Source organism: Peromyscus californicus, unplaced genomic scaffold, assembly GCF_007827085.1.
Source record: "Peromyscus californicus insignis strain IS unplaced genomic scaffold, ASM782708v3 Scaffold_5__1_contigs__length_169319896, whole genome shotgun sequence".
NCBI classification, from domain to species: Eukaryota; Metazoa; Chordata; class Mammalia; order Rodentia; family Cricetidae; genus Peromyscus; species Peromyscus californicus.
In genome coordinates, this window is record NW_026294573.1 from 147,606,884 (window position 1) to 147,751,062 (window position 144,179).

The following is a 144,179-nucleotide window of genomic DNA, read 5'->3' on the forward strand; positions in this document are numbered from 1 at the left end:
CACAAATGCAAGACTGGTTCTCACACACGGGAGGCTGCAGACCAGGATTGCTGTCAGCCTGGGACTAAGGCAGCACATTCAGTTACTCTTTACCTGTTCGGCCTGCTGTGCTGAGGGCAGGGCCCCCACCTCACTGTGAGAATCAAACTCTGCCAGGGCCTCAGGGACTGCAGCTCCATCCTCAGCCTCCAAGCCACAGGAGAACGGATTTGAGAGCTTCATAAAAAATAAATGAGAAAGCCCAAGCAGCTGGGGAGCAGTGGGTGCCGTTACCGTTCTGTCCCCAGAGACCCAGGGAGCCCAAATTGAGCCTGTTTTCTTAGACCATGAAAGAAAACTCAGGTGGCTTTTTAAAAGCCACCTCAAGAAACGTATTTTGAGGAGGCATTTCCAGCAGGAGAGAGGGGTGAAGACACAGTTTCCTGAGGCTGGCTGTGGCTACAGCATGTTGGGGCTTTTCTCCTCTCCTTACAGAGAACCAGGAATCACTCACCTCAGGTGAGGCTTGCTCTGAACTTAGAGAAAACCTTCTCTGAGCAGGAAATGTTGGGGTGTTCTCACCATTCCATTGCTTCTGAGTTGAAGACTAGCCATGCCAGGTGAGGGCAGGGCAGACTAGCCAGACGGCACAGAAGCAGAAGCCCTGGCTCTTGTCACGGGTGGTGTAGGAGGGGCCTGGGAAGCCACTGATATCATTCACAGAGGGCTAGTTTGGATGGGAGGGTCAGTTCCAGGGATGTGGGGTCATGCTTTTCAGGATATAGTCAGGCCTGGAGCATGGAGTTTTGAGAATAAGGTTCAGAACTTGGAGCACCAGCTAGGTACTGCCCGGGCTTTTGATGGACACAAACCTGACTTCACCTGTCTTGGAGCAGCTGCTGGACCCCAGATTGCATACTATCAGGATGATGGGCGTCTCCACTGGAGTTGGTGTGAGGGCAGATGAAATGAGATTGGATTATTGGTCTGGGGCTGCCGCAGACAGGTTTCGGAGCCTCTCAGCCTATCAGAATCATCCTTGCCTTTAGCATGTCTCTATGGACCTACCAAAGGCCCCTTCCAGGTACCGTGGCCTGCTCATCCCACCCCGTCAGGCTCTTGCAGGAGAGGGATGTCTTTTTCTTGGTTGCTTCTGCACACCTCTCCGGACCCTCTGTTCCGCCCCCACCCCATTTCTTAAGCCCCTGATTTTTTGCTTTCTTCAGCAAGGAAAGCATCAGCAAGCAAGGTGTTTACTAAAGATCTGAACCTCTTTGGGGATGGTTCAAGCCATTCACAGCACAGAGCAGATGACAATCTAAAACTGAGCACTAGACACTGTCCCCAGCCACCTTTTCAATCTGTTTTCATCACAAATCACCCCCAGATTCCATGGTCACAGCTCTGGGTATTAGCCATTTGCAGTCTGCTGGGTAGATTCTGGTTTCAGTTGAGGGTTCCTCCAGGTCTTCAGTGAACCATGGGCCATGTGCTGCTCTTGCTGGGACTCATCTGTGAGACTCTGAGACAATACAATAAAAACTGTATATCCACTGACCTCAGAACAGACGGCTCACTGCCTGCAGTGGTGAGCAGGACTGTCTCTATGGTATGGTTAAAATCTAAAACCTAAAAACTAAAGGAAGATGCTGAGTTAAAAGGAAATCTCCCCAGCATGAAAAGCAGCATGTCTGCATCTCAGTCCACTTTCTCAGTAGATCCCCAATGATGTCCTGTAATCTCAAAGTAGTTCTGTGATTAGAGCACAGGGCAGTGGAGTGGTGAGGCTTTTTGCCTTGACAGTCAGACTTCCTGGCCATCGCAGGCTGCTGGCGGAGTTCCTTGGTGTGAGTTTGTTCCAGCTCCCTGGGTCTGAGGCTCCTTATCTAGAAGACTGTGAGAACGACAGCATGTTCCTCAGAGCCTGCCATTCTCAGACCCGGATGAGTTAAGGTATCATAATTCTTGTTCCTGGTGCAAGATTCTCTTCCCAACGAGTCCTCACATGACTATTGCTTTGTTGCTGGTGATGTGGTTTTAGAATTGAAGTGCCACTCTTCTGCTTTCTGATCATTACTTTTACATCTGAAGGCCTGGGAGCCTTCCCTGTGGCTCTGATTTAGTACCTGCACAGCTGCCCTGGCAGAGGTTTATCTCCTGCACTGTTTTCAGCTCAGCTGGGGTGTTCAGAGTGTTGGCAACTGGTCACTGCCTGGCTGAGGAAGGCAGGCAGGCGTCTCTCCCACCCAACTCTCCCCGAGGGATGCTGTGCAGAATCGGTCATCTCTCACCCACCCTAGTTGATTTCTATTCCGTGGGCTGATGGTTGCCCGTCAGAGCTGTACCTGGGTTCTCTGCCACGCACTCAGCCTCTCCTCCAGGCCCCCGCCCACTGAGGATCAGCTGCAGAATGAAGGATTCGTTCACCTCTTGATGTGCTAGGCTACTGGCAGGTGACAGACCTGTAGTGAGACAACCTTCCCAGCCCAGATCCAGCGGCAGTCTTCAAGCCAACAGCAAGAGTGCCTCCACGACAATCAACCCCTTGATGTTTCCACCTCTGAGAACCAGCCAGGAACGGGAGCACATGTGAGCCAGGCCCGAGGCCACAGGCTTCTAAGGGGGCACCGCCACTGCTTCCTGCCACTGCCTGGAATCAGCTGGAGGCCATAGAGCAGCTGTGCTAGTGACTGGCTGAGTCTCAGCAGCTCTTTGGAAACCTCTTCGATGTTGATGGCAGCACCCATTACCTAAGCTCAGATGGGCAGAAATGAGAGCCTTGAAACTGGCTGTGTGGTGGCTTTTCCGGGGTTACAGTCAGAAGCCCCAACAGAAGACAACCGTCAAGGGTGTTGGGACACATGGGCATGCCTTCCTACCAGAAGCGTCCTCAAGACTCTTTATAAGGGTTGCTCTAGCTTGCACAGCCTTGATGTACAACCAGCCGAGCACTCCTTCTCACAGTGAGCTCAACCAGAGATGAACCTATGGGTCTGCAGACTATCATATCCCTACTTTACTTTCGAAGACAAAAGACGGCACACGCCATTTCTTACCAGTCTAGTTCTATAATCAATCTAGTATAATATGGTCACAACAGTAGTTACTCATGCATAGTGAAGACCCTTGAATATGTTATTTCTCTCTCTCTCTCTCTCTCTCTCTCTCTCTCTCTCTGTGTGTGTGTGTGTGTGTGTGTGTGTGTGTGTGTGTGTGTGTGTGTGTGTGTGCATATGGAGGGTGGGGGCCAGAGGTCAACCTTGGGTGTTGTTCCTTAGGAGCTGTCCACCATTTATTTTTTAGACAGGGTCTCTCCCTGGCCTGTAGCTCACCAAATAGGTTAGGCTGGCTGGCGGTGAGCCCAGGGATATGTTCATCTTGCCTCTCAATGCTGGACTTACACACTTGTGCCACCATGCTTGGCTTTTTATGTGGGTTCTGGAGATTGTAGTCAGGTCCTCATGCCTGCAAAGCAAACACTTTACCAGGTGAACTGCCTCCTTAGCCCTGAATGAAGGATTTCTTAACCATAAAAACTCTAGATGCCAAGTCCTCCCTGATTCGGTGAGCACTGCTGTGGCATTTCTGTGGCTCCAGCCTGTCCTGCCGTACTTCTTCCCAGTAACAGTGCGGTGTCAGGGAAAGTCTGTCTTCCACTCATTCAAAAGCACAGTCTGTCCAGCCCAGCTGTAAGTCTGAGTCTCCCCAATCCAGGAGATGGTATGTGCGTGTGATGACCCTGTTTAGATCCAGTGTCAGGAAAGTCAACACGGCCAAGGAATGTGGCATTCTGGGTGTTCAGGTGTTCCGCTTCCGTGGCTGTCACGTAACCACTGCTGCTGAGCAGTTTGTCAGGTTAATTTGGTGAGATGCATTTAACATTCTGTCTCTTTGGATATAATTGCGTTGTGATGACGAGTCACAAGCCTCTTAAGATAGCATGCTGCCTTTGGGTCAGTGGCCATCAAATTCTCTCTATTCTGTCACTGCTTTCCCATCAATAGGGGGCTAAGTGCATTATCTCTTATTGCATTACTTGCCACAGGGGAAGAGGGGCTACACTTGTCTAGAGTATTGTTCATGATCTGTTTAAAAGTGATACAAGGAACGGAGCTGGCAAGCTCACGCCCTCCTCCCTCCTCCCTCCCAGCACCTGTCCAGCTCCTGGAATGCTCTCACCTGCCCTTGCTCTGACACATGGACTGCTCTGAGCTGTGAGCTGTCTTCTGACTCACTGGCCTTTCTAGATGGCGAGGGTGCCTTTTCCTTCAAGGATGACAATGGTTATCAGAAACTCCTCTGTGTGTGACCTTTATGCAGCGACACCAACCAGTGGTGTCTGTGGATCATTGTCTCATGGCAGCAAAGGAAATTTCCAGGCAAGATCATCATCTACCTGGGGTGCATGCACCTGAACAAGTTACTAACTTCTTTTATCTAATGTCTTGTATTAACATCTTTCTTATTTAGAAAACCATGCTTCTTCCCTGTCATGGCAGAGGAGAGGGCCACGTGGTCTACAGTCCTAACTCACAGGCTATGGTTAGTGTAAAGGTTTGTAACTCTGTTGGCTCACATTTTCTATGCAGAGATTCAGACAAAGCTTTCTATAGCCCCGAGACATCCCCGTGGTTCTGGCAAATACCCATGCCGAGGACAGTCACCTTGAGTTTCCATTCTCCTCTGACTGCTCAGCCCCCAGCTTCTGTCCCTGCTGCACACTGATGGGGTGGGACACAGCTCAGCTGAGGGACCACACAGTCACAGGATGACTGGAAGATCTGCCTCATGTTCCAGTGTCCTAATTCATCAAGCTTTCTGAATGTCACAGATGTGTACATGACACATGCAGAGTGAACAATCACTCCACACTCTGCCTCAGAGAAGTTAGTGGTGTTCTGAAAAGAAAAAAAAAATCACCCATAGCCCTCTGTGAATCCAGGAGAGAGGGAAGTGGGAGGGGCAGGCTTGCATTTTTATGTTTCAATGTTCTTATTTTTAAATCTAAAATCCAAGGTAGAATGTTCTAGTGTATCCTCATCCACCCTGACTTTGGGCATCATCAGTTTTGGCCTGACCTTTCACCTCTGCTTACCCTCCACCACTGCACCCACCCGAGGCAGATCCAAGACTAAAATCCATTTCATCCACAACTCTTCTATGTCTATTTGGAAATCAGTGTTTGAAAGCCCACCCACCACCATCAGTTTCTGGAGACACAGGAAGCTGATGGCTGTGGCTTGGGTGTGGCTTTCTCTCCAAGGGTTGGTGAGCATGATCCTGTCTTGTGGAGTCAAACTGGGAAGAGCACCAAGGGATGGGACCTATTGGAAAGGGGTTGTGTAGTGGGGTCACGACTGCCTTCGGAATTTTGGTTTTTGGAGTGACTCCTAACAGAAGCAGGATGTTCCATGTTCCAAGGCAGGACTACCTTAAGAGCTTGGTCCCTTGTTTTAAAACATTTTTTATGTTCTCTCTCTCTCTCTCTCTCTCTCTCTCTCTCTCTCTCTCTCTCTCTCTCTCTCTCTCTCTCTTTCGTGTGTGTGTGTGTGTGTGTGTGTGTGTGTGTGTGTGTGTGTGTACACACACACATGTCTCTCTGGGCCATGCATGGCACATGTATGGAGGCCAGAGGCCAGCCTATGAGAATCAGCTTTCTCCTTCCACTATGTGGGTTCTGGGTCTTGAACCTGGGCCATCAGTTTCGGCAGCAGGCTTCCTCATCTCCTGAGCTGTCTCTCGGGCTCATTTTCTTTTCTTTTACTCTGCTAAGAGGCGACACATCTCGGGGTTCTTGCTAGGACGAGGTCATCCTCCAGTCACCAGAATTCTGTACCAAATAGACCTCCTTGCTTTATAAAGCAACTGGGGAAGGTATTTAGCTATACAACACAAAAATGGACCAGCACAACCCATTGTGCCAGTAATGGTTACACAACAGTATTTCATAATTTCTTCATGTGTTAGCTAGAAGAGTCCCATGAAGAATAACTTGATTAAGCACTGTTTGGTGGCTGAGTAAGTGCATCCATGGTTGAGAGCTGGCCTAGCAGTGCGAGGCCCTCCGATCTACCTACAGGATGTCACAAGCTAAAACAAAACTTGTCTAGTTACCTGAGACAGTGTATTAGCTAGCATGCTTGAATTCTTGATTCTGCTCTGTATTTATGCTATTAGAATAAGAAATTGGTTGCCTACCATTCTCCAATGGCGTTAAAGGGGCATATATTATTGAATACAATTGTGATTTCATGGATGGTTAACATATTCAATGTGTTAAATTCATTGACATTACTCATACCCCCACCCCCCATTTTCTTGAGGTAAGGCCTTTCTACATCGCCCAGGCTAGCCTGGAACTCTAGATTTTCATGCTTTGATGCCCGAGTGCTGGACATTGCGGGCCATCAGTCCTGGCTTGGAATCGTTATCTTCCCTGCTTCTCTAGCTTCCCCATGTGCTTCGCCAGGGAGTGTGCCTTCTTCTTCTGGCAGGCTTCTGAGTGCTCGATCTGCTCCGGTTTGAAAGCTTGATGCGGTGTTAACAAATGCCACAGCACATCTTGTATGCTTCCCATCCCGGACCAGTAGCCATCAACTACTTTAAATATCTGTAAATATTTTTTTGCATAGAAGATTTATTTCTTTAAATGTCTTTTAAAATGAGATTCAAAAATTATCAGCTGGTGGAAGGACAGCTCATTGCTGAAGAGTTGCTCATCCTTCCTTCCTTCCTTCCTTCCTTCCTTCCTTCCTTCCTTCCTTCCTTCCTTCCTTCCTTCCTTTTTCTTTGTTTGTGTGTGTGTGGTATGGGAGAGAGTATGCATGCATGTGTGTTTGCATGTGTGCATGTGGAGGCCAGGCTCAATGTTGGATGTCTTCCTTTTTCTCCTTTGGGACATGGTCTCTCAATGAACTCCTTGCCCACCAGCTGGCTAGCAAGTCTACTAGCAAGCTCTGGACGTGCTCCTTGTCTCCACCCCACTGGGGCTAGGGCTGTAGACATTTGCAACCATGCCTGGCTGTTATGTGAGGGCTAGGGACCCACGCTCAGGTCCTCATGCTGGCGTGGCCGGCACCTCACCTGCTGAACCATCTCCCCAGCCCGTGCTGAGCATGTCCAGTCTTTTTCAGGGGGAGGAATTAATGACAATACTAAAGATTAAACATAACCCGAGTTCACACTAATATTTTGAATTTAGTTTTGCAGGCCTTTTATTTCTCATTGATTTTATAATCATCTTCCTTTTTTAACCTACAATCTTGTTTCTGAACAAGAGTAACAGTTATTTCCCCATTTTTATATTCCATGTTTCAGATGGTAGATCAGTTCCTCAGTGACAGTATGATTTCTGAAAACAGCTTAAGAGTTTGTAAAGTTGTATTTTGTTCTTAAGATCTTCCTCATGGAGGATACAGTCAGATAACCATTTCACATTTCAATTAGATTAATTCTTGAGCAATTAGACTTCCAGCTCCCACAGTAAAGCTCATTTGTCCAGCTTTAACGTCAGTTCTTAGGAACTGCTCCTTTCCATGTTAACATTTTATAATTATATAAGTCACTAGTACTGGTATAATGACAAATCTATACAGTACATTATTACATTCAGAGACAGTCCAGCTTCTAGCCCTTTCCACTTGGTCCCTCTCTTGCTGTGGTAATCCAGAAAAGCATTTATCTTTCTGTTTCTTAAGGTAGATGCCAAGGCACACATGACTATATGCAAGCACACATGTACTGTTTATGCTTTGTTTCTCAACCCTGTAGGTGACAGCATATTATATATACATATCTAGGTGGGTATTGAGGATCAAATCCTGGGCCTCACACTTGCTAAGCACAGGCTACTGCTGAGCTGCATAATTTTTCTGCTGTTTTTCTCGTAAGATCCTAGAAATTGGTCTATAATTGTAAATAGAGGTCATCCTCACTACATAGCTCAGGTTGGCCTCACACATGTTAGTCCTCCGGCCTCAGCTTTCCTTGCGCTGGAATTACAGGCTTGCTTGGCTTTAGTGTGGCATTTCAATCCATGTACATAATGTGTAATGATCATGACATGGATCATATCTACCATCAGACCATGTTTATAGTGTACAATGACACACCCACTACCTCAAATTCTCATTTCTTTGTGCTGAGAGCTTTACGAATCCTCTTTACTAGTTATTAAAGCATTCTATACTGTCATACCTTACTGTGCTGTAGAATGCTAGAGTCTAGTCCTTTACGAATCTTCTTTACTGGTTATTAAAGCATTCTATACCGTCATACCTTACTGTGCTGTAGAATGCTAGAGTCTAGTCCTTTACGAATCCTCTTTACCAGTTATTTGAAGCATTCTATACCGTCATACCTTACTGTGCTGTAGAATGCTAGAGTCTAGTCCTTCTGCTCAAGAACACCTGCTAACCATCCTCTTTATTCTCCATCCCCTACCACTTCCATGTTCTGGTGGCCACTACTTTACCTGCTGCATCTATATGGTTAGTATTTTGTTTGTTTTTTGCTTTTCAAGACAGGGTTTCTCCGTGTAGCTTTGGATGCACTGGAACTTGCTCTGTCAACCAGACTGGCTTTGAACTTAGAGATCCACCTATCTCTGCCTTTTGAGTGCTGGGATTAAAGGCATGTACCACCACACCCAGGTTATGGTTACTCTGTTTATCTTTTACATATAAGTGAGAACATGCAGCATTAATCTTTCTGTGCTGGGTTATTTCACTTAGCATAGTTCCATCTATAAACAACAGGGTTTCAATCTTTTTAATAGCTGAATGATATTCAACTGTACACATAAGTCACATTTTCTTTATTCATTTGTCTATTAATGGACAGCTAGGTGGGATCCATATCTTGGCTATTGTGAAGAGTATTGCAATAAATGTGGGATATAGGTATGTTTTCAGCATACCAAGATTTCCTTTTCTTTGAATAGATGCTCAGTAGTGGCTGGCGGGTCACATGGTCTGCTGTTCTCACTATAGTGGCTCTGCTCAATACCCCCTCCATCAGAGCTTTCTTTCTCCACATCCTCATAGCACTGGATCCCCCGTCCCCCCTCCAAAAGTTACTTCCGGACAGAGCTGCTGTGCTTTGCTTTGTTTTGTTCTAAGAGGTCAATCTGGATGCTTTGGTGGGGGGAGGGGATGGCTACAACAGGGCACAAGCTGAGCCTTGCTGACCTCAGGTGATTGGTTGTACATAGGGTGCATGACATGGGTGCTGGGAGCCAAACTTGGGTCCTTTGTAAGCAGCAAGTGCTCTCAACCACTGAGTCACCTCTATCTATTTTTCTTTTTAATTCTGTTTGGAATGTTTTCTTCTGATTCTGTTTGGAATGTCCCACAGTCTGAGGTCCCATCACTGCTGCCTCAGGAGCCACGCCCTCCTCTGGGTCTAGAAACGCAGTGTTTGGAGAAGAGCACATTTTAGGAAACCCACAGACTTAGCTGTAATCAGTTAGTCTTGTCCTGGGGATGAGGTGCTCCTGACATCACAAACAGCTGTAAGTAGTGTTGCCTGGCCATGCCTGGGATAGCTCAGCTACAGTGAAACCAACCACTTCTTCCTTATGGTGGGACATGACCTTCCTCCCTTCCAGCTGAGAGTGCTCCCTATAACCTGTTGCTCCATGTCAATGGAGGTCTGGAGGAAAGACAAAGGGTATCCACTGGAGAGAGGATGGAGGAGACCTCCCCACACACACCTCAGGCCACAATGGCTGGGCCACCTCTGAGTGGGAGAGCCACCTGGGTAACTGCAAACTCTTAGAACAGAACAAAATAAGAGAGACAGTTGGGGAGAATGGCATTGGGGTAGACACACTGATATTCTTTATAATTTTTGTTTTATTACTTTTGTTCAGGTGTTTTGCCTACATATATGTCTGTGCACCATGTGAATTCCTGGTACTCACAGAGGCCAGGTGTTGGAACTGGACTTGTAGATGGTTGTGAGGTGTCATGTGGGAGCTGATAATTAGATCTGGGTTATTTGGGAGAGCAGCCAGTGCTCTTAACTGCTGAGCCATCTCTCCACCTCCCACATTGATTCCTATGATCTTTAAGTTGGTCAATCTTTTTAGTAGGCTTGGGGAGCTCCCATAGCATAACCTTTCTTCATAGGAAGGCAGAAGAGGGTGAGGGTCGTTTTCAATGCCTGTTCCTGAGACTCGGCAGAGGGTAGCAGTTAAACACTTTGATACTTTAAAAAGTTTAAAACAATTATTTTTAGGTGTATGTTTAAGCATCTGCCATGTGTTGTGGGTGCCTATGAAGGCCAGAAGAGGTGATAGATGCCCCTGGAACTGATGTTAACAGGCAGTTGTGAGCTGCTTGGACATGGGTGCTGGGAGCCAAACTTGGGTCCTTTGTAAGCAGCAAGTGCTCTCAACCACTGAGTCACCTCTATCTATTTTTCTTTTTAAATTGGACCTGCAGGCTAGAAAGATGGCTCAGCAGTTAACAGCACTGGCTACTCTTCCAGAGGATCTGAGTTCAATTCCCAGCACCCACATCGCAGCTCATAGCCATCTGTGATTCTAGTCTCAGAGGATCAGATGTCCTCTTCTGGTCTCTGTAGGCACCAGGCATGCACGCGATGCACAGACATCCATGTAGGCAAAACACCTATACACATAAAAGAAAAATAAATCTCAAAAAAATAAATCAAGCTGGGTCTAAACCTTAGAAACTACCTTTGTGTTTTCTTTGTTTCTCAAGTCTTTAATTGTGAAGCTTGAACAAGAATATATATATATATATATATATATATATATATATATATATATATATATATATAGAACAATTGCAAAAGTGCCTGGTAGAGGGTAGACATTTAGCTGTTAATTCTTAATGTCCTCATATATCAGAATCAAGGAGACTTAAAAAGAAAATTCTGACAGATTTCACCAATATCCAGAACAGCCAGAACCCCCATGATTGCATGCAGCCAAGGTTTAGAAACTCTAAAAGAAAGTCATTATGTCTATGAAGCAAACTACTCACAGGTATAGGAAAGTCAGGTGGCATTCAGTCCATGTCCTGTTAACTGCTGTTGGTTTTCTTTGGTCTACTGTGGTTATTTAGAAAAGGTGTAGCCACCTCTGTCTTGTAGGTCTGGTTGGATTAATCCTGGTTCTACGAAATTGTGTTTCTCATGATTGGAGGAACAGAATTGGAAAGATTCCATTATTAAAGGCCTTTCTCTGAAGTATGCCTGAAGCATGAATCTAATTAATCTTTATAATAAAAACCCAGAGTCAGATATTGGGGTAAAAGCTGAATGATCAGAGAAGCAAAGGAGCAGCCACAGACACCTCTTACCTCTCTGACTCCTCAGGCCAAAAAGGGCTGAGCTCCTGTCTCCACCCCACCTTATCACTTCCTTTCTCTGCCCAGCCATATCATTTTCTGTCTCCTGTCTGTACAGACTTCCAGACCTCTATGGTTAACTAGTGGCTCTGATCATCAGGCAAGCTTTATTTGTTAGAACACAAACAAAACATCTCAACATTTCCCCTTTTTGTCTAAAATAAAAAGAGAAGGTTATAACTAACATAGAAAAACTATATACAATAAGTACAATAACTATATACAAGTATATATATATATATATATATATATATATATATATATATATATAGGCAATAATTACATTAACAATGTCTAGTCTATTAACATTCGACAAATTCAGAGAAAATACTCTATTACCTATCCTATCTTGGTGAGTCCAAAGTGTTGTACCTAATTCATTTTCTATCCTAACTTTATTACCAACCCAAAACTATCTTTTAATGTCTCTCAACCCTATACACTTTACACCTCTTTAGTGAGTTTCTTTTCTGAATTTGTTAACAAGGAAAACTATAACTATAACTATTTAGTCTTCAACTCCATCAGATACCTGAGAAGGAAATAATATTACCTGAGTAAGCAGAAAGTACAAGCAAGAGACTTCCAAAAAATGTGAAAACTGACAGAAACAGCTGGCTGCCTGGACAGTCACCCAAGGTTCCTCTGCAACATTGGGGCATCCATCTTCAGCCTACAGACCTAGCATATCTGACAGACTTTTCTGTGAAGCCGGGTATTCTGAAGGGCTGTCCTACCTTGTCTTGGCAAAGTTTGGCAGTCACCTTCTTTTGTATCTTGCTTGTCCAATTTGAACACCATACTGTCAGCAGTCAAGGCAAGGGCACTTTCTTGCCCAGTGGCTAACTTTTGCCACAAGGAAAGTAAATTCCATATGGAGTTTCTTCGATGCTTGTCATCTTCTTTGAAGTAGATTGGTGCTGCCAGGAACAAACATATCTCATTGTCATAAAAAAAACTATGTTATTAAAACATCTTAAATGCCATATTCTGCAGATCTCTGAAGTGTTTAAAGACCACTTGTCTACCTAAAATATATCTCTTTGGCCTTGAAAACATACCTAATACCACTACAAGTTTGATTGTAATAGATGACTAACTACTAACCTGCATTTCTTTATTATCCTAAATAGTTTGTAATAATAACTTTCAAGAACTAGGAATTTGCATTATATTGTTAAATGAGCTGTATAGGTACAATACTTTGAACAAGAGTAGAAATGTATGTATGTATAGTATATCCTAAGAAAAATAACCTCAAATTAGTATCAATATATAAAAATCCAAGGCAATGTAAAATATTTAAAACTAGTAGTTGCCTTTTTGGTTTAAAAGTAGATTCAATAATCTGCCCTTTTATCCTGTCTTATCTATATCTCCCTTTTTTATTTTTAAACAAGAACCCTGAATCTAATCTCCATTGTTCAGTTTTTTTCCTTACCAATAACAACTGGTAACCAACCACCTTAAACAATGGTAAACATCCATAACCCACTCAATGACCAAAAACTGCCCACCTCACTTCTTGGGAATGTGGGCATCATGTTCTTAAAATTACTTCCTGCTCTCTGGGGGTGATGGCATCTTTAGGGTACCCTGAAAAAATTGGGATAATTATCAAGTCCTGGGAGAGCTAGCTGCATCATTTGTTGTCCAGTCTCTGTGTAATGGGAAAATGCAGGACTTGTCTCAAGTCCTGGCTAAAGTAGTCTGTGAGACTGGTCTGTCTCAGCTATCCACCTTGAAACTGTCCTGAGCAGTTTGTAGTCCAAAGCTGATCTTTGGATGTGTTTGTCAAATTAGTGGTGTTATCATAGTCTTGGTGTAATCGTCATTGTGGAGTCCCATCCTCCTTTTGGAGACTTTAAAGGTTACTGTTAGGCATGGTCATGGTTCATTGCAGAAAACTTAAACATTATAAATGTCATATACAGCAGATCTCAAATAATTTAAAGGATCAATATTTGTTATGTACATCCAGAGTATAAAACCTTAATTCGTAGTTACCTGATAGAGACTCAAACCCAAAATCATGTACAGGAAGCTAGATAAAACCTTTTTTTTCTAGAATTAGTTAGTACTCTATATGACCATTAATATCATGACAAAAAGATTAATATATGTATATAAATCTTACAAATTTTGACATAAAATTCTTACCTTAAGAAAAGTGTTGAAGAGTCAAACTAAAACCAAAGGATTATGAGATTAGTGGCAATAAAATATTCCCTAAATTTTGGTTTGGTTTTTCTTCTGTCCCATATTAGTTGGCTCTTCTGATATTAGACAGAGATTTTGGATTTCACTCTAACAAGCATGCTTGGGTTTAGAGAAGGAGAGAGCCACACTCTAACTCCAAAGTCAGCTTTAATTTTCAATTGAACTGGAACTACAAAAAAACCATTTGCATTATATGTCTATAGAGAACAGCAGAAACAAACATTTGGGAAGATTTATGAAATTTTTACCTGTTGGAGATGTGACATACTAATAGGCCAATACACTCTTTTTCTTGGGACACTTTCTGGATGATTTCTCCTTTTTCTTCACATGTCTCATTTGTTCAGCAGTCTGCAGATTTCTTAGCTGAATGCCTTCATTCTCCTGAAAAGACAAAAACGAAATTCTTCTTCAACCCTAATTTTGGGGAAGTTCCCTTTGGGAAAGTTATATCTGATCAAGTGAAAAGCATTTGTTAGTTTTATAGGTTATTTAGATTGAACAGCCCTGCTGTTTGATGAACTATCACCTCTTCTAATCAAGAGGTCTCTCTTGCTCAAATCTAATCTTTATCAAGTTTGATGATATACATAGCTTTTCTTCTCCTGTGGAAAGAAAAGCAAAACCTCTTCCCCAAAATAACACATATCCTGGTTTCCATTCTAAGGTCAAAATGTCTTTAAAGTATACAGGCTGATTTAATTCAGTAGTTTTTTTCTATTATTTAATGTCTCTCCAAAGCTGTTGTTCCTTTCTCATTACCATTTAGAAAATTTAAAGTTAATAAAGCATTATGCAATCTATTTCTAGGGGGTCTTTATTACTCCTTTCTGTTTATTAAGCATATGTTTTAGAGTTCAATTTGATATTTCTATGACTTCTTGGCCTGTAGGATTGTGTGGTATACCTGTAATATGATTTATATTGTAATATGCAAAATTGTTTCATTTTACTAGAAACATATGCTGGAGCACTGTCAGTCTTAATTTGTACAGGTATAACCATGATGGCCATAACTTCTAACAAATGTATGATTGCTGTGGGATGGTCTGTATGTCAAATGTGTTGCTGATTGGTCAATGAATAAATCACTGATTGGCAGTGGCCAGGCAGGAAGTATAGGCGGGACTAACAGAGAGGAAAATTGAGAGAACAGGAAGCTGGAGGGGGAGACACTGCCAGCCGCCATCAGGATAAGGAAGATGTAAAGTACCGGTAAGCCACAAGCCACGTGGCAAGGTATAGATTAATAGAAATGGATTAATTTAAGCTGTAAGAACAGTTAGCAAGAAGCCTGCCACGGCCATACAGTTTGAAACCAATATAAGTGTCTGTGTTTACTTGATCGGGTTTGAGCGGCTTGGGACTGGCGGGTGAGAGAGATTTGTCCTGACTGTGGGCCAGGCAGGAAAACTGTATCAACAAATGGCGTCCAACGTGGTGGCAAGAGTTTCCACCTAAAACCTGAGAAAAAAGATTCTAAAATGGAGCTAAAAACAGCTTCCTAATTGTCTCTCTCAAATGAGCGGCAGCTGCCGGTTTGAGCTACTGGCGGGTTCCTGGCGTGCGCGCTCGACCTGCAGTATGGCGGGAATGAGGCCTCTGCAAGTGGCACATTAAGCTACATTGTGGATTTAGCCTTTGCTAGTACAAAACAAAAAAAAAAGAGGTTTCTGGGCTACACGCTGCTTGGATAAAAGCATAGACCCACGATAGCTCCCAGAGCTGGTGGTAAGCATACTGCCGCCATGTTGGGAAACTGAGGTGGGCGGAGCCAGCAGCCACAGATGCTGCAGCTTAAAGCAACAGATTCACAATAAGACAGATTCAGATGTAATAGTTTAAAATGTGTGTAAAATATACGTAGGCTTGAAAGAGACAAAAAAAGGTGATATATACAGTATAAAAACAAATACATGGTTTTAAAAAATAAAGTCTTTAAAGAGACAGTAAAATTAATATAAAAAATAAGCCATGTAGAGATGACTATTACACAGAGAGTCTGGATTGTGTTGTCTTTGGGATTCTTAACAACAGAGAGATGTTTGATTGTAAAGGAAGCTGAGTTAAACCAGTACGTATATTTTAAAGATACTTTGACTTCAAAATTTGGATGTAAGGATATGTTGCTTTGGAAAAGAGTCTCTTTTGTTTCCACAGAAAGCAAGAGGCTATGGATTTGTTCCAGAGTAAGATACATCAGGTTTGACCAGCCAAGACCCCCTGAAAGGTCTCCGATGACACCATGGCCCAGATGATCCAACATCCAGAACCGTTTCAAGACAACTGGCTCAGATGATACAGCCTCACGGACTACTCCATGATCCTAAAATTTTCTTTGTTTCCCCAGAAGATACAGCGCCCCCCTCCAGCAGGAAGTAGTAAGAGAAGCTACGCCCAAATTCCCAAATATACCAAGCTGACTTTGGAGATGTGTAAAGGTTAAAACCTTCCTTTTTAAGAAAAGAAAAGGGGAAGTGCTGTGGGATGGTCTGTATGTCAAATGTGTTGCTGATTGGTCAATGAATAAATCACTGATTGGCAGTGGCCAGGCAGGAAGTATAGGCGGGACTAACAGAGAGGAAAATTGAGAGAACAGGAAGCTGGAGGGGGAGACACTGCCAGCCGCCATCAGGACAAGGAAGATGTAAAGTACCGGTAAGCCACAAGCCACGTGGCAAGGTATAGATTAATAGAAATGGATTAATTTAAGCTGTAAGAACAGTTAGCAAGAAGCCTGCCACGGCCATACAGTTTGAAACCAATATAAGTGTCTGTGTTTACTTGATCGGGTTTGAGCGGCTTGGGACTGGCAGGTGAGAGAGATTTGTCCTGACTGTGGGCCAGGCAGGAAAACTCTAGCAACATATGATTAAAGAAACAACCTTTTCAGAACTCAAAGCAGTTGCCCATTGAAATCCTGAATATGTATCTATGGTATGATGTACCTATTTTAATTTTCCAAATTCTGCAAAATGAAGCATGTCCATCTGCCATAAATTCATTGCTGTGTTAGCCACATATGGCTTTAATTTTCCTCTCTGTCATTCTGGCCCTATACATTTGACCCATTCTGTGCTCCGTTTTACCTGAGATAATGTTCCAGTCCCTAAAACTGAACATTTACCTCTTGAAGAGGTCAATTTGGATGCCTTATTGTTATATCCACACCTGTGTCTACAAGACCTTCAATGACAATGTCATTTATTTGTATTTTTAACTTTGGTTTTTGATCATTTATGGAAGTTTGCCAAAATATTTGCTTTATGGTTTCTTCTGAAACTTTTGTTTTATCTTCTATAGCTGTTCTATCATCTAGAGCAGTGTGGTTTCTTACAATAGGCATTAGGTCCTTTAATTGCTCTGGGAAGGAGTTTCCTCTATGGTGACAGGAAATAACTGAATGGAATTTGACATGGGGGCCTTTGAGAGGCCCCCCACAGGGTATTTCCCAATGGTAAAGGGTTACCTTGTGTGTTCCATGTTGATCTATATTCATTGATCCAATGTCAGCCTTTGCCACATCTGCATACTCCAGAAGGGAGTGGCATTTTGTTTGGATTAGTCCTAGAAAAAAACATTGTTTCTAGGAACACCCTGTCTACAATTCCTTTTTAGGTGACCTTGTTTGCCACAATTAAAACACCTAACATTTTGATTTTTCTTTAAGCATCTGGAAATCAACTCTCCTACTCAAGCGTCATCATGATTATGAGATTCAATATTGACTGTATCTTGGATTCATTCCTCTATGGGTACTAATCTTGCCTTTAACAGCCTAATTACCATTTTCATTGTGAATTAACATTTTCCAAAAGCCAGAGATTCAATTATTATTTGTGGTAGCTTCTAAATTTGGTATTACTCTACTTACTGTTCAAGTCAATCTTTGTAAAAAAAAAAAAAAAAATCAGTGAAGGTTTCTTTTGGGCCCTGTATAACTTTAGTAAAGGACTCTGTTCTCTTTCTGACTTTTTCAATTCTGTTCCAAGCATTCAAAGCTGCTGCATGGCATAGAGCCAGAGTGTGACCATCATATAGAGACTATATTTGTAGATAAGCATGATTGCCTTCTCCAAGAAGTTGGTTTTGGGAGATTTCCAGACCTCTAGCCTTACTTCACTGCACAACCATCCTAGCCTCATCTTTCCACCAGGTCCTCCACTGTAATTGAAGACTAGGCTCCAAGAGTGCTGTAACCAAGTCTCTCTAGTCTTGTGGGATAATTCTGTTACAAGTTGACCATGAGTTTAACATTTGCTTCATACCATATGAGACTATTGCTTCCTTAAATCTCCTCAAATCTAACATTTCCACAGGAGTCCCTTTAGCTCTTACACAGCCTTGGGGATATCTGTCATTTGGTGGTTATTCCTTTAAGGTGACTGGATAAATTAACTTTAGTTATTTGAAAACCTTGGGCTGTTCATCTCTCACCTTATAATGCAATGCTGAGATTGGTTCTATTTTAAATTCCCCTGTCTGGGTCTGATTATCTCTATGGTCTGTTTTAATAAGTTTCTTTAAAACTTGTATCTTGGCACTCATATTAAGCAACTTTTTTAGGGATAAAACAAGAACGATCAAACTGATAATGTTCATAACTGACATATAAATCCCATCTAAGCTAATTATCCTCTCATTTTATTGTTCCATTTTAAAATTGTCCATTGTGTAGTTATACAGAGACCTAACTCCCTCCATTGTAATAGTGTTTCTCATTTTTTAACGTGGGAAAAAACTCTCTGTCTTTTTTTTTTTTAACTGATTCTCTCTTTTAAGAAATCCCAGTTGTCTCACCAAATAGGCTGAGGATGATGGTAAAGATGTGAGGCTGACTGCTACTGCATAGAACAGTAGAATACTGAGCAGGTTTTCAAGGCAGCTACTTAGTTTGGCAGCAGCCTGAGGAAGGTGTCCAGGGAAAACCCACAACCCACTGGGAGAAGGAACCTGCTGTCTGAAAAATGTACACAGGGATTGTGGGAAGAAGCACATGCAGCAGAGGCTGCCTGAAGGGAGAGCTGGCCAGTGATGGGGGGCTAACTCCGGGAGTGTTTGGAACCCAAGTGTCTGTGGAATTTGCTCCTGAGAGGCTTGGGGAAAAGAAAGGAACTTAGTCAGCAGGGCAGTGACTCCGGCAGGAGCCTCCGAGTGCAGCTCCGGCCTATGCCAGTGGCTACAGGCAAGAGGCTTTTTCATGAATTTGTGCTCCAAAAGTTGGACCCCACATGAAGCGTGACTCTAATTAATCTTTATAACAAAAACCAGGAGTCAGATATCAGGGTAAAAGCTGAAAGATCAGTGAAGCAAAGGAGCAGCCACCCTCACCTCTTACCTCTCCAGCTCTTCAGCCCGAAAAGTGCCAGATCTCCTGTCTCAGCCTCGCCTTATCACTTCCTCTCTCATATCACTTCCTGCCTCCTGTCTGTACAGACTTTCAGACCTCTATGGTTAACAATGGCTAGCTCCACCCTCTGATCTTCAGGCAAGCTTTATTTGTCAGAACACAAATGAAATATCACAACATATACCTGCCCAATTAAGTTTAAACCGGAGGGGGGGGGGGTGTTTACTGGGGCTCAGCATGTACCCAGGTAGTGCTGTAGGAAGCTGGGCCAGCAATGTGCTTCCTCCTTCCTTTAATGGAGGGCTGGTGGGCCTCCTTTACCCGGAACCCCGAGTAGGGGAAAGTTGTGATGTTTCGGTTCCTGTCAGGCAGCATCTGGAAATTTGGCTGTAAGGTAGAGTGACTCTTTAGAAGTTCTCCTGGGTTGGTGGGGGGGGACTGGGCTTACTGAACTAGAAGGCAAAAGGGAGGACAGCTTGTTTTCTTGGTCTCCTGAGTTATTAGGTTTAGTGACACAGAAGAGAAATAGCCCTGTGAGGGGAAGAGTAATGAGCCAGCTACAGCATGTGGTCTGGCTAAGCATGAGCCAGGAGGGCTGCCAGGACTATCATGAAGGGGTAGCCTGCAAGAAGGGACGTGTTTTAGAGGAATTAGTAAGGCTAGGACTGGAGAGATGTTTTGGTGGTTATGAGTGTTTGGAAGGAGTCTGGTGGAAGATCCACCTCAGCTCCCTTCCCCATCTCTTTCCCTAAACCCACCCTTCAAAGCCTGCCAAACACAGCTGCTCCCCCAGAGAGGCTCAGGACGACTCCCACAGGGGATATGTAAGCGGCATCCCAGAAAACAGACTCGTGGTTCTTCCAGTCGCGTCCTCCACGGGGAATCACCAGGGAGCACTTTACCCATTAAACCTGGGCTTTTCCTAATTCGGTATAATTCGGTTTGTTGCTATGGCAGAGAAGCCTTCAGGAGGCCTAAAATTTATCAATGAGCACTTGCTGCTCTTGCAAAGGACTGGAGTTTGGCGCCCAGCACATACATGGGAGAGTTCACAATTGCCTTTAACTCCAGTGCTAGGGGATCTAATGTCCTTTTCCTGTCTTTGTAGGCACCCACACACATATGTGTATGCACACACAGACAGACAGACAGACAGACACACACACACATAATGCAATAGGACAAATCTTTAAAAATGTTAACTGTGGATTGTGGAGTTTGTTGTGATTATGGGATGCAGGTACAGCTGTGGGTAAATAGATGGTCAGACCTCTGACCAGAGAAGAGACCTGAGCTGGAGAGAGAAATTTGACACACCCAATCTCCCAGAGTGAGGTACAAGGTAAGATAATCTGGGCTTGGACCCAAGGAGTCCAACATACACAGTGGCAAGGGATTGCCTCCAAAGATAGAAGAAAACCAGGACAGTTCTGGTGAGGACACCCTGGGACAAGGGTGACTCATGGAGAGCTAGTGATGGTGTTAAATGCTATCAGAGGTCACAATGGCACAGACCGAGAGTGCCATTCTGATTTTCACAAGACAGTGGTTGGCCATCTTGGCAAGTGCTGTTTCTGTGTGGTGACAGATGGATGTTTTCTGTGTGGAGGATGCCAGATGCACAGATATGACCACTTAACTAGATGTAAGCAAAAGCTTGTTTGGTGAAATCCAATGAGAGGTCTCAGAAAACCAAGATCACTATCAGCTCCTGGAATTTAAAGAACATGCAAGGTCAAATCAAGAGTCTATCTGACTGTGAGAAAAAATGTCTGTGGCGGACTGGGCATGCTGTGTCTGCCAGATCCGGCCTGATAGTTGTCAGAGATATCTCTGCAGAAGTGGGTCCTGCATGGTGGGAAAATATCTTAACAAGCACAGGCCTTGCTGAAGAGTGTTTACTGACAGAGCACGAAGCTAGTGCTGCTCGTGGGAGGGCTCCTGCATCAGAAATCTAGAGTGTTGGTTCAATGCCAGGTCCCTGGGGTTCTAGACCTACTGAGCCAGCACCTCAGGATGTAAGCTAGGCTTGGAAAAACTCTTCAGGTTTGGAAGGCCCAGCAGGCATCTGTCCGGTACACAGCCGGGAATATGAATGCTTACTACCAGGGACCCTTCCCTAGTTTCCTCATGTGGGTAACAGGAGCCCGATTAAGGATCAGCGTGGACTAGCAACTACAGCTAATTCAAATATCCATGGAATGAACAACTGCTGACTGGGTTTCTATCTGCCAGGAGGACATGGGGTTTTGGGTTTTGTTATTAGCTTCAAACTTTTTTTTTTTTATTTTAAAGATTTGTTTTATTCATTTTTGATTGTTTATCTGTGTATGGGTTTGTGCAGATGAGGCCCGAAAAGGTCGGCAGATCTCTCGGAGCTGGAGTTACAGGTGATTGTGAATCGCCTGATGTGGGTGCTGGGAACTGATCTCTAATCCTCTGGAAGAGCAGTATGCATACTCATTTACTGGACCATCTCTCCAGCCCTCAAAGTTCTCAACTGAATGTTTTTAGCACCAGTATAAGGTGGCAGTCAGCTGCAAGTATTTCAACAACAGTGTGGTGGTTTGAGTAAGAATGGCCCCGTAGGCTCATAGATTTGAATGCTTAGTCACCAGGGAGTGGCACTATTTAAAAGGATGAAAAGTAATAGGAGGCGTGGCCTTGCTAGATGAAGCGTGTCACTGAGGGTGGGCTTTGAGGTTTCAAAAGCCCATGCCAAGCCCAGAGTGTCTCTCTCTCTCTGCCTGCAGATCAGGATATAGTTCTCAACTACTTCTCCAGTTCCATGTCTGACATGCACGCCACCAAGCTCTCTGCCATGAAGATAATGGACTAAACCTCTGAAACTGTAAATCAGTCCCAATTAAATGCTTTTATAAAAGTTGCCTTGATTATAGTGTCCCTTCACAGTAATAGAACAGTGACTAAGACAAGCAGTACATATGGTTCAATGCTGTTAGCTCATAATTCATTCTATTATCTGAGTTTAAAATCCTTTAATGGTACCCTATAGTTAATCTGGTTTAGAAAATTCCAACAAGCAAAACAAGAAAAACAACAACAAGAAAAAGAGCCTCGGAACACACTCAGAACCAGGTATAAGAACTGTGGGAGGGTGGAAACCATGCTGTTTGAATTAGTCACGGAACAGCTCCTGTCCTGGGAGGTGAAAGGAGTCAGGGAATATTCGCTTTCAGCTGAAAGTACTGACTAGCAGGAAATTAGTTTTGCTTCATCCAACGGAAAACATGTGGAACAAAAATAATGTAACTATTACTTGGAAGGCATGCAGAGTTGTTTGGTTGTCTGGGTTCCTGCCAGCTGGTTGAGTCTGTAGGTGAGTAAGCTTGACTGTTCAGAACTATTGAATTATGTAACCAAAGGGCCTTCAGGTCTAAGAAGTGATTCCGAAGAGATGGTGGATGGCACCATTGTCTTTTGTCATCGTCTTTAAGTTAACAGATTCAGGACAGAGAGTAAGTAATTAAAACATTTCCATAGACGTCTATTAGGGAAGGGGAGTGTGGATAGGCTGATGCACAGTATGTTACTCATAATTTAGAGAAATAGTTCAAGTGCTTGAAAGTAGAAAATGTCAGCACTAATTGATTCCAGTTTCCTGAGTTTTAAAAGCTAAATCTAACAGAAATGTACCACACTTTAAATTTTAAGAGCGATTCTCAGTTTTCATATTTTTCTGCAAGTCTACCTATACATTTTTTTTGCTAATTAACCTGATTGATATATGTGACATTATTTATGAAATTTCTATGGCTAATGTTAGAGGAGTGGCTAAAATATCATTACAGACTGTAGCATGAATCCTAATTGGTCTTATTAATAAAAACCCGGAGTCAGATATCAGGGTGAAAGCTCAAAGATCAGAGAAGCAGAGCAACCAGCCACTTGTTCTTACCTCTACAAAATCCTCAGTCAAAAGGGCTTTGAGTTCCTGTCTCTTCCCAACTTATATTCCTCTCTCTGCCCAGCCACATTACTTCCTGTCTCCACCTCCCTAGTGCTGGGATTAAAGGTGTGAGATTCTAAGTGCTGGGATCAAAGGTGTGTGCCACCACTGCCTGGCTCTATTTTCTCTTTTAGACTGGATCAATCTTGTGTAGCCCAGGGGGGCCTTGAATACACAGAGATCCATTTGCCTCTGCCTCCCGAGTGCTGGTCTTAAAGGTGTGTGCCACCACCTCCTGGCCTCTATGGCTAACTAGTGGCTTAGCTCCTTCACTCTGATCTTCAGGCAAGCTTTATTTGTTAGATTATACACAAAATATCACCACAACAGACAAAAGTGCTAAAATATTTCACCTTCATGAAGCTATCTACAAATAAAAGCATTTTTTTGTTGTTGTTTTATTTTTTCCAGACAGGGTTTCTCTGTGTAGCTCCTGTGTAGACCAGGCTAGCCTTGAACTTAGAGATCTGCCTTCCTCTGCCTCCTGAGTGCTGGGATTAAAGACATGAGCCACCACTGCCTGGCTAAAAGCAATTTCATACCCTCTGGATTACTTGTCTTTAAAAATAAAATATTTTGCTGAGCGGTGGTGGCACACCCATTTAATCCCAGCACTTGGGAGGCAGAGCCAGGCAGATCTCTGTGATTCCCAGGCATGAGTCCCTGGCCCCCTGAGTCTCCCAACCTTGGGCTCTTGGCCTGATTGACAGCACCAGGTACATGTTACCTCCTGTGGGGCAGGTCTGAAATACAATCAGTGAGTGGTTGGTTATTCCACCACATTTGTGCCACTCTTGCCCCGCTGGTTGTTATTGTAGCTCTCAACATTTACAGTGAGACCCTTGGTGACTTTTCTCCCCCAGAAGCCTGTGTGGCATCTTCTAGTACTATTAAAGCTAGCCAGAGAGGGGAGCTTCCTGGTCAGGACCAGCTTGATTTTCCCCATGTCTTGTGATCAAGGTGTGTGGAGGTGTCAGTAAGAGAGTCTTAGCATAAAGTTCTGGTGAGCAGCTAGTAATAGGCTATATTGTTTGGGGGTCTCTAGGATACTCCTGACCAACAGCTTATCTTATACTTGTTGGGCTTTTTGTTTTGGCGACCTGTGGCTTATGGGAGGAACGTTATCCCCTGTATCTGGTACCTACAATTGAACTCTTTTATATGAATATTAATTTTTCATGTATGTCTGCATGTTTTATTTGTGTAGATATGTATGCATGTGTGTACCTCAGGAGTTTGTTTATTTGAGACAGGGTCTCCCAACTGGGACTGAGGGCCAACTGATTAGGTAAGGCTGGTTGGCCAGCAAACTCCAAAGATGTTCCTGTGTCTTTAGTTCTGGGATTCCAAGTACATTCTGCATGCCTGGCTTGTCACGTGGGGCTGGGGGAGAGGGGGGAGAGGTCAAACTCTAGTCCTCAGCCTTGAACAATGGGCACTTCACTGAGCTATTTCCCCACCCCTAGTCAATTGTTTATGTCATAAAAATCCTACATTCTTTGCTGTCAAGGAGGGAAACACCGGTTTTCATGGCCTGTATTTTCCTTGCTCCTGCTGTTACCAAGAAGGCTTTGCTCCGTGGTCCCTGCATGGATGGATTTCTGAAACATAGTGTTATCTAACCTGACTCATGTATTGGTTAACATGAAACATCAATCTTAGGAGTTAGTCTGGGGGAATAACTGGTCTGATGAATACTGACATTGCTCTCAGAACCACATGAACCCATTATTTCAGAGAACAGAGGAGACTAGAGTCCAGAAATTCAATCCCATGTTACTCATCGGGCTGTTTTGGACTTTTCAGAGTTGACTCATCAACCAATTCTGAGTTGGGAGCCGAGGATAGAAGTAGCACAAGCTAGGTCACACAAGCAGGATCATGGTCGTCTCCTGAGAAGAATGGCCATGGGAGGGCTTACTGTGTTATTCACGTGGAGTTGGAAGAGTCCAGCCATGAATGCTGCTGGGGCTTTAAATCAGACAGACTAGGTAGGATAGAGGCCTAACTGTGTTTCACAGGCCATGCGACTCCACCAGATACAAAATCTCTTCCTGCTGTTTTCTCTGTCTAAGCTGGTATCTATTAATAGACTTGAGAAGGCACCTTTAACTGATATGTCCACACACCATGGGCACAGCAGCATGGTATTATTACTGAAAACAACAATGATCTAGGAAGTTATCCATCTGTGCCTTTTCTTAAAAAACTTTGCAGACTAAATTACTTTTTACGCACATTATTAAAAGACTGTCATTAGGCAAGAAGCCGGCTCCTTCCAGAGCAGTCCTGTGAGAAGAGGTCTAATTAATTGATTCCAGGAAGTGAAACATCAGGCGGCTGATGCTACTTGATTTTGTGGTCATTTTGTCCAGCAGACAGGAGAGCAGAGATGATGCAAACTTGAGAAGTTCTTGGCCATGTTAATCTTGCTTCTCTAAATTCAGTGAGACTGAGGAGGAAGGGCTGTTCCTGGACCCTCTGCTCCACCACAGATGCTGACATCCATGTGCAATGGAGCTGTTTCACTTTTGGGATACCCAGTAAGTAGGGTCTTTCCATCGGTGGTTTGGAGGACTCAGGAAAGCTGCTCCGGAGATCTTGGAGGGAGGGGGTTTCCATCAAGAGCAGGCCTGATCTTTCAGGGTCCTGAACCCAGCAATGGAGGGAAAAGACAATGGCAGCTTCAGAAGGTCCCCAGAAACAGGGCAAAGTTTGACATATGGGACCTCTGACTGTCATGGCTTCACATTTTCAGGATGGCTTCCCAGTGCCACTGAAGTATGGGAATTAGCCATCAGTCAGAATGCAGCCTTGACTTAAGACCTATATAGCATTAGCTTTAAAAAAAATGCTATTCTATAGCATTTTGCCTGGAATACTTGGTAAGACTGGAATTATCTCAGGGAAGCCCACTCCCTGAATTGTGTGTGGGGTTGGCTTGTGTTTGGGGGAAGTTTTAGTTGTCTCACATAGTCTTTGAATGGAACCCTTGGCTTCAGAAGTCTACAGCCCTGTGTCTTTTAGCATGCCATCTGGGTCATCTCCAGTCTCTCTTGCCAGTGGCTGTCAGTGGACTGCATTGTCACCAGACTTGGTGCCTTGTCTTTTCTATTTGCATGGAAGCTATACAAGTACTTGTTGACAGGGTCTCCTTTGCAGACACTGCACTCAGTGTTGGCGGAAAATGTAAACAACTTTCTGGGATGTCTCAAGGAGCACACTCCAGAGATGGCTGGATACACAGCCGACTTCATCATTCCAACTTCTTAACTTCTAATTTGCTCATATATTAAACAACAATAACAACCCAGCAGCCAGTTTGAAAGCATGCTCAGTATGAAAGGAACTCTTTGGCATATAAAGTAACTTCTTTCCTGGATTGAATGTACCTTTTATGGTACCCAGTAGGCTCTCAGGGATCAATAAAAATGTTAGTGGTTAATGTTTGACTCTTTCACTGGAGGTGAAGGGAGAGGCTAGAGGAAGAGAGCAGGTAGAGGAAGTGTCTCCGGGGCTCCCTAGCCGCAGCAGATGTCTCCACAGCTGAATGGAAGACGACAACTTCTAAGCAGCGTTTTCTTACTTGCAGAAAGGTAAGGGTGGATCATCCTCACCATTGGTTCAGTAACAGTGTTTCAGTTTTAGGTGGTGGGGTTGCAGGTGTGTGGGGGACTTAAGAAGAGCTGGATAAATGTATTCTTCAAGATGCAATGTGCAGTATTGCTGGAAAAGGCACTTTTTCCTGGTGTCCTTAGCTTTTGGGGAGGACATAGATTCTTTCTCTAACAGTTCCGTCTCATGAGTCTGTATTTCAGACATTCACTGGATGAAGTGGCTTTGGTTGAACTGAGCTTTGAGTGGAATTAAAGGAAATATTGGATTCTCTGAAGTGTAAATGAATATTAACAGTCGTTTTTTGTAATTAGCATCTACAACTGGGCTGACAACACTCTAGAACTCCGTTGTAGAAACTGGAGTTAGAATCTTATTCTCATAAACTGGACATCTCTCAGATGTCTTTAAAGATTGTTCTGTCTACTTTTCAGAGAAGACGAATCCAGTGTCTGATTCTTAGGACTGACTGGGACATGGTGGGAAGGGGTGGCACAGAGGAGAAAGGAGACTTTTAAAGAAAGTACTAGAATAAGAATTAAAGAGAGAGAACTAGTCCTGCCTCTCAGTCCGGAAAGGGAGGCTACTCTGTGTGTGTGTGTGCGTGTGTGTGCGTGTGTGTGTGTGTGTGTGTGTGTGTGTGCGCGTGCGCGTGCGTGTGTGTGTGTGTGTGTGCGTGTGTGCGTGTGTGCGTGCGTGTGTGTGTGTGTGTGTGTGTGTGTGTGTGTGTGTAACCTTCTGGTTCCCCTCATGGCTGATGAGCTGTTTGCTTATGAGGGATTCTTAAGATGTCATATGTCACTTGGAACCTTCGTAGTTGTGGTCATTGCCTGTGTTTTGTGATTACTGGTGACTTTGTAGGGATGAAGCAGAGGCTCCCTGTAGTAGGGTGTGCCAAGCTAAGCAGACTGTTCAGAAAATGCCTTGTCTGACACTTTTCTCTCTTTATTTTTCTATAAGAATGCAAGTTCAAGCAAGGTTTGTTTAAGAGAAGAGAGTATAAATTCAGATGACGAGGAGAAGAGGCACCATTGAGGTTTTCTAAAGAAATGAAAGGAATCCTTTCCCTGAGAGTCTGCAGTTGACTGTGGGGCATATACTTCACGAGTCTCTGGAGTTAGTCAGTTGGGTTGGGCCAGTTTCATCAGTGACTGGCTAGAGTACATGAGGCAGAGCACTTACGCCCTCTGAACCCTAATCTTTTCCATTTAGATAACAGATAACCTGCCTAAGTGGGGGACCATGAGGAACATGTGCACAGGTAAAGTGTTTACTGCAAGGGTAGACCCTCTGTGAATGTTGACTTCTTTTCCAGAAGAAAGCGGGTGACTGAGCCAGGTAGGGCTGAGGTGTTGCTGTTTGCTCTGTAGGGAAAATAAGACAAGCCCAATGATGCACAGGAAAGAGTCTTTCGAGATGGGCACTGCTATGTAGTGCAGTTTGTGGTTCTCCTGCATGCTGGGATGATAGGCGTGTAACACCACACACAACCTTCTAGAAAGATCAACCTATATCACACACACACACACACACACACACACACACACACACACACACACACACACACACACACACACAGAGCTATGCTAAGAACCCATGTTCTACTGTCAAAGGAAGGATCTAGAAAGAAAACATGCTCCACTTCCATGTCTAGAGAGGTGAGTCTGGGAAGAGATGCTGAGCATTGTGTTGTTCCTTTCTCACAAGGTCTACAAATAAACATGCATATGGGAGTAGAAACATTTGTTTATTTGTTGACATAAAATTGTGTTCATTCAGAAATCTCTGGTGTTTAGTTTAGAATGGGTTTAGCCTTTCTGTGGCCTGGCCACCTCAGCTTGACCTGGCTCAGTTACCCGGACTTCCTCCTGGAAAAGAAGTCAACATTCACTGAGTGTCTGTCCTTGCAGCAAACAAGGAAAGAAGTAGACAATTTTCTTGGGGGCAGATCCATCTGCCATTTGTAAGTTGTGAGAACAAACAGGAATATTTACTTCACTTTGACGTGTGTTAACTTAATGCAGTCAGAGAGTCACCCAGTGGCTCAATTATTAATTGTATTACAACAGATACTTTTGTGTAAGCCAGATGTAACAGATTCATCTCTGCTTGGTAGTGGCATAGGTGTGAAAGAAAACCTTAATTTTTCTTAAAAGTATTCTGTAGTGATGACAATTTGAATTTTATCCAAGATATCCAGATTCAATAATTTCTTACCATATTTCAAATATTATGACTTGTAGGTATGTTTTTTTTCTCTCTCTGATGCTAGGGATTAACTCCAGGGCCACATGCGGGTAGGCAAGTGCCGCATGCAGCTCTTGAGTCGGGGAATCAGAATGCCTGATCTCTGTTCTGGAAGATGTTTAAAGATGAGCATCTTTCTCTCATGCATGATGCTTAGCTTATGGTTCCTTTCCTGATCTCTGCATTCAGTCAATAAAACCTTTCCTCAACTTCCCTGAGTTTAGTTTCTTGCCTTGTATGATAGTGGGACCCATATCACAGGGTTGTTGTATTTAAATGAATAGATTTTCCAAAGTGCTTAGCTTTAGCAAATGTTTGGTAAACGCAAGCTTTGAAAGACCCTCGAATCATTATAAAGCTTTTAGGGTTAGATACCCTTCATTAGGCAGAATGAAGTTAAATTCACTTTTGCTTCCTCTCTTCTGCATAGCCATCAGTTAAGATTAACTACCGAAGGAAGACTGTTAGCCTCCTTGCACGTGAGCGTGACTACCTGTTTGCTTGCCTATATATGTAGGTTGTACTTGTCTCAAGGTCATCTTGCAAATTAACTAGTACAATAGCAAACGGTGACTTTTTTTTTTTTTTTTTACATCTTCCAATGTCTCCGTCCTGTGGTATAGAATGGAATTTAGATTAACTCCTATTGAGTTTTGGAGGCCAGCATGTGTGATCTTAGGCTTTATTCACACGAAGAATGCTGCTTACCACAAAAGAAACCTTCATTTAAAAAAAAAATCAAGCCATCTTTTATTAGATATAGCAATCCCTATCTCCATCTTTAGGTCAGAGAAGACCCTCACCATAGTGGTCTACTATGTATGGAGTCTTTCTGCACCTCCTCCCAGGGAACCTGGGCTGTAACCTGCTCACATCAGGGAATGCTGGGCTAAGTCCTGTCTCCTGGAGTAAGATAGGTAAAGAGCATATTGCTATGTCCACATCAAAGTCCCCATCCCTCTGATGACTTGGGACACCTTTCCTGGGGCCTAGAGTATTAGATACTTTCTCCAATAGTTACATTTCTGTTGCTGTGATAAAATATCAAGACAGCTTAGAAGGAAGTGTTTATTTGTGTTTATGGTTTCAGAGAGAGGGAGTCCATAATGGGAGGGGTAGGTGGGACTTGGCAACAGGCAGTAGGTAGGCATGGCAGCAGGAGCAAGGATCAGAAAGATCACATCTTCAACTGCAATATGAAGCAAAGAGTCAGCTGGAAAGTAGGAAACGGCTGTGAACCTCAAGGCTCCCCCTGAGTGACTCACTTCCTCTATCAAGGCTGTGCCGTCTCCCCAAATAGTGACCAACTTGGGTTCACATAACTCCGGGTTTCTCACTCAAGCCTCCACAGCTAGTGTGTCCTGGGAGACTTGGAGTGGAGAGCCTTTCTTCACAGCTGGCCCAATCCTTGTCTAGTTTGTGGGCATTCTAGGTGGAAAGAAAGCCAACCAGGAGACCATGAAAATGTTCCTCAAAATATTCCTGAGAGCTTTAATATTTATCTAGCAAAGGTAATTACATTAGTAATTCTATTATAATTAATCATGCAAATTTAAATCACTTTAACTTCTCCAGGGGAACTATCTGTCCTCTTGTGAATTCATGTATTACATCATGAATCTACTGATAAAGTAATTGCCTCCAATTTTGGTTATGAGAGTCCAGATTCTCATATTCAGAGAACAGCTTATCCACACTGTGAGGTTTAGTGAGACCAAAAAGCTTGGTTTTTTTTTATGGGGTCTGGGGTAGATGTGGGGGTGTCTGCGCCCCTTCCCTTCCTCTTTCCTTCTTTTCTTTTCCTTCAGCTCTAAGCAGACCACACTGCCGCTTCCCACCTCAGGAGTCATTAGTCAGTCACCTCATTTTATGCCTGGGTGCTTGTTTCTAGCTTATTAAGAATTGCTTTAATTGGGTCCCTAATTTGTCAAGAGTGCAAATTGGTCAGCTCCTACTTAAGCGATGTAATTGGTGCCAGTGATTTGTGAGCCAGAGCAGAAAGATGGGCTTGGGCGACCTCAGCGTGGCTTGGTGAACAATGGTGTGAGCCAACTTTTAATCTGATCTTTATTCATATCTGGCCTTGCCTTAAATTTATGCTGCTCTTAGCAATATACAACGCAGCTGTAAAACAAATGACACACAGGCTGTGTGGCACTGCTCAGTTGTGGAGGTGTTACGAGTCCAGTCACATCCTTTCCTGCCCACACCGCCCTGTGATCAACTAAGTCCGTGTCCTTCTCCCACACCTTCTTTGCTTTTTGCATGGCTCATTCCTCAGTGTTGGATGAGTTATTTCAGAGCTCATTGGCTTCACTCTCTTCCCTCAAAAACCCAATGAAAGGGATCAGAGATGATTGACCTTATTTAGGATTTGCCTCTCACTTAGCTTTTCACCAAGTGTGTGTGTGTGGATCAGTGTTCGCATGTTGAGATTCTGTAGGTCTGGAAATCGGAGACCTAGAAGGTCCCTGTAATTACTCAGAGGAAGTAGAGAAATGGGGAGAGTGTCTTCAACTGGTGGAAAGCCTTCGAGAAGCGTTAGAGACCAGCAAGAGAATTGCTCAGATTTGTGCTTCCAATGTCACCTTGGGGATGCCCTGAAATGTGTAATAACATATTAGCACTGAGAAGTCTCCTTGGAGGCCACCTCTGTCCTAGGATGGCAGCACCTTGTTCAGTAAAAGTCAAGAATGAGTGACTGAAACAGAATTCACCATCTTGTGGTTCTGGAGCTCATGTCTAAGACCTAGGTATCTGCAGGGTTCCTTCTGAGGTCCATGGAGGAAATTCTGTTCCAGGCCGCTCTCCTGTAGATGGCTGCCTTCATGTCCAAGAGGTCTTCTTTCTTGTCTATGAATCTGTGTTCAAATTTCCCATTTTTATAGGGACCGCAGCCATCTTGGGTTAAGACCCATCCTGATGTCCTCATTTTAACTCCGTTTTCTATGAAGAATCTGAAATGAGGTGACATGTTGAGGAAGTTGGGAGTTAGCAATCTGACACATGAACTTGGGAGGAAGACACATTATTCCACCAATCCCACTGGGGCTTGGTTAAAGATTGGGAGGCTCCAGGGTGAGGCTCAGAGGGGATGTGAGGAAAGAACAATATACAAATACATTCTATATGAGAGCAAAATCTCTCAGACGGATGCAGCTTTGGCCTTGGCATGGTGTGAGGTGTGTGTGTTAGGGCAGGTGAGTCACGCCAGCGCAGGAAGAGGAGGAACAGCCATAAAGTACAAGCAAATCTTTTCAAACGTGTGGAAGGGTATATAATGGGTGGAAGTGATGCTTTCAGGGTAGATGGCCTGGAAATGATCAAGGCAGTGAGACCTTGGCCAAGTCTCTTAGTCTCTCAGACTTTTGCCATTTGACATTTTCATCTTAAATGCATGTGGTATCTGCTTCATAGTGCTCCTCAGAAAAAAATCATAAGATAATTCATAGGAAAGTCTCAGCGCCATGTGGCTTGTTTCCAGTAAATGCCGACCACCTTTGTGTTGTGATCCTGTATAGTCTGCAGGGATGTTTGTGGCTTCCGGGCTATGGTGGACTCTGTGAAGGCACCTCCCCTAGAGAGGTCCACATTCAAGGTCAAGGTCCTGATAAGCCACTTGCTGGGTGAGGTGACTGAGGTCTTCTCATTAAGAGCCCAGAGCCTTTGATCTTTGTCACTGCAGGTACGCTTGGCCTTCAGATAGTCACCATAGCAACTGTCTGACTTGGTCTTTGCACCTGAGGGAGACCCTGACAACAGCAAAATTTCCAAGCAGATGGTTGGGTCAACCCTTCAGAGGAGACGCCACTGAGCTATCAAAAAGTCAACTAAGCTCTGTCCAGGTGATATCTCCCTCCTAGTTGTCCTATGATGTGGGTGTCAGTGGCTTTAGACAGCTTCAGTGGTTTCCTGTCAGGGTCTGATATTCACCTAGTGAGTCATGCTCCCGCGAAGAGGAAGTAAAATCAAGACCCGTCTGAGAGAGCAAAGTTCTTGGACATAATTCTAAAATTGGTGCAGTTTGCTCTGAATCATTTGGGGAAAGGCTTCAACTTGCTGTTCCATTTGCCTATTTGGAGGCTGCTTGGCAACTGTTGCTTGAGGAGTGGGCCTATCAGAAAGTGGGCTGTGAGAGGAGATGTCTGGGCCAGTGGTGTTTAAAGTTCCGGCTGAGAAGTGCAGATCGCAGGACGTCACACCCTGTCCCAGTATTAACCCTTGGCTCTCGGCATTCTCAAAGGTGGATACTGCCTTTTGCTTTAAGATGAGTGACCAGGGCCATAAGTCAGGGCAGAAGCCTGGCCCCAAACCAATCAGTCTCTAGAGTTCACGTTTCTTACAACTTCATGGTGTGGAGGATTGTCTCAGATATGTCGTGACACCCTTACAAAGACATGGCAAGTGGTCATTTCTATTTCCCACAGGAAACCATCCTGTGAGTGGTAATACTATACACAAATGAGGAATAGGTGGCTTTTCATCACTACCTGTTTGAACACCCTGGCAATGATGAGGCATTCATTTTATTAATGTTTTTATTTAATTATTATTTATCAATAAAATAATAAAAATTAATATTTATTAATGATTTTTCTCTCATCCAACTTGTATTTCTTTGCAAAATTCAAGAGTCCCCCCAAAAAATCAGTTAAGTGAAAGAGGATATATTCTAATTGTTTCTCAACCATTTATTGGAGCTAAAATTCTTATTGCATTTAAAAGAGAAATAACCCCTTTCATCAATAAAAAAAATGAATTGCTGTACTATGCATTTAGATTAGGCTTTAAATCTCAAATTAGTGAATAGTTATTTTTATGAGAGTAATATTTATTCTGAAAGCTTGGAGATGAGAACAAATTAGTAGGCTTTCCATGTTAGACAGTGATGAATGAATGCTATAGAATTTAACAAACATCTGTTGAGATCTTAATATATGGGAGTTATGGTATGAAGCACTCTGGGAGGTTAAAAAAGATCTCTGCTCCACTGGATTTTTTTTTTTTTAGTAGAGGCAGTAACACCAATAACTAAAGGATAGATAAATCAATCAATCAATAAATGATAAATAATGAGACTAGAAAGTTTGAAAGGAAGAGGCCTCTCTGCCAGGAGTCAAGGATGATTTCCTGAAGGAAGGAGGAGCAGGGCCCAGCTCCTTGTTTTGGGAGCCCAGTTCCTAGTATCCTAAGGAACGTTTAAGAAGTCTGACTCAATATCTCCAAGTAAATGAGTGAGCTAGACCATCACCCTGCTGATGGGGAGAAGCAGAAGCAGTGTGAGAAAAGTGTGAGAAAGGAGCTCACAAGCAGGCTTTGTTAAGCAAATTCCTGCTGTTCATTGTCTATGCGGGCGGGCGGGCTTGTGGCAGGTGGGAGAGCAGGAGTGCAGGGTGCAGATCTAGTGATCTGGGCGAAGTGCACAGTGGCCAGGGCGTGGGGAGGGAGTGGTAGATAAGCCTGGGAGAGCTGGCGGAGCTTCTGAGGGTCCCGGATAGGGAGGGATTTGAGGACTGACGCCCAATGTCTCGGCACTGTTGTTTTCCTTGTATCAAGAACCCAGAGGTTGATAACTGGTCCTGTGGATTTTGTTCATGTTAAAAAGGTAGTTAAGCTTAAGAATACACATCCCTCAGTAGCCATGAGGATCCCTTTGGTATCTAGGACATCTACACCTACCAGATCCAGGTCCTTAGGTAAAGGGAGTGATGTTATGTGTAACCACCCACCTCCTCCCATACACTCCAAACCAGCGTATGTTACCTAAATGCATAATTGGTTTTAATTGAAAAATAATTAACTTTTAAGGCTACTCCAGTTGTTTTCCTGTCAGTCTTGTTGACTGTGTTACTTTGCTCTGGTGCCCACACCCCTTAAAATCTCTCCCTTCCCTTTCACAATTGCCTTTCTAATTTCATGACTTCTAATTTCAAACACAAATACATGAGCACACATACATAGACTGTTTGTTTGTTTTGAGACAGTTTCTCTGTGTAGCTTTGGAGCCTGTCCTCTCTGAAGACCAGGCTGGCCTCGAACTCACAGAGATCTGTCTGCCTCTGCCTCCCGAGTGCTGGGTTTAAAGGAACGTACCACCACAGCCCAGAGTATTGCACTTAAGACTAGGTTTTTGCATGTAAGAGAAAACATGCAGCATTTGTCTTCCAAGTCTGCCGTACTTGGCTTGACATAATGATTTCTAGTCACCCACTCATGGCAATCTTATTTTTCAGTACCACACTTTCCTTCTGGGGTATCTCACCAGGCTGAATGCCTCATTCATTGTAAATGCCATAGGAATCATTATCATCTTGTCTGGTTTTGGGAATGATGGGAATGATAAACAACTTTTTTATATGTTTAATGCTGACATGTGCCCCCGTCCATCTCCAATATTTTTTTTTATCTGTGGCTACTTGAATCTGCAGATTAGGAATTTGTGGATGTATGGGCGGCTTATATTTCTATTCATACTATTCTAGAATATGGAAGACTCATAATTTGTTTCAATGTTTTCCCACATCAAATAAGCAGTCCTCGATAGTTAAAAAACACGACTTGTTCATATTTAATTATAATGAATTTAATCTAAAATATTTGGCATGTCTACCAAATTTATTCTGTTACAAAAACTAAATTTTAAACAGTCAAGGAATTAATGAATCTAAGAGTCCAGAAGAACTTAAATTCTAGCTTTTTCTTAAAATAGCCATGGAAACTTTGGAGTGGGTTATTTAATTTAGATGGCATGTGAGAACTGTGCACTGTATGAATGTCCCCACCTATGTGGCCGTGAGTGTCTTTGTTACTGTCACATCACATAGACGTAGAAGACAGGCCGGAAAGAAATTTTGGAGTTTGGAGTTCACCTTCCTTGTGAGATGTCCGCCCATGTCATTTCTTACCTAAGGGGCTTTAGGCAAATTACTCAACTTTGAGTCCAATTTCCTCATGCATCACATTCCAGCAACAAGTCCTTATTATTCCTTATTTCATGCCTATTATTATGTAATCACTAGGTATTTTCCACATGAGGAAACTGGGGCACAGAGCAGTGAAACTGTTTGCTTATGGTTGAAATAGGGCTGGGCTGCATCCTGGGCAGTCTGGCTCCATGCCAGCTTTAAGGACTTGCCACCAGAAGGTCTGAAGGTGATGACACATGTTTTTGTCTCCCAGGGCTTTTGTGAGGCTAAAGTGGGGTAGCATGTTCCTCTTCTTAAGGGTATTTACAAGTTTGGTAATGATTAAAGTTTTAATCACTTTTCTATGCTATTGATATTAGTAATACATATTCAATGTCGAAAACCTGTAACAAACGAAAAGATTAACTAACCTGGCATCATTCATAATCCCTAGGTATACTAATAAACTGGCTTGGAATTTTAGTGAAGTGGATACATGCTTTGGTTCCTTGTTTGTTCTTTTAAATTTTATTTATATTGACTTTGGCAGTCTGGTATTATAATAGGCAGCCGTGCTCCCTAGCAGGCCAAGGGGGAATTTTATTTATATACTGGAATCAGTTAGTCACGACACATGTCAGGATGAAAGTTAAAATTTCTGTGAAATGTGAAGCTTTAAGGCGGGCTGGGGAAATGGTATGAGTTCTTTTGGGGCAATCAAAAGCACAGGCTGTAATAATATCCAGAAGACCAAGGAGGCAGCTGGCGAGGCCTCCGAGGGTCGTAGACGGTCCTGGCTTCCTTGCACTTGAGGAATCTCATGTATTTGCAGCTTTGAACTATGAAAATTCTCCGACCTAGCTCTCCTGGCATCTGCCACAGAGCATCTCCTCATCTATGGGAACAAATAAAAATCATAAAAAAGCAAACAAAATGTGGAGCAAAACTGAGTGAAGGAGGTATGTTATGCCCATGATTTCGGGTTCTCAGGGGAAGTGAGGCAATTACAGAATTGAAGTTACAGAGCCCATTTGGAAACATTGACTGGTGCACTGCTAGAGAAGGGATAGAAGCTTCTGGAAGATTGGCCATTCCACACAGTGGAGAGCTGGCCTCTAAGGACCCTATTTTGCTAGGTTTGTGATAGGATGTCACCCAAAGATTCTGACTGTTGGAAAGGCGTGACTTAACAGTCTGGTAACTAATACCCTTTACCTCTGGTCCCCTCACAGGAATCCAAGTGAAGATAGCAAGATGACCTCCACCCTGCTTCACTGCCTGTGTCTCCTCACACTTTATTTGGTAAGTGCAAAGGGAGTTTGTAGGATGTTTTCTGATCCTTCTCCTCCATACCATGGAAAGAATGGTTATCACCCTCTTTTTTAAAGGTAGCCTATCAAAATTAAGTCATTGTATAGAATGGATGCGCTATGTTCTCATGTGATGTACCCAATGAAGTGACTACCAGCCCCGTGTTACCCATCAGTTGAAGGAGACACGTTTTTAGAAGACAATAAACCATGTAACGGGCAAGGCTTAGCTCGATGTTTGTAGCTTTATTTGTTTATTTTTGTGCTACTGGGCCCAAACCCAGGCCCTTGTGCACAGACAACGGTTACAGCACTGAGTTTACACTCTCCCCCCCTTCGCCTGTGGACTCTGGCTGAAGGGAGGAATTGCAGCAATGAGCCTATTATTCTTTATCACTTAATCTTAACTTTAAAATAATCATGAAAACCAGTCACAAAAGCACACCAGGAAACAATTTTTCCCTGTTTTTACCTTTCTATACTCTGTATTTTTATTTTTATTATTTTTTTGGTTTTTCGAGACAGGGTTTCTCTGTGTAGCTTTGCGCCTTTCCTGGAACTCACTTGGTAGCCCAGGCTGGCCTCGAACTCACAGAGATCCGCCTGGCTCTGCCTCCCGAGTGCTGGGATTAAAGGCGTGCGCCACCACCGCCCGGCTTGTATTTTTATTTTTGTAACAGCTTGGAGGTTCCTAGTTACATTTGTCTTCAGCCACTGTCTTCTGTTGTAGTATTGGCTGACAGGCTTTGAGCGTGGAACGGAGAGGAAACTGGGCCCCAGCTGGTGAGCCTGGGTAGACAGCAGGGTACCCGCCCTACTTTGCTCACACGGCTTCTGGGGTGCAGAAGACTAACCAAGTTTCACTGTCTTATGAAGCAAGATTTTACGAGTATTGTTGCTTTTTTTCTATAAAAGGAAATGTTTAGATCTCTGCACCTAAAATCCTGCTTCCTTTTTTTCTGGTACCTCAAAGCAGTACACCAAAAAGCCCCAAAGGCCTCCTCGGGCCAGTATAGTTTAAATTTTTTTAATGTTTTTATTCACATACATTACATATAATGCATATGTACATTTTAGCACATGTACATAATGTCTTTTGATCACTCCCCCATGCCTAATTTTTTTTAACGTTGTGAAATAGAAGCAAACCAAGCCTTCCAAACCCTCCTTCAAGGCCGAGGTGGGGGCTGCTGTTCAGTTCCTAGGAGAACTCACAGCCTGGGGGCTGTATGAGGACCACACCACACATCCTAAGTTGTTCTTCCTAGCTTCTCAGACATCCTGTTCTTCCCATGTTATCATAGGGGGACAGTAAAGTCTGAGCCAGGTTCAAATTTGTGGCTGCCACTTGCCCACAATAGGAAATGGACTGACCGAGTTGCTTTAGGCTGTAACTCTGTTTTCTGTCCTTTGGGATGGGTTTTTGTCCTTTTGGATGAAAGAGTAGCACAGCCTAGGCACTGAATAGATAAGAGCTGTGAGTATCATGGCATTTTAAATGTCCGGCACCTATAACCACATGGACCCTGATGTCCATAATGAAGGAGATCATGTTAGCAGGCCTTGCAGCCTCAGCACCCAGCGCAGAGCTAGAAGATGGGGTAGAAACGAGTGATGTGACTATGAATTCGGAAGCAGCATTGAGATCTAAGAGAGAATGAACACTTGACTGTAGTACTTTGCTAACGATGTCTGAGAAGGTGACTTGCTTTTCTCTTTCTGGATGAGAGTTGTCTTGTCTTTTTGCCACTCCACCGTGCCATCCATCTCAGCTCTGGTGGTGTGGCTTGGTGACTCATATTGTACACATTCATTTTGAAATCTTTATGGCCCCAATAGTCATATTAATGGGAGGGAAGGCAGATTTGCTGCCCCGATACGAGGATGCGACTTTGAACCTTGGAACTGCCTTTCCTTTCCTGTAGTGTGCTAGCTTGTCTGTATGCGCAAAGTGAAGCCTTGCTTGTGAGGCCTGCGGGCTAACGAAGTTTCCACTGGTGTGGGTAACTGCAAGGCTGCTTGCTTGCCGGGTGGTCTCAGGGCCAAGCCTTGGAGCTCGCTGGTGGAGCCGCAGAAAAACTCTGCCCTTGTCTTAGACCCACCGTAGTGACACTGGACGCCTAGGCCAGTTCTCCTGCCTCGTCTTTCTGAAGTAATGGAGCTGGAGAAGACGTGAAGAGAAGGGAGGAAAGGTTCCCAAAGGGAGGACGCTCAGAGAGGAGGAGGCTAAAAGGCTAGAAAGTGGCTCCTGGGAAGCTGGAGTAGCCATGCACAATTGAGAAGTCAGAGAGGCTCCTGGGAAGCTGGAGTAGCCATGCACAATTGAGAAGTCAGAGAGGCTCCTGGGAAGCTGGAGTAGCCATGCACAATTGAGAAGTCAGAGAGGCTCCTGGGAAGCTGGAGTAGCCATGCACAATTGAGAAGTCAGAGAGGCTCCTGGGAAGCTGGAGTAGCCATGCACAATTGAGAAGTCAGAGAGGCTCCTGGGAAGCTGGAGTAGCCATGCACAATTGAGAAGTCAGAGAGGCTCCTGGGAAGCTGGAGTAGCCATGCACAATTGAGAAGTCAGAGAGGCTCCTGGGAAGCTGGAGTAGCCATGCACAATTGAGAAGTCAGAGAGGCTCCTGGGAAGCTGGAGTAGCCATGCACAATTGAGAAGTCAGAGAGGCTCCTGGGAAGCTGGAGTAGCCATGCACAATTGAGAAGGCAGAGTGGCTCCTGGGAGGCCACAAACTTGTTAAGTTAGGTTGCAGCATTAGGTCCCTGCCTGCCACACATATGTTCACCCCGGGCTTCATTTTTGGAAGTCTTCTGTGTAACATGGGAGTTGAATTCTCCTCGTGGGATGGCAGCTCCCGTGATTAAATGAGAAAAGGCAATGCAAAGCTCACGGCAGACTACTTTGACAGGGAGTCCCTTAACGAAACTAGACCACTTTCCACCCTGACCCGGTTTACATTGTTTGCAGCCTTTATGGAACCCTCTGCTCCACACATTGTTTCTGGAAAGTCAAATAATAAAACCATAAGTGACACCCATACACTCACAGTAAGTGCTCATCTTCTCTTTCTTTATTAACAGGCAAGTGGATATGGCCAAGAAGGGAAGTTCAGCGGTCCCCTGAAGCCCATGACGTTCTCTATTTTTGAAGGTCAAGAACCAAGTCAGATCATATTCCAGGTAAAGGCTGCCTTTGATCTTTGCCATCTTGACTTCTCCTGCCCACAGTGGACCTTTGTTCCCGACTCTACTGAACATCAGGGAGTAACATGGAGGCTGGCAGTTCTTATCATCTATGACTCCGGGAGCTGAGTTGCGGAGGTGGGTGGGTGTAGTGCCCCATGAGTTGCATCTGGCATCCTCACACAGGCTCCTTAATTGTACCTGTGGCCAGTGCTTCTGTTCCTTCCACAGAGAGTTGGCCTTATGGATTCTGCCTCCGCCCTGAGTGGAAAAGGTACTGATTTGGGGCGGTACTGGCCTCGTGACCATTAAGACATCTGCTCAATGAGCCTGGCCCCTGAGATGTTTGAAGGCGGGGCTTCACTGTGTGGCCCAGCCTGACCTCCCCACTGCCTCTTCTGTACCTAGGATGATGTCCTTGCTGTGGGTTGCTCAAGGCATGATGGACATGTTAGTCATCTTTTCCGTCACAGTGACGGTTTTCATTTCATTTTCTGTTTCTGTGACAAATACAACTTAAGGCAGGAAGGATCTGTTTTGGCTCACAGTGCCAGAGAGGATGTCGCCCGTCAGGGTATGGAAGATGTGGCAGGAGGAGCGAGAGACCAGCTGGTCACATCACATCACTCTGTAAGCGGAGAGAAAACAGGAAGTGAGGTCAGGCTATCAAACCTCAAAGCCCCATTCTAGTGACCCAGTGAGCTCTACCTCCTAGAAGTTCCCATACACTTCCAGATCAGGGCCACCATCATGTATCTGATACATGACCCTGTGGGTGGCATTTCACATTCAAATCACAATAATGAGCAACTACTGGGGGTGGAGGGTGAATGACATCAGAGAATGGATTTTGACTCACAGTTTCAATCTGTGGTAACTTGGCTCCATTTTCTGGACCTGTGGCAAGGTAGGACATGGTGGAGGAAAGCTGCTTGGCCTGTGGTGGCAGGAAGCAGAGACAGCAGGAAGGGTCCAGAGATAAGCTACACACTCGAGAGGTACTTGCCCAGTGACCCATTCCTCTAAGTCCCCACTTCTAAGTCCATTCAGCAAGTGAACTCATTAATGAGTTAGTCTACTGATGATGTTCACACCCTTACAACCTAATCCCCTCAATAGCATCACCAGCTGGGGACCAGGCCATCGGCACATGAGCCTTTGAGGGCAGGTGATTCATATTCAAGCCATAATCCTGGGAGGTGGTTAGGCGCCCATGAAAAGCAGTAGGGGCTGGGAAGATGGCTCAGTTGATAAAGTGCTTGCCACAGAAGCATGAGGACCTGAGTTTGGATCCTCAGCATGCACACATATAAGAAGTCAGATAAAGTGCTCATACTTATAACGCCATCCCTGGAGAGACAGAGGTGGGACATCCAGGGGTTTGCTGGCCCAGCAAGTCTAGCCGAGTCAGTGAGCTCTAGGTTCAGTGAGAGACTCTGTCTTGAAAAATAGAGTGTAGAGGGCCTAGGAAGATGGCTCAGTGGGTAAGGGTTTCTGCAAGCACAAAGACCTGAGTTTGAATCCTGAGCACCCACATAAAAAGCTGGACATGGGGCAGCCGTGGCGCACGCCTTTAATCCCAGCACTCGGGAGGCAGAGCCAGGCAGATCTCTGTGAGTTCGAGGCCAGCCTGGTCTACAGATCGAGATCCAGGACAGGCACCAAAATTACACAGAGAAACCCTGTCTCAAAAAAAAAAAAAAAAAAAAAAAGAAGAAAAGAAAAAGCTGTGCATGTGCTTGTAACCCTAGCATTGGGGGAAGAGGTAGGCAGATCCTGAGACTGCACTGGCTGGCCAGCCTGCCACAAATAGCAAATTCTGGATCAGTGAGAGACTCTGGCCCAAGGCAGTAGGCAGACAGCATTAGGCAAAGGCACCCAATGTGCTACCCTGGCTTCCTTGTGTGTGTGCAGGGACGTGGACACTGTGTACATACACACTCATGTACATGTACCACATACAACATGCATCATTGAAATAATGTGGAGAGTAAGAGACTCCTGATGTTGAACTCTTACCACACACACACACACACACACACACACACACACACACACACACACAATCATATACACATGCATTCACCATACACGCACACACACACACAATCATATACACATGCATTCACCATACACGCACACAGCATCAGAATGAGGAGTGAGGAAGTTCGGCTCGCAAGAGCACTGAAGTGCCCTGGGAATGGGTCCGGAGGTCCTGGCAGAGCATTCTCTCTGCAGATGGGCTTGTCTTCTCTTCCCGCTGCAAGCATCTTTGTAACGTGGGACAAACAGTAGTGACCTTGGGTGGGAATAGTTTGGCTCTTAGCTGTTCTCAAGGACACAGTGTTTTTACTCTTGTGCTATTTTGCTCTTCTTCTCCCTCCTTGTTACAGAGTCAAGGAGGCCAGCTCATTTCCGACAGGTCTTAGAGGACACTTGAAATAAACACGCTGGAATCTGGGACAGGAACCCTCCCTGCTCTTAGAGTCCGTGTTCAGCAAGCTTAAACAGCATTGACAATTCTATGTCCTGTACATCACAAATGGGCTTGACTTAGGTTTCTGGTCAGAAAGATCGCTCCTCTGGCTGCAAGCTGGTCAGGGCCAGGGAGAATGCAGACTAGGCGTCTCTAGCACAAGTCTTCCTCATTTCCAGCCCTGTCAGGGAGCACGTCAGAGTCTCCCTGACATTCTTTACTCATTTCCTTCACATACAATACTTTACAATCTGATAAGACATTTCCACAATAGGCATTTCATTCGTTTTAAAAAGTTAAGCATAAACAGAATGTCTGCTGTATACAAAGCACCATTCCAGGTGACAGGTGCATCAATAATCCCCCACCCTGGTGAGCTCAGTGGTGAGAAGCAAACCCAGGCATGGAAGAGTCTAGTGGGAGGCTGGCAGTCAAAGGGCAGTAGAGGAAAGAGTGGTGAGTCTTATTTAGTTTTGAAATCGACAACACTTTTATGTATTTGTTATGCACAAATTTACATATATATTGAATCAATTACTATATGTATCAGCTCAAATATAATTTTTGTGATTAAAAACTGTAAAAGCAGAATTGATTTCCAAGGAAGGAGGTAGTGGATGAAGAGGCAGGTTTCAACATCTCTGAACTGAGTATTGGAGTGAGAAGGTACAGAAGGAAGTAGTCACTGGGACATCAGGGAGCAGGTGTTGGAACTGTTTAGCAAGAAGGTGATGGACAGTCCAGAGATGAGGGTGGGAGCTGGGATAGACCGTCCAGAGCTGGGGGTGGGAGCTGGGATAGACGGTCCAGAGCTGGGGATGAGAGCTGGGATAGACAGTCCAGAGCTGGGGGTGGGAGCTGGGATACACAGTCCAGAGCTGGGAGTGAGAGCTGGGATAGACAGTCCAGAGCTGGGGGTGGGAGCTGGGATACACAGTCCAGAGCTGGGGGTGGGAGCTGGGATAGACGGTCCAGAGCTGGGGGTGGGAGCTGGGATACACAGTCCAGAGCTGGGGGTGGGGGCTGGGATACACAGTCCAGAGCTGGGGGTGGGAGCTGGGATAGACGGTCCAGAGCTGGGGGTGGGAGCTGGGATAGACCGTCCAGAGCTGGGGGTGGGAGCTGGGATACACAGTCCAGAGCTGGGGGTGGGGGCTGGGATACACAGTCCAGAGCTGGGGGTGGGAGCTGGGATAGACGGTCCAGAGCTGGGGGTGGGAGCTGAGATACACAGTCCAGAGCTGGGGGTGGGAGCTGGGATAGACCGTCCAGAGCTGGGGGTGGGAGCTGGGATAGACCGTCCAGAGCTGGGGGTGGGAGCTGGGATACACAGTCCAGAGCTGGGGGTGGGAGCTGGGATAGACCGTCCAGAGCTGGGGGTGGGAGCTGGGATAGACCGTCCAGAGCTGGGGGTGGGAGCTGGGATAGACCGTCCAGAGCTGGGGGTGGGAGCTGGGATAGACCGTCCAGAGCTGGGGGTGGGAGCTGGGATAGACCGTCCAGAGCTGGGGGTGGGAGCTGGGATAGACTGTCCAGAGCTGGGGGTGGGAGCTGGGATAGACGGTCCAGAGCTGGGGGTGGGAGCTGGGATAGACTGTCCAGAGCTGGGGGTGGGAGCTGAGATAGACAGTCCAGAGCTGGGGGTGGGAGCTGGGATAGACCGTCCAGAGCTGGGGGTGGGAGCTGGGATACACAGTCCAGAGCTGGGGGTGGGAGCTGAGATACACAGTCCAGAGCTGAGGGTGGGAGCTGGGATAGACCGTCCAGAGCTGAGGGTGGGAGCTGAGATAGATAGTCCAGAGCTGGGGGTGGGAGCTGAGATACACAGTCCAGAGCTGGGGGTGGGAGCTGGGATAGACCGTCCAGAGCTGAGGGTGGGAGCTGAGATAGACAGTCCAGAGCTGGGGGTGGGAGCTGGGATAGACCGTCCAGAGCTGAGGGTGGGAGCTGAGATAGATAGTCCAGAGCTGGGGGTGGGAGCTGAGATACACAGTCCAGAGCTGGGGGTGGGAGCTGGGATAGACCGTCCAGAGCTGAGGGTGGGAGCTGAGATAGATAGTCCAGAGCTGGGGGTGGGAGCTGGGATACACAGTCCAGAGCTGAGGGTGGGATCTGGGATACACAGTCCAGAGCTGAGGGTGGGATCTGGGATACACAGTCCAGAGCTGGGGGTGGGAGCTGAGATACACAGTCCAGAGCTGGGGGTAGGAGCTGGCGAATATCAAAAGTCTGCGAGCAGCTGACTCAGCATAGAGTAGGTTGGCCCTTCATTCTGTGTTCACTACTAGGCACCACTGTGGCTTTCGGAAAGACATTCCCTACATAGACTTGTGATTGTCCACGCTAACTGGGTGATCCTGATGAACACAGGCTCAAGGGGAAGAGTGGAAGGGTCTTGGGTGACTGCAAGAGTCCAGTGGGAAGCAATAGGGAACTGCTTAAGGGCGAAAATGTTGATGTTCCTCCAAATTCATCCACTGAAACTCGTTCCCATGCGATGCTATCAAGAGTCAGTTTTCTTTAAGATTTTTTTGATGTTTATTTGTGTGTGAGTGTGCACGTGATGTAGGACAGGCATGGTGACCCAAGTTGATCCCTGGAACCCACGTAAAGGTGGAAGGAGGGAATCAGCTCCACGAAGGTGTCCTCTGACCCACACATGCATGTTCTTGCACACTTATCCCTATTGCATCGTACAGATACACACGCACAATAATAAAATTAAAAACAAAATTATAATTCAGTGGTTTTCAGTGTGTCCCAAAGCCGTACCACTATCATACCATCAAATTTCAGGATATTTCACTAGCGCCAGGGAAAACCTTGTGCCATGAGCAATCCTTCTTCAGCCCTCCCCTGCCTCAGCTCCTGAAACCATGAATCAGCTTCCAGTCTCTATAGATTTGCCTCCTGGTGTCTTCCATGTAAATGAAACCATTCTACACATGGTCCTCTGTGCATGGCTTCTCTTACATACCATAATGTTTCCAGTGTTTTTTCAAGTTATAGCATGTATCTGAACTTCACTCTTGAATGGCTGAATATCATAGTTATACCACATTTTGAGTACTCATATATCAGTCGATAAACATTTGGGTGGCTTTTTCTTACAGCTGTAAAGGACAAGCTGCTATGGGCAATCATTCATGTACAACTTTTTGTGAGAACAAGTTTTCTATCCTTTTGGAGAAACATCAAATTTCAGGGTCATCACTTTTTCCTTTTATTAAAAATAGATTTTTTTCTCACGTAATATATCCTTATTACGTTCCCCTCTCTTTACTCCTCCCAGTTCCTCCCCACCTCCCCTCTGATACATCCACACCCTTTCTGTCTCTCTTTAGAAAACAGACAGGGCTGGCGGTGGTGGCTCACGCCTTTAATCCCAGCACTCGGGAGGAAGAGCCAGGCGGATCTCTGTCAGTTCAAGGCCAGCCTGGTCTACAGAGTGAGATCCAGGACAGGCACCAAAACTACACAGAGAAACCCTGTCTCAAAAAGCCAAAAAAAAAAAAAAAAAAAAAAAAAAAAAAAAAAAAAAAAGAAAAGAAAAGAAAAGAAAAAAGAAAAAGAAAGAAAGAAAGAAAGAAAACCAACAGGAGGGCCAGGCAGTGGTGGTGCACACCTCTAATCCCAGCACCCTGGAGAAAGAGAGAGGCAGATGTCTGTGAGTTCCAGGCCATCTGGGTCTACACAGCAAGTTCCAGGACAGCCAGGGCTACACAGAGAAACCGTGTCTCAAAAAAATCAAACAGTCTTCTAAGGTCTTCTAAGAGATAATAATAAAATGAAAAAAGATTAAAAAAAAAAAAACACATCAGAATTGGGAAAAACCAACAGAAGGAGAAGAGCCCGAGAGAGGGCACAAACAAGAGACCCACTCACCTGCACACCCAGGAGCCCCCAGAAACCGCATCTGCAGGGCAGAGAGGAAAACAGTTCAGCGCAGCCCCGACATGACACCGGGAGACAAGGAACCTCCAAAGACGCCACTGAGTCAGTTTTCGGTTGGCCGTCTGCTGCTGGGCATGCAGCCTACAGGTTCATCATTTTATGTTTAACTTTTCGATGATCTTCAAAATTTCCCTCGGTTAACTCAGTCATTTCACATTTCTGTTAGCATTGCCTGTCTGTGTCTGCTGCGTTGCTATTATCTTTCTTTTTTATTATAGCTTTCCATGTGTTCGTGATTTTGTGATGTCTCATTTCTTTGTAGTTAAGGTTTGCTTTTCCCACTGTGCTGCCTGGCTAGCTTTTTGTTTTTTGCTTTTTTTTTTTTTTTTTTTTTTATGTCAATTTGACACGAGCTAGGGTCATCTGGGAAGAAGGAAGAACAGAGAAAGTGCATCCCTAGGGTCAGCCTGTAGGCAAGTGCGTGGGGGCATTTTCTCGACTGATGACTGACATGGAGAGCCCAGCTCAGTGTGGCCAGTACCACTCCTGGCCAAAGGTCCTGGATGCTCTAAGAAGGCAGGCTGAGCAAGCCACGGGGAACAAGCCAATGGGCAGCTCTCTTCCGTGGCCTCTGCTTCAGTCCCCATTTCCAAGTTCCTGCCTCGAGTTTCTACCTAACGTGATACAGAAGTATAGGCAAAATAAACCCTTTCCTCCCCAAGTAATGGTACTTCATTATAGCAACAGAACTTTAGACACCCGAAGGCTAGTGGTAACTGAGCGTGTTTTCACGGCTTTTTGTTTTCCTTGGTGAAATGTCTATTCAAATCTTTGCCCCTTTATTAAAGAGCATTGCCCTATTTTTATTGTGACAGTTCCGTATATTTCTTTCTGGGAACCCTCTCTCCTCATCTCGGTCTCCCCACGTTCTGTAGGCTCTGCTTTCGTTTTCGAGATAGTGCCCTTTTAATTTAAGTCTGTGGTTTTAATTGGTCTAATTTATTTTTTCTTCTGTTCATGCTTTTGCTGAGACATCTCAGAAACCACGGCCTCCTTCAAGGCAAAGGCATTCTGTGTGGTTTTCTCAGAGCTCTAGAGTTTTACTTCCTACATTTAAGGTTTGTGTGTTTTCAGTTTGTTTTGGTGCAGACTGTGAGGTTGAAGGTGAGGCATTTGGGTATCTGCTCACTCCAGCACAAGTTTTGCAAACACTATTCTTGTTTTTTTCATTGTTAAATAAAGTTTATTCTAACGTAAAAAGAGTACCTGTAAACGATTGAAGTCCACAGCATACATCACTTATCTCTCCTTTGAAGTTCAGTTTGACAACCCCCACTGGGTATAATTGTTAGTCACTACATTATGCACTTAAATTTATCTTCAAATAATTCAAAGTATGAAACTATTTTATAGGCACTTTTTAAATAATTTCAATTCATTCCAAAGGCTAATTATGCCTTATTTTTAGTCTCTTACAGAACCAAATTCCTAATAATCATCTTTTTGTGCAATTTAACCATTTGCAAGAATTCTCTGACTTTTTTTGAGATTATAATATAACTACATCATTTCTGTTTTCCCTTTCCTCCCTCCAAACCCTCTCACATGCCCCTCCCCACTCTCCTTCAAATTCATGGTTTCTTTTTCCACTAACTGTTACTGCATACATATATGTATGCACATATATATATACACACACACATACATATATTCTAATAAAATCTATCTAGTACGTTGAAATCACTAGAAGACACAATCACACAGTAAACTCCCTGATCTTACTATCTTACAATCTTACAATCTTTCCACGCCATCTTTCACATGTTCCTGAGCTTTAGACATGGGAGTGGCCAACACTGTTCTTAACCAAATAGAATTACCCTGTCATCCAGTTATGCCGCTCCTGGAAATACGTCCAAAGGACTCTGTCCTACCAGAGAGACTTGTTCATCCATGTTTATGCTGTTCTACTATTTATAATGGCCGTGAAATGGACATCTAGGCTAGGTCCATTTCCACTTAGATTTAATCTTTAGCCTGTGGGTTACGAGAGTATGTTGTTACTTCACATATTTGTAAATCCCCTAATTCTCCTTATTATTGATTTCTAATTTCATCCCATTGTGTAAGTGAAAATATTTTTTTGTATGACTTGTATCCTTTAACATTTTTCAAGACTTTGTCACCTGGCATAGGGTTTATCCTGGAGAACACTCTGTATAATTTGTTTTTGTTGGATGGAGCACTCTGTTGGTGTCAGTTAGCTTCAAGTTTGTCTGTGGTGTTAGTCAAGGCTCTTTCCTTGTTGAGTCCCTGTTTGTTCTATACATTATTGAAAGTGAAGTCTTGAAATTGTCAACGATGACAGTGTAATTACCCTTGATCTTTCTGTCAACTCAGTCTTCAATGCATTTCAGGGACCGTCATCAGGTACCTGAATGCTTATAACAGCTATAGTTTCTTGTCTTTCCTTTTGAACAGGATCTCATTCTGTAGCTCAGGCTAGCTTTATCTCACTATGTAGCCCAGGTTAGCAAGTTGCAATCATTTTTGCCTTAGTTTCGTAAGTGCTGAGATTATACGTTTGAGTCATCCTGCCTAGCTCTCACTTTTTATCTAGAACAACAAATGTCTTAAGCTCTACTTTGTCTGATTTCATAGCTTAACTTCACCCTCATTCTGCAGAATTGTTTTATTGGAGTAGAAGCCTTACTCATCCATCTTCCTGTAGTGTAGGAGTCCAGCTCTGACCTGTCGAAGGGTTCTTGGGGGGAGGAGAAAGGAATGAGGAAGTATTAGATAGAAATATAGACACAGATGGAGAGAAAGACAGAGACACAGGATAGTTTTGAGTGGGTCCTGGGTCAATACCTAGTCACCTCGAGATTTATTCTAATGGGCTTTTTATACACTGCCAAAGGCAGAGGCAAAAGACGTTCCCCTTTCAAGATCAAAGCACAGCGTTCAGCCAAGTGTAGACCCTGATAACCACACCCCTGGCCAATCATCCCATTATACAGCCCTGCTGGGTAAACCAAGCTCAGATTCCCTGACCTTGAGTAAGGTCTTACTAGAAAGCCTCTCTGGGCCCCCACACTGTAGCACTTGGGATGTGTTATTTCCCTGCCTTTGACCTTCTGGAGAATTCCCTTCATTTCATTGAGAAGTTCTTGTGGGTCATGAGCCCTCAATTCACTAGAGTCCTTCCTGCTGGTTTCAAGCTCCTTTGTCTTTCACATATTTGATTGTGGTGCATCTAGGACCACATGGCTTTGAGTTCATCCTTCCAGAGTTCACTTTGCTGCTTAGATGTGTCTGTGAATATTTCAGGTATGTGTCTTCAAACAATCTGTGTCTCCTTTGACTCTCCCTCCCCTCGTGGAAATGTGTACATTTGCTCGATGGTGCCCTCTGGCCTTTCCAGGTACTTATTTTTGTTGATACTCTTGTTTTCTTTTGTATTTTAAGGTAGATAATCCATTTTTGAGTTCTCTACTTTTTCTACTAGGTCAAATATTTTTTCAATCTCCTTCAAATTTTTATATCGGCTAATATACTTTCAATTCCAGAATTCCTATTTTTTTTTTAAAAACGAACTTTCTATGTCTGTATTCTTTATTTGGTAAGATGTTGTTTTCATACTTTCACTAGTCCTCTAGAGATGGCTTCCCTTGGCTCTGGATCTATTTAAAATAGACCATTTAAGATCTTTAGTAAGTTCAACATCAGGGCTTCTCCAGGAACAGTTTTATATTTACAACATACAATAGTTTTTTAATTGTATGTCACACAGTCATTTGTTGAAGACTAGACATTTTAAATATATAATGTGGCAATCTAGACATCCTCCCTCTTCCTTTCCCAGAGCATTTTGCTGCTGCTATTTTTTTAGTGGCTTTCGTGAGCTATGTCTGCAAAGTCAGTATTCATTGTCATACTTGGCCACTGAAGTTCCTGCTCAGCTTGGTGCCCAGTTAATGACTGGACGGAGATTATTTTAGGTGCACTGGACCAGTAAATCTCAGCCTTTACCAGCAGGCACTTTGAGCACGTTGGAGCACACCTTCAGTAGTGTGGCTGGCAGTTCACAGCTCTGCCTTTCCCTTCACTTCCTGCTTGTGCAGAGCCTCAAAGTCAGCCAGAGGAGAGAGGTTAGGGCTTTCTCAGGCCTTTTCTGACCGTGCTGGCAACTCCGCTACCAAGAGGTAAGGACAGCTCATTCTGTGGACAACTCATTCCCCAGTTGTGCCTTTAAATGTTTGATCAGTTTCTCATCTGCTTCAGCTATAGTTCCTTCCTCAGCTTCAAAGAAGCCATTGCTGACAGTTCTTAAGATTATTTATTTTTAAAATATTTTTATTTATTCTTTGAATTTTTACATGTACAATGTATCTTGTATGCAATGTATCTTAATCATATCTATCCCCCACTCCCTAGTTCAATCCCAGGACTTTCCCAACACATTTCCCAAACAATCCCATGTCCTCTTTTTAAATGTTTATTTTTATTAATATTATTTTTAATCCCTGAATCCCATTAGTAATGCCCCTATATGTGTGCATAGTATGAGGTCCCCCACTAGGGCACAGGTGAGTTACGAGGGGGCAGTCCTCTCCTAAGATTAGTAATTCCCTCCCCACAGCAGTGATCATCTGCTAACATTTCCTAAACTAGGGATGGGCTCTAGTAGCCCTTCCCCCACCCACGATCGAATTTTAACTCAGTTCATGTGACCAACACCACGCCATGTCTAGAGACAGCGTTGTCCTTTTGTCCCTCAGCGCTTCCATTTTGTGTTTGCCTCTCTTCAGGGATGTCCCCCAAGCCTTTGAGGGATATTTATTTATTCGTGGCAGGGGCCTTGCTATGTAGCCCTGGATTGGCAAGTGCTCACTGTATATCCCAAGCTGGCCTAAAACTTGCAGCAATCCTCCTGCCTCAGCCTCCTGAGTGCTGAGATTGCAACTGTGCCCACGGATTGCTGATGAGTCTTTTCAATAAATGGCGAGGGGATGTTCTAGTGAGGGAGCGCCGACTCCGATTAAATAAGACACCAGAGGCTTGATAGGGATGGTTCCCTGGGAGTGGCTTTGGAGGGGCCTGTCCCCTCTGTCCTCTGTCACACTGTCCTCTGTCACACTGTCCTCTGTCCTCTGTCACACTGTCCTCTGTCACACTGTCCTCTGTCACACTGTCCCCTCTGTCCTCTGTCACACTGTCCTCTGTCCTCTGTCACACTGTCCCCTCTGTCCTCTGTCACACTGTCCTATGTCACACTGTCCTCTGTCCTCTGTCACACTGTCCTCTGTCCTCTGTCACACTGTCCTCTGTCACACTGTCCTCTGTCACACTGTCCTCTGTCCTCTGTCCTCTGTCACACTGTCCTCTGTCACACTGTCCTCTGTCACACTGTCCTCTGTCCTCTGTCATCTGTCACACTGTCCCCTCTGTCCTCTGTCACACTGTCCTCTGTCCTCTGTCACACTGTCCTCTGTCCTCTGTCACACTGTCCTCTGTCACACTGTCCTCTGTCACACTGTCCTCTGTCACACTGTCCTCTGTCCTCTGTCACACTGTCCTATGTCCTCTGTCACACTGTCCTCTGTCACACTGTCCTCTCTGTCCTCTGTCACACTGTCCCCTCTGCCCTCCTCACATTGTCCCCTCTGTCCTCTGTCACACTGTCCTCTGTCCTCTGTCACACTGTCCTCTGTCCTCTGTCACACTGTCCCCTCTGTCCTCTGTCACACTGTCCTCTGTCCTCTGTCACACTGTCCTCTGTCACACTGTCCTCTGTCACACTGTCCCCTCTGTCCTCTGTCACACTGTCCTCTGTCACACTGTCCTCTGTCACACTGTCCCCTTCCGTCCTCTGTCACACTGTCCTCTGTCACACTGTCCCCTCTGTCCTCTGTCACACTGTCCTCTGTCCTCTGTCACACTGTCCTCTGTCCTCTGTCACACTGTCCCCTCTGTCCTCTGTCACACTGTCCCCTCTGCCCTCCTCACACTGTCCCCTCTGTCCTCTGTCACACTGTCCTCTGTCCTCTGTCACACTGTCCTCTGCCCTCTGTCACACTGTCCCCTCTGTCCTCTGTCACACTGTCCTCTGTCCTCTGTCACACTGTCCTCTGTCACACTGTCCCCTCTGTCCTCTGTCACACTGTCCTCTGTCACACTGTCCTCTGTCCTCTGTCCTCTGTCATCTGTCACACTGTCCTCTGTCCTCTGTCACACTGTCCCCTGTCCTCCTCACACTGTCCCCTCTGTCCTCTGTCACACTGTCCTCTGTCACACTGTCCTCTGTCCTCTGTCACACTGTCCCCTCTGTCCTCTGTCACACTGCACTGGTGAGGTCGTTGGTTCCCATAACTACTTCTGATGTCAGGAAGGTCACTGGGATACGGAAGTCAAACAGCACAGTTTGGTGCTGCTGACATCTAGTCGGTTCTGGTTAATTCCCGATGTTCTGACAAAGTCGATAGGTTGATGTTGACAACTTTCTACCAACATTTCATTGCTCTTACGGAGGAACATCAGTCTCACTCCATCTTTCCCACTGACATCAGACTCGTTTTAAAACACTCATACTGACAGGTCTAGGTTTTAATAAACCATGTAATATCAACAAGAAAATTTGTAAACCCCGCTTATCCATGCTGTTCTCACTTCGTTCGTACACCTGTTGTTGTTGTATATTTTAAATGTATTGTCTTGTTTGCTGACATGTACACTTTTGGTCCTGAGACAACCACAGCCTGCCTTTATTCTTCAGCACTTTCGTTATTTACACAGTAACTCTGCTGTCCCTTGTCCTTCATAATGAACCTTTTGCTTTAAGAATTCACAGATTTGTAGATATCTGAGTTTTCAACTTTGCTAGTACAGGAAATAGTTCCCCTTATACCTAAGCATGTAATTCATGTTTAAAAATTCCAAGACAAATTTTGTATAACATTGTTTACTATCAAAGACTACTTTATGCTTCAAGTTATTTCCAGAGAGGTCATATAAATTATACCCCATCAATAATATATGTATATCTTTATAACCTAACATCTGTGAGATATATTTAAAATTATTAATGAAGTTGAACAACTTTAGTTTTATGTAAAATTCCTTTTTTTTTTGCTGTTGTCCTAAAAGGAGTTCCGACTACCTCAGGAACAGTGGCTGATTAGTTTTTCCACATCCTAAAAAATCACCATGAGACACCCTCAGGAGTCTGTCCATTGCAGGCACTTACAGGTTGTTTTTCTTGACATTAACTGGCATCTTCATCCTCGTCACAAATTGTAAAGGACTGAGTGGCATCTTTTTGTGCCAGCAACAAAGCTAGAATTTCTAATGTTTCTTAGATGCTGGTAACATCATAGCTCTGAGATAGTCAGTGAAAAGTATCTTCCGCCTCAGATACAGTTTCCAGCATCGCAACCTTCCCTCCGCATGTTGAATATTGCAATACTTTATTGGGAGAAACGTGTTCTGAACACTCCATAAAGAATGCACAAACAAGCTTTCAGCATACACCACGGTAAAGGGCTCAAGGTTTCTTACTCAGCGTTTATATAAATAAAAAACTGAAATTGGCGACTTTCTGCAGATTCTACCACCCCTGTTTCCTCAGAGGCTAACCTGTTTGCTTTTTCTCAGTTTAAGGCCAACAGTCCAGCTGTGACTTTTGAACTAACGGGGGAGACAGATGGTATCTTCATGATAGAAGGGGATGGACTTCTGTATTACACCAGTGCCCTGGACAGAGAAACAAGGGCAGTTCATCATCTCCAGGTGAGCCAAGGCCAGTGGGGTGGAACTCCAGCCTCTGCAGCACCCTTGTTCCTGGAATCCCCCAGCACCTCCTGAAGTTAGCGCACACAGTACAATCCTCATATGACCTCCCTCCCTCCCTCCCTCCCTCCCTCCCTCCCTTCCTTCCCCCCTCCCCTGACACTCCCCTCTAAAACCAACTGCAGAGTGGTGTGGCTTTTTGACCAGAGTAATCCAATTTACATGACCAAAGTCCTCAGATGGCTGTACTCATTCAGGTGCTGGGGCTGAACCCCAGCAATAAGCCTCTGCTGTGAACTGGTGCTTGACCTGTGGCTGTTGTGTGGTCTGCACACCCACAATGCGGGTAGCATCAATGCTGGGAAGAGCCACTGGGGCCCCAGAATGCAGAAGGAACAGACAGTCAGAGGCCTACTGGAAATGCCCTTCCCTTTTCTTTTCCCCATAGCTTCCCAGTGGGTGTCTGAATAGCTAGAAAGGCAGAGAGCTAACTGAAAAAGAGCAAGCGGGCACTTGTCTGTCACTTTCTGCCATGGGCTCTGTAGACTGACCACTGTGCCAGCTCTGAGGAGTCATGGCACAGCATCATCTATAGCAGGGTGTGCCCTGGGTCCAGTAGCCTTCATGACGGGAAAGCTGTGGCCATCATCATCAGGCTAGCTTAACTAATTGGACCCCCATTTTAGCAGCACACAATTTGGGCTTTTGTGGGTTCTTCTGCAGTCACCAGGCCATTGATCTTTTGAGTTTTAAGTTCCTTTAAGTGACTTTTGGGCATATGATCTGAAGTCCAGGGACACTAAGGCAGTTTCCTTTTCTTCAACAACAGCTTGCAGCACTGGATTCTCACGGAAGTATAGTGGAGGGCCCAGTCCCCATCACCATAGAAGTCAAGGACATCAATGACAATCGACCCATGTTTCTCCAGTCAAGATATGAAGGCTCAGTGAGGCAGAACTCTCGCCCAGGTAATAGGCAGGAGCCTGAGTATGTCTGTGACTAACGACAGGGTGTATGATAGAAGAGTGGGATTGTGTGGCCGGCAGTTGTCACACTCACTCCTTAAGAACTTACTTTCTTGTGTAAATTTCATAGCGATCTGAATGTTGTTTGATATTACCTGCTGCTCTGGACCAGAGTCCCCCATCCTTGGCCCTGGTGCATCTTGTGTACTGTAGGATGCTGGAAACACTCCCCACTCTAAGCTGTGGCAATAAAAATGTCTGTAGGAGGGCTGGAGAGATGGCTCAGTAAGAGCCCTGCTGCTCTTCAGAGAACCTGAGTTGAGTTCCGAGTACTCATGCTGGGTGGCTCACAATCACCTGTAATTAGCTCCAGGGGACCCAGTGCCTTCTGGCCTCTGTGGGCACCTACATTTGTGTGCACATACTCATCCTCCCCACATAATCAAAAACAAAGTAAATCTTTAAAAGAGTCTTGAGAGTTTGCCAAATGTACCATGAGAGGCAAAACTATGCTTCTTTAGTGAACTTTCAAGTACCATGCAGCTCTCCAATACTCAGGAATTGTCTGGAAAGACGAGCTTGCTCCCCCATAGCTAGTGGAAAGCTTAGAGCCACTGTGGTTCCTTTTCCCATGGCTGTCCCTAGCTGTGGCCCAACCCTTCTCTCGATATTTCCATCCACTCATAAGAAGAGGCCATTTGTGTTACTTGACCGTTTCCTTTCCCTGTCTTCAGCCACCATTCAGGAGAGCTGTACTGTCCCTGTCCCCTGTCCCTGGGAGGTATACCAAGACTCACTTATGCAGACTTGGCTACATCAGAATCTTCCAGACAGTAACATCTTTTCTTTTTATGAATCAAATCTTCTAGAGAAGTGATTTTCAAAATTTGGGGCCTCAGGACTTCTGTGTTAACTTACAAGTTGGGGGGAACTTACACAAATTTTTAAACCTGTGAATTTTACCTAGTGGTATCCTAGTTGGTGTTTAATAGCTGCTTCTCCTGGGGTGAGTGAGAAGGAGAATGATTCGTGGCATTTGCAAGGTTTCATGATACAAATACTCTACCATGGCCTATTTCAAATTACCAGTGCTGTTGATAAGTGAGTTTTATAGACCTTGGGTCTGGTTAGTTTTAGTGCATGTTGCTTTTATTTGCAACATTTTTTATAATCAAGTTTATAAAAAAATTTAAAAATAATCGACTCAAAAATTTCCGAAACTTCAGAATTGTGCTCTCACAAGGTGAGTCCAGTGCAGCACTGGTTAACATCTACCAGCATGTAGTCTTAGAAATTAAAACAGTTTATTAAATAATTTAAAAGAACACAGAGAGTTTAATGAAAAGTGTATTTTTCAAGACAAAAATAATTTTGTCATAATGGGAAAATGACATTGTTTTAATCTTAGCAAATTTCTTCAATGTCTGGAGGGATAAAAAAAACAATTGGGTTAATAGTCTATTTCTACATTCTTGCTGCTATCAGATGCTATTTTGGTTGAAGTAGTATGTGACAAAAATTAGCCTCACACAAATCTGTAGTTTAGGAAAAGAATATTTTAATAGTGATTTCAGATATTATGGAATTCTTTGATATAATATCAAAACTTGAAAAGTGGATGTTGCTTACAGATAAGTAGCAGTCGTTAATGGTGTATTTTGTACTATTTTTTACATTAAAACCCATCAAATTATCTTGGTCTTAAATGGATCTTTCTCACATGTGATTTCTAACATCATAAACTTCTTGAAATATGCCCAGGGACTCTCATAGGCTCCCGGACCATACTTTGAAGAAACCCTATTGCAGGGAAATGGAGCAAAATAAAGATTCATTTCTCCACTTAGGAACTCGGCACTTTCACATTTCATCCCTGCATCTCAGGAGGCAAACATGGATATAGATGGCTTAAGCTTTAATTCTCCTTTTTCTGTGTATGCTTTGTTACCAGGAAAGCCTTTCATGTACGTCAATGCTACAGACCTGGATGATCCAGCTACTCCCAATGGCCAGCTTTTTTACCAAATTGTCATCCAGCTTCCCACAATCAACAATGTTATGTACTTTCAGATCAACAATAAAACTGGGGCAATATCGCTTACCCAAGAAGGTAAGTCAAGGCCAGTTCTTCATGAATCTCAGTCAGAGGAAGGGCTGTCACCTTTGGAGACATTTCCTTTCTTCTTCTCCTCCCCTACTCACTTTAGGCTCCCAGGAACTGGATCCAGTTAAGAATCCCTCCTACAATCTGGTGGTCTCAGTGAAGGACATGGGGGGCCAGAGTGAGAATTCCTTCAGTGACACCACATCTGTGGATATTACTGTGAGGGAGAATATCTGGAAAGCGCCAGAGCCTGTGGAGATTACAGAAAACTCAACTGATCCTCATCCCATCAAAATCACCCAGGTAGTGTCACGTGACGTCTACAGCTAACTAAGATCCATACCTTGTGGTGTAGAGACCTATTCTCATTGTCTTCAGTCATTGTTCTACTAGATACATTTTGCATCGTGTAATTAGAAAGCAAATTAAGTAACTAAGGCCCTACATCTCCGTTGTTTATCATCACCAGCAGAAAACTTGCACACACACACACACACACACACACACACACACACACACACACACAGGAGACTTCACTCACACTCACTTTAGGAGGAGATGCTGTGGTGTTTTATTGTTCACATCAAGCAGTGTGAAATATGGCTGCTTTATAGCGGGTTATGTGACATGTGCTAAACCCTCAGTACATGTTGTTAGTAGCAATATCAGAGAAGCAGGCTCTATCGATGTATCAGGTCTTACTATAGAGTACTTTTTGTTGTTGTTTATAAAATAACTCTAGGGATTGGCAATTATTTTTAGCTCTGAAATCTTCCAGACTTAAATATTTGAGGGTGGGCACCTCATGTATGCACTACATGTCTCTACAGAATGATTGAAGAAAAGTCTAAGGTAGTGGTTCTCAACCTGTGGGTCGAGACCCCTTTTGGGGTTGAATGACTTTTGCAGGGGTCGAGTATCAGATATCATGCTTACCAGATATTTACATTACAATTCATAACAGTAGCAAAGTCACAGTTTTGAGGTAGCAATGAAAATAATTTTATGGCCGGGGGGGTCACCACGACATGAGGAACTGTATTGAAGGGTCGCAGAATTAGGAAGGTTGAGGACCACTGGTCTAAATCATCTTCTATTGATCTTAATTCATCTTAATTGTGGGTTCTAGAAGCACATCATACATCATGGTTTAGTCTTAGAGTATTTCAGCTATGAAGTACACTTTGCTTCATAAATGGATGTTACATCCAGTCAAAGTTCTGGAAGAAAACAACCCACAGACTCTTCCATGTGTTTGCAAGGATTGCTTCAGGGAAGGAAGAATTCCTTTGTCTGCTTATTTTTAAAATTAGTTTAGGTTGAAAGTTAAAAAAAAAGTGTAACTCAGTTGTCCTAAGAAATCACTGGCATGCAGAGTTGTGAGAAATTGTGAAGTGAGAAGCAAGAACGAGTTGCTTCTCAGGCTCTTTGTCCAATCACGTCTTTTCTCAGCATTCTCTTTGTCCACACAGGTGCAGTGGAATGACCCAGGTGCTCACTATTCCTTAATCAACAAGGAGAAGCTACCAAAGTTCCCATTCTCAATTGACCAGGAAGGAAATATTTATGTCACTCAGCCCTTGGACCGAGAGGAAAAGGACTCAGTAAGTAAAATGGAAAGTTTCATAGGCTATTGCCTGTGACAGATCCTATGTCTGCTTACAGTTGAGGACAAAATTAACTGTGCATTGAAAATCCTGTGTTCTAGAGCCTAGAAGTTTATGGGTTCTCGAAGACATGATAATTTGATAGCTTTCCCACAAGCCCAACTCATTTTATTCCCCTCCCCCATTTCTCAGTACTAAGCACATTGACACTAAGGCCAGAGACGGTAAGGGAAACAGTTATTTCTCTACCTATTAAGGTGGATGGTGAAGGAGTCTTAACACTGATCTTTATATTGCAGCATGTTTTCTTTGCAACTGCTAAGGATGAGAATGGAAGACCACTTGCATTCCCAGTGGACATTCATGTGAAAGTTATCGACATTAATGACAACCCACCGACATGTCCGTCTAAAGTGACTGTATTTGAAGTCCAGGAGAATGAAATAGTGGGTAAGAAGTGAGAGCTTTCAGATGCTGTCAGCCTGTCTTCCTTAATGCTTCTGGGACCCTTTCTAGCCTGGAGTGTCAGGCAGCTCTATTCTGCAGCCCCTTGTCCACGTCTAGTGCAGCATAGAGATGGAAGTACCTGAGAGTTACACAGGCACAGTGTTTTAGAATAAACAGTGTCTCGAGTTCTTCAAGGCGGGACTTTTATAACTGCATCAGCACCACTGTTTTAATGGCAGTTACCCTCAGTACTACGTCACTGCACAACAGCATCCTATGTACATTTCCAGGAGGGTCCCCCTTGCAAGATTTCCCTTCAGTTATCTTATTTGACTGCTAAACAACTCACTTGTAAAGAGATAAAACCTCATCCAATTTGCTAAAGGACTTGATCATTTATGTCCACAGTCAGACACCCCACAATGAGTAGGCAACACCAAGTTCAGCTTACCTCCGAGTCTCTCTTTCTAGGAAGCCAAGGGTAACTGGGGAAGCTGGCCAGTGAAGCTGAGCCCCAGGCTTAGTTGTCCTCTTGATCTTCCAACATTTGAGAAGACTGTCTCTCCTGACAGCTCTAAGTTTGTATGGGAACAACACTGTAAGAGTGTTATTGGTTTCTGAGTTTGTCGTCTCTTCCCTGGATTTGGGACTTTGGTCTGTTGCCTGCTTGGAGCTGAGCCATTGAGCAGGCTGGTGTTTCTCGTGTGTTTGAGTGGTGTGCTTTCTAGGTTTGCGAGACTGGTAACTTTGCTCTCCTTGTGGGTGGAGCCTACCTGTCTAGGGATGGACGTTCTCGCCCGTGTCCTTGGATTCTTCTGCTCTGGCTGCACACAGCTTTGACACAGCAGCTGCTTTCTTGGTGGCTTGGCGGGTTTTCCTTCCTCGTGGTCCTTCTTTTCCTCTTGGGGATGGATGTCACACAGAGGTGGCTATCCATGTGTTCTATGGAGGCCTTCTTTGTTCATTTATTGCAGTTCTTGCTTCAATGGGAAGGGTTAAATTATAGCTTGAAAGAGTTCAGTAGGTATAAAAATAAAGTGACAATTGTATAATGGTGTAATACATAACAGCCAACAAACGCTTTAATGAAATCAGGGATGGCCTATGGTGCTGAAGAAAGGTGGGAAAACCTGTACAGAGCTTTGTAGATGATGCTGCATGTCTCTTTATATGGGGTTGCACATATGTTATATTTGTTGTCTATTGCCACATAACAAATTGTCCCCAAATTTAGCAGTTTACAATGACAGACACTCGTTACGTCAGTTTCTGTGAGTCATGAACCTGATTGAAGTTCAGTTTGGGCCTCTGATTCAGAGGGACAGGAAGAGGGAGGGAGACAGAGAGAAGCGATGTGGAAGACACAGCATGTCTCTAACCTGATCTTGGAGGTGACATCCCAACACTTGGGCCACATGCATCTCATCAGGATCAAGTATTGGGCTCCACTCACAATGGGAAGGTGGAAGTCATGGAGATGAGGAGTGTCAGGGCCCATTTGAGGCTGCCTAACTCATGGGAAGAGGATAGTGCAGTTTTCTTAGACTGGTGATGTCATTGTTAGTAATACAAATTGTTCAGGGGCTCAGTATGCTACCTGTTTCTTGAGAAGTGAGAATTTATTTTGTAAAAGTGCTTCATGAAGTCTTTAAAGGAAGAGGAATACTATTATAAATCCCTAGATATATTTTCTGTATGCAGCTCGTGGGAGTCTTAGACAATGCACCTCCTTCCCGAGGGCTTGCTGCTCAGTTCAGCTATGAAGACACGCACAAGTAGAAACATTAACACACAAATCACCAATTTATTTCTCTTAAGGTCACGGTGTCCACTTTGGTGTCTAGGTAGTCAGTATCTTATAGGGCTTGTATTCCTAAGTCTTAGGAGTACCTGAATCCTACCTGGGACCAAGACCAGAAATTGTAGGCTCTCCAGAGGTCTCTCACCTTAAAATAGTCCTAGATGCTCTCAAGTGTTGCTGTGTATGTCCCCGAATCAGCATGGGTTGCCCCTTGTCTTGAGTCTCTCAGAGGCAGGGTACTCCTTTCACTTCCGGTTCATCCAGAGCCCCCCTGCTCTCACCAAGGGATGTCTGTGATGCCAACAGTCCTCACTATGCCTCTGGCAGCTGGAAGTTTCCTGTGGAGAGAATAGCCTCATGTTCTTAGCATCACGTGTACTTGCCTAGAGGAAGTATTCAAAATGCTCTTCTTGGGAGAACACGTGTTGCCACAAAGTTTCCCCCAGTTGTGATGCATCTGGAAAGAAGCAGCTGCTGTTACATGAGTACAAATTCACAGCGGTCCCTGAGTCCGACCCATGTGCGCTGTGGGTGCCTGGTACCACTGCAGATACAGCATTCTCCCTGTCCATTCTCTGAAACCCAACCCTGAAAGAGTCTATGTAAGCCAGAGGAGTGAACTGATGTAAGTGAAGGGTGTAATCCAATCCAAACAAATCTTCAAATAGTCACTTCAAATAAATCTCAGGTGGGATTCGTACTGTGTGTAAGGAAACCCACAGTTCCCATTTTCATTTATGGATCTGGATGACCCCCCAACCTATCAGAACTTGCCCAAAGCTGGTGGGACGTAGAATCACACCCACTGACCTCTGGAACTCCTGGGCCAAAACACTCACAGGCATGGAATACACAGGGCCATAGCATGTGGCGTGCACGCATGGGTGTGTGTGTGTGTGTGTGTGTGTGTGTGTGTGTGTGTGTGTGAGAGAGAGAGAGAGAGAGAGAGAGAGAGAGAGAGAGAGAGAGAGATCCCTCCTCTCTCAAAGCAAAGAAAAGAACAACAAATAAAAAAAATAAGGTGGGTAGCTGCTGAGGAATGATGCTAAGGTTGCCCGCTGACTTCTTCCACATCCACATGTAAGTACACATACACCAACAGACACACAGGCACGTAGGGTGAGGGCTCAGTGGTGGGCCTTAATCTAATCTGACTGGAGTTCCTGTGATAAATTTGGATGCCAAGGTACAGAGGGGAAACGCACAGGGAGGAAGAAATAGCCAGGGAGAGGAGCTTGGAGGAAAGCGACCTTGGCAACACTGGATTTCATGTTTCCAATCTCCAGGACTCTGAGAAAGCAGGTTTCTGTTAATCTCTCAATCCACAATACTTCAGGCCAGTATTGGCTAACTAGTCTACCTCAGTGTTCAACCAAGCAGACCATGGAAAAATGCAAGGAGCCAAAATAATTCTAAACGTCTGTTCATTACTCCTGATAGTTCCCGTGTTTTCTCAGAAGTGGTTTATGAATCACATGGAGCTGAAGTGAGTGGTTGGTTGTCTTCCTCTCCACAGGTAGCAGCATCGGGTTCTTTACTGCCCATGACATGGATGAGGCAAACACGGCCAACAGTATTTTGAAGTACAGACTTGCAGACCAAACTCCCAAAGTTCCCTCAGATGGACTCTTTCTCATTCAAGAATACGAGGGAAAGGTCCAGTTAGGGAAACAGTCCTTGAAGAAGCAGGACAATCCTCAATACAACTTAACAGTAGAGGTGTCTGACAAAGGTGAGTCTGCCCCTGCTCTGGTTGGTAGACACAGCGATTTTCCTTCTACTTAAGTTTTGAGAGGCCGTTCTCATGCCAGGAGAATCCTCTGATTCCTCTGTGAATCTGAGAAACCCAGATGTGGCTGTTTTGACAACATTTTGTTGCTTTGATCCTCTGAGAACCAGGAGTCAAGGGGGATTCAGGACCATCTATCTCAAAGGGGACGCCTTTGAGAAGAACAGAAGGGAAGGTGATCCTGGAGATCACCAGACAGCAACATTAGCTTGATCACGACAAAAGGAGCACTGGTGGTTCTGGACCAGGAGCACCCTGAGGAGCATTCCAAATGGCTGTCTGGAATTCCGCAGTGCGTCATCTCTGAGGATGGGCCTGTCTTAGCATCACTACTGGCTCAGTAACCGGCTGGGGGCAGCCTATGGCAGATGCGGCTTTGGTGCAAATGCAGTGTTGGTCACCGTATAACAGTGCAGCACCAGGCTATTGGTCTAGTTGCAAGAGTCTGCCAGGCACAGTCTCATGGCTACCGTAACCACAAAATAGGAAAGCGGATTCTCTTTCCCTGTCCTTGCTTTCAGTATCTGTGGAAGACAGTGGTGGAGAATGTGTCTTGAAGAGTTCTGCCTTTTCTCGTCAGCTTCTGAGTGCAGCTAGACAATACCAGGAGACGTTTTTCCCCAATCCTTGTATACTGTCCAAGCAGGTAGTTCTTAACCTCTATTGGGCAGAGGAGTCTTTAAGGATCACATGGAAATTTCCCAATCTCAAACACATCTCCACATCCACAGACAAATGTGCCACTATTCTGGGGCATTATATTCCTGGAAGGTAACTGTTCCATGAAATACTTCTGTAGTTGTTTTCTGAGGACCACAGCTTACATAGGTGTGAAAAAGAAAGTAATATTCGTTCATATGTATTTCTTATTTTTTGCTTTTCCGTGGGTGTTGATGTCCTGGGAGAACTTGAGTTTAGCAAGCTCCAATACAAAATGCCTGTCTGTCAAGTTCCCAGGGAAGCTAGTAACTTGATGCATAATGAGGGTCTGAAGCTGTTTAGCACTATGTGAGAAGGTACAGTTAGGTGATTGTAATAAATCCCCCTACCCATGGTGAAGTGGCAGATTCACACTATCAGCCACCCATGCTTTCAGGGTCTGATCACCACACAAAGCATCAGAGATGCCCAGATGAACAAGACCCAGTGTCTGTCCCTAAGGGAGTGCTCCTTTTGTCAAGAAAGGTGGACACACACATCAACAAGCTGTAGGGACCCATACAAGGGAGACATACACAGTCACGGGGAGAGCAGGTAAGGCCCTCAGAGGTTAGTTTACCTAACCCCAAAGTTTGGGTGAACTAGGTTTTGAAGAATAACTTAAGGAAGTGTGGGGATTCCGTGTGTAAAGACATCAGAGTCTGTAGTAGTTGAAAATGTAAGAGTGTAGGGGAGCTGGAGAGCCAGCTCAGTGGTCAAAAGCTCTGCTGCTCTTCCAGAGGGACCCTGTTTGGTTCCTAGAACCCACGGTGGGTGGCTCACTACTGCCTGTGACTAGTTCCAGAGGATCCAGCATCCTCCTCTGGTCTCTACAGGCGCCCATCAAATGATCAAGGGTTGTCACATGCATCTGTAATCTCGGTACTGGGGAGTTCGAGGCAGCAAATGTTTCCTCAGGGCTCATGCCCAGTCAGCCTAGCCTATTTGCCACGTTCCAGGCCAGTGAGAGACCCAAGAAGAAAAAGGTGGATAGCACCTGAGGAATGACACCTGAGGTCACACACACACACACACACACACACACACACACACACACACACACACACACAAGCACATGTTCATGCACACACATGAATAAGAAGGAAGAGCCTGATAAGCAGAAAACTCATCACCGTCCCAAACAAGGCTTTTGCAGAGACTAGAGCCAGTAAGTTCAGAGCCTTGAACCATTTCTATCTGTAAATGTTCTGGGGATCAGCTCCAACTTTAATCAATATCTGTTTGGTTATAACCAGATTAGGAATTATATTCAACTTCTCGGCCAATGCATTGAGCGCAAGCTCTGGGGTGACTATGTGGGCAGATCAGTGAGGACAACAGCCGGAAGTGAAAGGCTTTCTCAAAGGGGGTGGCCAAAATAGGTTAAAGGACCCAGAGTTAAGGGAAGCTAACAGGAGGTATGATGTGTGTGTGGGAGGGGGTGATGTGTGTGTGGGGGATGGTGAACAGGGGGCGAGTGGGGACGTTCACCCTGAATCTTGAAAGAACTTCAGGAGACAGAAAGACCTGTGCTCATAGACAGGGATGAAGGACATGCCACCACTTTCTTCTGTCCTTCCTCCCATCTCCTGCCAGCCCCCACTGGCAGAACCTAGCTGTTAGTGGAAGGACAAGGACATCACCAATGAGGTTGATCCAGCCTGAATCTGAGCACAGAGTAGAGTAAAAAGCTAGCACAGAATTCTGGCCTACTATCAGTCATGTGACCTTAAGCAGGTTTCCTAATGTCTCTACTTCCTGGCTTCTGCATTTAAAAAGTGGATGAGGACGATAATGTTACACACATTATGAAGTAACTATGTCAAGAGATGAGTAACACACACAAGGCCTGTCACACAGGCTTGGGACACACAGAACACTAACATTCGTGTTGGGATGAGGACCTTGGTTTTGTTGTTCTCCACATTGTGTAGATAAGCTGATGGGCACAGAGGCATACAGTGACACTCCCATGTTCTCAATCTCTGGTGTATGGAAGGGCCAGAATTCAAGTAATGGGATCCCAGAGCCCAGTGCATTGTATTATAGTTCAAAAGATGGCAGCACCCTTCTCCCCCAATAAATTACTCCTCTCTGTCATTCTGGCTTCCTCCTAGACAGCCTCCCACAACACACCTGCCAGCCATGCTCATCTTGGACCTAGGATCCAACTGCTGATTCTAATCAGTCTTTGACTTGTCAAACCACCCTCAAAGCCAGTGCCATTTCCCCAGGGTTCTGTGAACTACCTCTCAGCCTCCCTTGGAGGTGAATCATGCCCCTTTCTCCCTTACTTGGAGGAGAGGAAAGCTGGTGGCCTTGAACCTCTCTGCCATGTCAGACGGGGCTATCTGGGCAGATGTACTCTGAGAAGAATAGACAGCCTATGGGATGCTCAGCAGCATCGCTGCAAGGAACAGTTTCACTTTGGACTTCAGAGACTACTGCATAGCATCCACCTGTCCCAGAAGGGAGGCTGCTTCACAGAAAAACAGCCATCTTGCATGGCGGAAAAGCCCTCCCTTGCATGGGGCAGTGGGAAGCTCAGGGAAGCATCTCAGGGCCCAGTCTGGCTTCCACCTCCTCTTGATGACCTGCTTGTGGTGAGGTGGGGAGCAGAGCAGGCTCCATTCACATGAACTGTGAAATCGTGGCACCAGCTGTCACGTCATTTGCATATATATATATGTATACACACACACACACACACACACACACACACACACACACACACACACACACACACACACACACATATATTTTACCAAGTCCTGATGCTAATGCATGATTTCCAATGAGAATTCTGTGGTATGACTTTGGTTTTCAGATTTCAAGACTCTCTGTTTTGTGCAAGTCAACGTTATTGATATCAATGACCAGATTCCCATCTTTGAAGTATCAGACGTGAGTAGATGTCACCATTTGCTTTATCTTTAGTTTGATCATATTACTGAACCCTTAATTTGAATACAAACACAAAGTACCAGGTAGCCTGGTCAATGCACCAACAAAAACCAGGTACCATCTTCAGCATAAGTCCTCAGGGATGCTAGGATGTACTGATAGTACCTGGGAATGTCTGTTCATAAACTCCTGCTAGCAACTCATTTATTCCAAAGGCTGCTTAAAAGCTACAGCCACAGTCCTCTTCAGATTGAAAGGTGAACGGCTGCTTGTGGATTGTCATAGAGTTTGCATGCAATAGACAGTAGGTAGAGAGCTACTTGATCTTCTCCAAGCATTTGGCATAAAATATTAGCATCGGAAATACTAACAACTTTAACTCATTTTGTATTTAACCAGGTAAGAGGAAAGGGCAAGGGAAAAAAAATCTCTGGCTTAAGCCTAAAAAGAATGTGTTCCATATATTTGTGATCATTATTCGAATTAGGTGTAGATTAAGAAGTATCAATGTAGAAAGGACATCAAGGCAAATGCTGTAGTCATGGCGTGGCATTATCATTGCTCCCTTAAAAGGGATGTCTTGATTCATTTCGCTCAAGGGAGAGGGAAGACCATTTGACTAGCTTGTTATGTTAGAAGTCAGTTTTGAGGCAGTCCAGAGCCCTCTGATGATGTTCATAAATCAAAACTGGGACAAGGCTGTGACAAAGAAGGGAATTGATTTATGGTAGGGCTCAGAACCGTAAGAAGTATGATGAGACGTAACTTGTCTAACAGGCACTGAGGTTAAGCAAGCATGAAATAAAGAACTCATTTCTTCTCAGCCTCCATCCTCTAGGGCGTTTTATCCCTTCCCAGTGTTATGTCTTCCCTGCATTTCACCAGACTGTGGTCAAGCAGATTGAGCAGAAAAATTCTGCAGTGGAGACTTTAAAAGCTTGGAGAGGCAAATCTGGCTGGAGAGGAAGTGGGCTTTCTTATTCTGTTGCCAGTATCATCTCTTGGACCCTGGCTATTACCATTTTGAGATCATGATGTGGGAAGAGTGGGCCTCAGGGGAACCAGAATGCTTTATGGGAGAGTGAGGAGCATGGGTTCTGGAGGTTTGGGTTTTATCACACCATGTTGGCCTGGGTGGGGATGACCCTTGGCTCCTCTGCCAAACGTCACTGGTAGGTTTGCTGCCTCTAGGGTATTTTGCTGCTCATCTTTCACAAGCACTGTGTACCAGGCATTCAGGGGCTTGACATGTATCAGATCTCTTAAAACGGTAGGTTGCATTTTCCCATTAGACAAGTGATCAAGCCCATGTTTAAAGAAATGTGATAACTACATCACTCAACCAACAAATAGCAAGTTTAGGATTAGTGGCCAACTCTGACTTCAGTGTTTTGAGCTCTTAATCTCTATTGCTTAGTTGATTCAAGAATTAGAAGTATCTGTCACATCATAGGCATTTCACATATTATGGCTATTTATATCATTATTATTCAAATAATTATAGTTATTAAGCATGTTGGGTGTTGGAGGGGAAATCTATTTTAGAATCCTTCTAGAATGTCTGAGATGTTATGTTTCTTGGTATAGACTTCAGTTCACGAGTACAAACGATGTTAAAAGCAACTGTATCGTGTTCATCATGAGGAAAGCTGTGCTTGGTGTTAGTGGCAGCTGTGACCTTGGCCCTGAACCCAGGCACACTTGTGCTTTGGCAGTTAAGCTCATTGACAGTGGACATTGTGTTTCCTTTCCCTCCCCGTTTCTTCCTCAGTATGGAAACATGACTCTCCCTGAAGACACAGCCATTGGATCCACTATCTTAGTCATCCAAGCCACGGATGCTGATGAGCCCTTTACGGGGAGCTCTAAAATCCTGTACAAGATCGTACAGGGAGATGCTGAGGGAAGACTGGAAGTCACCACAGACCCCCAGACCAATGCAGGATATGTCAAGATTAAAAAGGTAGAGCTCACTTAATGGTTTTTATTAATTAAATTTATTCATTTATTTTTATATCCCAACTGCAGTTTCCCCACCCTGTCCTCCTCCCATTCCTCCCCCACCTCTCCTCTGCCCCTCCATTCCCCTTCCTCTCCTCTTCCCACTCCTCCCCCACCTCTCCTCTGCCCCCTTAATTCCCCTCCCTCTCCTCCCATTCCTCCCCCACCTCCCCTCTGCCCCCTCCATTCACTCCTCTGTTTCTGTTCAGAAAAGGGCAGGTCTCCCATGAGTATCAACAAAGCATGACTTATCAAGTTGCAGTAAGACTAAGCTCCTCCCCTTGTATTAATGCTGGGCAAAGGGACCAGAGTGTTAGGAACAGCCCCTGCTACCACTATTAGGAGTCCCACAAGTAGACCAAGCTACTCAAGGGACCTAGGCTCCCATGCAGACTCCCAGACTCTGTGAGCTCCTATGAGCCCAGGTTAGTTGTTTCTGTGGGTTCCCTTGTGACCTTGACCCCCGCCACCGCCTCTCAGCAGAATTCCTTGAGCTTGGCTCAGTGCTTGGCTGTTGGTCTCTGCATCTGTTTCCATCAGTTGCTGGGTGAGCCTCTCTGATGACAGTTGGGGTAGTCTTCAGTCTATGAGTATAGTAGAATATCGTTAAGCATCACTATGTTGACATTTTTTCTCCAATCATGTTTGATTCTGTCCTAGGTCTCTGGACCATCCAGCCTCTGAGTCCTGGCCCTCCAGGCAGTGTCAGTGTCAGGGGTGGGCTCACTCTCGTGGTGACCAGTCATTGGTTGGCCACTCCTCAATCTCTGCACCACCATTTAATCCTCCCCCCTCCTCACACATCCCATAGGCAGAACAGATTTAGGTCAAAGGTTATGTGGCTGGGCTGGTGTCTGAATCCCTCCCCTGGAAGTCCTGCCTGGTCACAGGAGATGGCCAGTTCAGGCTATGCATCCACTATTGCTAGATGACCCCTCATGTTCCCATCACCTCCTACCCCCAGTCCATCCACAAGATCTCCTTTATTCCTCTTCCCAGGGAGATCCATGCTCCCCACCTTGGGCCTTCCTTGTTACTTAGCCTTTCTGGGTCTGTGAATTGTAGTCTGGTTATCCTTTTCTTTACATCTAGTATCTACTTATGAGTGAGTACATACCATGATTGTCTTTCTGGGTCTGGGTTACCTCACTCAGGATAATTTTTTCTAGCTCCATCTATTTGCCTGCAAATTTCATGATGTCATTTTTTTAAACAGCTGAGTAGTACTCCATTGTATAAATGTACCACATTTTCCTTATCCATTCTTTAGTTGAGAGACATCTAGGTTGTTTCCAGATTCTGGCTATTATGAATAAGGCTGCTATGGATATAGTTGAGCAACACTTAATGATTATAAATAAATTAATCTACATGTGATTGTGTCAAGACTAATAGGCAGAAGTGACAAAGTCACAGTGACCTCTCAGGGATGGCAGTGGATTCCTGGCACATTCTGTCATTCCTGCCCCCTGAAAGAAAGTCAAGGTACGAGTTGTAATCTGTCATTAACTGACTAAGTATTTAGTATTGCCAGTTGGGATTCATAAATACAGTATGAAAAAAAATTAACTATAAGCATGTCCCACTTTATATTAAATTTTTTATAAAACTTTAATATTAAAATTTCTTTATCTGAAATTAAGGGACTCTGTATATTTCTAAATCTAGCAGCCATGTGGCAGTGGGGGAGGGCTAGCATGTGGGTTTCACTCCCCCTTTAGGTGCAAAACTCTTATACCAGTGTACCTGGCACAGACTTCTGTTGAATAGGATGGAAAGTTGTGAGTTCCTTTCAGGTTTTGATGGACAAGTCTGTTTTTTAACCCCTGATCTACCCTCGCTTTGTAAGTGGAGTCCTAGGCTGGGGGTGCCTTTCTGGGGAGTCTAGCACGTGAGGTCTGGTCACCTCTCTGTAAAAACAAACAGTATCAGTGGTGAGAGGCAGGAAAGAATTTGAACCAGCGGCTATATTGGGAAGACAAATGAGGTTAGGAATTCAGTCCGTCTTTGGAGAACTGATATGAGCTTTAGGTTTGCACAGAGGAGGAGCCAGGGGTGAGAGGCATTGCATAATTAAGTGGTCCTGATCACCGGAGGGGACTAGCTGGTACCCATGTGATGATATCTCCATCTTGGGGCTGATCTGTCTGCAATGTCTACTGTTCCTAGATTCTAAGGTGGCTGTGGCTATAGGGTTAGGACAATGACTGGCATTTTCAGATGTCTTTTGGGACAATTTGGAACTGGATGCTGTAAAAATCTGGCAGGAAGATGCCTCAGTTCCTCTTCTATTTGTACCTTGAGTGAGGATGGGATTTTAGATTCATTTTTTATTTTTAAGTGGTGTGTGTGTGTGTGTGTGTGTGTGTGTGTGTGTGTGTGTGTGTGTGACTGCAAATGCCCATGAAGGCCATAAGAGGTCATCCAATGTGGTTACTGGAAATCAAACTAAGGTCCTCCATGGAAGTTTAACTGCTAAGTCATCATTCTAGCTCCAGGGATGAGGCTGTAGATGTATGTTCCTTAAGTGATTAGCATGCCCACAACGAGGCTGTAGATGCAGGCTCCTTAAGTGATTAGCATGTCCCCACACAGAGCTAAGCAGGAAGGTGACCTGAAGTTTTAAGACAGAAGACACAGATGTTAAATGGGAAAGGGATGGTAGACTTTTATCCTGCTTTTAGCTAGCTTGTGAGTCCAAATGAGGGCTCAGTGTTTTCACCAAAAGGAGCTTGGAAGAACTGCAACTCCATCCTTCATGGCATTGCCCTGCTTTCCCCATTTCTAGAAAGACCAGAGAGTTTGGAGATAAAGTAGTAATTCATAGTTCCCACTTCTTTCTCCAGGGTCCCTCCAACTTTCCCTCAGCCTACTCCTGTCCCTCACCATGTATCTGAGTCTTGATTCTTTCTTCTGTAGCTGCTGAGTTTGTGTTAGACCTCATAAGGGTTTACCAGATGTCTCATTTGGAGCCAACACACACATCATCCAATAGGTGTAGAGCTGAAGCACTTTTCACAGGGGGCTTTCAAAGTCTTCCGGTTAAGCAGAGAGAGGGGCAACAGAGAATCTGCTGAAATACTGCCTGCTGGTTGGGGCTGCAAAAGAAAAGCCGAGGACAGTTTGGAACTAGAGTAATGGAAAGTTGAAAGCAAATGCCGAAAGTGAAGGCCAAGTAGAGCAGTTGCACAGAAAATGAAAACGAGCAAAGGTAAAGACGATGGCGGCTCTGAGCCGAGCCACAGGCTAGCACCTGATGCTTAAATGTGAAATGGTGCCCACAGTCTTGTGTGTTTGCACACTTACTCTCAAGCTGGTGGTGCTGTTTTGTGAGGTTGTGGAACCTCCAGGAGGTGAAGCTGGAGGCAGTGGTTCACTAGGGCCGGAGCTAAGAAGCTTTCTAGCCCGGCGTTCCTGGCTATCCAGTTCTTTGCTTTCTGGCTGCAGACAGGACATGGCCAGCCACACCTTCCCTGCTGTGGTGATGTGCCTCTCCTTAAGTGGTGAGCCAAAATGGGTCCTTCCTCCCTTACGTTGCCTCTTGTCCAGTATTTGGTCACAGCAACAAGAAAAGATTGCATGGTTGTCACTCACACCCCGTGTGACGAAGGTGCCCACTGGGCTCAGCAGAGTTCAAGGTGTAACACCCAGAGCCTGTGGAGGTCCGACATTTGGAGGAGGAGCCATCACAGCTTCCCCTTCCACTCCTGGCTAGCTCCACAGAGAGTGAACCTGGGAAGGATGAAGGAAGGGGTGGCCTGCCAAGCACGGTGGCGTGATTCTCTTTCTCCTCCGCCACTGTAGGCTGTCAGGGAACCTACGGGAATGCTTGTCTTACTAAGCAACTGCCATATATCACTTTGTTCTTTGTGATATCTTACCATGTACCACCCCCAGCTAACTTGACCATGTGTGGTTGGATCCTTTTGTAGGGGAGAGCTATAGTTATCCTTCTACATAAACCTTATATGAGGTGGGATTATAGCGGCGACTCACCAAACTCTTCTCATTCTTGTTTTGTATGTTGCTTTACTTCCCATGTCTAGAATATCACTTGACACATGATACACGAAGGTATTAAGTGTTGGTTGACTGAATGAATAATTGAAATTTGTTTCATGTACAATTACTAATAGTCACACAAGCACCTGCTGAACCTGTGTGTTAGGGTCCTGAAGTCGCAGCTCTCTGTTCCCCAGGCACTGTGACAACAGAACTTGAGTGACAGAATTTGGCAGGCTGATCACTGTAAGGTAATCTCAGAACACAGCTGGAGTCCTGGAACTCTGAAGGGCACAAATTGTACCAGAGGCTCAAACTCCTATTTGCAATGATCTAGAGAGAGACTGCATTTTAAACCCAACTAAGTTCTTAAACACGCTCTTCCCCATAACACCAAGCATATCTCTGCAAGAGTGTTTTGCCAATGGACAGACATGTAGCCAATGGACAGGGTAGCCGGAGGCTTCCGTGCCTTCCTCTGGAGCAGGGACCTTAGATTAGGGTCTTTGAAGTGCTAAGCAAAACAAACCCTCAGACACGGAGTTTTGCTTAGGATGTACCAACTTTTAGCCCATCGGATGTAGAAGAGCATGAGACAAATGTACATGTTCATATTTTGTATGTTGGAGTGTGGATTTGGTGTGAGTGTGTGGTGTATACCCATGTGTGAGGGTGCATCCAGGAGGCCAGAGGAGGATGTTGAGCATCCTGCTGTATTACTTGCCTCCTTATTCCCTTGAAACAAGGTCTCTCACTGAGCTTGGAGGTAGGCTGGCAGCCAGCAAGCCCCACAGATAGCCCTGTCTCCAGCGACATACATGGTCACGCCTAGCCCCGCCCCCTTCTTTTAACATGGGCACTGGAGATTGGAGCTCAGGTTCTTGTTCAGCAAGCACTGCTTTCCACTAAGCCGTCTCCCTACCCTCACCCACAGTGAGTGGTTTTGCCAAAGCGGCTTACACTGGTTACAAACTCCGTAAGGTGGTCTCTTAAGAATGCCTCAGTCTTGCTTGTATGCTCTTGTTTATGGATATGCCAAGGGGCCAATCGACTCCAGTCACTTTTAAAGGTCAATCACTTTGGGGTGTGATTAAACACATCCCTGAAACAGGGGCTGCACCACAGCCTCTTCAGAGGAAAGCCCAGAAAGCAGGGGTTTTGAGAAGCTTCCTATGCGATGCTCTGGAGTCCCGGGGCCCTGGATGATCAGGCTCTCGGGGCTGAGCTGGAGTCAGTAACGAGGAATGGTGTTTGTTTTGTTTATTATCTTAGTACTTCCTGGTACATCAGTGTTTCTCCTGAGACCCCTTTCTCGAAACTCAGAGTGTGCTTTGGTTTTTACTTTTATATAATTTTTCGCCCCTTCCCCACTATGGGCAGTCCTTTTGAATTCTTGAGTCATGGATGTTTTAACTAGCTCGGGTATCATCTGGAAACCCAGTATGCACATGGTTTCTGTGTGGTGAAAATGTGAAATGTCCTCTCCTGGACCCCTGCTCTCAGCATGCTGTCCATTTCCAGACAGAATCTAAATCCCTAGCTTGACCTTTAAGGCAGTCGGGCACAGAGGGGGAGTCTGGACAAAGGCAGGTTTTCTGCTTCTCTGATGAACGTGGCCCCATGGTCTCTTGACTTGGCTTTCATCCGCCATGAAAGCCTGCATGGATGGATTCAGCAGTGTTTGTTGAGAGTTGCTGATCTAGTGCCTTCCATTCTAACTTTTCATGGTTGTTGCGGCAGGGCTGCTTGGGTGGTGGTCAGATGAGACGAGGCAGAGAGTACAGCTACTCAGCAGTAAACTCCCCTTGTTTCCTGTCTCTCTGTTCACTAAGTACTGAGGGAGCACTGCTGAAACCCAGCCTGACCTTGCAGGTCCGGAATCAAGTCTCACATCTTTGGCTCGACATCTAAAATTCTCTGCCGTCTTTGTCTTTCGGCCTTGTGTGATCTGTTCCAGCACCACAGCTCCTCTTCATCCATAGACACGGGCACTCACTGCCTTACCCCTGTAGCTCTAGGGCTGGAGTGGATGGAAAAGCTAGGCAGGAGACCCAAGGCTTGTGTGGTGACCAGGATGGAAGGCTTCATTGGCCTAGGTGTGTAGACAGCTGTGATGTCTACTTGAGACTGGGGCAGAGCCACTGCTGTGGCAGGCTGGTGTATCAAGTTGGAGTTCCATCCGTTTCTGTCTTCTTGTGTTGACTTTCTAGGGGGTTCTTCCTTAGCTGGGCTCTTACCTTAGCTGGATATCATTGTAGTGACCCTCTGGGATTTGAAGTGATTCCCAGAACTTCTGAGCACACAAGAGTCCTATTAGACCATTGGTCATTAGATCAATAAGCCATTGACGCCCAGCAGTGAATGGGCACTTATTTCTAGGAACAGCCTCTCCTTTTATATTCACATAATTAAACAAATGTCATTGCTTCCTATGCTTAATTGTAAGTGACCATGACTGATGATTCTCTCTCCCAGGTTTCTCATTGTGCTTATGAATTAGGGGTTTAGTTGTCAGAATATGTGTATGGGTGAGGGATTTCTTGGGGAAAGGATGGTCTCTATAATTTTCTCTCCATTGAAACTGTCAAGGATCAAGCCTTATCTGTGTATCCTCTAGCTGCTATACTATGGGTACTGTGTGTCAGGGAGATGGGAAGTGAGAGGAACATGCCACAGTTCTTCCTGTCACAGAGCTGATGGCCAGTGATGACACAAAATAGTAACACAGCTAAAGCCCTGGCTTGGGTGCTGTGCAGCTGCAGAGGAGGTGAAGCTTGTCTGTTTCAGGCTCGATAGTGGGATGAGGGAAAGGGATGAGGTGAACAGTACTGATCAACTCTTGGGGGAGAATTCCTTTGATGTCAGGATGGCAGGCTGAGTCAATGCAGTGTGTGTCTGTCTGTCGCTCCATGAGTGGCTATCACGAACTGTGTAGCTGCTGAGAAAATGACATAAGGTCAGGCCCGGATGTCTCAAGTCCTCCAGAGCTGGGTGTCTAGAAAAAGTCACGGCTGCTGCTTCCTCCATTTATAGCTTTTGACTTTGCTTTGGTCCTCCCTAGTTTTTGAGGTTTTAGGTCCTTTTGAGGATTTGACCAGCTGACTAGGGCCAGCATGATGGCCCGGTGGATGAAGGCACTTACTCCACAAGCTTGACAACCTGTTTGATCCTTGGGACCCACGTGGGAAAAGGAGAGAACTGACTCCCACACATTGATCTTGGTACATGTATCATGCATGTATGCACCAGCATGCATATACACACACATACAAACAAATAATGGGATTTTAAAAGCCCATATGTCCTCATCCTAAAATAAGAAACACACACACACACACACACACACACACACACACACACACACACACACACACACAGAGAGTATTGAGATTTCAATTTTCAGGGGTTTAGAGTCCTATGGGATCCTCGAGTCCAGAGATAGTGGCCTATGGCAGGGGTTATCACCCCTTCTTGGTCTTTCTTCTCTTAGAGAACTGTGGACTTTTGCTTAGAGGGGGTCTAAGTCCCATAGGGCCAATTGTTCATAAGATAGCTAAGTCTTCCTGTGCTGGCACATGCAGTTAAGCCTATGCTTGAAAACTTCCAGAATTGGGAATGAACCACTTTCTGAATCAACTCTTTCTTTCTTAGGTAGTCTGCTGGTTAAATTCTCCCACACATAAGCCAGAAACAGTGTCCTGTTCTTATTCCCGGTCTTCTCTGGCCATGTGGGATGGGAACACCTCCCCCTCCCAGCATGGCCTCCACTCCCCGCTTCTGGAATCTCTTCCCTCGGGTCCTGGGTTCTGAATTCCCCATACCGTGTGGACATCTCTGTTGTATGAATATTTTTCTAGCTGTCCTTGCCTGAGGAGAATAAAGATTTTGCTGAGGGATGAGCAGGGTGCCCCAGGGTTAAATGAATCCAAGGAGGGCTGTGCTAGAGTCTCTCTTCCAGGACAGTCCATGGAAACACTCGGCGCCCTGATCACACCTGAAGTAAAGCTGTGCTTTTGGGTTTTTTCCCTGTGGTTTTCTTGAGAAGTAGATTTAGGTTAAGACTGTATGAGTTTTGAAGAAATGAATCCGTTAAGGGGGCAACTCACTCCAAGGTTAACTTCCCTCTTGTTTTCTCTTCCACAGCCTCTTGACTTTGAAACTGAACCAGTTAGCAGCATTGTGTTCCAAGCAGAAAACCCTGAGCCTCTGGTGTCCAACGTAAAGTACAATGCTAGTTCGTTTGCCTCGTTCAAGCTGTTTGTGACGGATGTGAACGAAGCACCTGTGTTTCCCCAACTTATATTCCAAGCGAAAGTCAGCGAGGATGCTGCTGTAGGCACGAAAGTGGGCAACGTGACTGCCAGGGATCCTGAAGGCCTGCCTGTGAGGTACGGGACAGCAGAGCTGCGCAGGCCTGCTTGCATGCTGCAGCTACAGCCAGGGAGCTAAGGAGGTCTGGGAAGTGGAGAAGCATCATGTACTGACTTCAGGACTGAGCCAATGGAGCAGAAATCAGAAGCAAGGTCTCTGGCCTTGGTTCAGTGTTTCAGACATGTGGCATCAAGTGCCATTCTGTCCCCTTGATGCAGGCCTCAGCTGAGATCTAGTAAAGTCAGGAGGTGCCCCCACCCAAGATTGGGTGAGCCACGGCCAGTTCCCGGGTCTGAACTGTTGGGGTTCTGGAGAAAGCTCTTGAGGGAAAGTGGACTGGAGTTGTAGAGAGGTAAAAGCCCAAGTGAGTAGAGAAGGCCACTTTGCAGACCAAAGGGATTGTCTTAGATGTAGGGATCTTGGGCTCCCCCTTTCCCCGGAGAGCTAGTCTGGGACAGTAAGACTCATTCCTCTCATTCCCAGAGGGGCTAGTGCTCAAGGTGAGATGCTAACCAATGTGTAAATATTCCTATTTCAGCCATTCTCAATCTTTCCCCCCACCATTTTTTGGTGCAACAGCCCCCACATACATTTGCCTCAATAATATACAATGATTAATTTGCTTACTACATGCACATATACACATTTGTATAATACCTATATGATCTTAAAGATCACATGGTTAGTAAGCATAGACAGGACTCAAACTCAGGTCTTCTGCTTGCCTTGTGCAGTATTGTCCAGAACGTATATGGCAAACAAATACTTCAGCATGACTAGCTGGTGCATGTAGTTTCAAATGACAAGTCTTTAAGTTTCTCTACACACTTGAGTGAAGTTTTACTTCCTAATGAGCTTTCCTATAGACACTTAGGTTCAGTTATATGACTTAACTGATTGCCTTGCATGGAGTGTGTTACTAGTTTGCTTACTAAAACAAAAAGTGTGAAGCAGGTAACTTTATTTTTAAGAAAAGCAGTTTATTTAGCTCATAGCTCTGGACATTTATGGAGACAGCACCAGCATAGGCAGGTGTGAAGGCCTTGCATGATTATTAGCCAACAGCAACACCAGCAAAGGGAAAGAATCATATTGCAGACAGGAATCTGGAGCTGCTGAGGTCTCACAAGACCCAAGGACAGCTCATTTGGCCCTACCTCTCAAGGGTCTTGCACATGACAATCTCACTACCTGAGAATGAGGCTTCTAACATGAGGACTTTTTTGGTCAACAAAGTTACCAAGGAGTGAGGGTTGTACTGTATTATTCAGTGTAGAAACGATGCTATACATCTGAGTCACAAGTCACGATGGGATCCAAAGTATCTAAATTCACAGCCCATTATTGTCTAAGAGCTGCCTCTGCCTCCTTCAAAAACATTGGTTGTAATTAAAAGATAAAATAAATTAATATATTTACTGGCCAGAGGTATGTGTGTGTCAGTACAGAGAAAACAAAAGAATTTAAAGAAATTCCTCTGGTGGGTCAAAAACTGGTATAGAATATAAAACCACAGAGTTGCAGTCAGAAGATGAGGTGGGCAAAGACAGATGGAGAAGGGGTGTTCTATAAGATATGTTTCTAGATGGCAAATGAACGAGGAATAATCAAGCCAGCCTAGATGCACAGACTCCAAAGTTGTGAACTGAAGAGTTTAACTCTCCACCTGGGTAAACTAGATGAGCCCATCAGCACCAGTAGACCCAATCCAGCCCAGCTTCAAACATAATAGACCCCATTGCTGACACAGATCCAGAGCCAAGCTTTTCTGACTACTTCCAGTGTGGTTCGAAGCATTGCCATCTCTGTTTAGAACCCAGCCTTTCCCACCAGCCCCTACCTACCCCATCAGAGTCAACTTGTGCACCACCATCTGCAAGAGTCTTTAAAACAAAGCAAGCCAGTTGTCCAGCTCCTCTTCAGATCCTGCTGGGGCTTCTCACTTCTGTCAGGGTGAGATCCCAACTACCAAGGAGCTCACGTTTATCACCCACACACAAACATGAATGCAGTACTGGACATATACAATATGCTAAAAATATACTGAGGGAAATTAATTTGACTAAATATAATTTTAATCATTCCTATTCCTGGACATGTGGGCTAACAGAATTTTAAAAATTATAGATGATGTTTTGAAGCCATGCATGCATGCAGTTCTTTAATTCCTATTAAATTTTTATTGAGTTGACATTTCCAGGAGTGGGAATAAATGGTGTACAGCTATAGATGGTCATGATGTGACCCTTTACAAAAGGCTAAACTCAGCCGGGCGGTGGTGGCACACGCCTTTAATCCCAGCACTTGGGAGGCAGAGCCAGGCGGATCTCTGTGAGTTCAAGGCCAGCATGGGCTACCAAGTGAGTTCCAGGAAAGGCGCAAAGCTATACAGAGAAACCCTGTCTCGAAAAACCAAAAAAAAAAAAAAAAAAAAAAAAAAAAAAAAAAAAAAAAAAAAAAAAGGCTAAACTCACTGGTTTTCCTCAGGCAAGACTTGTTTCTCTCAAATTATCTTTCTACATCTACCAATGAGTTCTCTTGAAGACACAGTTTCAGCCAGGTCACTTTTCCACTCCGCACAGCTTGGTGGTTGCCTCTGGCTTGTATGCTCTGGCTCCCCCAGTCTCCGCGGCCTCATCTTTCCCGTCCACTGCTGCCCACGCAGATTGGTGCAGTGTGCGTGCACCAGCCTGGTCTTGGTCCCTCTGTTCTGGCTTGTGTATCTTTGAGGCACCTTTTTGTCTGTGTCAACATCTCCTTCAGAAGCTTTTCTCAGTCCATTTACCCTTGTTGTGATTCCAACACTTACACTGTATTTACCGCACTTTACTGGAATTATCCATGTGTCTAAAGGCCACTTCAGTCAACTGTTGCCTTGGTCCTGTCCACGGAAGTTAATGTAGGGGGTGTTGTACTGGAAGGTTTCAGAAGACACTCACTTCAGTTTGACATCTTTGATTGCTAGGAAAGTATAAACTTTTCTGCCAGAGTTTGTCACTCTGCCATGCATAATAAAACAATCACAGAACCATGCTGTGGACCAGTGGTTCTTTCCTAATGCTGTGGCCCTTTAATACAGTTCCTCATGTTGTGGTGACCCCTAAACATAAAATTTTCGTTGCTGCCTCTTAACTGTAATTTTGCTACTGTTATGAATTGCAGTGTAAATATCTGTGTTTTTCAATGGTCTTAGGCGACTTCTGTGAAGGGGTCATTTGACCCAAGGGGTCACGATCCACACATTGAGAACAGCTGTTATAAAGGCAGCTCTTCTTCCAAAGAGATATGTAAATGTGACGCTGCCTTGGTGATTCTGCTCCATGGTACATCCAAATGATAATGTTATATAGTAGTATAAATGCAGAGACTATCTTTCGTTTTCATTCAAAGTAACACATTTTCTTCTGTGCTTCCCTTTATGAAGTTATTCACTGAGCGGCGATAAGAGAGGTTGGCTTAAAATCGACTCCGTCACCGGCGAGATATTCAGCGCGGCTCCGCTGGACAGGGAAACAGAAAGTCTGTACCGGGTACGAGTGGTGGCCACTGAAATAGGTGAGCAAAACCAAACCAAACCAGGTTATTAGGAAAAACATCAATAAAAATAAGAGGAGGGGCAAGAGAATTGATGAGGTTAAAAATCAATGCTGAGTAAAATCATAAAGACAGGGTGAGACAGGTACAAAAGTGTGCGTGCATACGTGCGTGCATACGTGCGTGCGTGTTCAATTCTTAATGATTGCGTTAGAGAACACCTGTGCCAATCTGGGCTTCTACTAGCAGAGTTTCCCTGAGGCTGAAGGGAATTAGGGATGCTGCCAGCTCTGGTTTCCTGCAGGGATTAGATCCTCTTCTAGTAAGGTTCTAGAGTCCTTAGCTAACCTCTCTCACTACCTCCTCAAAGGAGATTGAGGGCTTCTACCAAACAGGAAATTCAAGGCCCACTGAGCCTTAAATTACAGCCCTCACTGCTCATGCTGTTTTGGAGCAGAAGATACTTTATGCAAGGCTCTCTACCAGAAAGCTCGTGCAGTAGTGACCTGGGAGTCCATCCTTGGGGATCCTGATTCAGCAGGTATCAGGGGACCTGGGTATCTGCTGTTTGGATGAGGCAAGATGGACTTTTGAAAGAGACGACAATTGCACAGATATGCCAGGATGTTTGAGCCATCCCTGCATAATCCTTGCATCCTATTTAATTCATTCAGTTGGGATACAAGTTGTCTGCTCACTCTGAACATGGAGTTCCAGGAAAATGTTCAGATTAAAGTAAAGATAACTCACAGGAATAGTATGCTAACCAGGAATTAAGACTGGTAATTAAAACATTGAGTGTCTTTAAGTGGAATTTTCCATCTTGCAGTAAGAATTCTGTTGATCTTAGGCTGATTAGCTAGTAATGTATCTGCTTAGCTTATTAAAAAGGATGAGAGTGGAACAAATTACTACCAAACAAATACAGCTTTAGACCAAAAAATAATAAACTTTAAAAATACAAAGCCCTAAATTAGAGGCAGACACAGGGAGCAGAGAAAGGAATCATAAAAATGTATGGGAAAAGATGGAGAAGACCAGAATGACCATAACTGTCCCAGCGAGCAGACACAGAGCTGTCCCAGCGAGCAGACACAGAGCTGTCCCAGCGAGCAGACACAGGCTGTCGTCGGAAGGGAGGTACAAGTGGACAGGCCTTGGCTGAGACAGGCAGCTGTTTCCGTCGCAGGCTGTGCATTCCACTGCCAGGTTGTCTATGTTCACTTGGTGATTTAAAAGCTCCCAGTAAGGCTGAGGGAGGTTTCCGGCTAATTCTTGATGCCATGTCCTGCCCCTGAACCCACGAGAATCAACACTTCACATTGCACACGTTTCGTAAGTGGTTCTCACATTTTAGAAGTCTCATGGATTGTGACCATGAGCCAAAACCCTGTTACATTTTCAGTTGTTGGCACTGAAATCATAATGTAAATAGACCAAACAACTTCAAGGACTTCAGTGGACTCGTCTTTGCTTTAAGAACAGCCAGAGACATTTCTGTGAAGACAAGCAAGAAAATGAGGCTTCCTGGAACCAAAGCAGGAGCCAGAAAACAGCTTAGGGGAACGGAAGTAGTCCCGCCACTGATGCGCTGTCTGCACGAGGTTAGGTGAGGACAGTCAGGGTCCACTACACCACACTGGGCCTCCTGTGTGCTTCTGTTAGTGCCCAAACTTTATGCATAAAGAAACCAAAGCACTGAGAAATTGGTTTACCCAAGAGCACACGGCTACCAATGGGTCACTGCTATAGCGTGGCAGACGACATGTGTGCAACCGTTTGCTGCTTTGTTTACACGTGAGACCTTCACAAAGCCACAGGCTTCTCAGATGAAGACAAATGAAGCTTAGAAAGCTGAGTTGGGATGCTTAAGGCAATGGTAAGTGATGGAGAGTTCGGCTGGCAGTCTTCCTCTCTCGTGTGCACTAGCTGTGTGAACTTAGCTAAGTTACACAGCTTCTGAGTGTCACTGTACACACACACACTCTCTCTCTCTCTCTCTCTCTCTCTCTCTCTCTCTCTCTCTCTCTCTCTCTGTTAGTATTACCATTTAAACATTTAAAACATTTTTATTACATTCTATTTGTGGTGTGTGTGTGTGTGTGTGTGTGTGTGTGTGTGTGTGTGTGTGTGTGTGTGTACACATCAAAGATCAATTTATAGGAGTTAGTTCTCCTTCCTCCATGTGACTTTTGGGGATTAAACCCATGCTGCCAGGTCTGGCAGGAAGTGCCTTCAGCCACTGAGTCATCTTGGAGGTTCCATTTAAACATTTTTACCAGTACTAAAATTAGGTCTGTAATTCTAAAAGCATCTTTCTACTACTTTAATAGACCTGACCATTTAAATATTGATTCTTTCAAAGGAAAGAGAAACATGCTTCCTTGTGAAGGATGATGATAATGCTTGGAATGATGTTCTAACCTTTCGACTTCTCAGGTGGGTCCTCTTTGAGCTCCACAGCGGATTTCCACCTGGCCCTCATGGATGTGAATGACAACCCCCCACGCTTGGCTAAGGACTACACAGGCCTGTTCTTCTGCCATCCCCTCAGTACCACTGAGAGTCTCATCTTTGAGGTGACTGACGATGACCAGCAGTCATTTTGGAGGTCCCAGTTTACATTTGCCCTTGGCAGAGAGAGCTTACAGAATGACTGGGAAGTTTCCAAAATCAATGGTGAGTTTTCAAATGTACAAGGAGAAAAATCAATGATGGATGAAGGAATAATGGTCCCCCTCTCCCTTGGCTGGCTTTAGAACTCAACACAGAATTTTCTTCTTGCCCCAAGAAAGCAGTTCATGTTCTGGAAACACACAGGAAAAGTCAGTCTTCAAAGCCCCAGGCTTTGTGGGAAGGGAAGTTTGACACCCCACATCCTGGTTGGTGCACATGGATAGATGGACAATTTGAACATCAGTTGTAAATTTCCAGTGAAGCCTGAGAAACAGATTTTATAATAAATTTTATTCAAACACAGTTAACATACAGCAAATTACAGTTGACCAATGTATACAACTTTATGGTAATATCTATCTATCCATATATATCATTACATATATAAGATCAGCACAATCAAGTCAATATTTTGCACTCTTAAGTTTTTATTTTACCTTATTTTTCATTACCCCTGCCCACCCCATTAAGCCCACCCTATTTTCTCAGCCAGCGACCAATCTTTGTGTTGCTACAAATCTATGTTATTTGTGTCACTTCATATACTTCCCTCTTCTTTCACTCGGTATGGTTGTTTGGGGATGCATTCTTGGTTCGTGTTCCAGAGCTTCACTTCTTCATTGTGAAGTAGCGATAAGACAATTCAGCGTTCATGCTCTCAAAGACTGTTAGTTTCGGGGCACACATGTGGACAAGTGTTTGGTAGGAGCATGCCCTTCCATGTTTCTTAGTTGAACACCAAGGAGTTGAATGACTGCATCATATAGAAGGTTAATACTTTGCTAGTTAAGAAAAGGTCAAACTATTTCCCAATTTGTTCTTTGCATTTTACGTTCCCACCAGTGCATGAGAAGCTCAGCTGCTCAGCACCCTCCTCAGTGCATCTGCTATGCTTGGTTATTTTTGGCCTCTAGTGGGTAGACATCAGTCTCTATTATATTTTTTGACTGGTATTTCCCTAGTGACTAATGTTCAAAGCCTCTCCACATGAAAAGTGTGGTGAGCTGCCATCCATACATCAGGAAGCAGCTGATCAACTATTGTTTCCGACTTCTTGGGCTCCTCAACTTCTATTGTTGAACTGTAGGTGACTGTGTGAGTGTGTGTGTGTGTGTGTGTGTGTGTGTGTGTGTGTGTGTGTGTGTGTGTGTGTGTGGTGTGCTTTATCAGGAAACTGAATTTTATAGTAATATCTCCTCCTCCTTTTTAAAGATTTACTTTTTAGTATGTATGTGTGCTTTGTGAATGTGCACTGCGTGTACAGGCAAGTGACCACAGGGTCAGAAAAGGGCATCAGAGCCCTCGGAACTGGAGTTACAGTGCTTGGGAGCCAACATGGTGTGCTGGGAACCGACCCTGGTCCTTTGTAAGAGCAGTAAGCACTCTTAATAGCTGAGTCACCGCTCCAGCTCCTATTGCAGTATCTTCTAAACAGCAAAATTTTTAAAAAATATTAAAACAAGAGTTATTGATTTCTTATATAATTTGTGATTTTTAAATGTGCCTGCTCTTTTCTGAAGAGAAACAGAGGAGGAGTGGAGGGAGGTTTTATCTTGAAAATCTCAGAAAAACTCAAGTGGAAAAAATCCCTACCTTACAATACTATATTGTTTTGATTACTATAGCTCCATAGAAGACCAGAAATCAGATGATATCATTTTTTTTTTAAAGTTGTTTCATCCATTCTAGGTGTTTTGCACTTCAGTGCAAATGTCAGCATGCTGCTTGTCCATTTCTAGCAAAAGAAATCTGTTGAGATTGGGCTTAGATTCCTCCGAGTCTACATGGGTATTTGGGGGTGGGGATGCCCTCAATTCATGAACACAAAGTGGGTCTCCACTTACTGAGGTCTTCTTTAATTTCTTTCAGCAACATATCTTAACTTTCAGTGTGTAGTACAAAAATTATCTGCTCTTTTAAATAGTGTTTTAAGATTTACATTTCTATACATCTCTAGGGTCTAAACACACTTGGTAATTTTTAGATATTATTCTCATATGACAACTCATTGACATTGTGTACTAATTATTATAGTCTTTGGATCCCATCGGCTTTCTACATAGGCTGTGTTGGATATGACGGACAGTTTTACTACTTCCCTTCCAATCTTGCCTTAGTACTGGCTAAAACTTTCAGTAAGAGGAGTCGAAGGAGTACTGAGCACCCAGGTGCTTGCCTTGTTCTCTTAGTGCAGAGAGCAAGTTGCCCATCTTCACAGTAGTATATGTTTAGATGATCTGTATCTAATACTTCGGCTTTCTATCTACAACTCACTAAGAACTGTTTCTCTTTGTATGATTAAGTTGTTTTTTTTTTTTTTGTCAGCAACTGGGTGGGTTATATAGGCTTTTATCTTAGTATTGCTGGGATAAGATCTATTTGAGGAAATATTTTATGTAATTTTGAATTTAATTTGTTAAAATTAAGTCTTTTGCATTTATATTAATAAGGTGGCACACACCTTTAATCCCAGCACTCCGGAGGCAGAGGCAGGCGAATCTTTGTGAGTTCGAGGCCAGCCTGGTCTACAGAGTGAGTTCCAGGAAAGGCGCAAAGCTACACAGAGAAACCCTGTCTCAAAAACCAAAAAACATCTACATAAATTGACCTGTATTTTTCCTTACAAAGCTTTTAAAAATCCATTTTTGATATCAGCGACTGCTAATCTAATAGAGTAAGTTAGAGGTGTTCTACCGATTCAATTATCTGGAAGCCTGTGTGTGTGAAATTGGCAGCCTTTCTTCCTTAAAATTTGGGAGAATTTATTTGCTGATGAACACATTTAGGATCAGAAAGCTTTTTTTTTTCCAGTGGAAAATTTAACTGTATACTTCATTTCTTTGTTATATAAGTCTATTCAATTACAAATTGCTCCTTGGTTGAGATTGCTAGTCTGTAGTTTTCAAATATTTGCCTAGTTCATTTTGTTTGTCTAATTCATTGGCATACAGTTACTCATGACATTCTATTCTCATTATCCATAGATGTACAGTGATATCAGTTCATTCTGATGTTGGCAAGTTATTTCTTTTCTTTCCTAATCAAGTAGGGGACAAGTTAATTTATTTTGTTCATAGTGTCAAATAGCCAGCGTTTGGATATCAGCTTGCCCTGTGTTTTTGTGTGTCCTTGCCTGGGTCTTTACTTTCCTTACTCATCTACTGTGCTTGACTAGTTCTTATTTTATGCTTACTAGGGTGGAGTCTGTGGCAGATAATTTGGTTTTTTTTTCCTTGTTAAGATAGACATGTAGTGCCACAGACAATCTCAGGGTTACTTTACCTGCATTCCACTGTTTGCAAAATTACAGGATTATCCTTTGTGTCCTATGGGTTGCTTAGAAGTGAGTCTACAAATATTTTTGCAAATGTACATTCTTTTTTTTTCTGTTTTCTTGGTGTGCTTCACTTTGGGTAGTTTCTACTTCAATGTCTTTAGGCTACTGATTTTTCTATCATATTCTGTTTTCCATTTATTCCATCGAGTATATTTTTCACATAAAAACATTTTAGTTGTCAATGCTACCAGTTAATTTGGGTCTTTTTTTTGTAGTATTAATTTTTATATGTCACAGTCTTAAATGTCTAGCTTCTTGAATATATGATTTTTTTCTTGTCCTCATCCATTCCATCACATATTTAATTGGTTAGTTTTTTTATTATTTTATTTTCTAGCATGTTGACAATTTTTTATTAAATATAGGGCATTTTCAATTCCTGCAACTATTGAGTTTTATTCTGAGTTGTAAAGTTTGATTAGCAATTAGAAAAATCAGTCCTGGCCCTGCCTGAGCTAAACTGAGCCCCTAGGAGCTTAACTGGATATCTTCATGAGCTACAATGTTTTTGGATTTGCTTCTGGGAGCAGGAATCCATCCTGTGTGACTTCAAAGGACTCTTCCATTGTTTTTTTTTCTTTTTATTTATTCTTCTCTCATAGAATATATCCCAACAGCAGCCTCCCCCTCCCTCTCTTCCCCCTCCCATCTCTCCTCTTCCCCAGATCCGCTGCTCCTCCATTTCCCTTCAGAAAAGAGCAGGCCTTCCAGGGATATCAACCCAACACAGTGTAACAAGATGCAGAAAGGCTAGGTACAAATCCTCATATCAAGACTGGACGAGGCAACCCAGCAGGAGGAAAAGGGTCCCACAGGCAGACCGTGGTTCTTTCCTGGGCTCAGGAAGTTCATTTGTGTGCATACCCTAACACTTAGCTGAAGACTTGGGGACTCTCTAATTTAATTACTTAGAAATTTTATTCACTGTGTGTGCCCTTTGCATGCATTTGAGGGGGAGGGGCAGGCCAGATGCTGACCTTTCTCAATTGCTCACTACTGTTTTTTAAACTTTTACTTTTCTCTCATACTTTACATTACTACCTCAGTTTCCCCTCCCCCCACTCCTCCCATCCCCTCCCTCCCCTCCCCTCTCCCCTAGATCAGCTCCTCCTCCATTTGAGCAGACCTTCTGGGAATAGTCACCAAACATAGGTAACAAGTTACAATAAGACTAGGCACAAACCTATCACAGCTGGATGTGGCAACTAGGTAGGTGGAAAAGGGTCCCAAAGGGTCCAAAGTGTACGTGAAAGTGTCAGCGATACCCTCTACTCCCATTGTTGGGGGTCCCACAAGAACACCAAGCTCCACAACCGTAAGGTTTATGCTGAGGACCTAGCTCAGACTCCATGTTTGTCACTAGTCTCTGTGAGTCCGATGAGCCCCGCTTAGTTGACTCTGGGCTGTGCTCTCATTGGCTGTGGGTCTCTGCATCTGCTCCCATTGGTTGCTGGATGACACTCCTCTGATGACCACTGGGCTAGGCACCGATCTATGAGTACAGGGGGATGTCATTAGGAATCATTTCACTGACTTTTTTTTTTTTTTTGCCACTCCTCACCTTGTTTTTTGAGCCAGGTTCTCTCATTGAACCTGAAGCTTATGGACTGGGTAGGGCTGGCCAATGAACTCCAAGGATCCACCAGTCTCTGCCCTCTTTCCTCTTCACTTCCCCTGCCAGAGTCACAGGCACACTGCCATGACTGGCTTTCTAGGGATCAGGTCCTCATGCTTGCACAGCAAGAACTTTGCCCACTGAGCAATTTCAGCCCCAAGGGGCCTCTATAGATCCACAGAGCACATGTGAGCATGTTCCCACCCCCCCACCCCCACCCCCGCTCTGGACTAGAGTTTTGTGCGTCCTCTCCTTGATTCTGTGTTATTGAAGTTGCAATGTGAAGTTAAGCCTGGGTTCCTCTTCCTTGCAAAGAGATTAAAGAGCTAACAGCAAGCTGGAGGCAGTTGTTGGATTTATGCCATTTATCTTTCTTCCATTAACACCCACTGTTTCCATATATTTATCTGTTATTTTTATTGTTTTTGGTTGGATGCTAAGCCTAGATCCTGCTATTCCAGCTTTGCTAGGAATAGAAATTTAAGCCATAATAATTAAATGCAAAATACTTGTCTCAGATTTGGAAATTTTCTGGGCATATAGATGAACAGATTGTGTGTGTGTGTGTGTGTGTGTGTGTGTGTGTGTGTGTGTGTGTATGTATGTGTGTGTGTGTATATATATATATACATATATATATATGTATATATATATACACACACTCATCTACTAGCTAAAACTTGTAATCAAAAACTCAATGTTTAATGAAGCTTTCATACTGACATCCGCTGTCACAACAATGAAAAGTGTGAGTTACTAGATAAATAAGTTCCCAGCCACAGCTCTGGGAAGTGACACTGGCCTCTTGCTTCAGTCTCTTATAACTTAAAGAGTTTTCTTTCTGTAGTCTGCGTTGTGGCTTGTGTTTGCCTGTTTGTTCTTTCTACTTATGATTTTTTCTGCAGATAGCACTTTGCCCTCCTTTGGAGCCATTCTAGTGTTCCTAAATGCAAACGCATTGTAATGTGCCTGGATGCATTTTGTGTAGACACAAGTTATGGTGCTGCTGGCCAGGAGTTCAAAGTCAATGACTTAATATATGTTAATAAGGTCTCTTTCAACAGAAACATGCAAGAAACAAGTTCACACATTTATCACTTGATTAAAATGTTGTGATTAAAGGTCATAGAAACTTAAACCTTATATTTCTCTAAGGAGCACAAGTTCAGTATTTGTTAATTCAGTGTTTGAGACAAATTTATAGAATTGCTGTTCTACCAAGAAACTACAAATTCAAAACTTATAAGATGGCTTTATTTTTTAAAATTATTTCTTTGAGAATTTTGTTCAATGTATTTTGATTGTATAATTTAATACTATGTTGGTTTATAAAAATAATAGTGCCAGGTTCTCCTGCTAGAACTCATGAGATGTCTAGCCACATGTTCTTGGCCCCAGGACCCAGTAGCAGTGCTAGGTGTGGGTTTCATCTCATGAAGTGACCTTAAATTCAATCAGAAAGTTCTTGGATACTCCCCTGACCTCCATGCCATTATTGTACCAGTGAGCATGTCATGCATGCCAGATTGGGTAAAACTGATAATTGGTAATATTTTCTCCTCTGGAATTGTGCATAGTACCTTCTATTTATGAAAGCTATCTAGTAGGTATTAAGATTCCAGGTGAATACTAGATTGATTTCTTCATGTTCCATGACTTAAATATGTAGTATATATCCAACAACAGGATCTCACTATTAAGTTCTGGATAGTAACCAAGGGCACTGACAATAGCTTGTAATGTTTGGTAGTCTATAAGCCATCACTGACAAACAACTCCAACATGGTAACACATTCCTGATACTAGGATTTTTATTTGTTAGATTATAATGTCTAGTAAGAGTATTATTACCCCATTATGGGTTATAACCATTTCAAATCTTTGTATGTATTTATGTATATATAAAAAGCTTTTATAATAGCAGGTTTCCATATGACTTAAAGAAAGACTCAACCAACAAACTAACCCCAGATTTACAAATACCAACATAGAAACAAAAACAGCATGAAAAAAACCTGTCTAGTTCCAAAAATACAAATTTCATAGTAATGGTTCCTAATAAAAATGACATGGAAGGATATCCAGACAGAGAATTAAAAATAAGGACTATAACTATGTTCAAACAACTCGAAGACAAAGAGCTGAAAGAAACAAGGAAATCTGTCTAAGACATGAATACAGAGTCTGAATCCTGAGGAAAACCCAACCGAATGGAAATAAAAACCTTAGTGGAAAGCCTGACTGACAGACGGATCGTGCCAAAAGCAGAGTTGGGGTGGAAGTCAAAGTAGAGGAGTTGGAAAGAGAGGTTGATGAGAGAGTTTTTTCAGATGAACAGAACATGGGGGAGTTTGGGCATAACATAAGAAGAACTAAACTTTGAATTATGGACATAGAAGAAGGATAATACCACAGCACACCCACAGAGAATATCTTCAGTAAAAAAACAGAAGAAAATATCCCAAGCATAGTGAAAGAGATGTCCATCCACGTTCAGGGGACTTCAGAACACCAAACAAATTGGACCAAAAAGAATTTACTTATGGCATATTATAGTTAGAATCACATTAAAAACACAGAACAGAGAAAAGATATTGAAAGTTGCAAGCGAGAAAGGTCAAAATCATTTATAAAGGCAGGTTCCATATGTATTTCAAGTCTTAAAAGACAACTCTCAACTGGTATTACTGTGCCCAGCTGCACTACCACTGAAATTGTAGGAGAAACAAAGACTTCCCATGATAAAACAGACAAAAGGAAATCATGACTACCCAGCCAGCTCTACAGAGGATGCTAGAAGGAATATTTCAATCTAAAGAGAAAGGTGAATACAATACACCTGAGATGTCATAAGGAACAACTAGACAATGCCTAGACACATAATCAAAAGAGATCTGGAGAAAAAACCCACAAGATCAACAAGATGACAGGAATTAACACATAATATTCAATAATAACCATGACTACTAACCATCTCAATTCTTCAATAAAAAGACACAGACTAACAGATTGGATTAGAAAAGGAGATCTATCTTTTTGATGCTTCTAAGAGACAAGCCTCATCATCAGTGACAGATACAGTCTCAGGCTAGAACAACAGAAAAGACATTCCAACTAAGTGGAAGTAAGAAGCAAGCAGGTGTATCTGTTCTTTTTGTTTCTTTCTTTTTGGTTTTCGAGACAGGGTTTCACTGTGTAGCTTTGGAGCCTGTCCTGGAACTCTCTCTATAGACCAGGCTGTCCTCAGACTCACAGAGATCTGCCTGCCTCTGCCTCCCAAGTGCTGGGATTAAAGGTATGTGCCACCACCGCCTGGCAGGTGTAGCTATTCTAATATCTGGCAGAATAGACTTCAAACCAATAGTAGTCAGAAGAGTTAGGGTCGTGGATTTCATGCTCATTAAAGAAAAATCCACCAAGAAGCTATTATAACTCTAAATATCTATGCACCAAACACAGGGACACCCAATTTCATAAAAGACACACTACTAGATCTAAAACCACAAATTGATCCCAGCACAGTGAAAGATAAACTCTATACTGCTTGCATTAATAGACAAGTCATAAAGAAAAACTCTGGAGTTAAATGTCATCATAAATCAAATAGACCCAACAGAGAATGTTCCAACTAAATGCTAAAGAATATACATTCTTCTCAGCAGCCCACAAAACTTTTTACAAAATTGGCCACATATTGTGGCATAAAGGAAGTCTTAACACAGATGGGAAAAATTGAAATTGCATCCTGCATTCTATCTGACCACAATAGGATAAAGCTGGACACCAATGGAGTAGAACCTAGAGAAAGTACATGACTTCACAGAGAGTAAACACACTACTGAATGGTAATGGGTCAAGAAGGAAATCAAGAAGAAAAAACTAAAAATCTCTATAACTTAGTGAAAAAACAAACAAACAAACAAAACCCCCACAACATACCGAAATCCATGGGGCACAGCGGAAGGCAGTCCCAGGAGGAAAGCTCATGGTACTAAGTGACTTTATCAAAATAGAAATTTTTAAAATGAGAGTGATGTACCTCGGAAAAGAACAACTGACACCTCAAAAAAGTAGATAAGAAGATGGCATACAGAGATGACTCAGGGACACCCAACACCCCCCCAAAATGACTCAGCAGTCCAGAATCAAAACCAGGGTTTGATTCCCATTGCTGACATGGCAGCTCACAGCATTCTGTAACTCCAGACCCAGGGGACCCAGTTCCCTCTTCTGGCCTCTGTGTTCACTTCATGAGTGTGGTCCACAGACATAACTGCAGGCAAAACACCCATACATAAAAAATAAAAGGTGAAAAAAGACAGGCAAGGGTAATCAAAATCAGGGCTGAAATCAATGGAAGAAATGAGAGCTACCAAGATTGACCTTTTACCAAATTAGCCAAAAGAAAGAGAGGAACCAAATTAATAAAATTAGATATGCAAAAGAAGCATTACAGCAGACACTGAGGAAATTCAGAGACTCACAAGGACATACTAAAAAAAAAAAGTTCCACCAAACTGGAATCTAAAAGAAACTGATGAATTCACAAATATATATGACCTACCAAAGCTAAATCAAGGAAAAATGAGTAAGTTGAGCTATGGTGATATTCTATTTGTACTGAAATGTGATTTTATTTGTATATTAATAAATAAAGTTGCCCAGGGGTCAGAGCTATTAGAGCCATAGCAAGAGCATGGCGGTGGTGGTGCACGCCTTTAATCCCAGCACTTGATAGGCAGAGCTAGGTAGATCTCTGTGTGATCAAGGATACAGCCAGCATTGGAGACACACGCCTTTAATCTCAATACCAACCATAGAAGACCTGGAAGTTTGTACAGACAGGCAGTGACGAGGAGGTCATGTGGTTGAGTTTACAACCAATGAGAAGGCAGAACAGAAAGTCTATATAAAGACAAACACATAGGAAGTAGGTCTCTCTTGGCTGAAGAGGATTGCTGAAGCAGGAAGGGTAAGGCTCTTAGCTCTGACCTCTTGGGCTTTTATCTTTACATTGGCTCTGTGTTTCTTATTTAATAAGATGGTTGGTTACTTCTACGTTGAGCCCTAACATCAAATGAGACAGAAGCACTAAATACAAATCTCCTCACAACAACAAAAAGTGCCCAGGGCCAGATGGATTCAGCACAGAATTCTGTAAGACCTTTGCAGAACCAACAGCAATGCTCAAGTTATTCCATAACATTTTAAAAAAATTGAAAATGTTCCATTTTCTATGAAACCAATATTACCCTGATGCAAAAACCATTCAAAGACACAACCATGATGAACATGGACACAAAGCATTCTCAGTAAAATACTTGGAAACCAAACTCAAGAGCACATGAAAGGCACATTGATCAAGTCTGCTTCGTTCTAGAGATTCGGGGATGGCTTCACATACATAAATCAACAAGCAGCGTATAAATAGACTCAAGGACAGGAACCAATAGTCACCTCATTAGATGCAGAAAGGCCATTGATGAAATCCAGCATCCCTTCATGATAAGAGGCCTGGAGAATCTAAGACTACAGGGACACATCTCAGGATAACAAAGGCAGTACACAGCGTGCCCACAGCCAACATCATGCTAAATGGAGAAACACTTGAATCATTTTCACTAAAATCAGGAATATGATAAGGATGTCTGGCCCTCCCCCAACTCCTGTTCAATAATAGTATTTGTAAAGTCTTAGAGCCATAAGACAGAAGGAGATAAAGTGATACAAAAAGGCAAGGAAGAAGATAAAGGATGTTTTAGTCTATTTTTAAAGGTAAGTGACATGGAAAAATATAAGTTCAATTAATCAAAGTATTACCTATATGAGACTATTTTCCAATCTATCTGATTATATACAGTGCAAAAATGAGCTTTATTCCTGTTGAGCAAGGATTTTGAATTCATTTTCTCCGTGTTCTGACAGGCACACATGCTAGACTCTCCACCAAGCACACAAGCTTTGAGGAACGAGTTTATGAAATCCCAATCCTCCTCAATGATAGGGGACAGCCACCCATGGAAGGCACTGTCTTCTTACCAGGTAGGCACTTTGCATAGGTGACATGGAATGTCTGTTATCATGATAGGTTAAGGGGTCCTTGTATTTAAAGTGGGATTCAGCAACTATTCACTTGAAAACTTATCCTACCAAATACTGTTCTGCTTTTTAGTTACTTTCTGCAAGTGTGTGGAAGGAAGCTGTTTCCGGCCAGCAGGCAGCCATGATGGGATACCCACTGTGGGCATGGCAGTTGGTATACTTCTGACCACCTTTCTGGTCATTGGTGAGTATGACTTCTAGGAGCCAAGGATTCTTGTCGCTGGCTTGAATGTGAGCTCATCATATCTTCTTACTTAGGGGTTTCCTGACTTGGGTACTCACCGAGGATATATAACCAGTCAATCATGTTGAAGTGTCCTGGTCAGGAGGTACTATGTCAGAAGAACCCCTCCATCTGTAGTTTCAATCCTTGGATTTCCTGCTGACATTTATACCACAAGACTCTTTGTATTAATCAGCCTTTCTTTAATAGTAACAAATACCTGAGATAGTCAACTTGACAAAACGTTTCTTTTTGGCTTGTGGTTTCAGAGTTTCCAAGCCATGACTGATGGGCTTGTTGCTTCAGGGTTCATGCCAAGGCAGCTCTTCATTGAGCAAAGCTGCTCACGTCCCATTTGGGAAGAAATGAGAGAGAAAGGGGCTAGGGTCCTACTGTCCCCTTTGAGAGCATGTCTTCAAGACGGCTAGGGGAGACTCCTGATCATTGAAGTCTTACCTGGTAATGCTGAAGTGGAGACCAGTGGAGCACATTCAAGATTGAAATCCTACCAAGCTTTACACACAAATTGCTATATTTTGAGCCTGGTTACCAAGCTTTTTTTCTGAAGGAGAAAGACATGCAGTCTCTATGCTCTTCTGTGTCAGGCACTGGGCTTGTTGGATTGGTATTGTGATAGGCAAGGCCTGCGTGATCCTTTATTCAGAGAGGTCACGGGCTCTTCTGCCCATGTTGGAATAGGTAGGAGTGTGGGCTTTGAAGAGAAGATGCTGTGACACCTGAAATGTTGCCGAGTTTTGCTCTGAGTTTGTTGTTGTTGTGGTATTTGTTTGTTTGTTTTATGACTCTGGCTCTTTATAATCCAGAGTGACCACTGCATCACAGCCTTGACACTCTACCTAGCTGGATAGCAGTCCGCTCTTGTAGCGCCTTGCCTCCCACGATAGCCATGCCCTCTCTTTGGCTGTCCTCATAGTGGTTAATTAGAAAGATACTTGAATATTCACGTGCACATGACTGAATGGCTTAACACAGTCTCACGCTGTCTTCTGGAATAATTCCCATCTCCTCCTTTCTTTAAAGTCTTCTCAGCTATTCCCTTTATATCTAGACAGTTGTTCTCATGTCCCAAGCTGTCATACTGGACTTTAACACAGGGCTCTGAAAGGACTCTCCTTTTCTCATGCTCTTCAGTGCAAACTCCTTATGACATGGGTGACATGGGAAGGCCTTGGCAGCCTGGCTGCTACTCACTTTATCATGCATGGTGACTGGGTGACCTCCTTGAGAACCACTGTCTGCTGCATATACTTCATACCAACAGAGATGAATTTCCTTTCTTTTGAGAGAGGGACTTTCTTAGTAGTTAATTCTGGCCCTGAACTCAGGCAATCCCCCTGCCTCAGCCTCAGAGTTATATATTTGAGACATTATTTACCTAACTCCTTCTGCCTTTATGCCTTTCATTGTTTTTCCTGCCCACCTTGAAAGGATTGAGTTCATGCACCAAGTTGCAATTTTTTCACACAGTCTTATTTCCATGATCCTACTCTAAGTTAAAGAATGGGGAGTTTTGAGGATATGTAGAAATAGGATTAATAGGCCTTTTTATGTCATACCTTTATTCTTTTCAGATGGGGGTGTATGAATTATTACAAGATTGTTAGCAAGTTTCTGACCATCTAGTCTTCTCCACCATGGTGCCTCCTGTAATTACTGATGAGCAATTTCTTTAAAGTAACTCCCCCTTTTCCTAGTGGGCTCTGATAGTTCAGATTAGTGCTAAAAAGCACAACGTGATCTTGTCAGTTCAGAGAGGTAAGAGAAATCAGGAAGTGCAGGCAACCCACTCAAGGTCCTTCAGGATGGCTGGACCTGCTAGGAAGGTGCCCAAGGTGTGTATTTACCACGAGGCTACATGCCAAGCCCTTACTGTGAAATTGAAATGGTTTTTAAATCATAAAATGATGCATGCTTGGTAGGTACTGTGGAAGCTCTAGGTAGGTGAGCAGATCTGACAGTTTTCTGGTTCTTATTCAAACCCTTTCTCTGGGGAAGAAAAACTAGAATCAATATTTGGGGACATACGAAGTTCAGACACTCATCCACATACTTTTCCCTCAGAGGAGTTAGGACATTGGCTCCTCTACTCCCCAGGAGAGATCCTGTCAGCTTCCAGATTAGTTACAACTTGAGGCTTCCTACATATTGATAGCAGGTGAACTGGTTACTTATGCAAGAGGGCCAATGCCCAGAGTTCTGTACTCACTAGAACGGAGCACCGTCAAATCGCACAAACGGAGGTTCACAGGTCATTCTCCACTAAGACACTGTGCTGTGTTGGTACATCTACAGCTTGCACTTGTTTGACCCTGAGTTTTCTCTTTTCAGGTATAATTTTAGCAGTTGTGTTCATCCGCATGAAGAAAGATGAAGGAAAAGATAACATTGAAAATCCTCAGTCCCCTGAAGCTAGACCTCTGAGAAGCTGAATTTGAAAAGAAATGGTCAAGTTTATGCACCAAGTGCTACATCAATGCCTCAGCTGTTTAATTTCATCCGAAATGTGAACTATAATTGGTAGAGTTTATGTATCATGTGCTATATCAAGGCCCCAGATGTTTAATCTCACAATTTCATCCAAAATGTGAACTATAATTTCTTTGATAGCATGCCACTCTTGTCTTGTAATATTTTATACTACTTAGATATTTTATGTGCTGTAGACATTAGAGTTATTTTCCATTTCCCATGACATTTTCCTCTCCCACAAAAGGCTTAGCTACATAACCTAAACTTTCCACTCTGGGGCGGATGAGCTGACTATGTTTTCTGTACATTGTTGCTTCAGAGACCTCTCAGTTATCCATCACCAAACTTCCCAGACTCCATTTCTTCTTTTTCTATTCCATCCCGTGTACCTTCATCTTTTGGTGTTACACTGAATTTAGAATATGTCACACAAAAGAACAAAGTGAAGTCCCGGGAAAAAGAAAAGTGGGCAGCTTTGTTCCTTAGCACGAACAACAGCTTCTCTGTGTTATTAACCATCTTTAATGGAGGTCCTCCAACTTGGCAATGGCGCAGACCCTGGGGAGGTGTTAAACACAGTTGCTCCATTCCCAGAGAGATTGACTTCACAAACCTGGGCACAGGAACTGACGAGCTGTCTGGGTTTACTCACTGCTACATGCTTACATACATGCTGCAAATGTTTTATTTGTATGTTGAATTTTTGTTATATATTTATCACATGGAGGAAACAAGGAAGCGTGGAGGTGGTGAGGAAAATCAGAAATAAATGATGGTTTCAGTTGTTTTTATTTCCCTGATCTGTGTTTCATTTAATTTGTGTGTGTGTGTGTGTGTGTGTGTGTGTGTGTGTGTGTGTGTGTGTGTGTGTGTGTGTGTGTATAGAGGCAGGTAGGTCCAGAAAGCAATGGTTATTGTTTTTAAAAGTTTCTGCCATATGGAGTAAGTGTAAGAGGAATGGTGGATAAACTTTAAGTCACTGCATGCCTCAGCTTCCAGGCCCAGGGAATCCCGGCAGGTCCTGTCCAGATGTCCCACAGACGTACTGGGACTTGGGGAAGGCAGAAGCACTGCCAAGGAGAAAGTCATCCCTCCACCTAAGAGATCCTTCATCCACTAGCAGCCTGGGTCACTCTGCCACCTCCAAACCCGTGAACCCCATGATGCAGCAGAAGAGGCTCTCTCCCATTCCCCACTATTGACTGGGAGGTCAGAGCCAAGCAACCCAGTGGCCATGTCTCTCTCATCAGAAGAGACTCTCAAACATGATCCTCTCCATGTGCTTGGAGAAGTGACTATTTAATATCCTTGACAATGTTTTCAAAGGGATAGTTTTATAATACAATGACCTCCAATTTTATTGATTTATCCATGTTAGGATTTTCTCACCCAGCACGGTATAGCTCCATTTAACATTTCTAGGTGACTTGCTGAGGACCTGCTATGTGTCAGTCATTTGTAAGCTATCTGGGGCTCTTAAGGCCATGAGGATAGCTTTCTAAAGTGATTTTGGGGACTAAGGACTTAATGATGATGGCTACAATACAAATTGTAGTTCAGGTTTCCATATGTTATCTGTCCTGAAAGTCACTGATGTCTTTGGAGAGAAACTAAAGGCCCCCTTTCCCGGGAGTTCCTCACCTAGGAGTGGCAGCTGAGGGGACAGTGGGGCAGGAAAGTCACAGGATGGCAGGCTTCTGCAGCCATTGCTCATCTGACCCAGGAGAGCATTTTCAGGCTTGTCATTGCAACAGCCGGGCTCACGTGGGTGGCTACAATCCAAGGCTCCGTTTGGAAGAGAAGGGGCTATGTATGGGGAGGTGGGAACAAAACAGCACACGTGTTTACCCTGCATTTGTAGTCACTCTTAAATTAAGCCCAAGACTGAGAGGAAACTCTGGTATTTTTGGCAGCATAAAACAACACTGCCTCTCTGGCACTTGGTCGAGAGTGGATCCCAAAGGCAGAATTTCCTGGGGCCTCTGCTCATCACAACCAAACGTGTTTATGGCCTTGGTTCATGGGGGCATTGAGAATCAGAGAAGTTTGTTGGAGGAGCTAGATCAGGCACAGGTCAGGAAGGGAAGGCCCTGGCTAATGTTCTCCCTTCTGCAAGGAGCTCTCTGATGGCTTCATGAGCATACAGGGAGGGAGGAGGGATTTGCATGTAAACAAATATGACTAGTCAGTACCTGCCAAAGTCCTAGTAGAGTCTTTCTTGAACATTGGCTCCCCCCACTTCCGCAGTATTTAAGTTCTTCCCAGATGTCTATCCCTCTTCTCAGGCTAGCTTCTTTGGCAGGGCTAGTCACACCCATGCAAGAAACTTTGAAATTGTTATTTGGGCTCTAGAAGGTACCAGTATGTTCTAGGAGGCTCTCTAATAGGTCAGTCTGGCCCTTCAAGCAGCAGAAGCTAGCTGTAGAGAACAAGAACCCACAGAGAAAGGACCACTGAAGATACAAAGGTCTTTAGGATTAGATAGGAAGAAGGGTCATCAGGAGTCTCAGGCCACCACATAGTTCTAAGGCTGAACTAGACCTATAGAATCCCACTATAAAATGGTCTATTGTGAGGCCACTGCTGGGAAGAAATCATTCAGCTCCAGGATGACCATGGTCCCAAAGTTATAGCAGCAGGAGACCACTAAATTGCTAGCAAAGTCTGTCTGTCTGTCTGCCCTCTTCCCCACTTTGGTGTTGTTTTTTGTTGGAATGTATGTGTGTGGTGTGCATCTGTGTGCTGGTGCATGTGTGAATATGTACACATGTAGAGGCCACAAGTTGACATTAAATGTCCTCAATCATGCTTTATCTTATTTGATGCAGGATCTCTCACTAACTTGAAGCTCATAGATGGACACAGGATCTCTCACTGAACTTGAAGCTCATGAATCAAGCACTAATGCTCAGAGAAACCCCCAAGAAAGTGCCCTTCTTAGAGCTACTTTGTAGGTAGGGAATTTGTGGCTCAAGGGTTAAGGCATTTCACCAAAGTACATAAGCTTGAGGTCAGAATAAAGATTGGGCAGCGTGGCTCAGTCCCCCTTTCAGAAGGGAGTTAATGACAATACTCATCCAAACCATTCTTGTCCACTGAACTCTGTTTCCTAGGGAAGCCAGAGTGAGGGGAGACCCAGGAGAGTCATGCTGGGGTTGAGTGGGGGGCAGACGTTTCTGGAAGTACCAACATGTGACTGTGACCTGTCAGTCATTTCCATCGCCCAGTTCTCTCAAGCCAAGCTCGGTGCTGGGTGCCAGGACTGCTCAAGTCTTGGCTGAACATCAGGCATCGAATGAAGTATAGTGCTGGGTTCTTTTGCTGGCCTGCCTGCTCTGATCCTCTCCACCTCTTGCTGCCTCTCTGCTGCTTACCAGTCTTCAGCCCCTCTACCCATCTGCTGCTTCCTTGAAGTCATGCTCTTTCCATTTCTATTTCTATTCAGTGTGTCTCTGCCTGGAATATTCTTCCTCCTTCCAATCCCTCATGTGGTGTTTCTGTTTCAGATCTCGGTATGCAGATTGCCTCCTCAGAGACATCCTTCCTGTCCTTTTCTAGGATAGCACATTGTGAACTTCTTTCCTAGGGCATTCCGTAGTGTGTAATTACATTTTATATTAGTTTGCATCTTTGGGTCAGGGGCCTTGCTGACTGTCATCTCCCAGCAGGAGGTATGGTGCCTGTCTTAAACAAGGAATGGTATTGTGAATTAACAGCTGGCTTAGTTTATTTGATGGCAGGGATGGAGAGATGGCTCAGTCTGTAATGTGTTTGTCATGCTAGCATGAGGACCTGGGGTTTGATTCCCAGAACTCATAAAAACCTGGCCACAGCTGTGTGCTTATAATCCCACCACTGTGGAGGTGAAGACAGCTCAGCAGCCAGCCTAGCCTGACTGGTGAAGTCCAGGCTATTGAGAGACCCTGCCTCAAAAACAAGATGGTACTTGAGGAACAACAGCCGAAGTTGTCCTCTGACCTCCGGGTGCATGTGCACACATGACAGATGGCCCCACAATGCACCTGCACACACCAACACAAAGAATCTGATTATAGGGTCAAGATGTACATGTGACACAGGAAGCAATGTGATTTAAAGTGTGTGCTAAATTTCCAGGATACCTTACACTTGTAAATATAGTGGGCAGATTCCAGAATTAGGGGTGGCCAGTTCTCTCAAGCCAGCTGGTCGGGTAAAAACATCCCATGAGGGTATAAAAGGTAGTTTTCTGTTCCCTGTGGGTTTGAGATGCCTTCATTATTTGGATCCATCCTGACTCCCATGATCACCCGAGTCCTCCTTTCCTTGATTGGAACACGAGACTAAGACCATAAAGACATATTTGGCTCCTTCTAGTGTAGTTTTGGGGACTCCCTTGAGGGAGCACAGAATTGAACTTGCGTGAGGTCCTTGGCACAGGAAGGAGAACATTCTGGAAACACAATTACGGATGTTCTTACTCTTATGTCACATGACAGAGCAAGTCCCTGTGTCCAGAAAAGACTGCATTTGGAATTTTGGAATTCATTCAAGTGTTTAGAAATATCGATAGACCTCACCAATTACAGTCTATTCTGTTAGTCCTTTTTAAAAAATTCCATTTAACACAGAAATGTGCTTCTGCTGTCTTGGATTTTCTATATCATAGATGTTGAAGGTAAGAACAAGTCAAGATTTGTCACCTGTGATGCTCTGGCTGGTGCTCAGCAGACAGTCATCTCCCTTAATTATCCAGAGAGATGGCTCTACAGTCCTTCAGGTCTTTCTATCACCGTTAGTTCATGTGCTTGCCTCCCGGATCCCACCCATCAATTCACATTCTGAGTTGCTGAGGGTAGCAGGTCATGATTCATCATCTCTGTGAGTTTTCCATGGACTCCTTGTGAATCTTCATTTGGTTTTTCAAGACAGGGTTTCTTTGTGTAGACTCAACTGTCCTGGAACTCGATTCTGTAGCCCAGGCTGGCCTCCAGCTAACGGAGATCCACCTGCCTCTGCCTCCTGAGTGCTGGGACTAAGGGGGTGTGCTACCACCACCCCGAGGTAGAATCTTTAATCAGCTGCCTGATAAACACAGAATGAAGCTGGAGGATTCCAAGACCTCGGAGAAGCTCTGTTCTTGTCCTCTTGACTATGGCAGATTGTTTCTAGTTATGCAGTTCAAAGTTGTCATCTGTTAACCATTTGCTATATATAGTTTGAATCTGAAGTGTCTCCAAAGGCCACGAGTTGAAAGCTCACTCTACAGCCTGTGGCACTATGGGGAGATGGCAGATTAGGAAGTGGGGCCTGATGGAAAGAATTAGATGTGTGCCCTTGAAGGAGATGTTGGGACCTTGTCTCCTCCTCCTCCTCCTCCTCCTCCCATTTCAACAATTCCTGCACACCATAAGGTGAGCAGCTTTGTTCTCTGTTCCACAGTGCACTTCCTGCCATAGACCCCCAAACATCAAAGCCAGTGGACAACAGATTGAACCCTCAGAGAAGCCAAAATAAACCTATCTCCCTTTTAAGTTGATCTCCTCAGTTATTTCGTTACATCGATGGAAACCTGGTAAAAACGCCATATAACCCCAAACCTGCCATGCTTGTCAAAGACAACTGGAGAAGAAATCTTAACTGATTTGTGTTTTAATTTCAGCATCTTTTCCTTATCCCAAATTAGACCTGATTGTACAAGAACGAAAAGAATGAGCCCAAAATAACTTTCAGCTGGACTAGAACAATCCAAAGCGCCTAACAAAATCTCACTGCTTTTAGAAGCTTCTGGCTATTCCAGAGTTTGAAGGGAATATTAACTGCTACATTTTGGCCAAGACAAGGTCATTTGACAGAGCTAGGAATGAACTCATTTAGGTACGTGTTTTCTGGAACTCTGCCCTGAATGATTTTCCTTTTGACATATGTTCAGCCCCTTAAAATAGCTTAATATTAGTAACACTCATAGGGCTTTTTCTTAATTAAATAATATTTAGAATACAGAGGAAACATGGCAAAATGCTCAGGATGAGCAAAGGAGAGAGAAAAGAAACCAAGGAAGTGAGCACTCTGTAGAGCAGGCCGGAAGTGAGCACTCTGTAGAGCAGGTGATGCCTGCTGTCAATGGGCCGGAAGTGAGCACTCTGTAGAGCAGGCCGGAAGTGAGCACTCTGTAGAGCAGGCCGGAAGTGAGCACTCCGTAGTGCACGTGATGCCTGCTATCAATGGGCCGGAAGTGAGCACTCTGTAGAGCAGGTGATGCCTCCTGTCAATGGGCCGGAAGTGAGCACTCTGTAGTGCACGTGATGCCTGCTGTCAATGGGGCCGGAAGTGAGCACTCTGTAGTGCACGTGATGCCTGCTGTCAATGGGGCCGTACCCAGAAAGCTCTCTCGGTGGGCAGGGTGTTTGCTCGAGTCAGCTAAGAAGCCTGTTCAAATTTCCACAGCTTGACCTACGAATGACCTTTATTACTTTCCTATCCCTGAGGAGCAATCACAACAACTTCTAAAGCTTTAAATGTTCCCGTTTACTTTGTAGCCCTGTCTGGTCTTTGTGTGTAATTTTGGATGTACCTGGATTTTGGGTCCAAGGATTCTTCCAGTGAATGATCAGTTCATATTCACTGTGATGTTTGCCCATCCTGGGCCACTCTTATCTCTGGTATTTTACCACAGTCAGAGCCTCATTCTAAGACCAACCATTAAACACCATTATAAAAACCCATCTCTGTGAGGTCCAGCTGTGGGACAGCAGAGGGAGTTAGAAAATCTACTCAACAGCTGGGAACAGTCAGTGGAGTGCAACAAAATTCATAAACCATGTTAAGAGTTTTGGTGCCCTGGAAAAAGCTCCCAAATGTTCCAGTCATTAAATTAGTTGCCTTAAATCACTTTCAGATGAACAAATTCGGGACAAACATTACCAACTTTTTAAATTGAATCATATGTTCCAAGAGCAAAATGGAAAACAGAAAAAAGTTGAATAATCCTTCCTCCCCACCTGTTTCTGAAGATGCTGTCAGATTGGGTAGCGGCAGGATGGGGTAGGAGACATCTTGGATGTGTCTTCCTTTGGGGGCTACAGTCTGAATATATACAAACCTCAGACCACTGATTCAAAGAAATCTGATCTTTAAGATGGTTGTGTCATCTAAAGTGATTGATTTCAGAGTCTCTAATACATGTTGGTTGATCAATAAATGTATATTTAATTGGTAAGTGAGTATATGAACTATAACTTACGGAGAAGAGGATAAGGCGAGGATGTACTTCGAAAACTCTGGGAGTTTGTCCTAGTGAAATGACTCTTGGTTCATGGCTGGAGACAGCAACTGAGAGTGAACGCTCCCAGACTGTAGCTCTTTCACTACTGACAATGTTCGGGCAGCTGCAATGGGCCTGGGCTCCTTCCTTTAGTCTGAGAAGTCCATTGAGGCTGGCACAGAGGAGCACGATGTCGCTTTACCATCATCTAACAGCAACAAGGGGTGGGCCAGCAGACTTAAGGGCAGACCCAGAAGACATCACTGCCCAAAGGACCGGTGAGCTGGATGTCTCCGTAGAGTTAATCTATACTTTAGTCTCTTAATTCATGACTTTAAGGTTTGGTAGGACAGTTCTAATCTAGAGCTGGCTGTGGTGGTATAACAGTAATCAATACTTGTGAGGCAGAGGCAGGAGAATCAAAATCAGGCCAGCTACATAGCTATTTCAAAGCTGGTCTGGACTACATGAAACCTATTTTCAAAAACAAAAATAAAGAAAATTCTAATAAATTCCAATCTAGTTTGATTAAAGAGACAAAATAGGTAACAGGTTGTGAAAACCCAATAGTTTTCAAATTGTGATCCCGTCTCCTTGGTGTGTCTCATTTATCTTATTTACCTACCTCTTTTTTTGAACTGAGAATTTCACATATGAATAGGTGTGTTGACCAACTGCCCCCATCCACTCCCCCCAGTTCCCCCTCAGCACTTTCTCCTCACTTCCTATGTCTTCACCCCACCCCCAATGAGTTGGCTCTGCTGTCTGTATGGGCACAGGTGTGGGACTGTCAACCAGAACCTGTGCAGGCTCTCAGGGGCCACATCCCTGAAGAAAATACACCCTCCCTCCCCCGCAGCCATCAATTCCCAGGAGCATCTCCGTTGGGGGTGGGACTTCACAAGGCCCTCTCCCCTGTTCACGCTGAGATTTTCACCCTGTTGTGGTTTTGTTTTCTTAAAGAAATGGTATTTGCTTTAAACTCACTTTCTCTTTTTTTTTAATTTTTATTTTGCAATACAATTCAGTTCTACATATCAGCCACGGATTCCCTTGTTCTCCCCCCTCCCGCCCCCCTCACCCCTCACCTTCCCCCCAGCCCACCCCCCATTCCTACCTCCTCCAGGCCAAAGCCTTCCCCACAGACTGAGATCAACCTGGTAGACTCAGTCCAGGCAGGTCCAGTCCCCTCCTCCCAGGCCGAGCCAAGCAATCCTGCATAGGCCCCAGGTTTCAAACAGCCAACTCATGCAATGAGCACAGGACCCGGTCCCACTGCCTGGATGCCTCCCAAACAGATCAGGCCAATCAACTGTCTCACCCACTCAGAGGGCCTGATCCAGTTGGTGACCCCTCAGCCATTGGTTCATAGTTCATGTGTTTCCATTCATTTGGCTATTTGTCCCTGTGCTTTATCCAACCTTGGTCTCAACAATTCTTGCTCATATAAACCCTCCTCATTCTTGCTAATTGGACTCCCAGAGATCCACCTGGGGCCTAGTCATGGATCTCTGCATCCAGATCCCTCAGTAGTTGGATGAGGTTTCTAGCACGACAATTAGGGTGTTTGGCCATCCCATCACCAGAATAGGTCAGTTCGGGCTGTCTCTTGACCATTGCCAGCAGTCTGTTGTGGGGGTATCTTTGTGGATTTCTGTGGGCCTCTCTAGCACTTTGCTTCTTCCTATTCTCATGTGGTCTTCATTTACCATGGTCTCCTATCCACTTTGGAAATCAATATGGCGCTTTCTTAGAAAATTGGGAATCCATCTCCCTCAAGATCCAGCTATACCACTCTTGGACATATACCCAAGGAATGCTCAACCACACCATAAGAGCACTTGTTCAGCTATGTTCATATCAGCATTGTTTGTAATAGCCAGAACATGGAAACAACCTAGATGCCCTTCAACTGAAGAATGGATAAACAAAATGTGGTACATATACACAATGGAATACTACTCAGCAGAGAAAAACAATGACATCATGAGGTTTGCAGACAAATGGATGGATCTAGAAAAAATCATCCTGAGTGAGGTAACCCAGACTCAGAAAGACAAACATGGTATGTACTCACTCATAGCAGGATACTAGATGTGGAACAAGGATGACTGGACTGCTACTCACATCACCAGGGAGGCTACCTGGAAAACAGGACCCCAAGAAAGACACAGGGATCGTCCAATGACAGAGAAATGGAATGAGATCTACCTGAACAGCCTGGACATGAGTGGGGGTAATGAAGGGCGAGGGTCGAGGGAAAGAGAGCTTGGGGGAGCGGGGAGATCCCAGCTGGATCAACAACAGAGAGGGAGAACAAGGAATAGGAGACCATGGTAAATGAAGACCACTTTCTCTTAAAAAGACACCCAGGGAGAGACTTTGAGACTTGCTTAGCAGCTACATGGACACAGTTACTCTGACTCAGGAAACATCTTAACAGAAGCCTTTGACACCTGCCTTTTGAGGTTTCCTGTTACCAGGGTGCTTCGGGTGGAATTGGGAGTGTTATGAACACAGGTGAGCTCCCTACCACGGAGCCACATCCCTGGCCTGACTCTCCAAAACTAGTATTGTAAACTCACCCAGTACTCCCAAGCCCAAAGGACACCACAGAACACTATAATGAAATTGTAGAAAGATTAATGATGAGACTGAAATTTAAAGGCAGGTTGGGAGTGGAGGGTAAGGGGTGGAGGGTGGGGGGTGGGAGGTAGGGGGTGAGGGCATGGGCAAGTACAGAAGAACAAAGATACAGTCTTGGCATCAGAAACCATGCTGATGGAAATTTTTTAATGTTGAAATAAAACCTATAATTTAGAATTTTATGTTCAGATAAAAACAAACAAAAAACTAAAACCCACCAACCAACTTTCAATAATAAGAATAAAGTAAAGCTGAAACAGAAGATAAAGAATTTGTTACCAATAATATTTCTACCAGAAATACTAAAAATTGTTAAAATAACATTTTGGAGGCAAAAGGAAAAAAATCATACCTGACGGAGTTTGGCTCTATACAGGTGTGGTTATTTCATGTTCCATCTTGACTAGGTTAGGCATGTCATTTGACTAAGTTAGGCAATCCTCAGATCTTCAGTCAAAACATTATTTTTGAGTGTGTCTCTGGGGATGTTTATGGAAAAGGTTAATATTTCAATCTGTTGACTAAGACTAGTGCCCTCACCAATGTGGTTTGGGATCATCTAACTATGAGCTAGAAAGGCAGAGGGAGAGCACACATGTTCCTCTGCCTGACTGGGGCCACTGTCTTCTCTCGCCCCCAGATAATGTTTCCTGGGCATTTGATCTCAGCTAGGATTTGTACCAGTGTCTCCCTTGGAGTCCTACACTTCTGATTTTGGCTAGAAGGACACACTGCTTTCCAGGACAAGCAGTTTGCAGATGGTAAGTCATAGACTTTGCCAGACTCCATAACCAGAAGAGCCAATCCTTACAATTTGTCTCTTCCCATAGATTGTACATGTCCTATTGATGGTAATTCTCTGAAGAACCATAAATATTACAACAGGGATGAAATATACTGGGTATAGCAAATATGTGCATAAACATGAGAGACTTCTAATTTTTTCTTTGAAGTATAATATTGGCTATTTGAAACAAAGTTACATATTTTGGATTCATGATGTGTAACAATAAAATGTATGAGAAAGTAATATAAGAGGATACCAGGTGATAAAGTATATTGGTAAGGGGCCTTATGCATAAGATGGTATAATATTGTGTGAAGGATGCTGTAAGTTGGCAGTGCATAGTTTAAACCTCATGATGTTCTGCTGTGTTATAAGGCAACACATTACTCACATTCGTGGGGATGCTGCTGTATACAACCCCACTGTACTGCTAGTTTTGTAAGAGAATAACAATACAGTTATGTACAGCACACAGTACTGACACTTCAGTACGATAAGGTATGTACTGTACCTTCATTAGGACGTGTTCGTATTACTCATAGAAACATTTACTATACCAGCACTGCACACATGCATCTTATGTTTGCTGTATTTTTTCAATACATAAAGAGGCTACATGAAGTGATTTCTTAAAAGGGAGGGGAAAAGACAAAGTATAAATGGAGAAGATAGAAAACACATAGTCAAATGGTAGCTTTAAATTCAACTACATTCATTATTAGAAAAAAATACTCGAAGAAGTACAATTAGTATATGACCACAAAGAAGGCCTCCACATATGGCTAAAAGAATAGTACCTCAAGAAGTTGTAATCATTGCAAATATTTATGAACTAAGTGTTACTGTACCCAATTTCATAAAAACACTGGTGACAGAGAGGCCACGGTACAATATCAGTCGGTGGCTCCATGCTCTGCAATAGTCATTGAGACTAAAATAATCAGCAAAGAAACATCAGACTACTCTGATGGATGTAGTAGACATCACTGAGTGTTCGACAACCCAACACCTACAAAATACACATTTGTCTCAGCAGTCTATGAAACATTTTCAGAATATATCATATTTTAGGTCACAAATTTCAAGTCAAAATAAATATTATAAAAGCCTAAAATTATTTTTTATGAGATCTTAGTGAAATAAAATAAGAAATCAGCATTACAGAAGCAGCTTCGGAGTTGAACCATGTGCTCCTGAACATTCAGTGGCTCGTGCATGGGGGCGGGGTGGGCCTCAAATCCCAGAATGGAAGGAAAATGTAGAGACAGCATGGTAGCACCTGTAGGACTCAGCGAAGGCATTGCTGAGAAGTTTCTCTCTGGGTGCCTATGTTTAAAAAAACCGGAGGTTTTAGATGATCTAGTCTCAAGGTCACAGAAGAACAGGAAATGCCAAATACAATAGAAGGAAATGTAAGTGTTCAGACAGAAACGAATGAAACAGAGACCATTAGAACGTGACAATAGATCAGCGAAACAAACCATGTCCACCGGAAAGAGAGAAAACTGATCCTTAGTCCAGTAAGCCAAAAGGCAGAGAAGAGCCAAATTAGTAAATGTCAGCATGAAGAGGTGATGTCCCAACATGTATCACCGAACCCAGAGAATCGTCAGGCTCTGCTCTGAACATGTAATGAGACTGGAATAGCAATTAAAAGTCTCCCAACAAAGACAAGTTCAGGATTACATGGATTCATTGCTGAACTCTATCAGACCCTTGAAGCAAACAAATATATGCTGGCTACAAAGGACTACTTTAATATGTATAAAATAGTTTTTAAAAAGCTGATTAGGAATGGAGGGCTGGGGAGACAGTACAGTCGGATAGTCTGAGCCGCTGAATCTGTTGTGTGAAAAAGTTCCATTTCTTTAGACAGTTTTTTTTCACTTGCAACCACATGCAATCATGCTAGGAGACTATGTCATATAGTGTATATACCCCACTGACAAAAAGAAAAAAATATCAGACAAGGCAAAGGGAGGGCATGGATCCATTTAGCCCTTCTCTTGACTGATGGTAACATCTTGGTGCCAATCCTTAGCATGAACAAACCTGGGTTTTGATATCATATAGTAGCAATAGTAACAACAGAAACATCACTTGATAAAGATGGAGCCGAGGAGGGAGCAGCATGCAGGAGCATCAGACTCTCCTTTGGTCAGTAGCTGGAGGCCTTGTACAGCAGAACCTTTATGCGTAGGCTATGAGTCTCTGTGCTACATAATGGAACTCATTCACTATTCATTTTAGCATGGTGATGACTGGCACGTTGGAATTTTTAGAGGAAAATGCACTGAGATGGAGACAGTCTTTCAGATGAGCAGCAGCACGCAACTGGACAGTTTTTCTAACAGGAACCTGTGTTGATACTTTATGTGAAGGAATCTTAGTTTGTGACTCATTTGCAAATCCCATGACCCATGCTGCTTTTCACATGATAAACCACCCAGACACCACGAAAAACTTCCTATTTAGTAGATATTTGTGGTCAAGGTTTAGAGATTTTGCCCATAAATGGCTTCTACTTTATTCATTTAGAAAGAAACAAATGCTCACAAAATTCCACAGGACAGCTACCACCCAGGAGAAACCATGGCCACCCAGGGGCCGGCAAGTCGAAGGAGCAAGACTGAGCTACCCACCACTCACAGGAGGGAAGGGTAAGCAAGGATGTGGTGCCCACACATCCTGGTGCCTTACTTTTCTTTCCTGGCATCTGGAGCAGTTAGCTCATGGTTCCAATTAGTTTCTTAAATAAAAAGACAGTCCCTGGCATCATCCAGTCCTTGCATTTTCTAGCTGGCTGGGTTAACACTAGTGAAGGAATTTAAACATGTAAGTTCCTAATGTGTAAAATGAACATAATAGCCCCTTGCCAATAATGATGAAATAGCAAGCATTTATTGAGAGCTTACTGAATACAGAACACTGTTCTAAGCATTTCCAGTGTGTTGAGCTCACTTAACCTTTACAGTTCTATGGTGTAGAGTACTTTATCATCATCACTCTTATTGTTCAGTGTTAGAGAAACTGAAGAAGGTGTGGGAAAGACAGACCATGCAAGCTAGACACTGGGGGCTACTGTGGAGAACTAAGTCAAGCTGAGGAGGGGAATGAAAGCTGAGTTCCCTGCTGCCAAGGGGAGTTGTGATGCACTGTGAAGAGTGTCCCTGCAACAGATTTTCCCAACCCTTCCTGAAACAACCCACAGCGCTCTAAGCCTATTGGTTTTGTTTCATAACCAGAGAGGCATTAGCTAGCTTTCTCCACTGCAGATAACCCCGCTCTATTAATATGGTCTCTTAGGACATTTTTCCATTACCCTAGATGTACTTAATGCTAATCCCACCCCTGATTTCCTCTTTTGCCAAGCCGAATTTTATGTATCTGTACTCATATTGCCTCCAACCCTGTTTAAAGCTTTCCACCGAGTTCCCATTTCTTCAAAGATGTTTCCTGCAATCAAAGAGATTTATTCTTCAGATGAACTTCTACGGAAACCATTGGAAAAGATTTTTCCTTTCTTTATGACAACTATCCAGCAGAGTTTTGTATCGCTGCCGTTAAAAACCGATGTCAGGGATAGTCTTGTGATTTGCAGTATCTTCAGAAACATGACTCCCTCTCTCCCGAGGCCTCCTTCCTCCAACAGGCTGCCTCTCCATGGGTCCTCCCCTCGTCCCTCCATTCTGTCCTCCTGCACCCTCTGCTTCACCAGCTCTTACATCCCTTCTTCCCAACTCCTCTCCTCGTCATGCTGCCGGTTCCTCTAGCCTTCACCTATGTCACCCCTGCAGCGGTCCATCCTCTCCAGTGTCACCTCTTGTAGTTTCAGCCTCATCCCTGCCACGGTCACATCAGCCTCAGGAATCCCCTCTCTTTGGTGACCTGTGACCCATTTGTTGTCAGTAACCCTAGCTTTGCCTTCATCATCTAAGTAGCATCTGGTGCTGTGGACGCTCCTCTTCCTTTCAGATACCATTACCCCTGCCAAAGGTGACTCCTTCAAGCAGCCATCCTGGATATCCCCAACGAGAGGTAGTGCCTTACGCCCTGCCATTGCTGTGTCTGCATTACACTTGTCCTTGTAGAGTGCAGCAGTGGTCCTAGCAGGCAGCGGCTTGTTTTTGCTTTATCTTCCACCCTCACGTAAACACACGGCCTGGAACTAATACAGGACCTACTCCTGTGCCCCCAGTGTTCCCTTCATTTGCTGACACCTCCTTCATGCACAGAGCAGGCATGTTAGGTTTGAAACTCCTTGATAAACCTACCGAGGCATCTGAGCAGAGGGAGGAAGGGTCTCCGAAAGTTCATCCTCAGCTTTGTCACCAGCTTCCACTGGGTCACCTTGATGAGGTCATGGTGACTGGAAAGCTGATTCTTATGTCTGAGCTCCCTGTAGCCAGCCTGGATCTGGAAAAGAATGCTTCCTCCAAGAAGTCATCTGGGAATGCTTCACCCTGAAAAATACCTCCATTTTCTATGCCCCAGCATGCTATTACTCCTGCTGTCCAGCACTCCCTACACAACCATGTCTGCAAACTTATTAGCTTTGGCTCCCTATGTGCCTCCATCCTGCCAGGATTGCCCCTATACAAGCCCTCAATGCATCTTACAAGTACTTACCTTTATTCTTATGATTATCAGCCTGGGGATGAGAAGCAGAGAAGGTAGGGATGGGATCAGGGAGAAGAGGGGAGAAGCAGAGAAGGTAGGGATGGGATCAGGGAGAAGAGGGGAGAAGCAGAGAAGGTAGGGATGGGATCAGGGAGAAGAGGGGAGAAGGATGACTACTAAAGAGATTAGCTGATGTCTGTTACCAGGGCTGGCTCTCTGGACGAGTGCTACCCTGGGAGAGAGGGCGGGCTCGGTGCTGAGCAGCATCTTGAGGAGTCTGGACAGAACTATCTGACAGCCCAGAAGAGACAGGGTGGCCAATGGGACAAAGCATGATCCTCTGGCTTTGCACAGAACTTTTGCACCCTCTGCCCCCAGAGGCTTGGAGGCTTGAACATAGGGAGCCAGCACTCTTGGTCTGGGTGATGGCATCTGTGTGGCAGGTGTGGCAGGGGGAACTTACTGCACTGAAGGCTGTGGGGATGGTATGGCATAGAACTGTCAGAATAAATGTGCATGTCAGCCACTGGCCGGAAGCACCCGTGACACATCTTGTGAGGCTCCAGAGACAAGTGGGAAACATCTTCCTTAGGTGACACACACAAGGCTATGAGGCATTGATGGGCAGGTATGTATGCTGACATCACCATTCATGATGTTATCCTAGCAGAGCCTCTGAAAAAGATGTTCAAAAGCTGGCAAGTGGGTTTCCTCCTTGCGTCCCTGGAGATAACTTAGTTTGTGATGAATCTCATAAGTCAAGAAACATTGAGACTTAATACAAGTACACATTCCTCAGAGCCCCTGTTCTCAGTATTCAATAAAATGGCACAAGAAGCTTAAGATTATATTTGCTTATGGCATTCAATGAGAGTAATGAATGTGCAGTGACTTAGCTTCAGCAGCAATGCATGCTGTTTTTAAGCACACATTGCTTAGTGCTTTTAGCAAAGATACCAGCACAGAAGTGACTTTGTTGTGCCCAGATTGTGACCCCCAGAGAGACCACCAAAGACGAGCATGCCGGAATGCAAAAGCAAGGTTTAATTCTGGATATCCAAAAGCAATACAAGCCTAGGCAGGGACTTTGTCCAATACATCCAATGCAGTGGAGGCTGGAGGAAGTGCCCACCTGTCTGCAAGCTCAGTTTTTAAAGGAAAAATCACAAGGTTACATCGTTTAGGGGTGCTAGTACAGGTACAATTCTGATTGGCTTGCTTCTAGGGGCTTTCTAGAAATCATGGCTTAATCTTACTTCTAAGGGAGTAGTTGCCCACCACCATTTCTCATTGGCTGCCCTCAGGTGGGTCATTTTATGGTCAGTTACCCTGGAAGCCAGGGAGAGGACATTCCATAGTCCAGTAGGCATTACCTCGTGACTACCTTGTGACTCTGTACTTTTACACTTCCTGGTTTCTGGAATCTGGACTGACTTGTTTCAGTAACTATTGGCCTATTCCAAGAAGGAGAAATCTTAGGCCTTAGTTTTTGGGTGAAGGCATTTTGGTCTTATTTCTAAAATGGCTCATTTTGGTCTCACAACTTAAGTGAAAAGTCAACTTTTATCTGAGGTGAAAGTCTAGGACCTGGTCCAGGATGCTACAGCAGGTCCACATCCGTTAGCACCCTGGTTCCTTCTACTCTGCAGCTTTGAAAGAATCACATTTGACTTCCATCCCATGGTTCTAGGTGGTGTCTCCAACTCTTGCCATTTTGTCTGCATACCAAATAACAAGACAGAAATCAGGGTAGGGTGGGTGGTATTGCATCATCCAAAATTTTGTTATAGGGTCACATGTAGCTGCAAAGGATTCTCAGAAGTACAGGGTTTACCTTGATAATCATATACCTAGTTAAAGATTTTGCAACTTTGGAATAAGGGGAAGAATCAATATTGGATTTCAACTATCAGTTTGTCATATGACATCTGCCCCCAGTGGGCTGGAAACTCACTGTGGGCCAAGCTGGGGCCAACCAGATTTACCAAGCATTTATGTAATATAATACATAATTGGCAGTCCAAAAACCAGACCTGCTGTGAGATCTTGCTCTGGCCACCTGTGGATAGTGCATGCAAGCTAACCCTTACAGAACCCTGAGTTTTCTAACTCAAACCTACCATGGTTCACTGAGCAAGTCAGCCTAGACTTCAGTCAATCTTCAGGAATCTTTAGATTTCTCAGAAATCCATTGCCAATAACAGGTATGCAGTGGTATTTGCTCCCCCCATGACAGTGGGCTATAGGGCCTGAAGGAGTCGGTGCTTCCCGCTGTTGTACATGAACTCTTAAAAGGAGGAGAGAAGGGTCACATGTCTCTTCTCTCTGCTGCCTGCCTGTGAGGTGGATTCACTCCCCATCAGATCAGAGGACAACTTCAGCTGTCTACTTCATTCCGTATTCATGGTGTATTTCCTCAATTTATATCTTAATATCCCTATTATCCATTAAATAGATTTACATGGATGGATCTTAAAAAGTGGCACCCAACATGGTGCACAAACCCAGGACCCTGAAATTTAGAGTCTCATGCTCTACTGACTGAGCTAGGCAGGTGTGAGCTAGCCATGAAAGCAAACAGTATAAGCCTCTCAGACCTACTGCTGATCCACTCTAGGTGACACCCCAACGTTGACAAAGTCTGTCTTCTAAGCCTAGGAGACAGGCAGATGTGTAATGCATAGCTTTATTTCCTGTGCAAATGAAGCTCAGACCATCCCTTTCTCTCAGGTCTAGTGGTATTGCAGAGCTATTGACTCAGAACAAAAGGGTTTTTTGCATAACCAGGTGGAGTGAAGACTAGGAGAATTCCTGACTCTGGGTTAGGGTTAAAGTGGCTTGGCCAAAGGAGAAAGTGGCAAGGAAAAGTTTTTGCAGATTGTAGGTGGATTTGAGTCAGATCAAGGAGAGGAGGGAAAGATGGGAGACAGAGGAACAGAGGATGAAGATGAGATTGATAGCAGATGAGCTTAGTTAGGGCTATGAGAGGACAGGAAGAGAAGGAACAGTGAGGAGCTGAGTGTGAGGATGGAACTGAAGCTGTATAAATAGAATTTTGTCTTAGAGAAATAAAGTGGACGAATAAAAGAGCACCGTGTACTTAGAGTCTTTTCCCTCAAACTACCCCATGCTAGCTGTAGTGTCTTCGCCAGGACTCTGGGAGAAATCTCCCCAGGAGAAGTAGATGACAGGAAATAATCAAATTGAGGTCTGAAATCAATAAAATAGAAACAAAGAGAACAATACAGGGAATCATTGAAACAAAAAGTTGGTCCTTTGGGAAAATTAACAAGACAGACAAACCATTATCCAAACTAACAAAAAGTCAGAGAGACAATATTCAAATTAATGAAATCCGAAATGAAAAGAGGGACATAACAACAGACACTGAGGAAATCCAGAGAATCATTAGGTCATGCTTTGAAAACCTGTACTCCACAAAATTGGAAAATCTAAAAGAAATTCTATACAATTTCCTGTATAGGTACCACATACCAAGATTAAATCAAGACCAGATAAACAATTTAAATAGACCTATGACCCCTAAGGACATAGAAACAGTTATTAAAAGTCTCCCAATAACAACAACAACAAAAAGCCCAGGGCCAGATGCTTTCGGTGCAGAATTCTACCAGAATTTCAAAGAAGAGGTTATACCAATATTCTTCAAATTGTTCCACACCATAGATACAGAAAGAACACTGCCAAACTCCTTTTATGAGGCTACAGTTACCCTGATACCCAAACCACCCAAAGATGTAACAAAGAAAGAGAATTACAGACCAATCTCCCTCATGAACATTGATGCAAAAATAATAGCAAACCAAATCCAAGAACACATCAAAAAAAGTCATCCACCATGATCAAGTAGGCTTCATCCCAGAGATGCATGGATGGTTCAACATATGAAAATCTATCAATGTAATCCACCATATAAACAAACTGAAAGAAAAAAACCACATGATCATTTCATTAGATGCTGAAAAAAGCCTTCAACAAAATCCAACACCCTTTCATGATAAAGGTCTTGGAGAGATCAGGAATACAAGAAACATACCTAACCATAATAAAGGCAATATATAGCAAGCCAATGGCCAATATCAAACTAAATGGAAAGAAATTCAAAGTGATTCCACTAAAATCAGGAACAAGACAATGCTGTCCACTCTCTCCATATCTATTCAATATAGTACTCGAAGTTCTAGCTAGAGCAATAAGACAACAAAAGGAGATCAAGGGGATACAAATTGGAAAAGAAGAAGTCAAACTTTCACTATTTGCAGATGTTATGATAGTATACATAAGCGACCCTAAAAAATTCTACCAGGGAACTCCTGCAGCTGATAAACACCTCCAGTAGTGTGGTGGGATAGAAGATTGACTCAAAAAATTAGAAGCTCTCCTATATACAAATGATAAATGGGCTGAGAAAGAAATCAGAGAAACATCACCCTTTACAAAAGCCACAAATAATATAAAATATCTTCGGGTAACTCTAACCAAATAAGGGAAAGACCTGTATACAAAAATTTAAGTCTTTGAAGAAAGAAATAGAAGATATCAGAAAATGGAAAGCTCTCCCACGCTCTTGGATAGGTAGGATTAACATAGCAAAAATGGCAATCTTACCAAAAGCAATCTATAGATTCTGCTGTGGGATGGTCTGTATGTCAAATGTGTTGCTGATTGGTCAATGAATAAATCACTGATTGGCCCGTGGCCAGGCAGGAAGTGTAGGTGGGACAAGGAGGAGAATAGAGCTGGGAAGTGGAAGGCTGAGTCGGGGAGACACTGCCAGCCGCCATCAGGATAAGGAAGATGTAAAGTACCGGTAAGCCACAAGCCACGTGGCAAGGTATAGATTAATAGAAATGGATTAATTTAAGCTGTAAGAACAGTTAGCAAGAAGCCTGCCACGGCCATACAGTTTGTAACCAAAATAAGTCTCTGTGTTTACTTGATCGGGTTTGAGCGGCTGTGGGACTGGCAGGTGAGAGAGATTTGTCCTGACTGTGGGCCAGGCAGGAAAACTCTAACTACAAATGACGTCCAACGTGGTGGCAAGAGTTTCCACCTAAAACCTGAGAAAAAAGATTCTAAAATGGAGCTAAAAATAGCTTCCTAATTGTCTCTCTCAAATGAGCGGCAGCTGCCGGTTTGAGCTACTGGCGGGTTGCTGGCGTGCGCTCGACCTGCAATATGGCGGGAATGAGGCCTCTACAAATGACACATTAAGCTACATTGTGGATTTAGCCTTTGCTAGTACAAAACAAAACAAAACAAAAAAAAAAAAAAAAAAAAGAGGTTTCTGGGTTACACGATGCTTGGATAAAAGCATAGACCCACGATAGCTCCCAGAGCTGGCGGTAAACCACCGCCATGTTGGGAAGCTGAGGTGGGCGGAGCCAGCTTAAAGCAACAGATTCACAATAAGACAGATTCAGATGTAATAGTTTAAAATGTGTGTAAAATATACGTAGGCTTAAAAGAGACAAAAAAAAGGTGATATATACAGTATAAAAACAAATACATGGTTTTAAAAAATAAAGTCTTTAAAGAGACAGTAAAATTAATATAAAAAAATAAGCCACGTGAAGATGAATATTACACAGAGAATCTGGATTGTGTTGTCTTTGGGATTTTTAACTGCAGAAAAACATTTGATTGTAAAAGCTGTTGAGTTATGCCAAAATGTATATTTTAAAGGTACCTTGACTTCAAAATTTGGATATAAGGATATGTTGCTTTGGAAAAGAGCCTCTTTTGTTTCCACAGAAAGCAAGAGGCTATGGATTTGTTCCAGATTAAGACACATCAGGTTTGACCAGCCAAGACCACCTGAAAGGTCTCCGATGACACCATGGCCCAGATGATCCAACATCCAGAACCGTTTCAAGACAACTGGCTTAGATGATACAGCCTCACAGACTACTCCATGATCCTAAAATTTTCTTTGTTTCCCCAGAAGATACAGCGCCCCCCTCCAGCAGGAAGTAGTAAGAGAAGCTACGCCCAAATTCCCAAATATACCAAGCTGACTTTAGAGATGTGTAAAGGTTAAAACCTTCCTTTTTAAGAAAAGAAAACGGGAAGTGCTGTGGGATGGTCTGTATGTCAAATGTGTTGCTGATTGGTCAATGAATAAATCACTGATTGGCCCGTGGCCAGGCAGGAAGTGTAGGCGGGACAAGGAGGAGAATAGAGCTGGGAAGTGGAAGGCTGAGTCGGGGAGACACTGCCAGCCGCCATCAGGATAAGGAAGATGTAAAGTACCGGTAAGCCACAAGCCACGTGGCAAGGTATAGATTAATAGAAATGGATTAATTTAAGCTGTAAGAACAGTTAGCAAGAAGCCTGCCACGGCCATACAGTTTGTAACCAAAATAAGTCTCTGTGTTTACTTGATCGGGTTTGAGCGGCTTGGGACTGGCGGGTGAGAGAGATTTGTCCTGACTGTGGGCCAGGCAGGAAAACTCTAACTACAAGATTCAATGCAATCCCCATCAAAATCCCAACACAATTCTTCACAGACCTGGGAAGGACAATACTCAACTTGATATGGAAAAACAAAAAACCCAGGACAGCTAAAACAATCCTATAGAATAAAGGAACTTCCTGAGGTATCACCATCCCTGACTTCAAGCTCTACTGTAGAACTATAATAATAAAAACAGATTGCTATTGGCATAAAAACAGACATACTGATCAATGGAATCAAATTGAAGACCCTGACATTAATCCATACACTTAGGAACACCTGATTTTTGACAATGAAGCCAAAAGTATACAATGGAAAACAGAAAGCATCTTCAACAAATGGTGCTGGCATAACTGGATATCAACATGTAGAAGAATGCAAATCGATCCATATCTATCACCATGCACAAAACTCAAGTCCAAGTGTAAGGATTATGTCCTTAATTACGTCACCAGCCTGCGACGGCATCTCAGCCTAAAAAGCGGGCGTGCCCTCTCTGTGCCCTCTCTTTCCCACTCTCTCCTTCCATATTCTCTCTCCTCCGTGTGCTCTCTCTCTCTCTCTCTCTCTCTCTCTCTCTCTCTCTCTCTCTCCCTCTCCCTCTCCCTCTCCCTCTCCCTCTCCCTCTCCCTCTCCCTCTCCCTCTCTCCCCATAAAGCTCTAGAAAGGTAACCATGGCTCGTGATTCTTCCGCCACCACAACATCCAGTGCTCTCTTTTGTTGGCATGGCCGCCGCATGAGCGCAGCCGCTTAACCTACACCAAGTGGATCGAAAGATCTCAACATAAATCCAGTTACACTGAATCTGATAGAAGAGAAAGTAGAAAGTACTCTTGAACACATTGGCACAGGAGACTACTTCCTAAATATAACACCAGTAGCAAAGACACTGAGAGCAACAATTAATAAATGGGACCTCCTGAAACTGAGAAGCTTGTGTAAGGCAAAGGACACGGTCAATAAGACAAAACAGCAGCCTACAGAATGGGACAAGATCTTCACCAACCCCACATCTGACAGAGGGCTGATCTCCAAATTATATAAAGAACTCAAGAAACTAGCCATCAAAATATCAAATAATCCAATTAAAAAATGGGGTACAGAGCTAACAGAGAATTCTCAACAGAAGAATCTCAAACAGCCAGAAGACATTTAAGGAACTGCTCAACATCCTTAGCCACCAGAGAAATGCATATCAAAACAACTTGAGATACCATCTTACACCTGTCAGAATGGCTATGATCAAAAACACTGATGACACCTTATGTTGAAGAGGATGTGGAACAAGGGGAACACTCTTCCACTGCTGGTAGGAGTGCAAACTTGCACAGCCACTTTGGAAATAAGTATAGTGGTTTCTCAGAAAATTGGGAATCAATCTACCTCAAGACCCAGCAATACCACTCCTGGGCATATACCCAAAGGATGCTCAATCATTCCACAAGGACACTTGCTCAACTATATTCATAGCAGCTTTATTCATAATAGTCAGAACCTGAAACAACCTAGATGCCCCTCAACTGAAGAATGGATAAAGAAAATGTGGTATATTTACACAATGGAGTATTACTCAAGGGTAAAAATAAAATAAAATAGAATACTGAAATTTGCAGGCCAATGGATGGAACTAGAAAAAAAAAATCATCCTGAGTGAGGTACCCCAGACCCAGAAAGACAAACATGGTATGTACTCACTCATAAGTGAATATTAGATGTAAAGCAAAGGATAACCAGGCTACAGTCCACAACCTCAGAGAAACTAGCTAACAAGGAGGATCCTAAGAGGGACACATGGATTGCCCTGGGAGAGAAAAATAGATAAGATCTCCTGGGTAAACTGGGTGGTGGGGAGATGGGAGGGGATGGGGTATGAGAACAGGAGGGAATGGTATGGCTAAGTAGGGGAGGAGACAGAGAAAGAGAGCAATGAAAGTGATATCTTGATAGAGGGAGCCATTACAGAGTTAGGGAGAAACTTGGTGCTGGGGAAATTCCCAGGAATCCACAAGGATGACCCCAGCTAAGACTGAAGAGGGTGCCTAAACTGGCCTTCCCTTGTAATCAGATTGGTGACTACCCTAACGGTCATCATAGAGCCTTCATCCAGTGACTGATGGAAGCAGATGCAGAGATCCACAGCTAGGCACTGGGCCAGCACCTGGAGTCCAGTGGAAGAGAGGGAGGAGGGATTATGTGGTGGGGGAGCAAGATCATGATGGGGAAACCCACAGAGACAGCTGACCCGAGCTAGTGGGAGCTCAGACTCTAGACTGACAGCTGGGGAACCTGCATGGGACCAACTAGGCCCTCTGAATGTGGGTGACAGTTGTGTGGCTTGATCTGTTTGTGGGGCCCCTGGCAGTGGGTGGCATCAGGATTTATCCCTGGTGCATGAACTCACTTTTTTGGAGCCCATTCCCTATGGGGGAATGCTTTGTTCAGCCTATATGGGGGTGAGGGCTTGAGCCTGCCCTTACTTGATATGCCAGACTTTGTTGACTCGCCATGGGAGGTCTTACCCTCTCTGAGGAATGGATGGGGGAGGGGAGGTGGGGGGGAGCAGGAGGAGGGGAGGGAGGGGGAACTGTGGTTGGTATGTAAAATGAAAAAAATTTAATACAAAAAAATGGGGGCAAATTTATACCTCAGTTGGATCATTCAAAGAATCATAACAACTAAGGTCGTATCAAAAAAGCACTTTGTATACAGAAAAATGCTGCAGAAATGTGTTGTTAATATTGTGAGAGTGGTTAATGTCCTTTAAAAACAATGGTTCTCAACCTTCCTAATGCTGCAACCCTTTAATACAGTTCCTCATGTTGTGGTGACCCCCAACCATAAAATTATTTTTGTTGCTACTTCATAACTGTAATTTTGCCACTGTTATAAATCATAATATAAATATCTGATATGCAGGACATCTGGTATGTGAACCCTATGAAAGGGTTGTTTGACCCCCAAGGGAGTCTCAAACCACAGGTTGAGAACCACTGCTTTAGAAGACCCATGGAGGTCCTTTCTTTTACTGTCCTACCCAAAGACTTAGGGGGTCTGCCTCAGGCTTCCCATCTGGTGAGAAGTCAGATCGCACCTTCTGATGATCCAGTCCCTTGAGTGTCTGGACCAGTGTTGTCCTAGGTTGCCTTCTGGAGACTAGACTCCATTCTCAGATCCGTGAGCAGGTTGGAACGTGTCATTACAGTAGAGACATGGCTTTGAACTCTGTCCTCCCTGGTGGAGACTTTGCATGAGTTACTTAGCTCCCTGATTTGATATGCACGCAGAGATGATAGCAGTGCCTCATCAGGCAGGATGCGTTTGCCTCCAAGCAGAGGAAGTAGTCAACTCAAGCTGACTTAATCAGGAAGGAAACAAACAAAATGACATGAACAGACATCTAGAACCCAAGGCTGTTGACTCAGTGGCTCACTGGTGTGGCTCAGGAATTTATTCCCTTCTTCTGGCTCTGCCAGGTTGAGGCTGGTTCTTCTTAGCTGGCCAACTCTTAAGGTGAACTCTTCCAGACACCAAAGATAAATGAAATTTTCTGAGACAACTCCAGAAGCAACCTCCTCTCATCTCACTGTGCAAGTGAGGGGCACATGTGCCTGCTCTCAGGCCAGCCACCAGGAGGGAGGAGAGATTGCCCTGTATGAATCGGGCACAGTATGCAGTGGGGATGCATTTAGTCTGCCCAAGGCCATACTAGGAAGAAAACAGGGATTCAGTTAAAGGTGTGAAATTCTAAAGCAGGAGGCCATTTTTCTGTGAGGTGGTCTCCATACTTTGAGTTTTAACTTAACAAACCACAGCTTAACTTAGCACATGAACGAAGTCTAGTCTAAGAGCCTATTTGGTAACACATAGCCAACTGGTGGGAACACTCCCAAATAAGGCGAAGACTAGCTGAAGCCAGTCACAGCAATCACAGCTTGGCCCCGGTGCCCGGTGCCCGGTGCCCAGCCCACGAAAGCTCTCTGACCATCGTGCTGGCTAGAACTCCAAGTCTCCTTTGTTTTGAGGCATTCTTTGCTCAAATAAAACCATCCGAAATTGCCTCAAGTTTTTCCCTTAATAGAGAATGGGCAAAACGGATTTTAGATGAGCCACCGAGACTGCCCTGGGCCAATGTTATTAGAACTCAAATCTTAGCTGCTGGTTTTTGTTCCCAATAGTCACCCACATTGAGGAAAAGACCACACACGCACACACGCACACACACACACACACACACACACACACACACACACACAGAGAGAGAGAGAGAGAGAGAGAGAGAGAGAGAGAGAGAGAGAGAGAGAGAGAGAGAGAGATTTCTTAAAAGTTTGTATATTGGGATCAGAATTAGGGAGAGAGGAATTCTCCATTTGTTTCTGTCTTTCCCACAGTAATGTGACAACTTATAGTAAAGATGGAACAAAAGCCAGGCTTATACATATGGAGATTTAGCTGTGAGTATTGGAAACCAGAACTGGTGGCTTTGGGGAAAGCCATTTCCCATGCTAGCATGACAGCCTGTTTCCTAGGGTTCTGGTATGAGTGTTCCATCAGGCTGATGGGAGGGATAGAGGAAATAAGACAGTGAGCACTCACTAAATGGACTTATCTGTAGTTCTGGTCTCTTCCTTTCTTGTACCAATCCCTCTCCATCCTGGCTCCAGTTCCCTTAAGACTCAGGCAGGTGACCATGGAGCCATTCCAAAGAGCAGTGGCTTCCAGAATCAGTAAGAATTATGGGACAATACTTTAAATCAAAAAGGATTTTTTAAAAAGGCCACCTTTAGATCACAACCATCCAGAATGTTCCAATGCTGATCACAGATGTCCTCCTGGCATCTGGAAGATTCTGGCTCTAGCTGCCCCATTTGGGAGGAGAAGGACTGCACCTGTTCTCAGAGGTGACTGGCCAGCAGCAGCTTGCTCTGTTTTTCCCTTTACCCTGCTAGACCCTCCCTGCTGCTTATGTGTGAGCACGTGAAACCACCTGCCATGGCCACAGTATCCCTTTTGACAGAGTTATTTTGAGCATCGCTGTGAGTAAAACAGGGATAATTGATAAAAGAAGTCCAAGGATTTCTTTACCGTTTATTATCAGTGAGATCCATGCACAATTATCATAAGACAGAATGGGAATCCAAATTGAGTCACCAGCCACCACCACTGTTGCCACCGCTGTTGCTGCTAGCCACTCATTCCACGTTCGAAAGTGCCACCCATCCCCTGGCCTCACCTTTTCTTTTGGTCACATCCAGTGAAAACCCCGCCTCTTGGACCAAAACGCTCCTTCCAATTGGCTAGCAGACTGGTGACAGAATTCCCATAACATTTCCCTTTTTTGCTGATTGAGAAGGAAGAGTTCTAACTCTAACATAATAAAACTATATACAATAAGAATTATTATTAAGTATTGTCCAGAAGAATGGAAAGATATGACCTTAACAAAAATGAAACTACATACATCAAGAACAATTACTAAGTAAGAAATACATTATAAATTCCAGTCCATAGGTAATTGACAAATTTATAGAGATTACTCCAATAGCTGTCCTCTCCTGAAGAGTCTAAAGTTTTGTACCTAATATATTCTTTGCCAAGATTTGGGAGAACTGTTAACTATAACTGTCTAGTCTTCAATCCCATCAAAGACCTGAGAAGGAAAATAATATTACCTGAGTAAGCAGTAAGTGCAAACAAGTGACTTCCAAAAAATGTGAGAAATGACAGAAACAGTGGGCTGTCTAGATAGTCACCCAAGTTCCCTCTGCAACGTTGGGGCATCCATCTTCAGCCTACAGGCTTAGCATATCTGACAGACCCTTTTCAGAAGCAGGAAATTTTGAAGGACTGTCCTATCCTGTCTTGGCAAAGTTTGGCAGTCACTTTTCTTTGGGTCCTGCTTGTACAGATTCGACAGTGTACTTACTGTCAGCAGTTGAGGCAAGGGCAGTTTCTTGCCCCAAGGGCTAGCTTGTGCCACAAAGAAAGCAAACTCCGTAAGGAATGTCTTTGGTGCCCAGCATCCTCTTTAGAAGTAGACTGGTGCCACATCTCATGTCAAGAAAAGTCTAAGTTATTAAAACACTTTAAATGCCATATTCTGTAGGTCATGGAAGTGTTTGAAGAAACATATCTCTGTACACCTAGAAAACCTAACTACCATGACTATAAGTTTGATAAACATGGGTGACTGTAGTTCTTTATTATCCTATATAGCTTTTAAGGACTAAACTTCACATTGCATAAACAAGCTGTATAGATATGATCTGTATATGTAATACCTTAAGCAAAAATAGAAACAGATGTACAGTATAAGGACAATAACCTCAAGTTTGTAACAATATACAAAAACATCTTAAACAGAAGGAGAAACATATATACAGTATAACAAAATTAACCTTAAATTTGTATCAATATATAAGAATACATACCAATGTAAATTATTTAAAACTAGTAGTTGCTTTTTAAATCTGAAAGTAGATTTAGTAATCTACCTTTTTATTCTATCATATCTATCCCCTTTTTTTTCTTTTCTGAACAAGATTCCTGAATCTAATCTTTTTTGTTCAGCCCCATATCCTATTAAAACTTGTAACCAACCCCCTTATAAGATGATAAATATCCATAACCCTGATGAAGACCAAAAACCACCCATCCCACCTCTTGGGAAAGTGGATGTTTTGTTCTTAAATTACTTCCTTCTGTTGGGGGGTGGGGTGGGCAATGGCATCTTTAGGGGACCCTGAAAAAAACAAAACAATCATCAAGTCTTGTGAGAACTAGCTGCATCATTTGATCTCAGCCAGCCACTTTGGAATTGTCCTGAGCAGTTTGTAGTCTTAAAGCCAATCTTTGGGTGGTGTTTGTCAGCTTAACGGCATTATTATAATCCAGGTAGAATTGTTGTTGTGGGGCCCATTCATCTTTTTGGAGACTTCAGAGATCGCTGTTAGGGAAGTTTATTGTTCACTGCAGAAAACTTAAACATTTAAAAGTCATATACTGTAAATCTTAGGGAGGTTAAAGGATCATGATCTATTAAATACATCCAGCATATCCAGGCTTAATTTCTAAATACCTGTTTAAACTCAATTCTGAAATCACGTACAGGAAGCTACATGAAGCCTAAGGTTAAAATTGGTTAGCACTTACACTATCATCATTATCAAAACAGAAAGTTTGAATTTTGAGATAGTATTTATACTTAAAAAGGTTTAAAAGAGTCAAAGTAAATTAGAGGGGAAGAAATCAGTGACAATTTAACAGTCCCTGGATTTTGGTTTTCTCTGTCCCATACCAGGTGGCTCTTCTGATATGAGACAAAGATTTTGAACTTTCCTTTAACAAACATGCTTGGGTTTAGAGAAGGAGAGAGCCATGTTCCTCCTCCAAAGCCCGCTTTAGTTTTTAATTGAGTCAGGACTACATGAAGACCACCTGTTTAACATGACTGTAGAGACCAGCAAAACAAACATTTCAAAAGGTTATAAAAGTTTGCCCTGTTGGAAGCATTTATACAATTAGGCCAGATTATTCCTTTTCTTGGTAATTTTTTTGGATAGTTCTCCCTTCTTCTTTAGATACTTTATTTTTCCAAAGGTAATGTTGTCAAAATTAATCTGATATAGTTTTTATTGGCTTTCAGTCCTTGAATCCTAAGTCTGGGTGTCAGGGTCAGGCCCATTATTCAAGAGGAGGAGAAGGGGGAGGGTGGGTGCTCTAAAAATAGCAGAGATGCTGTTTTTACAGTTCATTCTTGGATATTGGTTTCCACATTAGAACATTCCAAAGTATAGACTTTTTTTTTTCTTCATAAGACCATCTGGCTCAGAAGTTTATGCTTAAGGCCACACACTCTTAATGTTTTCCAGGGCAGGGCAGAGAGTTTCAAGAACAGCATCAGGGAATAACTCCTTGATGATATCAAGATTAACCCTCGTGGGACACGGACACACACACACACACACACACACACACACACACACACGCACACGCACACGCACACGCACACGCACACGCACACGCACACGCACACGCACACACACACACACACACACACACACACACACGCACTTGAACGCAAACACAGCCTGTTTCAAGAGTGGCAAAGGAAGACAGCATTGAAAGTCCTACTCACACTTCCAAACCCTGAAGGGAATCAGGGCAGGCAATTTGTTGGTCTGAAAAACAAAGGAATCTGCGGTAGACTCGTGAGATAAAGCATTATTTGAGGATCTGGGACTTCTACCCTCCACAGGCCAAGAGCTAAACTAACTTTTTAACTATTCAAAACAAGTCGATTTGGAGAATTAACATGTTTATTTTCTATTAAAAGGAAAACGAGAAATTGTCAACAGCCAGGATTTATGACATACGTCAGGCACTCCGCTAGCTATTTTATTCAAAATATTTAATCTTCCTAATACTCATATAAGGCAGATAGTCACACTGTACTCAAAAGAATTTGAAGCATTTCACTCAACAGTTTTCACATTTTAAAACTTAAATGGTTAAATGTTGGGCCAGTGAGGAGGCTCAGCAGGTAAGAACATTTGCTGCCAAGGCTGAGGACCTGGGTTCAATCCCCGAGACCCACATGCAGGAAGGAGAGAACTGGCTCCAGCAAGTTGTTCTCTGACATAAATACAGTCATTTTAAAATTCAAGTGTCCATTTCTGTGGCCTTTGAGTGCAGACTGGAGGGCAAAGGTCATCCCGGCGTCACCTGGGATCTCAGGAAGTTGAGCCCAGTGTCGCAGGTCAGTGTCCCAGGCTGACCCAGTACACACAGGTCCTTGGCTTACCTGCAGTAAGCTCGGGTCTAACAGGAAGCTCAAAAAAACAACTAGGATGGGGCCACCCTAACGCAGAAAAAGACAAAAGGACAAACACACTTTTTCAGTCAAGTTCCAGGGTGCAGTGGCTGCTGGTCCAGGCTGACAGGTGACAAGCCTGGCTGGTGGCTGCATCTTGTTGACATTTCTCAGTGAATACTTCACATCTGAGTTCTCTCCTCAAATGCTTCTCAGGGGTCCCAGACCTTTTGGTTGGTTACAAGCAGCATTCTTTCTAGTTCAGAAGTAATCCCCACACATCATAACACCCACTAGTTGCTCATACTTGATTGGTGAAGCAATCTTGGACTTTGTCATTATTCTGGAAAATTCTACTACAAACACATTTTTCTTGACAATGTCTCTGATTTTTTTTTCACTTTGAAAAAATGCATACTTATTTCACAAAAATTAAAAATGAATAAAGAGAAAACACTTTCTGTAGGAAGCACAGCATAGGGTAAGCACTGGAGAAACCAACTGTCAATCACGTGGGCCGATTTTCTTCACCTGAGGAAATGAAGGAGGCCTGGGCACCCAGAAGGCTGGAGTGGATGCTGTCTCACAACCTCACTAGGTTAGAACGTTTTGCTCTTCTACAGAGCCAGCCTTCCTGGATCCCCCAATATCCTGAGCACTGCTTAGGCTCTAGTACTGAGCCTTGTCCCCCGCCGCCGCCCCCCCCCCCCCCCCCCCCCCCGTCCGTCTCCCCCCCCTCCCTGAACAGAACCCATCTTTATGAAAGAGGTCCCATATACTCTGCATCCTCCACAATAGAACCCATTCTTATGCTTAGTACAAATCCTTCCTCTAGGCCCCAGCCCTGAGACTGTTTACCAGCCAATAGAACTCATTCTTATTACGAAGGTCACAGGTGCTTTGCTCCTGTGCTAGGGAGTTTCTATGGAGCTGTGCCTGAAGCTCTGTTGTGATAACTGTCGCGTGGAAACCTTGTCCAAAGCTCTGCTGTGTTTAAATGTGTAAGAAGAATAAACCACGACATTTTGATCCAGTCTGACTGACCAAGGCCAGCTGTACCAAGTTTTCATTCTTGCCTCCTCACAGTTCGCTTCCCTTCCAGTGGTGATACCAACAAGGACCCCACAACTTCAACCCTGCCTGGGGAATTAACACAAGTTCTCATGCTTGGGTCCCCCAAGAAGATTTATAAAGTGCGAACTACTTTCAAACCTTCCTTCTAGGTGACACGGTTTGTGTTGGGGGCCGACCCCGGACAGCTGCGTCTTGAATTTTGTGTGACCTTCCTTGCCATATCAAACCTTACGAAAGCAGGAAGTTCCTGGCCTAACCTCGGGCTGTACAACTTCCAGTAGTTCGTGCTAATCAGTTAGCTGCAGGGGCCTGGGACCAAAGCGACCTCACCCTTCCTCAGGAATTTTTCATTCTTCTCTCTCTGCTTTCTCTGCTCCCCCTCCCTGCCTGAAGCCCTGCTTATAAGCCTCAATACCCAGTCAATAAACGAGACCTTGATGCGACTCAGACTGACTCTGTCTTCCTTTATGGCGCCTGGTCTCCTTTCTCTCTCGCCCCCATTGATCTTTCAGGAGGTGCCTCCTCGGGTCTCCCCAATAACCTGGCCCGCGGGACGGGTCAGGTTTGAGTGAGGTTTTTTTCTCATGCCTGTCGGGATGTGACTGTCTCTAAGGGGCAACACCCCACTATGTGTGCACAGCTATTTTGATGTATTAAGTAAAAGGGGTTTGTCAGTGTCATGGATTCTGAAGCCTTCACAGTAGGACAGACAGACATTGAAACAACTGATTGGAAGAATTTTAAAGAATTTAATATGACTGTTCTCCTAAGGTACGTAAAACACCAGTTTGGTGGCTTTTCTGGCAGATGGCAATGGCTTCATTCTTACCATATTAACTGGTTGGTATCGCTGGGATTCTGTCTCTTCAACACTAAAGGAAATATGAGAAACGTCTGTCAGAGCCCAAGCTTTCTGTTCTGTTGGCAGTTGTTAGCTGACCCGTCCTGGGCCGCAGAGCATCATTCCCTAGGTGGTACACACACAGGCCTGCTATGGACTGTCCTATCCTGAGACCATCCTTTGTCACCTGGGAGACTTCTGGGAGCCCCCCCCCCCCCCCGCCCCGCTTTCCCTCCTCCTACATCTCAATGTGTTGTCAATCCCAAAGATTCAGGAGAAAGACCACCAACCCAAATCATCATGGTCAAATTAATAAAGCAAGCTTTTTTCCTTTTTTTTTTCATTAGTGTACGTGGGCTGCCCCCCCATCCCACCCTTGAGGCGGGGTTCGAGAGGTCAGCATTAGATATGAGGAAGACAAGGCTTTTATAGCTCAGGGGTCGGGGTTTCCAAATGGGGGATTTGGTAGGCAAAACAGGCGGGGTTGCAGGAGCAGGACAAACAAGTCGGTCCTAACGACCTTTGGAAAGGAAGACATGGTTGCCGTTCCTGGAAACTGGTGGTCCAGGACCATTTGAAGTGAAGGTTACAGCTGGGGCACAGCCCAGTCCTTGAGAAAGGCGTTTAACCACAAACAGGAACGAGGAGCCTAGTTTGTCTTGACTATATCTTTTAAGCCTAAGATGGAGGTGGCTGGTTCTTCATTATATGTGCTTCTCACCACAGTCGGAGGCTGGTGAGAGAACTGGGGGGCAGGGGTTGGGAAGAACAGGAGAAATTTTCTAGAATTTTCAGCATCTTCTTTTCAGAAAAAGACTCAAAATAGCTGTGCTGCACAAAGCCACACGCTGTAAGCAACGCTGAGACCCCCTGACACAGTGTGGACCCCCACACCGTGCAAGCCACCCCCACAGGGGGTATTCTGTGAGTTCGCTCTTGGACTCAAGGTACACAGGAGGTGATTAGCTCTCTGCCCCTCTCAGTACACATTTCTGAGGAGAAATGAACAGCCAGCCACAGTTTTTCCTATTTTTGACCCCAAAGGAAAGACTATCTTGATCTATGTTGGCACTTACTCTCTGCCTGATGCCAGAACAAAGCAGTTATTGAAGAGATTTATGTCAACTAGTCCTTAGGTGACTTGTCGTGAGACAGATGAGTCAGCAGCAGAGCCTGCTGTGGGGGGACAATGAAAACATAGATACTTAGGCTGATGTGAAGGATTTGTGTGTGCTCCTAGAGCCACGTTTCTCCCAGACACCTGCCCTGAGAGTCTAGTGTCTGTCTGCAGGCTGGGAAGCCTAGCATCCCTGGCTGGGAAGCCTAGCATCCCTGGCTTGGTCTTCATTCCGGCTAAGCATCTTATCCTTGCCTCACACTCATGATTATGTACGTAGATGACGTGTTGCACACATGTGGAGGATGGGAGACTGCTTTGAGGAGTCGGTTTGCTCCTTCTGGGCTTGAACTCAGGATGGAAAGATATGTGGGAGGTGCAGTTCCCACTGAGTCGTTGTTGTTGGTGTTGTTGTTGTTGTTGTTGGTGGTGGTGGTAGTGTGTGTGTGTGTGTGTGTGTGTGTGTGTGTGTGTGTGTGTGTGTGTGTGTGTGTATGTGTGTGTATGTGTGTGTGTGTGTACACCTGTGTGCTCTCCCCACATTTCTAACCTCCATCCTGGCTTCTCTTAGTTCCGGAGCTCTGCCTTGACTCTGCCATTTCCTGAGTTGAACAGGATTTTAGCAATGGCTAGTGACTTGTATTTGGTCTGTGTCATACTTGGCTCTTGTCATTGCCACCTTATCTGACCTTCCGCCTGCCACCCTAGGTTGTATGTCTACCCCTCCACCCTCACCCAATCATGGGCCTAAACACCTCACTCTCTGCTGCCCTCTAGCCATCCAAAACTGTACTGCAGAATCTTAAGGTCGTCTCCTCTGGGGGCTAGACTTCCTTTTAGAAAGGTTTGGTATCCAGGTCCCCATCCTTGTTCAGCTGCTTTCCTTCAGGGTTGAGACTTTCCTGCACACGTGCTCCAAGCCATCCCAGATGATCCAGAATCTTCCACGGAAATCCTAACAGTCTTGAGGTTGATTTTCAAGTATACTACACACCCCATAATCCAAGTCTAGTGCTTCTCAAACTTTCAAGACTCGTGGAGGAACTGGCAAAACACAGATTCCTGTCCCCCACACCCCCCAAAAAATTCTGATTCAGTATGTCTGGGGCGGGGCCTGGGAATCTGCATGTCTAACAAGCTCTTGGGAGCTGCTGTCTCTGGAGCCCAGAGTATGCCCCCCCCCATCTACCTACAAGAAGGGGTGGGGCAGATGGACATTTGTCCCAAGGTGAGACAAAGATTCAGTGTCACTGTCTAAAGCACAGAGTACAGTCTATTGTATTGAGAAATGTTTTTCTGTATCTAGAAATCTAGCCCTCTTCTTAGTAAATAAGGAAGATGGTTCAAACTTGAAGCACTTAGCACACAGGCTTGTCTGCAGAATAGAGGAACTGTCCTTCCTACAGTCTAACCTGTGGCTCCCATGAGCCTTGGGATAGTTATGACTGTGGCATGACACAAATTGTAATCTTACTTAAACATTAGAAGACCTCTCCCCGCAGCCCCCTCCTCTCTCTCTCTCTCTCTCTCTCTCTCTCTCTCTCTCTCTCTCTCTCTCTGGGTGTGTGTGTGTTGACAACCCTATTGTGCAGATCTTGTGTTAACTTTATAGATGACAACATTGTGTAGCAAAATGTCAAAAGGTTGGGTACACTTGAGTCTGATGGAATCGGAAGCAAGGAGAACAGGATAGGGAAGAAGCTTTACTGATTTCTAGACCCAGGGACTGTAGGAACAAGATATGAGAGAAGAGAAGCATGGCTTCCTGCTTCCCCTTTCTGAGCTGTGGCCTTGGATACAGGATAAGTTGAGAGACTTGCCAAAGGCAGAGATACTCGAGGAAGACCTGGGTCTGTCTGGAACAGTCTGGGAACAGCTGCATCACCTTGGACGCATGCCGTGACACTTTGTAGTTCTGGAGAGCTTACACAGAACGTTATAAAAGAAGATATGTGAAGACATTGGTCATGAGAGCAGAGTCACGGAAAGTACTCATTTAAAAACCACCACTGACCAGACCCCATAGGAAGGGTTGAGGATCACTGAGGGCTGCCTAGATGGTCACTCGTACCTGAAAAAGACAGTGGAGACTGATATAGGCAGCAGGTGCTTCCCAATCCCAGCAAACTGTGGGAGGTTAATGGACACCAGGGAGTCTCTGGCCCCAGACTCACCTATAGACGTAACTAGTGCATAAGGATCAGTTGCCAGGGGACGAGGGAAGTGGGGAATGCTCTGGTAGCCTATTCAGTGTCTTTATGCACATTAAAACAAGGCAAAAAGATACCCCTGTCTGAACTGGTCAGTGGGAAGAGGTGCCTCTTCTCCACATGACTCAACTATAGCTGGTCAAGCCTGGGCACACAAGGTTGAAGGCCCCACTTCAGCCACGTCACAGCAAGTTCAAGGTACAAACGGACAACCACTCAGTGTCTGGTCCAGACTCATCTCTGCTACATCCCTCAGACACTGTCTTAGTGAGTTAGGAGGGACAAGGGCCACACAAGCACATTCTTATTCCAGAAAGGCACTTTCTACCCGAGTGGACTATGGAAGTGACCAAGCAGAATGAATGCCCGAGGCTTGAACCTGAGCTGCCGATTGATCATTCCCCAAGCCCCTTGGAGAAAAGGGCTTGGGAGAAAGGTCACACTGTGGGTGGAGACGTGGTGGCAGATCGTTTGCCAAGAGGGCTACAAACCTCTTGGCCCCGTGAGCGTGGAGCTCTTCCAGTCTCGCGTGAAGACTGTTTTCCCCTGCTTTAGAAGGGTGTGGCCATCTGACCTTCTTTGACCAACGAGATATAAGTAAACAGGAAGGAAGCAGAATTTGTCTCTCTCCCACTGACGTTCCCTGAAGGGTGCCTTTGGCCTTCTTTTACTGTGCATCAAGACTCTGAGTGTGCTAGCACTCGTGCCCGACAACACCTGCCTCCTCGGACGCCTTCACACTGAAAGACTTGAGCCGATTCCAACACAGCTGCTGCCCCCAGCACCCTTGAGTTTTCCTCTGGACCAATGCAAGGTTGTCCAATAGTTTGCAGATGTTCCCACCACAGCTGAAGAAAGGCTCCTGCCCTCGCCTTTTGAGGACAAACAGCTACCAACCAGACTCCAAACAACCCAACCCACTTAAAACTCCGACTCCATCCTCTGTCTCTTTGAGAAGTATTCTGACGCAAGGAAGGCCGAGAGATGGCCAGGAGGACAGCGGCCCTGCTTCCCAGTCTCTGAGTTATGAATCTAAAAAGCCCTCTTAGTTGGCAGACAGGGCCCTCCTGTGCTTGGCACTGACCTCCCCTTAGACACACTTATGTAATTTTTTTCACCTAGCTTTAGTTGTGCTGGGCTTCATGGGTCACTTTAAATCTCACAGTCCCCCTCTGCAAATGGGACTGGAGTTCTGCTCTCTCTCCCAATGCTTTACTAAATAAAATCCAGTTTTACTGCTCTTAAATAATGAATGCCCCAAGGACTGAGGATGCATCACAGTAGCAGAGTGCTTGCCTAACACGTGAAAGGATTCAATCCCCAGCTCTGCAAAACAAACCCATTAATGTGGCTTTGCTTATCCTCCAAAGGCCTCAGCTGTGCACTGCATCCTTTGTCAGCTGAGAGCCCAGGATCTGAGGCGGGGGTGGGAGGGGGTGCAGGAGTCGGGGGGGGCAGGGGTGGGGGTTGTCCTAGGCAATGGAGCGCTCATCAAGCCAGCTCAGAACTACCACTCAATGTATAACAAATACTTGATGAATAATAAAATTAGTTGTTTGTATCCACTAAACTTTAGGCTGGTATATTATACAGTAGAACATGGATTTTAGATTATCTTTTCCCTGCAAATTCATATTATACAGCAAATTACATCTGTAGTTTCATTTTACTTACTATGATCTCAAGAATCCAACTAAAAGCATAAATTTTGGGGCTGGCAAGATGGCTCAGTGGTTAAGGCGCCTGCTGCAAACCCGAGTTCAATGCCCAGGACCCGTATGAGAGCCAATTGTGCAAGCTGTCCTTCAGACTTCCATACATGTGTGACAGACAGAATGTGTGTACCCTATACCCCATCATCCATACAAATAATGTAACAAAACAAAACTTAAGTATGTAAATTAATTTAATAAGTGTGTGGGGGGATTGTCTAGGGGTGGGGGGACTAGGGTTCTAGGGTGTTAGACTGCATAACAAAATGCAAGTGGATACTTCGTATCATTAAACTGATTTCCGGACAAAAGTCGTTGGGCTTACTAAGAGCAATGAGGCCAGGCTCTGGGTGAAACTGGCTAGAAGAATGCTGAGCACTCTCGGAGCCTGTCTTGGTCTGTTGGATCCGTATAACAGAGTATCACAAATTAGATAGTTTATAAACTACAGAAATTTGTGTATGACAGTTCCAGAAGCTGTTCAGGATCAAGGTCCAGTAGCTTTGGTGTCTGATGAGGACTTTTGGCCTGGCTCACAGTTGATGTTGTTTGCTTATTTGATGAAAAGAAATAGAAAACTCTCTGGGGCCTCTTTTATAAAGGCATGATTCCATGCAGGAGGATGCTGCCTCCCGGCCTAATCACCTCTTAAGAGGCCCCAGTTCCAAATAACCATCACCCTTAGGGTTAAGATTCCATGGTTTGGATTTGGGGAGATGGGGCCATGTACATACAGGCCATAACAGTGACTATGCATGATTTATTTTAGATTTTCTTGAAGGTTCTCACAGACTTATAGCACATGAGTATATTGCAAGCCAGTGCAATATGAGTGCTATGCAGTTGATATCTATCACCAAGTTCACCAATGGCCAACATAGGTGGCCTCCAGATTTTCCCAGTAGAATGGTTAGCCTGTCTCCCTTGCAATGGGAAGCACTTTCAGAGGCAGGAAAGAATACTATCATGCTCATCGTTGCATAAGAAATAGAAGTTTCATGTCACGCTGAAAAGGAAAGATTAAGGACTTTATACTGGATCAATTGCCTGTCTGCCGCCAGCGAGACAAGGACACAGCCTTGGTGTGTCCTGACTCTGCCAATCAACACCTGTGTGTGTTTCTCATATCTATCTGGCAGGCCATGATCTTATTCCTTACATTTAGCTGTAACTCATTTTCTGTTTTTTATTTTCTGGTAAAAATACATGTATTTCATTTTTTCTTGAAGATTCTTATAGACCTATACACACAGATGCATTACAAGCAGATGCAAGATGTCTATGTCTTAGATACTTTTCTGTTGGCATGAAAAAAAAACACCATGACTATGGCACTTATAAAAGAAAGCTTTGAATGGGGGCTTGCTTACAGTTTCAGAGAGTTAGAGTCCAGAAACATCATGGTGTGGAACATGGCTGCAGGCAGGTAGGCATGGTACTGGAGAAGTAACTGAGAGCTTCCATCTGACCCACAAGTAGGAGGCAGGCAGAGAGGGGAGGGAGGGAGGGAGAGGGAGGGAAAGAGAACACTAACTGGGAATGGCTTTTTAAACCTTAAAGCCTGCCTCCAGTGACACATTTCCTGCAACAAAGCTACACCTCCTAATTCATTCCAAACAGTTCCACTAACTGTAGAGGGAGCATTCAAGTATATGAGCCAAAGTAGGCCATTCTCATTCAAACCAGCACTGACTATAAGCAACTAACTCCTTTTGACCTGTTACGACTATACACTAATTTTTTAAAAAAAGTTTTTCTTTTTTTTCCTTTTACATACCAACCCCTGTTCTGCCTCCATCCCCTTCTCCTGCTCCCCCCACCTACTCCCATCCTACCCCCAACCCCTCCTCATAGAGAGTAAGACCTCCCTTGGGTAGTCAACACAGGCTGGCATACCAAGTTGGGGCCAGACCTAGCCCCTCCTCCTTGCATCAAGGCTGAGTAAGGCATCCCACCATGGGGAATGGGCTCTAAAAAGCCAGCTGGTGTACCCAGGATAAGTCCTGGTCCCATTGCCTATACTATACACTACCATACACTAATTTTTACCAATGACCAACTTAAATGGCTTCCATTCCCAGTAGATTGACTAGTCTCCCTTCCTTGCACTGGGAAGGGCTTTCAGGAGCAGGAGAGATTGCAGTTGTGCAGAGAACGCAATAGACCTGCTTTGTTGCTGTAGGGTTGGTTGTTTGGAAGGCCTCGTGCATGCTAGGCAAATGCTCTACCCTTGAGCTGCAGCGACAGCCACAGCCAAACACAATTTTACAAATGTAGTGAGTTAAATTAATCACATCTGGAGTTCTAGAAAGACTCGTCCAAAAATAAGTCGTTAGTCTGCTGACTAGTTTAGAGAGACGCTGATGGCAATGGCTGGAAATATTACCTGCTAGAAGGTGCTTTGGTGGCTTCTGTAAGAAGCCTGTGACCTGGAGAATTTGTGACTTGGAGAATCAGTGAGCTGATGCAATTGACCAGTAAGTTTGGAAATGCTGTCCATGAGATGATTCAGCTGATATCAAAGATGTCAGAAACCTGGACAAGGAACAGACATTTTTTTTCCAGTTCAGGAAAGCCATGAAGCAGTATCTGGAAGGCACATTGATCTGAAATGCTGACTTTGTAAGCAAGAAACCCCCGCAAGTTGGCGAAGCAGGAGGCTGCTAACAATACAAGCACTGGCATATGATACATAATTTGTAAGTCACTTGCTTTCTGATTATATTCCTTTTTTTAAATAAAAATTTTTATTTCATTGTTAATTACATATTTATGTGTGGCTGGGTGGGTATGTGCAGGTGCTCATGGAGACCAGAAGAGGATGTCAGATCCCCTGGAGCTGGAGTTACAGGTAGTTGTGAGCCACCGGACATGGGTGCTGGGAACTGAACTTGGGTCCTGTGTTAGAGCAGTATTTGGTCTTAATTGCTGAACTCCCTCTCTAGCCCCTTGCAAAGGTTCTTTACAGAGTAACTAAAATGTCCACTGCATTCAGAATTTAAAGGTCATTTTTATAGCATCATTTTCCATGAATCTACTGCTCTGTGCCTTTTGATGGCTGCCAATCTTGGCATGTGTTTGCTGAGCACCTACTGTCCTGGATGGTAGAGCTTGGGACCTAGGTAACACGATAAAATGGAGAGAGGCACAAACCTCTGTGAGATGGGGAAAAGCCACTTCTGTATTTATTCTACCCTTAATTCCTAACAGATGTGATCCTGTCAGGCATTTGTGAATCTATTTGTTGTCAAGGAAACAGAGAGACAGAAACTGATTTTGCTTCTCTGACATTATTCCCAGTGCCCTCTTCATCCACACTAGCAGCAGTCATTGGGACTTGATGTTCACTTTCTCATTTCGTGTTCACACAAGCCAGAGGTTTAAAGAGATTTGTCCACTCGACACTGAGTGCCTACTGGTTCCTAGGTTCTGGGAATAGAAAGATGAAGACACAGCCTTGCTTTCAAAGAGTTTTTAACCTAATTTACAAATGACTGCATAAAGTGTTAGAGCTGGCGAAGGCATGGTTGGGATTGGTGGCATCACTGGTATCCCAGAATGCCAATAGGCATTCACTCATGCATGCAGCCATTTGCTTACTGGTAAGGTTCCGGGTCAGGTAATGCAATCAGGAAGTCACCAGGGAATAGGCCATGGCCTTCCCTATCAGCTCGGCATTCCTAGTTTCAGATCACAACAAACGAGGCAAATTCTGGTGTGCCAGGAATGCTCTCACTCAGTTCTGGGGCACCACCCAAAATAAGTACCCTTTCCTGGTCAGAAAACCCCCAGTAGCATCCCCTATCCACTGCTGGAGAGAGCCCCCAGCTCCATCCCCCACTCTTGCTTGCTTCATCACCAGGGCTGTTTGCGAGATGCCAGGGACTTAGCGTAGACTTTCCTTATTTATTCTTGTCTCCTTGAGGTTTTGCTTATGTGTGCTTTCCAGTTTCCAAAGTGGTGAAAGATATATTGTTTTTTCTTTCTTCTCACGTGGGCAGTTTATTGCAGATCTAACTCACAGGAATAACATTTTAAACAAGAGATTGCCACAGAGGTGGCATCCACTTTCATCCAGAGTTGTCCTTACGCTGCTAGAGCCATCAGTTTGGACCTCAGGGATTTGTCTAACCCAAGGAAGGTTGCAGCAAATGTCATTTTTGCCTGGGTCTTTACATATTTAGAAGGGTATTTAAGATTGTTTAAACATAGACTAAATCCATTCATTTGAGTAGGCTTTTTAAGGTCTATTGGAGTGTAACTGTAAATGATGGAGCCTCCCAGGCTTGAGGTTAATGGGTAAGTGGTGATGATCAGGGCAGACTGTGCTTTCTGAGAAACAGACTTAAAATTGGAAGGGAGGTTGTTTAGTATTGTGTCAAGAACAGGACAGGCAAACCCTTTCTGAAGAGGGTCAGATAGTAAATATTTTAGGCTTTGCAGCGGCATACAGTCATTGTCACAACTGCCTAAATGTCTTTGCAGCAAGAGAGCAGCCATAGAAAATAGCAAAGAAATGGCAAAATTATTTTGTGATAAAAATTTATTTATAAAAGTAGTGGGCCAAATTTGCTTATCTACCATAGTTTACTCTTTCTTGGTTCAGAACAACATTTCCTGAGCTGTTGGAATGGCTGCTCATTCACCTCCAGGTTCTGTCCCTTCAAGTTGCAGCTCATCTATAAAGTAAAGATAAAAAAGTAACTGCATTGTGGGATCCTGAGGTTGGGGAGGAAGGGACTCACGCTGGGCAGTGGCTGACTCCTCCTAAGAACTCAGTGTTAACCATTGCTGCTTAGCTAGGAACATACTCAGCAGACTCCAACAAAGACACACAGGAAGACACCAGCCGCAGGAGGGAAGGCAGGAGCCCCAGACTGCAGTGCTTTGCAATAAACTCTCCTCCAAGAGGGAGGGTTGAGCAAGGTCCTTCTGAAGAGGTATGTTGATAGGATAAAAGGGTAGGTTATTGAATCTACTCTGAAAAAAAAGATACAGATATGATAGGAAAAAGGGTATATTATTGAATCTACTCTGAAAAAAAGATATAGAAATGATAGGATAAAGGGTAGATTATTGGATCCACTCTGAAAAGACAAAAAGGGAAGATATAGATATGATAAGATAAAAAGGTAGATTGATTATTGAATCTACTTTTAAAAAGCAACTACTAGTTTTAAATATTTTACATTGGGTTGGATTTTTGTATATTGTATACAAATTTTGTGTGTTAATACAAATTTGAGATTAATTTTGTTAGAACATACTGTACATACATTTTCAATCTTGTTTAAGGTATTGTACCTATACAATTCATTTAATAACAATGTAATGCAAATTGCTAGTCTTTGAAAGTTATTATTACAAACTAGGGTAACAAGGAAATGTAGGTTAGTAATTAGTCATCTATTACAATCGAACTTGTAAGTCATATTAGGTATGTTATCAAGGTCAAACAGTGTAGCCAGAAGGTTTCTCTGGTCCCGCCCAGCTCCAAGCCAGATAATGGGATTAATCCATGGAGTCTATTTAATGATCAAAGGAATTTATTTGGGGGTAAACTCACAACCACAGGAGATTAATCATAGGGTCTGGGGAAGCTAAGCTATGTCCCACACTGAAGGGCTTGGTCCAAGATCTCAGCATCCAAAACCGTGAGGTAGCCAAAAGAGAGGGGGTTGTACATCCCAGGTCTTAAGAGTCCCCAGTGGCCACACCCCAGGGGCAGGTACCTCAAGGTCATAGGCAGGTGTAACAGCTACAGCTGCCTCACTAAGGGCGGTGCTTCAGGGCATGGCTCAAACAGCTACCCATTACAAAACAGATATATTTTAGACAGACAGGTTATCTTCAAACACTTCAGAGATCTATAGAATATGGCATTTAAGATGTTTTAATAACACAGGTTCTTTTTTTTATGACAATGAGACATGTCTGCTCCTTACAGCACCAATCTACTTCAGAGAAGATGATGGGCATTGAAGGAACTCCATATGGAGTTTACTTTCTTTGTGGGAAGTTACCCACTAGTCAAGAAAATGCCCTTGCCTCGACTGCTGACAGTATGCTGTCCAAATGGGGCAAGGAGGACAAAAGAAAGGATTGCTGAACTTTGCCAAGACAAGTCGGGACAGTCTTTCAGAACATCCTGCTTCACAGATGAGTCCGTCAGATTTGCTAGGCCTGTAGGCCAAAGATGGATGCCACAGCACTGCAGAGGAATTCTGGGTGACTGCCAGGCAGTCAGCTGTTTCTGTCATTTCTCATAATTTTTGGAAGTTGCTTGCTTGCAATTCCTGCTTACTCAGTTAATATTATTTCCTTCTTGGGTCTCTGAGGGAGTTGAAGACTAGATAGTTATATAGTTATAGTTTTCCTTGTTTACCATACTCAGAAAAGAAACTCACTAAAGAGGTGTAAAGTGTATAAGGTTGAGAGACATCAGAAGATAGTTTTAGATGGTAATGCAAGTTAGGATAGAAAGTGAATTAGGTACAAGACTTTGGACTCACCAAGATAGGATAAATAATGGACTTTTTTTCCTCTGAATTTGTGAAATGTTAATGGACTAGATATTATTGATGTAGTTATTGCCTGTATGTATTGTATATAGTTCTTGTACTTATTGTACATAGTTTTTCTTATATTAGTTATAATCTTTTTTTATTTTAGACAAAAAGGGGGAATGTGGTGATATTTCGTGTATGCTCTAACAAATAAATCTTGCCTGAAGATCAGAGGGTAAAGCCAGGCACTAGTTAACCATAGAGACCAGGCATTGGTGGCATACACCTTTAATCCCAGCACTTGGGAGGAAGTGGCAGACGGATCTCTGTGAGTTCAAGGCCACCCTGGGCTACATAAGATTGATCCAGTCTAAAAAAGAGAGAGCGAGCCAGGCAGTGGTGGCTGACACCTTTAATCCCAACACTCGGGATCACACACCTTTGATCCCAGCACTAGGGAGGTTGAGACAGGAAGTGACATGGCTGGGCAGAGAAAGGAATATAAGGCAGGAGGAGACAGGAACTCAATCCCTTTTGGCTGAGGATTTTGTAGAGGTAAGAACTAGTGGCTGGCTGCTCTGCTTCTCTGATCTTTCAGCTTTCATCCTGATATCTGACTCCAGGGTTTATTTATAAGACCAATTAGGGTTCATGCTACAGTCTGTAAAGACCAGGTAGCTCTTGAGGCTTTCTCTGACTTTCTCAAATGTGATTGGCTTTCACTCCCTTCCTTTCATGCTTCGTGTCACCTGTCAGTGACTTTGAAGACAGCCCCAAGGTAGGAACGGTCAACACCCCCACTTCATGTGTTCCTGTCTGCTGGGTCCTGGGAGATACAGCGGGGCTGAGCCATGTTGATGTAAATGTTGTTGGCGAATGGCTTTTGAGTTTCAGGCTCAGAGTTGGCAGAGTCAGCTCTGCATTGAGAGCCACAAGCTCACCTGTCCACACTGTTTGGATGGAGCTGGGGAGGATCTTCTTCCAATGAGGCTAACACTCTCTTGTGCAGCAGTTCCTCCATTGGATTCCTTTAGCATTCTGAGAGTCAAGGATGACTCTCTGTAATGCCTGCAGCTTTCTTTTTCTTTCTTTCTTTCTTTCTTTCTTTCTTTCTTTCTTTCTTTCTTTCTTTCTTTCTTTCTTTCTTTCTTTCTCTCTCTCTCTCTTTCTTTCTTTTTGACACAAGATCTCATTATGTTTTCTTGGCTGGCCTGGAACTCACTATGTGGACCAGGATGGCTTCAAACTCACTGAGATCCGCCTGCCTCCATCTTCCAGCTGGAATAAGTTCAGGAAGTAAAGGCACGCGCCATCACATCCAGGTTAGTACACTCTTGAATAACCAGTTTCCCTCCGGTTATTAAATGGACAGTCTCACAGGAATGAAAAACTAGCTAAAACCTAAAAGTTTCACAAACAGAATTTGGCAATTCTATGGTAGACTGAAGCCTCACCACTGTGCATAGACCCAGATAAAGAGAGTGAGGGCAAGCCAGATTGCCAGCTTTCCATCCTCCCTGCTGTAGGCATTCTCCAGCACCTTTCTGGCATGGTGCAGAATAGCAATGCCACATAAGGACGTGGCTGCCATCCACCTCAGTTCTAACAGACACAGATCAATGGGCGCTGGCATCTGGTCCATCTCTTATTTGTATTGCTTTTGAAAGCCTAGAGTATCGAAAGCCAAAAAGCCCTGCAACAAAATGTGCTTTTGGCTTTGGCCAAATTTCCTTCAGTTGTCTGCCTCTATGGTGAGTCATTCCAGACTAGAGGTGGAAAGAGTCGGGACAAAGGCCTCCTTCCAAAGGGCTAACATCCTAGCTCTTTTGTGCAACCTGGGCACTGCCACGGAATTGGAGACAGACAGAAGGAAGGAGACAACGAGGGTCTGCGAGGGACAAAATGAACGTGTCCTTGTCCACAGACAAGCACAGTGCTAGATGTTGATGTGTATCCTCATGCTGACTCCCTGTAAGAAGGCCTTCCTTCTAGAGCACTTCCCGTAAATACTAGCTGTCTTGGCAATGGCCAAGACTTAATCACCCTCCACAGTTCTGTCCCTGGCTTAGGCTAACCCCCACAGCAGCCAGCATTTGCTACATTGGCTTTCTCCAGACTCAAGCCTTTCCTGCCACAGGAGAAACCTGCACTTGGTAATTCTCCTTTGGAGGCTCTCTTCTTTCCCAGACTCCCCTGCTCTGGCCTTTCAGGGTGACAAATCATTATCTGGGTCTCAGTGAAGCTTTTTCCCTTCAGAAAAGTCTTCTCTCTCATCCTGAAGTTTTTGTCAAGTATGCTAGCTATAAACTTCCTTAAAAAAATTCTCAACGTTTTTTTTAACCTCAGTTTGTAATTACATGTTTTTTAGAGAGAAAGCAGTAGTTAATACCGTGAGTGGCTTGTCCCTACCTTGGCACAGTTACTGCCTCTGGAGCAAGCTACTATGTTAACCACCAACACCTACCAGCTATATTACTGGTATACCACTTTCTAGTTCTGAGTCTCAGTGTTTGCATCTGTACAATGAGGATTAGAATAGTGCCTCCCTTGTAGATGTTGGGAGGATTAAGTGAGTAAGTACATTTGAAACTCTGAGCCAGCTACCAGAAAGGCCAGCTACCTTTCTCAGGGATGACAGCCGTAAACACCCTCTAGGGCATTCATGTTACTGTATCTTGCTTTTGATTTTGATTTTCTTCTTCTATAGACCTCCACTTTGGCCACTTAGGACTCTTGGTCCCAGCCAACTGGTTTTCCTGTCAGTGTGACTCATTTCTTCAGTTCTGCTGCTCTGTGGCTAACGCTAGCCTCGAGACTACAAACTCTGGCTCCAGTCCCAGCTGTGACCACTGCAGAGGAGTGAAGAGGAGCCCCGAGATCAGCAGGTCATCTCTCTCTGACTTGGGACACCACCATCTGTGGGCCAGAAGTGAGGAAGCTGTGGAGCTGCCAGGGCAGTCCTTCTGTAGCCCCTGACACCGCTCCCCAGGACGGATGCTTCGTAAGCCCTTACCCTGCTCTAAATCCAGGACTGAGACTGTCCTGAGAAGGGGCACTGAGGAGAAGTTACTGGTTGTGTTTTCTGTTGTAGTCTTTCTTCCAAAACAGATTACTAGTTTGTTGTGCATTACTGCATGATCAGTGTTTGCTGCA

The 144,179-nt window shown here is 44.1% G+C and overlaps 1 protein-coding gene across 2 annotated transcripts; it reads left to right on the plus strand.

Annotated features, from left to right (window-relative positions):
* Nucleotides 1-36,918: 36,918 nt before the first annotated feature.
* Cdh17 (cadherin 17) lies at nt 36,919-96,942 on the plus strand. Of its 2 annotated transcripts, XM_052718029.1 has the most exons (17): nt 36,919-36,966; nt 40,056-40,154; nt 54,181-54,315; nt 55,145-55,283; nt 57,232-57,390; nt 57,488-57,687; nt 58,857-58,988; nt 59,291-59,441; nt 62,756-62,971; nt 66,555-66,631; nt 68,403-68,594; nt 76,778-77,022; nt 80,430-80,560; nt 82,979-83,218; nt 94,093-94,209; nt 94,340-94,453; nt 96,842-96,942. In XM_052718029.1, exons 1-17 carry the CDS (start codon nt 36,919-36,921, stop codon nt 96,940-96,942), a joined length of 2,496 nt encoding a protein of 831 aa, XP_052573989.1. The 2 variants fall into 2 exon arrangements, with proteins under 2 accessions (XP_052573989.1, XP_052573990.1); XM_052718030.1 differs by lacking the exons at nt 36,919-36,966; nt 40,056-40,154; nt 54,181-54,315; nt 55,145-55,283; nt 57,488-57,687 and having other exon boundaries at nt 57,244-57,390.
* Nucleotides 96,943-144,179: the final 47,237 nt, after the last annotated feature.

Bases quoted from the DNA above. Each gene is read 5' to 3' on its own strand.
- Cdh17 (XM_052718029.1), top strand. From the start codon at position 36,919: ATGACCTCCACCCTGCTTCACTGCCTGTGTCTCCTCACACTTTATTTG. The intron at 57,391-57,487 runs GTAAGTCAAGGC...TACTCACTTTAG, and splicing joins AATATCGCTTACCCAAGAAG to GCTCCCAGGAACTGGATCCA. The intron at 94,210-94,339 runs GTAGGCACTTTG...TCTGCTTTTTAG, and splicing joins AGGCACTGTCTTCTTACCAG to TTACTTTCTGCAAGTGTGTG.